The 144,179-nt window shown below is 40.6% G+C and overlaps 4 protein-coding genes, 7 non-coding genes and 1 pseudogene across 16 annotated transcripts in view; 4 read left to right on the top strand and 8 right to left on the bottom strand.

Moving 5' to 3' along the window:
• Positions 1–46,764, top strand: part of LOC124063958 (helicase ARIP4-like) — a 63,125-nt gene extending 16,361 nt beyond the window's left edge. Inside the window, exons 1-23 of one of the 5 annotated variants that reach the window (XM_046398124.1) lie at positions 26,043–26,406; positions 27,945–28,182; positions 29,912–30,045; positions 30,365–30,529; positions 33,578–33,798; positions 33,997–34,080; positions 34,153–34,179; positions 34,821–34,954; positions 35,947–36,143; positions 36,266–36,469; positions 36,615–36,753; positions 36,904–37,081; positions 37,461–37,679; positions 38,410–38,528; positions 38,721–38,845; positions 39,652–39,751; positions 39,851–40,056; positions 40,782–40,957; positions 41,589–41,785; positions 42,198–42,397; positions 42,563–42,652; positions 42,854–42,952; positions 43,053–46,764. In XM_046398124.1, the coding sequence (XP_046254080.1) occupies positions 26,124–26,406; positions 27,945–28,182; positions 29,912–30,045; positions 30,365–30,529; positions 33,578–33,798; positions 33,997–34,080; positions 34,153–34,179; positions 34,821–34,954; positions 35,947–36,143; positions 36,266–36,469; positions 36,615–36,753; positions 36,904–37,081; positions 37,461–37,679; positions 38,410–38,528; positions 38,721–38,845; positions 39,652–39,751; positions 39,851–40,056; positions 40,782–40,957; positions 41,589–41,785; positions 42,198–42,397; positions 42,563–42,652; positions 42,854–42,952; positions 43,053–44,149 (4,632 nt within the window). In that variant the 5' untranslated portion in view covers positions 26,043–26,123 and the 3' untranslated portion in view covers positions 44,150–46,764. Of the gene's footprint in view, positions 1–496; positions 655–11,728; positions 12,028–13,360; positions 14,011–26,042; positions 26,407–27,944; positions 28,183–29,911; positions 30,046–30,364; positions 30,530–33,577; positions 33,799–33,996; positions 34,180–34,820; positions 34,955–35,946; positions 36,144–36,265; positions 36,470–36,614; positions 36,754–36,903; positions 37,082–37,460; positions 37,680–38,409; positions 38,529–38,720; positions 38,846–39,651; positions 39,752–39,850; positions 40,057–40,781; positions 40,958–41,588; positions 41,786–42,197; positions 42,398–42,562; positions 42,653–42,853; positions 42,953–43,052 lie in introns of those variants that run through there. The other 4 variants (XM_046398125.1, XM_046398127.1, XM_046398126.1 and 1 more) reach the window with 4 other exon arrangements.
• Positions 46,765–49,985: 3,221 nt separating this feature from the next.
• On the top strand, positions 49,986–56,191 carry tmem115 (transmembrane protein 115). The gene is made up of 3 exons (XM_046396908.1): positions 49,986–51,269; positions 53,008–53,372; positions 55,445–56,191. Exons 1-3 carry the CDS (start codon positions 50,778–50,780, stop codon positions 55,749–55,751), a joined length of 1,164 nt encoding a protein of 387 aa, XP_046252864.1. The 5' UTR covers positions 49,986–50,777; the 3' UTR covers positions 55,752–56,191.
• Positions 56,192–61,407: 5,216 nt separating this feature from the next.
• rhoab (ras homolog gene family, member Ab) lies at positions 61,408–74,935 on the top strand. The gene is made up of 5 exons (XM_046396630.1): positions 61,408–61,564; positions 68,722–68,879; positions 70,345–70,465; positions 71,639–71,769; positions 71,978–74,935. Exons 2-5 carry the CDS (start codon positions 68,724–68,726, stop codon positions 72,149–72,151), a joined length of 582 nt encoding a protein of 193 aa, XP_046252586.1. The 5' UTR covers positions 61,408–61,564; positions 68,722–68,723; the 3' UTR covers positions 72,152–74,935.
• A 5,855-nt stretch (positions 74,936–80,790) lies between these two features.
• sema3h (sema domain, immunoglobulin domain (Ig), short basic domain, secreted, (semaphorin) 3H) lies at positions 80,791–140,280 on the top strand. Of its 2 annotated transcripts, none has more exons than XM_046397212.1 (19): positions 80,791–81,142; positions 85,135–85,787; positions 106,954–107,108; positions 111,278–111,340; positions 112,502–112,621; positions 114,302–114,395; positions 114,714–114,833; positions 115,250–115,395; positions 116,623–116,737; positions 130,406–130,475; positions 133,201–133,345; positions 133,521–133,610; positions 133,912–134,041; positions 134,155–134,243; positions 135,273–135,314; positions 135,865–136,019; positions 136,362–136,423; positions 136,963–137,105; positions 137,205–140,280. In XM_046397212.1, exons 2-19 carry the CDS (start codon positions 85,691–85,693, stop codon positions 137,658–137,660), a joined length of 2,292 nt encoding a protein of 763 aa, XP_046253168.1. In that variant the 5' UTR covers positions 80,791–81,142; positions 85,135–85,690; the 3' UTR covers positions 137,661–140,280. The 2 variants fall into 2 exon arrangements, with proteins under 2 accessions (XP_046253168.1, XP_046253167.1); XM_046397211.1 differs by having other exon boundaries at positions 135,862–136,019.
• Positions 90,236–90,307, bottom strand: trnam-cau. Its single transcript has one exon. It is a non-coding gene; the product is annotated as a tRNA-Met (tRNA).
• trnar-ccu lies at positions 90,314–90,386 on the bottom strand. The gene has a single exon. It is a non-coding gene; the product is annotated as a tRNA-Arg (tRNA).
• Positions 91,217–91,289, bottom strand: trnar-ccu. Its single transcript has one exon. It is a non-coding gene; the product is annotated as a tRNA-Arg (tRNA).
• LOC124064053 lies at positions 116,008–116,187 on the bottom strand (annotated as a pseudogene).
• trnam-cau lies at positions 117,632–117,703 on the bottom strand. Its single transcript has one exon. It is a non-coding gene; the product is annotated as a tRNA-Met (tRNA).
• trnar-ccu lies at positions 117,710–117,782 on the bottom strand. The gene has a single exon. It is a non-coding gene; the product is annotated as a tRNA-Arg (tRNA).
• On the bottom strand, positions 118,351–118,422 carry trnam-cau. Its single transcript has one exon. It is a non-coding gene; the product is annotated as a tRNA-Met (tRNA).
• trnar-ccu lies at positions 118,429–118,501 on the bottom strand. Its single transcript has one exon. It is a non-coding gene; the product is annotated as a tRNA-Arg (tRNA).
• Positions 140,281–144,179: the final 3,899 nt, after the last annotated feature.

The raw sequence follows: 144,179 nt of genomic DNA, 5'->3' as shown, positions 1-144,179 counted from the left end.
AGTCTCAAAACTTTCTCCTTGTTTTGTAATGGACCGAAGGATTGAATAAACACTAACAATCCAATGTGGTATTACTACGTGAACATTCAGGCATCATCGACCTTTTGTCCCTCTGTATCTCTGATCTGTCACAGCCCAATTCACACCAGTACACAGTGTCTTAATTTGGACTGAAACTGAGCAACATACACATAGACTGTCATGGACATCATTTATTTTAGTTCCTATGAGTGTGCTTTTTTAACTTTGAACTGTCAGTTTCAGGTACATAAAATTACCTTATACTATACTGTGTTTTGCTTTGGAGTGAGGATAAAGCAAATGGAGTTTCCCCCTCTGTTGTCTCTCCTCTATGAAGAAAGCATCAAACTGTCTGTGCTGAGAGTCAGATGAACAGAGACAAATCATTTGCTGAACATCAAACACATTCATTCATTTTGTGTGTCTCTGTGTCTGTGCTTTAACCATTGTTTCATGCCTGTACTCTTTGCTTCAGGTGTGTAGCGTGGCCATGCTGAGATAGCATCAGCCTGCAGGTCAGGATGTCTGATGAAGAGGAGCGGCTGAATGGGAGAGAGGGGGAGACAGACCTCTGCTACATCAGTGATGGCGACGAAGTCAGTGACGGTGATGATGAAGATGAGGGGCTACCTGGTGAGTAAATGGTGGATTATGACCCAGTGACTATTGGATAATGTTCCCTTTTTGTTAACTTTTAGGATAAAGAGGAAGCACTGTAAAGAGTTTCAAGTGTGTAAGAGTGAAGAGTTATGATAAGTCATACTGCTGTGATACAATATGAAGCCAAAGGTTGCTGGATCAACTTCAGTTTAACTTTATAGTTCCCAAATGGAAAGTTATCTTGCAGTACAGGGGCATACTGCAGAACACACACTTACTTAAACATATGAGGCACAAAACACATGAATGTAAAGCATACGCTCAAACCTGTTTTATAAGTGCACATAAAACCTGCCATTCATTCAGCCATAATCAGCTATCAGTGGACACATCTCCTGGAGTTGATATGTACATGTGGCTAAATATACCAAGATATTTTATAAAATAAAAATAAAAATTAGAGTGAAACTAGCTAATAGACATATAGATATAGATTTTTGGGCTCATCCCAATATTATACCCAATGAGAATAAAACAGTGATAAATGATAAACCATAGTAAACGCTCAAATGGTTAGCATTGCTGATTCAAATTGTAATTATCATTAAAAGCGTGTTTGATTACTGAGCCAAACCAAAGTTAGCGGACAGAGGCACACAGGCGCAGCAGGCAGCGTGGGTTAGTTTTGTGCCTAAGCCTGAAGTGCGGTCATATTTTGGTGTTTGTCAGAGTGCAGTGGGAAACCTGATTAAAGGTGGTCTGTAGAGCATACAGAAAGAAAATCTCTGCCAAAGGGGTGATGTCTTATGAGTCATGTTTGTGAAAACCACCCACTACTTTATCATGAAGTCAACTCAATACATGATGTAGGGACTTGCGATTGTTTTTGGGAGGGGGGGTCATTGTTTGTCTAACTTTGTCGTAGCACGTCAGTAATGTAAACTGAAGCTTTCAGCATTACCTACTCTTGTAAAAACATTATCAGTTGTTGTTCTGCTCAGCTGCTGTATGCGCTGTGTGTGTGCCCACTCTGTTTACCACCAAGAAATTTATTGGAGAAAAACAAATAATCCTGCTCATCATAAAACAAAACCACCTCCTTGGAGCAGATAATTTGTTTCTGTATATATATATATACACACTTTTTTATTAAATGGCGCTTTCGGAGCAAACTTAACCAGCGGCTGTACTGTCCACATGTGTGACCAGATAACGTATCACCATCAGCCTGAGGACTTCTATCCTCACAAAGGAAACAAACTCTTCTAAACTCTCTCGTCTCCTCCTCTCCTCAGTTCTTCTGTTGCCAATGTGTGTTACATAACCCAATGAATCATCTATTAGTTCTATTAGATGTTGAGTGTGTGTGCGTGTGTGTGTGTGTGTGTGTGTGTGTGTGCGTGTGGGGATATGTGTTTCACGCAGTGTGTGTTTGCGTGTAGGAGGTAAGATTTAAACTTCGGTTGGATAACTTAAATGGCGTCAGTCTTGACTTTGACCTCATTACAGAGAGAACAGCCTGCGGTCTTTAGTATTTACAGTTTTTAAGTTTTGAAATCAGAGATAGAGGGAGGAGGGGCAGCTCAAACACAAAGCACCTTGTTAATTTATCAGCTTACATTTCATAAATTTCTCGAATCATAGTCAGTGCTTTTTTGGTTGATTTACAGTGAAATAAACATATCAGATTCTGAATTATTTATGTTTCAACTAAATGAGAGACAAAGAGCTTTGATAATGTAAATGCAACAATAACAAACTGTGCCGAATCAGACCAGGCTGCTTGGTGGAACAAGGCTGTGGGGAGCTTTGGGCTCCTCATCATTATGAGTCAGTGCTGGATATAAGGTGGCAGATTGTGTGTTATATTTGGTCCTAGGCAGCAAAGACCTGTGAACCCGTGAAGAACTCTCTGTCTCTCTCTCACACACACACTCACACACACACACAGACAGACACACTGCTCCCTTTCTCACTGTTACATATTGTCCTAATGACATTAATACACTGTTTGATGCCATATATATAGCTTTAATGCTGTTATGTAGGCTCTCGAAGTGTGTTTGCGAGTGTGTGTACGAGAGACAAAACAGACAGATGATGATGACGATGAACCATTACTCATCCAGCAAAAAGGGGTTCAGGTCCTCGTATGTTCCAGCTCACTCTCCGGGGCTTATAAAACATTTTTCAGCACAACAGTTGCACAACACTTTGTATAACTGACCCAGCATAGCAGCAGAGGTGACAGAAACCTAAAGAGGGTGGAAGTCTGCATTACTGTTGAAGGTGCTAACATCCAAGATCTATTGATGAGCACACGGGATACTGAAGTCAGTTTGGCAGGTTGATTGCTGTTTAGTAAGTCAGTTTTAAAACCATTTTAAAAAGGCTTGTTTGGAAGTTGAACTGAGTGCAGTTTGGCTTTGTGTTCTCTGCCAAAACACAGCTGTACATTAAAGTGTGTTGCATGTCGTCTAGACTCTACAGGTTACCTTCTGACGGATCTGACAGGGGAATGAGACCAGGCTCCTGCAGCGTGTGATGGCTGTTGCTGAGCTGCTGTGGCGCTGCTCCTCCCAGCCTTATCTTTCTGCTTCGAGTGCCTTTTAGAATGATCAATAATGACGATAGCATGAATTTTGTTTTTCTTTCTGAACAAGTGTTAAGAGAGAGCTCACCAGAAAAATCACCTGATGTTATTTTTTCACGTGTGACCTTCTACAGATATAGATTTTGAAAAAGACACAAGATTTACAGCGTGACTGTAGCTGTGGCAGAGTTAAAGCATTCACTGTCTTTGCATTATTTTCATGCAATGCAGAATGACTGCAGAGCAGCTTAAAGTAAGAAATAGAAATAGTATTGGAAAGATCCACATGCTGGTTTGTCCTTTGCCTTGTGTCACTTTAGTGCAGGGGTTGTTCAAATTGTGCTTAGGGCCTTTGAAAAGCCTCAGATGACCCTCAGGTACTCAGGTCCTCTACTTCTGTGTTAGATTTTAGTGAGAGTACAAAAATCTGAAGCTTGACTTGTTGGAAGTCAAGGTGGAAGTCGTGAAAGGTCTGATTGATGGAGAAAAAAACCCTCACATCTTCCTCACTTTGCAAGTCTATTTTGCTCTTGTGACATCATCACCCCCTGCCGTCTCCTGCGTCTGTCCCACGGTTGCCATAACAAATGTCACCAGGATGCCGGCCCCCTCAGAGTTGTGCCAGGTTTCTTCTCAGGGTTCAACGTCCCCTTTTCTGTCTCTGCCCCCATAGTTTTCTGTCCTTTACACTTTCTTCTTCTGATCTCTGATACTTTCCTGTTTTGAAGTTTACTGTCTCTCTTCCTCTACTCTTTTTAAAGAGTCTAAATTAAATGTTGGTATTGCTTCAAATCGCGCTTCTATTATCGCGCATTGTTTCCTAAACATTTTGTTGACTTTAACAGAGCCGCGCTTACAACTCAACAATGAACAGCAACTCATTCTACAAATATTAAACATAACTCAGAATTCATTTTAGCTTCTTGTAAAGTGCGTAAACTTGATGTTTCCCAGATAATACCTGTTAATGATGCAGTTCACTCGTTTTTCGTTCATTCATTTATTAAACCAGCATTCTGCTGAGTAAGGATAGAAGACCTCGGTGATATAAAAAAAAGTCTGTTTTGTCAGGTAATAACCATTATTGGTATCTGATAACCAGCCTGGTGCAGGTTGAAGCTATGCTAAATAAAGGTTGATGGCTGTCACAGTTGCTGCAGATAAGAAAAGTGCCGATCTGTGTGTTGTGAAAAAACTAAGTATTATTACAGTTGACAATAAAGGACTGATTGTAGTGATAGTATTTTTTACTTTGCGGAGTTTCTAACAGGTGGAGTATCTGGTTCACTTGTCAGTGTTTTTTGTCAGTTTTATTGTTTTTTTACTGTCATGCTGATTACTACCATCGCCTTTGACACCCTTACATACATAACATTCACATGTGTATGTGTAATGCAGGTGTCTTGAGAAAATATGTGTTTGGAAAAAGTCATCACTGAAGTGTTTCCAAGCATAAATGGCAGAAAAATTACACAGAGGCTACTTGTTGTACAGTGAGTTTTAGGAAGTCTGTGACTTTCCTGTGCCGATAGGGAACTGTAAAATTATTCGGAGCCTGTAGACGAAGAGCCCTAAAAGCAAACAATAAAGGATCCAAAAACAAATGGATAAATTGAATAGTGATGCCAAAGTGAAGTGAAATGTTGTCTTTTCCTGATTCCGGTACTTTTTGTACCAAGTATAGGAAACAAAGACACGCATGCCAACTTCTGCATCTTTATTATTCAAGCTGGTTGAATCTTAGAGAGTGGAATGGACAAACATGCTGAGGTAACTATTACATTTAGGTCATAATCTAAGAAAAAATACCCCAAAGTTTTTCACAACAGATAACAATAAAAAGCATCAATGCAACAGCACGGGCCTCATTGGTGAAGCTCTGAGATTTATACTTGAACTAAGATCATTTCCGACAGTGTGCTTTGAAGTTGCTGGGCATAAAAAACCTTGCTTCAGCAGGTTCTATGAATCCTGTTGGAAACTTGCACATATGCGATCTGTAAATCTCAACTTAAATTGGTGTCATTTACCCTGATATAATACCAGCACACATGAGGGTTTACTTGGCAGTAGCTATGGATCAAAAGAGAAAATCAAACTTTTTGGAAGGCAAGATTGCAGTGATGGTAGACAGACAACAACACGTATTATTTGGTGAACCAAATAGCAGTTTGGCAATAAAGTTTATTCTACTTAAAATTATGATGTGAGTGAGGGAAAGTTTAACAAGGAACAAAGAATATAATTGGTCCTAGAATTGCACCCTTGAGTGCTCCACACTGTATTAGAGCAGAAGAGGACACGCTGTCACAGACTGAAACAAGAAGTCTCACAAGTGTGGTGGAAAGCAAGACTGGGTCAGCTTAACCAACCCAGTCTATGTAATGTACAGGAGATTGATCATGACAGAGAATTAAGTGTATTTTAGTTGATTTACTATTGTTCTTGTCACTAGAGGATTCTGTTTGTGGCAGTAAGCACTTTCTCAACAGAAATCAAAATCTGAGCCCATGAGATTTGCCCTTCAAATCACATTTAGTTTGAATGATTAAAAAAAAATAGCAGATTTTTTTGAGAAGGCAAGGTAAAGTCAAAAAATGACATTGAGAAATGGACTCAGGGAATAAAATTGTCCTCCTCAGCAACGTGGTGCTGCTGGGATGTCTGTTCTGGGTCAGGTGTGTGTGTATGTGGGTGTGTGAACAGATTGAGGGTTGTGCGCTTCATGTTATTGGCTCTCTGCTGCTCAAATGAAGCTGTCATGAGGTTTAGTCACATCTTTCATAACAAATACACACACACGTACATGTACACACACACACACACACACACACACACACACACACACACACACACTCTGACTCCTGAGAGCAGGAGAGTAATAGTCTGTTAATTAGCCTGTTGCTCCCCTGCCTGCGTGTAGGCGTTGGAAAGCAGAGTACACTCTCACACTCTTCAGTTCAGCCTCAAGAAAAACAAGTAAACATGTTTCCTCCCACAAATGTTACAGACACCTGGTGACAAGATGCATCACCCCGCCAGCTTGCATCAAAACTGGACTGTTTGAACATCAGGTAGTTCCTTTTGAAAAGCTGATTTTTTATTTTTTTTTAAAAAAAGTTGTTTTTCACATCACAACTTCCAGCGTTGCACCAAAGGTGAACAGCTTTAGAACAAAGTAAAGGAGCACCGCGGCCTTCTCAGTCGGTGATGTTTTATTAAAGACAAGATGGCAGCATTGATTAAAACATGGAACCTGAAAAGGGCTTACACAGAGATTTTTGGACCAGTTTTGCAGCTCTTTTAGCCTCTTTTGTCTCGATGTTTCAGTTTTATGAAACATTTCTTTTTTGATGCTCAAAAAAGACATGCTCAGAGATATCGCTCAAGCTGCTGCCCCCGTGACCCGGTCCCAGATTAAGTGGAAGAAAATGGAAGGATGGATGGATGGAAGCTCTAATAAACCTGTTGTCCTCTACATACTCAGCACCAAACTGCAGACAAACAAAGCTAGTAACCAGCCAGAGAAAATGGTGGAGTATTTAGCAGCTAAAGACAGAGAAATGTTTGATTTGGAAATTCAGAAACTTGAGTCGAAATGCTTCTTAGATTGTGAGAAACTAATAGGTCATCCGTGTGATTAGGGTGCAGCTCGTGGTAAATAAAATACCTGATGGGGACGTTTCATTCTACAATTGAGAATGTCCCCGCTGAAACATTAGCTGTAGCCTGCTAGATCTTTATACTGGATGTCCTGGGTCAAAACGGTTAAGTTTCGCATCTTAACTTATTGATATGATACAATATGATATGATATTAATGTTAAACTGTGAGAATGTGACTCCAGAAATTGATGTGATCCAAGAGAGGATGAGTCACTGTGTATTTGTTAACAAAAACACATTTTGTCATTTTAATTGGCAAAAGTGACAGTTTGGAAAATCTGCATATTTTTTTGTCTGTCAGAACTTAGTCACTCAAGCTGCTACGAATTTTTTTTTTTTTTTTTCCATTCACAAACTCTAATTTTCACTCGTATGTAGCAAAATGGCACAGTAGGCTGTCATAAAGAAGAACATCAACAGAAGAATTCGGTAAAATAAGGATCAGATTTGATCTGCTCTGATAACGATCCTTAAGATCAGCTCGGCAACAGAGTAAATCATCATAGAAATCTTTTGATTATGTCAATAAAATGTAACCCCAAGTGCATATTTTTAGTTTAAAAGTAAAATTTGATAAATAGAAATCACCCCGATCAGATTCTCCGCGGCCTCAACTGTGGTTTGCTTGAATAACAATGAAAAACACCACTTTCATAACTCTCTGTGTGTGTGTGTGTGTGTGTGTGTGTGTGTGTGACCTGATTAAAGGCTGCACAGAGTGAAGTGTAGGAGGTGATACAGTAACACCAGCTGGTCTACATACTGACACACCAGACTGGTTTTGTATGTGTGTGAGCAGACTTCAGATCAGGTAATGCTCTGACTTGAGGTCAAACTGATGATGAGTCAGAATAACTCATCAACAAAACCACCTGCCATCTTTGTTTGTGTGCAGGCTGCGGGCTCATCGTTTTCATATTTCTCATGTAGTCCTGCTGATGCAGTTGGCATGTTTATTATCAGATGGTGATCGGCCCTTTTTAGCAACGGTCAGGAGAAGAGAATCCCTCATCTGAGTCTGTAATGGATGCGTCGAGCAGCTTCAATCCAAGAGGGAAGATTACGATACACGGTGACTACGCTGAGGTTATATGAGGCACACGCAGGAATAATCTGCATTTTTCATTTTCTGATCCACATATTTCAAAGTCGGAAAAATGATGCATACGGAAATTTAAAAATGATGAATAACGCCGTGCAGGGTCAAGGAAGGAAACAGAATTAACTAATAACTAAAAATATGCAATCTTTGAGTCATTCTGTCTCTTACATGCAGGACTTCTGATGATTCTCAAAAAGTGTAGCATTGCATCCATTTGGTTTAAACCAATCACCATTAAAGACTTAAAAATACAAAATGTTATCATTTCATTCTCTTAGTGAGGGGCAAAATCCACACCATATAACTCAAGCTGAGGTTCAAGGTTCATTCTTGACACTGGAAACAGCAGTGGAGAAAACTCAGCAAATCTCAGCAAAGATCCGTTTAGTTTGTGCTCTGGAGCTTTTGATCATATCTCGTGATCTTTATCAGCACAAAAAACAATCAGCATGGATAAGAAGTCCTCAAGGTGCTCAGAAAAATCGACAATTTCATTATTGTTCACCCAGCTGTGCGTCTCTAATATTAAATTAACCTTGTACTATCTCTGTTATCTTGGTTTATAGGACGGTGTGTCCTCTCACTGCTCTGCAACTTCTTTGGTTTTGTTGAGACAACAAAATCAGTTGTGTCTGAGGTCAGCTCAGGGATTTAACCATGGATAAACTGGCTAAACAACTTCAGGGAGAGCAGACCATTGGGCCGCTCTAAACATAGCTCTAAACAGCTGAATCTTATTGTTGTGTGCACGCCTCCAAACTCAAAAACTCGGATTATACCTGCTGTAAATATAAAAAGAAATCTAATCGCAGAGTGGATCATCACAGCTTTCATGTACATCACAGTACATCATCAAGTACTGTGATGTACAGTTGTACACATTCATGTCTGACAGCTGTGCAATACAGCCGCAATCTGAGCTCATGTTGCTCTGCATGTCTGTTAAGCTTCACTTCACAGTGACTGGCATCCTACCTCTTCTCCACTCATCGTGCGAACACGGGACAAAAGCCTCACTCAGGGACAATGAGAGAGGTGCAAGCACAGCTCCAAATCTCAGCGCAATGGATCGCAAAGGTCGCAAGGCGTAAAGTTAGCCATCCTATTGGCTGTATCACACTGGCTCAGACACTCATGCTGGCTTTCTCTCTCCAGAAAAAAAAAGTGTGACTTCATGTGTCCTTGTTATCTCGGTGCAGTGTATTGTGCGCCACATGCTTTTGAACAGAGAGCTGGAGGGATAGGCTCTAATGCTGCCTTATATTCGCATCTCTGCACAGCCAGCCAATTGTTGAACTTTTACTTGTTCCTGCCAGTAGCATGTGTTTCACCATTAAAAAGAGCAAAAAAGAAAAAAATTGTAAATGTAACAAATTTAGGCTTCTATTTTACCAAGATTGATGTGTTTTTAAACACTTTGTAAACCTGATAAAAACAGATCATTTAGTCCTTTCCCATGGCCACTAATGAGTTTGCCTTCCTGACTCACGGCTCACGGTTTGTCCCGGGGAATGTGGTCAGGATTCTGTGCGGCCCAGTGGGGTTCTTCTGCACCGGTTTCATTCAGCCATGAGTTTAACTGGGGTCAGGTGAGGCCTTCCGCAAACTGTTGCCACAAAGTTGGAAGCATAGCATTGTCCAAAATGTCTTGGTATGCTGAAGCATTAAGATTCCCCAGACCAGGAGGGGCCCAGACCAACCCCTGGAAAACAGCCCCATTAAGATTTAAATTTAAAATTAAAATTTAATTTTTATAATTATTTTTATTTTTTATAATTATAATTTTTATTTACCTATTTTTTGGTAGCAGGGACACAAAGAATTTCACTGCACATTGTACCGTGTATGATTGTGTGTGTGACAAATAAACCTATCTTGTAAAGAGTATAGCATACATGTATTTTTACGTGTGGACATTCATGAGTACAGGACTTTTACTTTTATCAGATTATCTTGGTAATGCAGGTTTGTCACTATGACTCAAGTAAAAGATCCGGTCTTCTCCCAGCCCTTAGTAAAGGAGTGTACCTCTCTCTCTCTCTCTCTCTCTCTCTCTCTCTCTCTCTCTCTCTATTGGTCAATGTAGGTTATGTAAACAGTGAAATGTGAGCTCTCGTTCCTCTCAGGAGGAGGTGTGGCTGGATACCAGAACTGTGGTAGTGTGGCAAAGGTGAATGTGTGTGTGTGTGTGTGTGTGTGTGTGTGTGTGTGTGTGTGTGTGTGTGTGTGTTCATATGTTGCCAGGCAGTCCTCTGCTTCGCATTGTTGCTGTCACCGCCTCCTCCTCTTCCTCATGTCTCCTCCCCCACCTCACTGCATTGCTCCTCCCCCAAGCTGTGTAGCAAAGTGGGTTAGTGTGTACAGCCATGTGAGAATGGGCTCTCACCTTCCACCCTGTGTGTGTGGTGTGTGTGTGTGTGTGTGTGTGTAGAGTGATCTGTGAAGGATAAGCCCACACCATGAATTCAGGTTTAAAGGGGTTTTTGGGTTCACAGGATTGTTTTGAAAGGGCCCATGACCCCTTGTTGTCACTGGTTTTTCCATCTTTCCTGGTTTCTTTTACTCTTTTTGACTTAATCTGTCTGAGTGTTTTTTATCCTTAGTTTACTCTTTATTTTCCATTCCTTTAGGCTTGTCACTCCTCTTTTTCCTGCTACCCTATCTCTCCTCTTCATCTTTTTCAAAAATGTCATCCCTGTCCTCTTTTCCTCTTTTTCTTGATAAACAGTTTTTATCTTTTCTTTCTACACATATTTCCCCGTAATTCCTGTCAGTATCCCGACAATTTTTTGCATTTACTTGTTGCCGAAATTTACTGTCCGTGGCAGTTGTGGTGTTAATGATGTGTTTATTGGTGTTTACGATGTGCGATATCGTCACACGAAGCCAAATGGAAATTTTCCGAGGCATGCGCTGAACAGAAAGTTGTAGCTCGTGACTTGATTCATCTCTGGTCCTCTCGTCTCACTCTTCATTTCATTTTCTTGATTACCTCTCTTCTTCACTTACAGTTTTCCTCCCTTTCTGTCCATTTCTGATCGACTACTTGGCAGTAGACAAAATTATCAAAATCGTAATTGCATGGTTTATAAACACGTTACCATTTTACCAGAACCAGAACTGAATAATGAAAGTCATTTTGATCATTTGTGCATAAAGTAAAGAAGGACAAAATGAGTGGAACATTTTACAGTTTATAAGAGGCATTTACAGTACATCACAACCCCACAAACTAAGGCTTGAAAGTGGAGTTGAATGAGTAATTGAGTAATTGATTTAGCATGATTTTAAGTAGATTTGACTATTACTGTTGAACTACTTCATCTGGTTTAAAATGGCCGAGACTTCATATAAAGACCTAGTGGTTATTGTATGTCACGGTCTGTCCTGATCAATGATTTTTTGATAAGAAAATGGAGTGAGATGTTGATCATTTTTGACTGGTCTTTCAGTCATTTTATCTTTTCTTCCACCTCAATCCCTCACAATTTAATCTTCATAATCTTGAAGACCAGAAGCTGCAGTAACAGTTTATTTCCTGTCGCATATGTCCTAGTCCTCTTCTTCTTTGTCTTCTGTCTTTTGCCGGTTGAACCCCTTTACCCCTGTTACCTAAAGACAGTCTCCCTGGAGTGGGCGTGGCTTGCTGACATCACACTCCTGTGTCAGTTGTCTGGGGGGAGGGGAGAAAGAGAGGGAGGAGGAGGAGATAGGCAGGAAAAGCAAATCAAGTGGGGGGTTCCATACACACGGCCACCCGGGGCAGCTTTTAAGCGACTCATTGTTTTGTAATTGTCCCAATGGCCTTCTGTCCTCACTGGAGCGCCGGTAAAGCTGCGAGACAAGACAAGAGCTAGATGTTGAGAGCCTCACACACACACATTTTGACACGCTCGGTTTAGACAGGACACTGAGGAAGTGTGTTAGCAGTATGAAGGGTGAACACTTAACCATCTGGAGTACGTTTCTAAGAGTGAAAGTGTAGAGGAGGCATGGCCCTCTCACCAGAGTAGGAGACGACAAAAACTTTGAACCACATGACATGGGTGAGTAGCTGAACATTTCTTGTTAACTGATTGGTTCAGTGTTTGGCTGCTTTTCTAGCTAACTGGGAGGATTTTTTTTCACACATCTGTTTCTTCTTCATCTGTTAGTTCTGATATCCGTTCTGCTGTATGTCCTCTCATCTGTGGCTATATGCAGGCACATGAGAGCTTTCTATCATACTGACCTAGATGTGGTGCAGTGCCAAATCTGTGGCCGGGCCACTCGGGCAAGACAGAGCTCAGAGGTTTCATAAGGCGTGTTATGAAATAGATTCAGGGGTTGTCGTTGTTCCCAAAAAATGCATCCTTGTGTCAGTTTACAAAGGCTTTAATGACACTTTATTCTGATAAAAACTTTTTTTTTATGCCAATTTGTGCTTGAATAGTGTAAAATCTACCCACTGAAGTTAAGCTGCTGTTTCAAGAAGCCTAAATTTATCTTTTCGGCCTTCGTTCAGAATCAGTTTTTGTGAATAAAAAGTAGCTTTCAGTCAGAATAATTAGCCATTTCATCCAGGATGAAATCCTTAGTGTTTATTTCCTTAATGCTGTTTCCTCTGGTTTGTAGAAAGACTAACACTTTGAATGAACTGTAGTTTGTTTCAGTTTGCTCCACAGTACTCTGCATAACCAGACCTTGTAGTTGCCAGTGTACAAAAAACATGTACATTTTGTGAATGTAGTCTGGTGCTAAAGAAAGTAGTCCCGATGCACCAATGGACATGGTATGTGAAGTTTTTGAAAATATATATAGTTGATATTATAGTTTCTTGAATGGTGTATATTGTTAGCTTGTGATCAAGTGGTGGTCAATCTCGTTTGGTAATAAGTCGAGTAAAAACACTTTTCAAAAGGCTTTGGCACAGCAGTTCCAAGACAAAGTTGAGTGCAAATGACGTTTTGGTGTATAGCATTGGTTGTATATCAAATCCTTGTACTGTGTATGTGTAAGGATTAGCATGTGTGTTTCATAAGGAAGGATTCTGTCAGTGTTTAGGTGTTTTAGGGACCTCGGCACAGATTTTAGCAGCCGCATTACTTCTCTCTGACCTTCATTCTGACACACACACGCACACACAGATATACCATCTGTCTGCTGGGGTGAACAGGGCTGTTACTCTGATGTATGTAGGAACTTGTGAGAAGTGAAATTTTTTTCACGTGGTATCTTAAACAGGCTGATTCTTTTCATTTAAAAAGCACACATGAGTAGACAAAATGCACTGATAAAAGTTTCCTACAGAAAGATGTGTGCGTTTGTAAGCTCCATGACTCAATCACACACTTTGAAATGTATTGTTAAGGCTTGTGTTTGTGTGTGTGTGTGTGTGTGTAGTCAAATAAATTTGTGTGTCCTCTGCATTTTCACAGTTTTCAGTTGAAGTAAAGATCAGTTGAAGTAACAAGGTTAAGGTGCTTGACGGTTACCTTTTGTTTTTACCGACCAGCAAACACACACACAGACAGCATGGATATGTGGGTGGATGCTTCCGTACATGCTCTGTAGTCCTGTGTGTGTTACGGAGGAGGGGTTTTTTTCCTCTCTGTGAAAGGGGGTTGGGGGAATGAGGAGCAATCGGCCATATGAGTACCCCTTCAGTGGGGCCCCAACTCCAGCATGAAGGGTTATGTAAGTTTTTCAGCTGCCAGCCCTCCTGCCTGCCTCTGCCTTACATTCACATTGCTGGCGACCAGAGGAAAAACACGCAAAGCGGTCAGCCGGTAGTCAGTGAGTCAGTCAGTCACTGAGGCAGTAGTTTAAAGACCAGCAGAGTGCAGAGCAAAAGTTGAGAGGAGGAAAAGTACACCTCCTGTTTACTTCTTGAAGTGTAATTCTGCTGAAAAAGGCGGCAGTTTTGAGTTTGACAGGGAGTTTGAGAGCAAGAGGTAAAAACAGGAGAGGAAGAGTGAAAGCGGAGAAGACCGGCTCTTCTCTTTACTCGTTAACCATGCTGCTCCTGGATGAATCAGAGTCATTCACAGGTAGGTGACATCATCACCCTGACCATTGAGGCAGCATTGGCGAGGGAATGAGTCCCTGACCTCGAGGAAAGGGGTAGGCACTTGGCGAGAGATGGACAGAAGAGGGAGAAATTGGAAGTAGCAAAGAGAGGAAATACGAGGGGATGGAAAAACGTATGAGATGAGGAAGAAACGCTGCACAGAAAGCTGAGCAGAGGGACTGCATAGTCCATCTTATTAGATAACGAGCAGTGAGATGAATTGAACTGAGAGATGAATTGAGTGAAAAGAGGACCCGATGAGCAGGAAATCATCTCAGAAGTGTCTAGAATGAGCATCATTGGCTGATTGACGCTTGTGAAGTTACTTAACGTTGTTGTGTAACACTGGATCCATACCTACTTAAGCATGCACAGTGAATCTGTCTTCGTCTCTGTCCATTTTCTCTGTCTGTTCTTCTCATTCTTCACATTTTCTCTCCTGTCACTCTCACTCATCCATTCCTGCTCCTTCTGTCTTTAATTCGTCCCATTTTCTCCCCTCTCTGTGAGTCCTCCATCTTTCAGCCGGTCTCTCCCACGCGTGCCCGGCTGTCTCGCTCTCGTGTTGTTGTCTCGGGCCAGCCCTCCCATTGGCTGTTTCTACGGTTACCTAAACCAATGCCAGTGCGTGATTGGTGGTTCGTTGTAGGATTGGGCCATGCTGGAAGTGTGAGCATGTGGAGGCAGGAAAACATATGGTTCATCAGACCAGTGGGTTAGGGGGGTAAACGCGTGAGGCTGCAGGCAGGGACAGAGCGCCACCGCAGTTTGTCTGGGTGAATGAATGCAATCTTTCAAGAGGGTTTTTTCTACATCATGTGCTGTGTTTTTTTTCATGCATTTACTCTAGAAAGTTTCACGTCAGATAATTTCCGAGCAATAAACCCAGCATTATATTCCTGCTTCTAAGGGTTTTTGTCACTTTGTCAGCCGTTAAAGAACCCATTAAAGGTCAATTTCCAAAGTTTGGTATCTTGATAATGATATACCCAATGGATACAAGATTTTTAAAATTATTTTTAAAGGATGCCATACGTTTTGTGTCACTCTGCACGTTAATCTGCTGATCTTGTCTTATTGTGAAGCCCAGTCTGTAAATGGCTATGGACAGAGGACAGTGGTCTTTTTTGCACTGTCTCTGCACATCGGACTTGAAATGAAATTTTGAGTACAGCTCAAATGATGACTTTTAGTTTTTGGTGGTGTAAGAAATGTAAACCTTTTATGCATAGACTTTGACTTAAGTTTAAGACAGGCATGGCAAACTTTGATGAAGTTAGCTGTAAAGTGAGTGTCAGATGTCTCTGACTCCCAGAGACTGACCCTCAGGTGGATTAGGGTCATGTGACTGGCAAGTTTGAGTCAGTGTCCTGGCTGTGTGCAGCCTCCACTGTTTGCCTGCCTGTGTCTGACAGGTTTATTTACCCGTGGGCTATAGATGCAACATACACTACTGTTTAAGCACATTTGAGTTCAGACCAAATTGTTTCTCAAAGTCAAAAGTCATCAGTTCCTTATTCGGCATCTCTGAACTGATCAGTCGAGGATTCTGTGCAAACCTGTTATTATTTGTTTTGGTTTTGCTCAGTAAACCACTCAGTACACCATGTTCTGTTGCATCTGCCTCTCACAACGTCGGCGTTTATTTAGAAAAACATTCACACAACTCATGTCTACATGCTTGTAATTCTTGGGATTCCTCTGGGTGTTTGATTCCATGTCATCGCTGTGGGCATGGCATGTCCAATAGTGATAAAGACCAAAAGAACACAGATGCCTTGTGTGGGTTGTCAGCCTGGGTGTGTGCGTGTTTATACACAATCTGTCCATCGGTGACAAAGTGTTCGTTATAGAAGGGAAAAAAAGGTGTCAGTTTAAGAGCAGGAATAACTCCTCTGTGGTACAACAAAACAGGATGGAGCTTGTTGTACTTATTGTTTTTCTTTGTGCTGCAGTGCACATTCTGTTCGGCAGTGAATGGCCTCGGCATGCCGGGTAGGAACAACCTGTCCAGTACAGACCAGCTCCGGGGCCGGGGCCAAAAGCCGGGAGCACGTGTAGTCTAGCTGCTTTCATAACGCCACAGTGCAAAGAGGATGTAGGCTTCGCCGGGCTGGCCACATGGCCACATCATTCCCACTTCCTTAATGTCGTGTTTGTTTAACGTCAGGCTTTTTTGATCTCTCAGCTTCCTCATGTCAGATCATATAGCTGCTTTCTTTGTTCTCTTTCACTCTAAATTTCCTCTTTTTAAGTTCTCTTTGTGGGGCGATTTCTTCCCCCTCCCTTCTCTCCTCATTCTGCTTCTTTTTCTGTTTGCAGATGCAGATTTCATCTCTACTGCCTAAATAACTGCTTTTTTTAAAAATTCCTCTGCCATGCTGGTCTCTCTTGTTCTGTTGTTCCTGCACACAAATAAACTGCTGTTTCCTCATTCAACTCCTTCTCTCTCTCCCTCTCTCTCCTCTCTCTCCTTCTCTCTCTCCCTCTCTCCCTCTCTCTCCCTCTCTCTCACTCTCTCTCCTCTCTCTCCCTCTCTCTCCTCTCTCTCCTTCTCTCTCCTTCTTTCTCTCCCTCTCCCTGTGTCGTTATAGAGCTGCAGTGCTGTGTAGTGTTACATTATAGCAGTCTTGCGATGAGAGAATGAGTGTCACGACTGCAGTATCATCCCAAGTCACCTTATTTCACATTGCAACCAAATACTACTTTATTGCAACAGCACATTTTTATAGAACCCGAAGAGCCTTTGTTTGTATATTTATATATATGTTATGTGTATAACCCGAATAGAAATTGATTCTGTGATCAGCTGAATGGTTCATAATTCGACCTTAAAGCTTAAATATGTACCCCGTCACATGCTGTTGCTCTCTGTGTTGTCATGACGCTACTGAAGTTAGGTTGAAAATACATTAAAGGTGGTAGAACACGCACACATCCTCAGTCTCAGTGAAGTCTAAGCTCAATGGCTGAAGTTTCCAAACCAGCCTGCACGCTCATTCGTTTACGTGCAGTCCGCAGAAGCATGTTCCAGCCTGCATGCTACGTGGTTAGTTTTATGGCTACTTTGATTTACAAAATGTTTATGCGTGCACACAAGCTTACGACTGTAAACTCACAAGACAAGGATTGTCTGTGTGAATGCCTAGCCTCGGCGCTGCATCGCCTGGCCAGGAAAAGGCACCTCAACATCTTTAGTTGAACAAACTTGTCAGTGGAGGTGAAAACTACATAATAACTTCGGCTCATTTGAACTGCTTGGCTCAGTTAAAGGGAAACATAATCACAATGTAGTTTGAACATTTTTGAAGCTAAGCTAAGTGATTGTGCCACTGTTCAGTGTTTTGACATTCCTCACTATAGTAGTATGTACAGTGCAGTTCATTTAATAGAAAACTAATTGTACAGGGTATAAGCACCAAGTGCAGTCTATGTGTGTATCTGAATGCAGTCATGGCAACAACAAAGTGATGATGCACATGTTGTGTAGGTTTTTCAGAGGTTGACCACCACTGTGGTAATGAGTGGCGGCCTCCAGACATTATGTACGTCTTCACCTCCTCCTCTTCCTCCTCCTCCTCCTCCTCCTCCTCTACAGCAGTGACACACTGGCCCACAAACGGAGCGCTCCACCTCGTCTCACCCCACTCTCTCTATCGGTCTTTGTCTCTTTATCTTCTTTCTCCGTCTCTCTCCTCAGTCTTTGTGGCGTTTGGTTCTCACTGACTTGTTGTTGCACTGACAGACACACACACACACACACACACACACACAGAGCCAGTGGGAGGGTTTCATAACTCACCTGCCTCGCTCTAATAAAGCAGCCTTAATAACTCATTCAGGGCAGTCTGTTATATAAGAGAGGTGTGTGTGCGTGCGTGCATGCGTCCATGTGTGCGTGCGTGTGCGTGGTGATGTTGTAGAGCTGCATTAGTCTTTCAGTATATATTTTTTGTCTTTGTCGAGGCAAGTTATGTAACCCAGATAAATCTTGGTTTTTCTTGGGAAGGAAACCACAACTATTTCTCCACAAATATTTTTTTCTTTGGTTTTTTTTTTTTTTTTTTTAACTTGCAGTTTGTGTCTGCATCAGATGCTTGGGATTTTTACCCGTTTACCTGAGTTTACCCCAGCAGACAAAATGATGGGCTGAAACTGATGAAATGTTTGTCATTCTCAAACATTTTCCCCGTGATTTCCCCGGTTTTATGTCATTATATGCTGTTTCTCTGTGGGGTTTGGACTAGTCGAACAAAACAAACAGTTTAAAGATATCAGCTTGGGTTCTGGAGGGCATTTTTCACTACTTTCTCTGATTTCCTAACTAGAGAAATAATTAAGGACAATGATCATGAAATGCACATCTGATTCCTGCCAAACTGGAACGATCAGACACATATCACGATAACCAACAGAGTAGTTAGAATAACTACTAACTACTAGTCGTAATAGTCAGAATTCATGAAATTGGTGAATTATGATTTCATATTGGTCAGCAGTGAGTGAAAAAAGTGTCGAGCATATCTGTTGCTAAATGTGTAATTGTTGAGCATAGACATACACTACACATAGACATAGCCAGATCAGATTTAATACATGACGATTAGCTGAAGTATCTGGCAGGAAATCAGTGTTTAATTCTTCAGTCTGTCTTGTTCATAAAGTGATTTATTGATCTGTTTGTCTGTCATTTTGTGTGTTTTTCCTCATATTTATCAGTTTGTCAGCCTGACAGCCTGTCCAAGTGCATCACTCCCATATTTTTCTTGGTTCTGCACTTTGAAAAACAGACGTCACAGTAACAGTATGAACTCTGCGAAACAGCAGGAGCGAGGCGGAAATTTCCGACATTGATAGCACACACAGATACTGTCACACACGCACTCACACGTAGACATGCTTGTACGCACACAGGGGCAAACACACTCATCGTGTGCATGTATTTGTGTGTCGGCAAGTCTAGGAGTTCTTCAAATGCCACAGCTTTCGTCTGCCAGCTCTTGATATTGTGTGGTTCGGAACATCTTTGCGTGTGTGTTTGTGTGTATGCGTGCGTGCATGTGCGTACAGGACGTTAGGTTCTTGTGAACATGCTGGTTGTGTAACAGCCAGAGGCAGCGGTTACATAAGCATCCCTCCTCGTCTGACCAGCCTCAGCGTCGGTGGCCTGTCTGTCTGTAAGAGAGCAACATTGTGTCTGACTGAGAGCGTGTGTGTCTTTGTGTGTGTGTGTTGTTTTGAGTGCAACAGCCTCTTGAGGTGGAGGTAAAAGGGAGAGAAGTCTTGTGTGTTGCAGGTTAGCCTGCACTCTTGACACAAGCCACTGACCTCGTTAACACCTAACACCGGGACCCGTCTCCATTTTGGTCACGTTGACATTTTACCCCCTTCTGACGTTTTAACACAAATGCAGACTGCATACAAATCGGATGTAGCTGGTCACTGTCAGATAAAATCAGGCTTCCTGTTTTCTGACATCAGCGTTTCGTGTTTTTCCATCACTTCTCATTTCGCAGGGAAGTTTTAGCTTTGTATCTTTTTATGCCCAACAAAGTGTGCGTGTGTGTGGGTGTGTGTGTGTGTGTGTGTGTGTTTCCTTTTCAGCTCGCTTGTTTGTTATTCTTTCTGATTTCTTGAGAACTTGCTTGTAATCAGGTGAATAGTTTATCCACAAGTTAGATTTCATTTGAAGATGTGATCAATCAGCCTTAACATAAACAAATATTGTGTTTGTTCACAAAAGTAGAAGAAATCCGGACATGAGTCTTGATATGTTTTCAGAGAGATACAGAAATGAGTTTAGCGTCAAATGAAGGGGACTGAAGTGTCTGCGTATCGTCTTAAGTTGGAGAATTGATCGTCTTATCTTATTAAGTAGTGTGAAATTCTCTGGGATTTTTCTCCACGTTTTGCCATTTGACATTGAGACAAACTTTTTTTTTTCACTAATGCATGAATCTTATTCTTTCAGTTCTTCGGTTATTCATTTTTCGAAATTTTGCTCAAACTTTGCAATATTTTCGTAAGTCTACTGTTTAAATATGGGACCACTCACTTCCTGTTTTCCTGTGCTGTATCTTAAAACAGCACATATTTTCAGTGAAATTGGCTGAAGCACAAAGATACAATTTTCACTATTTTTTCATTTATTTTCTACCTACCTCTATTGGGCTACATATGAAATATTGCTTTACATTTTCTGTTATTAAGAAGCAAAGTGCCTTCACAGCATACTGAATATTTTAGTCCATTATTCTGCGATTCCTGATTAAAGCCAAGCTTCATAGTTTGCCTACGTTACCAAAGTAAATATTCTGAGGTATTTTCAAAAGCGTAATTTGTCATTTTGTCAGTCAAACAGATGTAACCCTGTAATGACGACGGCATGGCAAATCTGAAGGTCTTCCTACCCTGTGAGGCATTATTCTGTGTTTTATAACCGGAAGTCAGCACGAGCACATTATGTAACGAGGAGGACACGGCGAACCAATAAGTGTACTTAAACATGTACATGGACGAGAGGAAAGGGAAGAAGAGAGGTAAGGTGGGAGATGAGACAGAAAAACAAATGAGGGGAGAAAACATATAACAGGAGGAAGAGAAAGGGACAAATGGAATGGAGAGGGTGAAGAAGTGAAAGAAGAGGACAAAGGAGTTAAAATTCAGAAAAGGACAGCCAGGTAAGTGAGGAGGAGGAGGATGAAGAGGAGGCGGTGTTGGCAGGCAGAAACAGTTCAGGAATGAAAGGACATGGAGGAGGAGGAAGGAGAACAAATGAGTTTTGAGTGAGGTGAGAAGCATGTCTGATGAAATGGAAACGTGAAAATGACACACAGCAAGAGGAGGGCAGGGACAGACAGGACCAACACAAACCGTCAACCATATCCGATTTCACCTATGAGGACTCGTGTAAGCAGAGTAATATAATGAGGAAAGCAATATGCACAAGAGCTGATGAATTGAATACATACAAGGGCTTTAAGGTGCATTACAAACTTTTTGACTGGCTCACAGAAAACTAGCCAGATTTTTTGTTGTTTTTTTTTTTAAGGGTCAGTTCAGATCAGCTGAAATGAATCATTCACGACACACCACACAACTTAAAGCTGCCAAAGACCAAAGTTTACTTAAAGAACGTCTTCTTGTGATGACACTGCAAAAATGGGGAGGAGATTAGCTGCTGCGTTCAATAATTGTGATAATAGTCAAGAAAAGTTTAATGGTTGCATTGAGAAAAGAATTTCTGTCTTTATTTTTTGTTAACATGTTTTTGAACAGTTTTTTATTTTATTATTATTTTAAAAATCTAAATCTTAAATTTTTCTAAACAAACACAGCTACATCCTGATATTTTTCACAAACTTAAACTCCACAAACTTGATTCTGTCTCACCGACATGATGCCCAGCAGATTTCACGTTCATTCATTATGTTCCTTTTAAGAATATCAGCACATCCATGTTAAATGACTGTAGAGGCAGTTGATAGGGTTGTTCATCAACAATTACCTCATCAGGGAGCTCTGATTTCAAACCTGATATTTTGCCTTCTTACTGGCATTTCAAAAGTCAAACTCTGCATGATTACCACTCTAAGGTTTCCACTATGATGACTGAATAGATATATTTATGGGTCCTGGTGGAGACGGTACAAAATTGATTTTTTCATCCCTCATTGCCGAAGAGTCTTACGACAGTTTTTGATCAAAATGGCTGGAGGGATAATTTCGACGTTGTGTTACAATGAATTCTGTATTACTTCATTTCCTGTCTCCTTCCTGGAATCCCCTGTCTGTGTTGGATAACCAGACAGCTTGTCCCCTGTATGTGTGAACTCTGTGACGTGGAGGATTCTCTGCCATGGTGTAGTAAATGCAGGCTCTGCCGTCATCTGTAATCTCCTGACGTAGACAGCGAGCGCGCCAAAGTGTGGGGTATGGGGCAGGGGGGTGGGTGCGTGGGTGTTGGGTAGGGACCACACAGACAGACTGACAGACTGTCCTTTTCTGTCTTTTTATTTATTTATTTTTCCAATTTGTTGGACAATGACTCACAGGGAAGTGGGGCAGAGACAGTTTAGACACTGAGAGATGGGTTTGTTCATGGAGGAAGTCACTGAAACACAGTCACCTGAAAACAGTGGATTCTTAGTAGACTAGTCTGGTATATCTCATCACTGCTTTGTGTGTCAGCATGAGCAAATGATAAAACTGGATCTGGTATGTAGGTCAAGTGCTCAGGACCTCATATTTCCTGTGTGTGTGTGTGTCTGGCTCCCAGTTTGCCTTCAGTTATCTGAATTCCTGTCTGTTTAAATAAATAGATAAATAAATCTCATCTATATATTTGGTATTTAAAAAAACTTTCAAAACTTTCCCTGAATATTTGTTTATTTAACAATAGGATCTATGAAGTTGTAGATCCTGCCCCAAAAACATGAGCACAAAGAGAATTTGAATCTGAGGTTTTGTAAAGTTTTTAGCAACTTTTAAAGTGATATTTCATACAAAATCAGACTGTCAAACAAGCCCAGACTTAAAGCTGCTGTATATGTATACAGTCTCCTCTTTTGCAGACAGCTGTGGTCAGTTGGCATTTATAGCAGTTAAGTTGGATGCCAGTTGTAAAAAGTATGTAAAAACTTCTCCAAACACTTTTTTGTAAAAAAAAAAAAAATATGGCTAAAAGTGCTACTTCTAGTGCTAGGCACATGTGTTTATCACCTTTTGCTTTTTCATTGGTCAGATCCAAGCTCAGTGATTGGCCAGCTCTGATTAGCTCAAGTCTAGCTTGGTTCCATTCGCAGATTTCTGGTTCCGCCACCTGAGGAAATTCTGTTGCATTTGTCTTTTTCTATACTTAACGTGAGACGTCAGACATCAATTGTAAATCAAAGCTTTGAAAAAGAAGCCATCTTGTGGCACTAGGCCACTTTACAAATTACCTACAGCGGTCAAAACACAAATATTCTCAGAAGTTTCAAATCACATATTGAATCCTCCAGTCACTCCGCTTGTCAGGCTGAAAGTGCTCCCTTTCGAGTGGTGCATCATAATTTATCTGTAAACCACATTGCAGAGGGCAGGTCACTGTATGTAATTGTTAATGAAAGGCTCAGGAAAATGTTATTTTACTTTACAGAGTCTAATCTTTACTCATGTTTTGAGCTGGAGGGCAGACATTTTCCCATCTGTTCCTGAAGGGCAACCGCTGATGGCGTACTTGAAAAGCTTACTGAAGGCAGTCTGAAGCTATTTTCATCACTGCTGGGAGAAAACTTTGTGTCACGAACAGTTTCTTCAGAGCTGAGAAAACAGCTTAATCACTTTTTAATTCATCCAGTGAAGTTTTAAAGGGTTTTCGCACCAAGAGCAACACAAATTAGTCAGACCACAGAGGAGAAAACATACATGTATACATTGTATATGAAGATGCAGTCATGCTTTGGATGCAGCTCTTTATATGGGTGTATAATGTATGGTTTTTCCTCCCATAGTTTTATGTTCTTAATCTTTTCTGTGCTCACTTTTTCTCTCTCTGCTTTTATCGTCTTTCTAACATTGACACAAATGAGGGAACACACAGAGCGCCGTTCCATGGTTGGGGCGTTATGTTGGGTGGCGCAGTGCGAGGAGTTATATAAACACTTATACATATACGTAGTTTTGGTTACATAACGTAGCGGGTGCAGAAGACATTTTCCCACTGCAAACCCCCTCTGAGACGCACACAAACACGCACTAACCATGATTTTGTTGCCGGTGGCCTCGCATTCTTCCACGTATCTCTCAAGTACATGTTGTGTTGTTTTTGTGAGGAGCAGCAAGTCTCTAAGCCGCAGGGAGTGTCCAACAGAACAAATTAATGGCTTAGAAAAAATTGCTGTGGATGCTGTTTACTCTGTGACACTGACTGCAGATGATTCAGCATTTCATCAAGACACTTTGGTTGCATTCTCACTTTCCCTGCTCAGTTTGTACCTGATGGAGGGTCGAGGGTTCGTGCGTCATGTATCATCTCATGTCACCTACGTACTGTCACGATTGTTTTGCTTTTTCTTCCTGCTTGCATCTTCTCCTCACGCAGGCAATTGAGTATTTGAGTTTGACTTGGTCGCCTAGCAACAATGGGCTCTCCAACTCTAATTTTCACCTTAAGATAACACTTCCATAGGACTTGGGCACGAGGGAGCTCTTCCTAATGAGGTGGGCAGGCCTCAGAAGCTGAATTTAGACCATAATTTACAGCAACATGTAGTTACTGCAGTTGAAGAGTGAGTAGTAGAAACAGGTAAATCTTAATAGATTTTCGAAATTCTGATATATCCAGGGAGAATTGTTTCGCCACGACATTTGTTTCAGCTGATGTTAAAGCGTCGAGATGACAGATACCGGAGTCACAAAGTTCTCCTCGCCGACTCTATTGCGACATTTCTTTGTTTTGGTGGAAAAACACAGACTATATGTGAAATATTTGAACCCATACATCTCAGATGCACAAAATCATCTTGAGATGAGGTGGTGCATGTGTGCATGGACACTGGGTGTGTTTAACAGCTAATGAAATCATATTTGGTAACATATTTCACAAGGGCCTTGCCAGCATCTCTGTCCTTAGTGAATAATTCCTGGATTTTTTGTCCTCTTGACCCGTGGGGGGAAACAGTCCTGCTTCCGAGAATCTACGCCTGTGTGTGTGTTTATCCTGCTCTGTTGTGTGTGTGTGTGTTTGTGTGTGTCACCACTATGTTTTTTAACGTGTGTGTGTTTCCACCCCCTCTCACTCTGAAGTACAGCTCTCTTTTTCTCTTTGAATGACGACCTCGCTTTCATCTCTCTCTCCCCTCTCGTCTTTCCTTTCCTGTCTGCCCCCTCGGTGTCTGTTTTGAGTACATACCGTGTGTGTTGCGAGATGAGGCTTATTGCATTTCAGGAATTGTTATATAACTGTTCTGTAAGGTAAAGTTGGAGGGTAAAACTGGATGATGGGGTAATTGCGAGAATGCGTAATTCAAATCTGGAACATCTTCAAAAAAAAAAAAACAACAACCATGTTTTGCTGCTCTTCTCTCTAATAACTAGTATAATAATCATTAAACTGTGTCCAGTCTCATGAAAGCTTTTACATTTGTTCTTTTTATCAAACAGTTTCTGGTAGCTCATTCCTGGAAAAAAAAAATACAGGAAATTATGTGTTTTCATGTTTCCTGTTGTTTTGATGGAAGGAGGAGGACTGTGTAATTAGTATGAGCTTTCAGATGGACAAGACTGGACCTTTTGAGGTTGATTATATACTTTTGGAACTTTTTAACTTATTTCACATCTAAAACAGCGACTTTATATTCTTAGCTGTCCTTAGGTACCTTTAGCTTTTGAAGGGATGAATCTAACCAGGGGACATTGACATGAAAGGGCTGCAAACAACACATACACTTGCCCAAGATTCTTATACAGTGACTACTAAAACACCCTACACTCAGGAGCCTTGAACCTGGTGGAAAGTTGAAGACTAGTCAAGAATCTGCAGTCATGCTGTCAGCTCTGCTCTTTGAGCTACATGCTAACGTTAGTATACTGAAATGCTCACAATGGCAGCACTAGCAGATATAATGTAAACCATGTTACCATCTTCGTTTTGGGTGACATGCTAATATTTGCTAATTGATACTAAAGATGAAGTGCACCTGAGGCTGATTTTGATCTGATTATGACACTAGATTAAAAGTGGAGATCACCAATCAGAGTGCTTGCAAATATCATATCAAATGAATTGTTTGGAAATGCTGCTTTGAGACACATAAGCATATTACACACACACACACACACACACATACACACACAGGAGGGTTAATCACTGAGACTGGGTGGTGTCATTAGCAGCCACGTCAAGAAGTTTGTTATCACATAGATGGACTGAAGGGGCGATTTATGTAAGTTGTTTAGCAACTCACAGTGAGCTCATCACCAGCCTCCATGCTCCATTATTTTGAGGGTGTGTGTGTATGTGTGAGCGCACATCCATTTGCACATTCCCATCATGTGGGAAACTGAAACTCAGGTCTGTCAGGTGTCATGCAGTAAACATGTCTTATATCCATGTATTTGTGTATGCATGTGTTGAAACTGAAAGTCATGTATGTGTTGGCAGCATGTCCTTGTTTGTCCACTCGTCCCAGGCAGATCCTTGGCTGGACAGGCCTACACATTTTTGTGTGTGTGTCAGTGTTTGTGTCCTGTCTTGTGTTTCATAAGCCGTCCATATTTATGATCCAGCTCTTACATAAGCCTCAGAACTGGTTCAGTGTGCCTCCGCCAGACCAACTGAGAGAGAGAGAAAGAGGAGGAGGAAGAGGAGGAGGAGGAGCAGAGAAGAAGAAAGGTGAAAGTGAAATACAAGAAGAGAGTAGAAGAAACAGACCGAGCAAGAAATGAAGACGAGTTTAGAAAAAGAATAAAAGTAAGACAAACAGATGAGAGTTAAAGGTGCCATATGGCGCAGTTATTGTGATTTGGTGTCCCCGTGTTTTGCAAGTGTGCTTTAGTTAAATGCTAATTCAAATAACTTTGAAAAATTAAATCCTAAGCTTCGAATGAGTCAGACCAGTTTGATGAAAGCTTCCATCTCAAACACAGCAAATGATAATGAAAAGATGTCAGCAGCTTGAAGAAAGTACTAATGAACTTAGGAACTGCTACAGGATTTGGCAATAGAATGACATTTAATCACTTGTGTATTTACAATTAATTTATTATGACATTATATACATGAATATAACACAGGAGTTTTTTTGTTGGAAAGGAGTGAGTTTGTGCCTTAATGTTGGAACATAACATGATGCATGATGATTTTTTTCAAATAATGGAGACCAGAAATTGCTTAATTTGGTCTATTCAGAAAAAAGAAAAAATTAATAAATTGGACAGCAGGCTTTCAGTGAAAGAGGAATTAAAAGTTGTACATGACGTCTGTTTGTCCATCTGTTGAAGTGCATGTCCTTTGCCAAGTTACTGTTCTGTGTTGTTTTTATGGATGAGAAGTGTCTCCGCCACTGTGGCAAAATCACCTGAACACAAACAAACTAAACTAAAACTAAACGAAGACATAATGCAGGGAGGATTTTTATTGGGATTGTTCACAGAATAATTAAATTATATGATTCATGTCTTCCTGTTTACTGTTGAGCAGTAGGTGTGTGACTTCAAGTGTAATCAGTGCTGAGAGCAGTTGTAGGAGGTGAGGTGGTGCTGGATGCCCAGAGGGCTTCACTTTATTCATCTTGTGACACAATCCATCAAGCATTAAATGGAAATATATCCTGGTTGTCACCCTTGGGAATGTTTTTAATGATTTTAATTGCAGCTCATTTGTAAAACAAGTAGCAGTGGCGAATCAACCTCAAAATAATGGATTTTTTAAACCTTCATAAAGTCCCAGCGTATCAGACAATGAAATGACTAGCAGTGTCGGTTCTTGGAAATTCAATTCAGATTTGTTTCCTTACTCTTAGTCATTGCTATGCTGGCATTTTACCACGTGTCTCAAGGCAGTGTTATTCTTTGCAGAGGACTGCTAATAATATGTTTCAAATGTTTTCTCAAATAAAATTTCAAATGCTTTCTGCTGCTTACTTACTACACTTTCCTGCCCTTAATTTATGAAGATCAGTTACCTTCCATGAAAGACTGGACTAGTTGAAAAGATTTTTATTCTTCACAGCAACATAGTGGTTGACTGCCCCTGACTGCACTTACATAACAAAGTTACAGCTTTTCTGTCAGCATCACATCTTTAGCTAAAATAATCTATAAAGTATAAGCTTACAAGTACAAAGTGTCCTTGGCACTGAGAACTTCTAACATCATGTCACAATATTTCTTTGAAATAATCTTTATTCTCTTCCTGTCATCCTCAAACAGACCAGTCCCACAGCGCCCCCTTCAGCTCCGAGAATGAGGCTCAAGGAGGCGACTCGGCTGCATGGCGGTGCACCACTCCCCCGTCCACCTCACCTTCGGGGGAGACACCAGCGCACCCTCCTCCTTCCCAGCCCAGACCCCGCTCCAGGCCGGCCAGCCAAAGCCCCTCCCCTCCCTCCGCCCTGACAGGAACCAAGAAGAGGAGCTCCAAACCGGCACACATGAGACGCAACATCAGGTACTGAATCCTCACTGCAACCTGAAAGATTCAAGAGTTCAGATTGTTGGCTACTTGTTTATTGCTCTGTGGGAAAGCAGTGTTGCCATGGCATTTATACCAGAGGGTACCATTTAGGTAATAAATCTTTGAAGGGCTTAAAATACTCCAAATGTTTCTTTAGTCCGCTTTTAAACAGATTTTTAGAAAATGACTTCTTGTTTGGGAAGCAGTAACCACTCAAACCGGAGACTAAAGTGATTATGACACAATCCCCTGAGTATGTTCCTACTGAGATGCAAAGTAAACTAACACTCACTCAGTTGATTCAACACCTATTGTATTTCTCATTCTTCTCATTCTCATATGTTCATTGTTGGCTGGATAAAAGGATTTATCATCTCCATACTGTTTCTCCTTTTACCCTCTTTCACTTTCATTTTGAATAACTAAATCACAACAATTACTGAGTAAATCTGTCAGTGATTATACTTAAAGCACACTCTGTCTGTAGCTTCATTCGTCTGGCTGTCAATAACCGTGACATAGCTCAATCTCAAGTGTGCTGCATCTTTACAATAACAGCAAACGTGTTAGAGATGCAGACTCTGTCTTTAGTGTCTGGTAGTTACAAGGTGCTTGTCTATTACATCACAAATGCTATTTAGTTAACCATTCCTGCTATTCTTGAGGAATGTATTGAGAGGAGAGTCACACAGAATAAAGTCATAAAAGAAGAAGAATAAAATGAACAATAATAATAATAATAATGATAAATACAGATAGTATGTTTGTGCCAAAGTTTAAATGTGAAAACAAGAGATTTAAAATTAAAATTTTAGTGAGCCAAACTCCTCCTTAAAAAGTTTTATCCACGAACACAAAATATATTCACTGTCTGTTCACTGTTCACTGTCTCCTTTGACAGAATTAGCCTAAATAATGAATAGGATGTATTTAAACAAACTGCAGATGGACAAATTTAGCACCAAGTTGGTGAATGAAGCAAAACATCTAGCTGCTTGGGAGGCACTTATTTTTTGTGGATTATTTCTTGAATGATTTAAGTTTAAACCTGGACGCATGAAGTCTCAGCCATTAGGGGACAGAAGAACTCAAAACAATCTAACAGACACACAACTCTGACATAGTCCATATGACAAATGTAGTAAACAACACTTTCACACATTCAGTAGACATATAGAAACACTAGCTTTTGCTGAGAGTCATGTTTCTGTCCACAATTACACATGTAAGTCCAATATTCTCTCTCCTCTTTAGCTCTGGCTTTGTTTCCACTGATGCCTGAGAAAAATACGTGGCTCCTAAGCAGCTAAATGTTTTGCAGCGTTCAACCTCTAGTTGCTAACTTTGTCCAGCTGCTGTGTGCTGGGCAGATAGCAGACTGAAAACGGCCACCTGCCGCATCATTAAACCAAAACAGTTAGCTAAAAGAGGCTATAAAGCTCACCAGAGCTGCAGAATTTGCTGACAGTTGTGTGTGTTTGTAGTTCTGTCAAAGATTTCACAGCACTAAGTAATTTCACTCCATGTAAATAATAAATAAGTAAAAAGTGATGAAAGCCGCTGTGAAGAAATCACTGTTTGACCTGACTCTCATCAGTGATTCATTATCATATAAATATGTACATGATGAAATCCAGGTGTTTCCCAGCAGTTGAACATACACTGACGGTTTGTAAAAACACACAACTACATTTGTAACTATGTTGTTTTTCACTTTGTGCAGGAAGTTACTGAGGGAGCATCAGCTGGAAGCAGTGACCAAAGCCGCCCAGCAGGACGAGTTGGAGAGGAGGCGACGTCTGGAGCAGCAGAGAAAACAGGATTTCCCCGTACCCCTCCTGCCTGAATACACAACCGGTGAAAAACATGCTTCCATTAATAATAACACCATCCACTGGTCCAACAGACAATAACTCCCTAACCTGTTGCTACTCTTAACCATTAAACAAAGTACAAATTGCTCACAAAATAGCTTGTTAGCAGCTGAACAGCATGTTTTATCCAACATCTGTTCATTTGCCCTGTAGGGTTCAACTAGCTTCCACTGTGGACTAGTTCCAGCTGCAAAGCCTGCATCTAGTGTTAGAACTACTTCTCATCCCACGCTCCCTCTTTCTTTATTCCCTTCTTGACCCTCATTCCTTCCCAATCTCCTGCGCATCATTCCTCTCTCCAGGCGATGTGGCTAAGCATGCGTCACCATCAGCGGCATCACAGCAAGACGTGAAGTCTGTCAAAGAGGAAGTGATCTGCCTGGATTTTGACAGCACTGGAATCAGTGAGGATGACAGCAAGACCAACGTACCCAGCTCTGCTATCACAGAGCACACACATAAAACAGGTGAGACACACACACACGCAGATGCGCAAGTATCAAATATAACACAAAGCCTTATGTGTTTATGAAGATCTTTGACAAGAATAAAAAAAGTAATCAGATCAAAGGAGTTTGCTTGTTTGCGACTTCTTTCTACAATTTTTATGGCTCAAGTGTTTCTACCTTGAGAAAATGAAGTGTTTTATTTTGTGTCGCATGTTTCAAGTGAATCACTGAACATGTTTCTGTCAAGTCTTTTGTCCTTCATATTTCAAAGGTAAATGGTGAAATGACAGTGTTAAAATGTGTTGAGCTGACTCAGTGAGGTTGCTCGTGTACAGCAAAAATGGAATGAGAGGTAGATATGTAGAGGAGGTTTGTACACCATATGTTTAACAATAAACATCAGGGTCAGGATAAACTTCTGGACAAACATTTTCATGATTTGGCAGGGAGACATGATGCTGTGCTTATTCAGCCCTGTGCAGACAGAACAGTGTGGTGCACTCAGAAAATCAAATTTTGCTGAACAATCTAGATTTCAAACAAAGTACAGTACTTTTTCACATTACCCAGGATGTATTTATGTCATTGAGTTCATCTGCCCAATATGTCCCACACACATTGAGTCTTCAGCCCAGTTTGCCCTTTTGACCTATGATTGTATAAGTGGGCTACTAGGTCAGATGGTCATGAAAGCAGATAGGGACAGGGAGTAATGCCCATCATCCAGCTAGATGACACTTTAAATAAAAATGATGCTAATTTTAAGATGTCCAAAGGAACAGGGTGCGCTTTAGTGCAATGTGTTAAGATTTCTTACAGATGTCATATTAAATCAACTGTTAGGCTCAGTTTTAGAGATAAGAATAGATGATAGATTCAGATCTCCACAAATCAGCATGGCTTATAGTTCTAAAAACAGGAGCTCTCAGGATAGTCAGACCTGACTCCACAGTATATTCTCAACAACACACCATTTTAAAAAACTTTTCAATAACAGCCTGGCTTGAGAAATAGTGGAGATACAGTGAACTCATGAATTTAAATCCTGGAACAAACTGTGATGTTCGTTTCCATCTGTCCTTAGCAGTAACTTGTGAAATGAATGTTTAGTTCTGGAAATGTTTTCAGGACACAGCTGTTCTTTACTAGCTATCACATTGTTTAGAGCTCCATACTTTTAGATACCTCCATACATTTCAGGTGCCTGGTTCACCCACAGCACATAAAGCCAGTGTCTGAGCGATGAAGTAAAGCAGTCTTAAAAGCCACATGACAGCCATGCGTTTATTAAATTACACACTCTGTTTCGAAATGCTCACCACATTAAAAGGCAGCGGCAGCTTGAATTTCCAGGAAAGAGAATCAGAGGATTGAATAACAGCCCAATAATTGGAATGAGATTTTGCTCAAAAGCCTCAACATGGCAAATATCTGGGCTGGTGTTTATCTGAGATTGTCTCTGACCCGTAGAAGCATGATTTGTAGGAATGAATGTTGGTGATAAGGTTCAACATCTCAGCTTCCTGCTGGTTCTCTTCTGTGGCTTCTGCACTCATTTTGGCCTTCCTGTTGTCTCAGTAAAGACAGTTTAAAGGAAGTTTCACTTTATTTGGCATTCATTCATGCAGTTTACTTTAAATTCTTTCAAGGGCGAACAGACCCCACATCCTTTTTGGAAACATCTAAACCCAACTACTGAAAGTCTCCCTGCATAAATTTAAACAAGTGAGGTCAAAAATCTCCTCTGTGTGTGTGTGTGTGTGTGTGTGTGTGTGTGTATGTGTGGTTTTTGTAGATTAGCTGCCATGTGTATCAGAATATTTAAAACCTCCACAGGGTACATCATGTTCTGTTCCCTTATTGCCCGAGTGCACACACACACACACACACTCACTCACTCTCTCTCACAGACACACATTCACTGAGCTGCTCGAAAGTCAAGGATAAACACCCACTTTAACACACACTCAGTTCCAGAAAACGCACATACGTTCTACATTGAGAGAAGGCAGACTGAAGGCACACAAACACACCTGCGACTCACGCGCAAAGTAGCAAATGAACAAAGAGAGATAGGAAGTAGATTTTGGGGCTGAGAAAGACAAAAGCAAAGGAGGAAAAAAAACGAATGGAGAGAGGGGAGATGAAAGGGAGCGAGTGTCTGTGGGGCAGATCAGAGCGGGTCTGTAGAGCAATAAAGCTGGCTAATCCTGGTTATGAGCCAGAACACACACATAAAGAACACACACACACACACACACACACTCTCACTGTGGCACAGTGACATTTCTAGTTGGGGTTGCATAACCAGTCTCCCCCTCCACTCTAATCCTACTTGTATAACCAGCCATTCACTGCAGTTATATAAGCACTCTCTCACTCTTTCACACACACTAACATACTCACACACACACACACACACACACACACACACACACACACATCCCCTTCTCATCATGCCCTCAGACTGCCAGCTTGTATAACTTTGACCACTTGATACCATTGACGTTGAAGTCTTTTATCAGATATGGATTTCGGTCACACACACACACACGGTGACGTTCATGTTTCCTGTTTGATGTAATATCACACAAGTTGCAAATTGTGCTCGTGACTGAGCCAAAGTTCACTGCATTATTTGAGATGGATTTGTCATGGCCAGTAAAAATATAGTAATGACTGTTGGAAAGCTGCAGCCCAACTCTTCGTTTCCTAAAGTGTTTATGATGTTTTCTTTGTCCTGTGATGAAGTTTACTCAATTCTCCATCAGAAGAATTGAGAAGAATAGAATTTTTCTGTTTGAAAATGGTTGGTAAAGTGAGAAAAAGTCCAATATAGATTTTTTTCTAATACTTGTGTGTTAGAATTGACTTTGATGAATATGTCAAAACTGCAGAAGCAAAAAGCATCATCTGGAAGATGGCTTTTGATGACATTGGTAGACTTTGCCATACAGATGTCAGTCTGAGATCAAAATGTATTTTCCAAACTTATATTAAAGAAATAGTTTGAAAAAACCTGCAGTATAATTTTTGCACCCTTCTATTGCTCACCCCCTCCCTCAGATGTGATCGATCTGAGCTCGGGGGAGGATGACACCGTCATCCACGTCAGCAGCAGTTCCCCCAAGGAAGAAGAAGAGAGCGAGCAGAGCGGTGCGCACACCAATGACGCCTTTAACCGGCCGGACACCCAGGGCAGGGTGCTGGTCAACCTGAACCATCCAGCCACAGAGAAGGACATTTTCCTGTCGCCACAGCTGGCACAAGCAGTCAAACCTCACCAGGTATAATTACTGCTGTACTCAAAGCTTGGTCTGGTCGTCCTGCACAATTTTGAGGTGCATGTAATAAAATAAATCTTCTTTTCTTATCACTGTGGCTCATTATCACCTTTATTCTCTTCCGTCTTCTCTTTTTCCCCCTCTTTCCTCTTTGACCCATCGCTTCATACTCCATGTCTTTCCTTTCCGTCTCCTCCTCAGATCGGTGGAATCCGCTTCCTGTACGACAACCTGGTGGAGTCGGTGGAGCGGTTCGGCAGCAGCACCGGATTTGGGTGCATCCTCGCTCACAGCATGGGCCTGGGCAAAACGCTGCAAGTCATTTCCTTCATCGACGTCCTGTTCAGACACACCCAGGCTCACACTGTGCTCGCCATCGTACCTGTAAGCATCTGTGCATTTAATATTGAAGTACAATGGAGGATTGAATAGCACTCAGATGTAGACAATATGCTCAGTGTTAAAAGAATAGAAGTGATTACATCAGCAAAATATGAATGAATGAATAAAAGAACAGGTTCTTGGGTACATTATGTGTCCCATCTTGCCTATAGGCCTTGGTGGGTATGATAATAAATGTGTGTGGGTATTTTGATTAATCAGTGCATGGATGGACATGTAACTCAGTTAATACAAAAAGTGTTAAACTTTTGTTCAAAATTAGATGTACCATAAATTCATTCATCAGTTATTAGCAATGAACTTAAACTGTAGCCTCTGTCAGAGACAGGCTAAGTGCCCATCACAAGATACCATGGCCCTAAACAACATCTAACACTTGGTTTGAAAAAAAGTATTTAAATGTAAAATTTCATGATATGAAACGGAGAAAATGGACTTCATAGCAGTCCATTTTTGATGTTTTTATGTCTAAAATGAGTGATCCAAGTTGAAACTATAAAATATTCAGTCAGCCAGTTGGTTAGTTGATCAGTTCAGCTCTAGATTAGACACGAACAGAATCGATATGGAGACTAAAAGGCGATGAGGATAGTGACTCTGACTGTCTGCTGATTTCATCCCAGGTGAACACACTGCAGAACTGGCTGTCAGAGTTCAACATGTGGGTCCCTCCTCCGGAAGCGTTACCTTCAGACATCAACCCGGGTCTGGTGACGCCTCGTACCTTTAAGGTTCACATCCTCAACGATGAACACAAGTGAGTATGGACAACAAGAACATTCATTCATTTATTTCTGTGCCACCCAACCACCTGTTTAATTGAATTGTTCAGAAAAAATAACATGAAGTGAGAATAAGAGCCTGCGGGATGTGTTCTGTCTTCCTCAGACATACAAATACACGAATGCAGCAGGGTCTTTGGAAAATTAAAAGCCATCTCAGGATGGATGCAGTTAGATTCACGTGAAGCAGAAACAGGACTTTACTTCAGTCGTTTACAAAAGACAGAGCTGACCTTCTTGCCTGCCTGTGCACGTGATCCCCTTCTGGCTCGTTCTCTCTTCCATGTTTCCATCATCCTCTTTCTCAACAGCTGCTTCAGCTGGAAAGATTTTTTTTTTCTGACTGTTGTGTGTGTTTGGGATTAGGAAAGATGGAAGGAATGATGTGTGATGTGTGTGTGTGTAATTCCAGGATGCAGCCTGGTCTGAAAGTGACACAGTAACCTCAATCTGTCTCTCTCAGTCCAGTTAAAAATATTTTAAACAATGTAACTCTTTCGCAAAATCAGTAAGTTATGTTTCTGCTGTTCATACACAGCTCTAAAAGGATTGTTCATTCAGTAATTAACTGGGGATTTATTATAATTACAGAGATTGATTACAATGTAATCGGGTTTTTTCTCTTTAAGAAAATAATCTGCTGTTATTACAATTTTTCCCTGTCTCCTCTGCTTTATTTGTGTAGTTCCGCATAAAGGTGCTACAAATCACATTCTAACTCACAGAGAGGAGCTCCAGTATTAGTTAGTTAATAGTATTGTAATAAACAGTATTTTCTTGTAAAAATTTTACATATTATACTTTATAATGCCTTTGTACAATGACCACTGTTTTGAGGCAGATTCAAAGGGAGTCAGAGTTAAGTATAAACAAAAAGGAAAACCTTCTCTGTAACAGCAAAAAATTGCAGCTTCAGCTTCAAGAAACACAAGCGGCAACATAACCTACCTTTTCTTACTTTACCCAGGAACACAGCGACCAGGGCCAAGGTGGTGGAGGACTGGGCACGGGATGGAGGGGTGCTGTTGATGGGCTACGAGATGTACCGACTCCTGTCGCTGAAGAAGAGCTTCGTAGCTGGGAGGAAGAAGAAGAGCAAGAAAGCAACAGGACCTGTCGTCATTGATCTGGATGAAGAGGACAGGCAGCAGGAACTGCTTAAAGGTGGGAGAGATGGGGGTGGGGACTAAGTGGAATAGAAAATGAAGGGGAATTATGAGCATATACAACATTTTGAAACACTAGAGTAGAATATCACTGAAAGTATTTTTTCTGTCCTCCACTAGGTATTGAGAGAGCTCTGGCCCGGCCTGGTCCAGATGTGGTGATCTGTGACGAAGGCCATCGCATTAAGAACTGCCATGCCAGCACTTCGCAGGCACTGAAGAACATTCGAACCAGACGCCGTGTGGTCCTGACTGGCTATCCGCTCCAGAACAACCTGATGGAATACTGGTGCATGGTTGACTTTGTCCGACCCGATTTCCTAGGTACGGAGCGAGATCCCTTTTTTGTTTCAAAGCATGTTTTTAACAACCATGAAGATGCTGGAAGGTCTCTAATCAAAAGACTGAATTCAGTGCTAGTCTCTTTACCTGTTAACCACCTAACTGCAGTTTTTACATCCTATTTCAGGTACACGGCAGGAGTTCAGTAATATGTTTGAGCGCCCCATTTTGAACGGGCAGTGTGTAGACAGCACACCTCAGGACATCCAACTGATGAGGTACAGGAGCCATGTCCTGCACAGCCTGCTGGAGGGCTTCGTACAGAGGTGAGACAGCCCACAACTACTTTGCAGAAAGCAAAACCTCATCCTTTAAGCATTTAATAGAGAAAACAAAGGTTCTCTTGGTCAGACTTGACATTTTTCCCACCTGTTATTCAGTTTTAATAACACAAATACTGATTGTCTTTATCCCAGACGAGGTCATGACGTCCTGAAGGACCAGCTTCCCCCTAAGGAGGAGCATGTGATCCTGGTACGTCTGTCTCCCCTGCAGAGGGCGCTCTACACAGAGTTCATGAATCGCTTCAGAGAGGCAGGGAACACTGGCTGGCTCAATCTCAACCCACTGAAGGCTTTCTGCGTCTGCTGCAAGGTGAGGAGAAAGGCGTGTGTGCAACATTAGCTGGATACAAAAGGAAATCTATTTTGGAATTTTTGCAAAAACATTTTATTCAGATTTTGGTCTGTGTTAGGAACAAGTTATTTGTGCCATTATCAGTGCCATATTTAATAAAAAACTATAACTGATCAGGGTCGTTTTATCTGCAATTAGATGGTAAATGTCACCAATCTGTCATCAATTATAAAAATGTGTTCTTGCTCTGTATGCGGTCCTGCTGTTACAGTTATTGTCTTCATCAACATGTTTCTTCAGCAAGATGAATTTTTGCATATTTATCATACTTGGCAAATTCAATGATTGCCACCTTGAGAAAGTGTTTTCACTGCGCCAATTTCCTGGTATTCTTCAGATCTGGAACCATCCAGACGTGCTGTATGAAGCCTTACAGAAGGAAAACCTAGCAAGTGACCAGGACTTGGACCTTGACGATATCACTACCACAGGTCCTACCCGATGTCCAACCGCACCCAATCAAAAATCCAAACCCTTGGAGAATCCTAACCCTATTGGTGGACTGAGTCTCAACCAGCTGCAGGAGAAAGCCAATCAGGTCATCACTTATGAATGGGTATGTTGAAAGCCTTAAAATAGTATAAGATCTAATTTAATGTTTTTGTTTTTGCTTCCTATAAAGCTGTATTATGCAGTTTCTGTATGAACACATCTAATTGGGGTGAGGCATGGCAGAGTTGGTTGGAGCTCTCACCCCTTGTACAGCTGAAATCTCTTCATAGAGGTGACCCAGGAGTCCGGCCTGTGGTCCTATGCTTCCTTATTGAGATGCTTTAGATTTTTACAAAAGTAATTCCGGTGTCCGTTCAATGCTGCCACACTCCATATAATGAAGAGAAATGCCAACAGAATTATGACATCACAGCTCAGGACGTCTTACCATTAAAGTTAGAGCTTCAAGTGGAGCTCAGATTTTGTTCCTCCCCTTTATAACAGTTTTATTTCTCTGGCAGCAATGTGTGATTAAACAAAGGAAGCTCTGGAAACTACAGAGACATGAGCGTCTCCATGGACACAGCTCAAAAAATGTTGAGCCCTCTGTGAGATAACTAGCTTCCACTTGTATCAGAATGCTTTTAAGTCAAAGCCTACAATATGTGCTGCACTGCAGAGTGCGAATCTAAGAATTGAATAGGTTCGCAGCTTTGGTTGTTAACTTCTTGCTTATAAAGTTTAAACCAGCAATGTAGCCTCACTTCTTCTAAATCATCCAGTCAGCTTAACCATGAATGAAACGTTTAATAGTACAGCAAATTTTAACAGTTGGTCTCTCTTCACATGACCAGGCAAAGGACATCTTGTGTGATTACAAACCCGGCATCTTGGAGAACTCGGCTAAAATGGTGCTGCTGTTCCACCTGATAGAAGAGAGTGTCAGGAAGGGAGAGAAACTCCTTGTCTTCAGGTATAAGATCAGACCACACAACAGTACGTTTTCACACTTTCGTGGTATAGCAAATAATCCAAAACTAACTGTAGCTAAACAAATTACTTGTGCAGTAGATTGGGGGAGAAGGGGTTGTCCTTTTCTCAGGTTTATTTATTATTTTTTTTTAAATTTCTGATTTGGTAAATTAATTTTGTCTGCCCCCTGCAGTCAGAGTTTGTCCACACTGACAGTGATAGAGGAATTTCTGGCTAAAAGACCAGTTCCCCCGTCGCCCAACATGTCCAGCAGAGACAGACCCAACCAGAACTGGGTCCGCAACCTCAACTATTACAGTAAGTGACAATTAATTGTTCAGTATTGGGCTAAATAGATTTGTTTGATATCCTAAACATCAAGAAACCTGCTCTTAAGGCCACGGACTACATGACGAGGAGGCTTGAGTCAGAGGAGACAGGTTGAAAAGTTAGTTAGTGGACCGTGAGAGGTGACACATATGGTGCAAAAAGTTTTTCTGTAAATAGTGCTTCACTGGTGGTACATACTGATAAATTTGCAAGTCTTTCTTGAGGATATTGCTGACTATGGTGGTTTGGTCGAGTGATGTGGCTTCAGTCATTGACTTACAGTGAGTGGTGCCATCTGCTGGCGTTTCTTGATAACTGCCAGGTTTTAATTTATGGTTCTCTGCTAGCACAGAAACGCACAGAATTAATAGAGTTGGTGTTTGCGTTTCAGTCTTGAAAAAACATGAGCTGTATCTATTACCTTTGTCATGTCAGTCGTTATCTGGAATGAGTTTGTGGAAAGTCATACATTCTATCGAGTGAAAGTAATGTGACTTTTAACAGTCCACAGATGTCTTATTTTGCATAAATATTACTTGTAGATGGAACTTTTGTATGGTTTTATTTTACCTTTAAATGACATACAATAGTAGGTGGAGAATCAAATCGACAGGGATAAAGTTCACACGATAGGGTCATTTTTTTGTAGATACTAAAAAATGAACTATAAAACTATAGATTGATTAAAATAAAAAAGGAAACACACAATAAGATAATATCATAATTCAACTGAATGACCCAAAGTCAGTGAAAACCCTGTTCTAATTTTCCATTGGTTGTGTGATGTCTTAAAGGACTGGATGGAAGTACAACGGCCTCTGAGAGAGAAAGACTGATAAACCAGTTCAATGATCCATCCAATACCTCAGCATGGGTCTTCCTGCTGTCTACCAGGTAACATCACACAGTAATAATAATAATGGATGAATATGCAAAGGTCAAGGACATAAAATCTAACAATAACAAATATGACCTGTTCTCTCTGGGTCTTAGGGCTGGTTGCCTGGGCGTAAACCTGATTGGGGCGAACCGCGTGGTGGTGTTTGATGCCTCCTGGAACCCATGCCATGATGCCCAGGCAGTGTGTCGTGTCTACCGCTATGGTCAGAGGAAGCCATGTCATATCTACCGGCTGGTGTGCGACTTCACCCTAGAGAAGAAGATCTATGACCGCCAGATCTCCAAACAGGGCATGTCAGGTGAGTCGGAACATGCATTGATGGGTTATGTTTGAGTTATGGTTGAATATCCCTTTAAGAGAGGACTGATTGAATGTGCAGGTGTTTTTCACTTCTTATTATTATCCTATTTCAGTCTTTGTGTATATAAAGTGAATTCCCCAGTTTGATATACCGTATGCATTTGGGTATTTTAGGTACTAATTTTTATTGGATGTCTTGAGAGCAACACAATCACGTTATACGTACCAACACATGAACAAGATAAAGGCGGGGGGAGGGAAGAAAGAGGAGAAAAACCAATTGAAGCACATATAAAACAGATTTCAAAGGAAGATATAAAAGCCACATAAGCATAAAAAACACACTAAGCTCAATATATGTACATTTATTGTGTACTATTTCAAATATCTGTCAGTAATCAGTCTTAGTGGGAAGCCCAGTCAAGGCTCCTCTGTGTGAACACCAAGCGGGCAGACCCCCCCCCCCCGAAGAAAATAATCAGCTTTGTTCTTCTGTTCTTCTGCCAAGAGGCTCTTGTCTGACAGAGTAAACTGTTTCAAGCGTTTGCTGTAAGCTTTGACCTGCGAGACAGACACATTGAGGCCGCTCAAGCTTTGGAGAGCTGTTAGAAATCAAATAAATCGCTCTGTTTTGCCACATTCATCTGCTTGAATCTTCATCCTGGTCCTCTAAACCCTTCGTTTTTCCCTTCCTCCTGTCTTTTTTCTCCTTCCCTCCATTAGACCGGGTGGTGGATGACCTGAATCCTGTACTGACCTTCACCAAGAGGGAAGTGGAGTCTCTTCTGCACTTTGTGGAGGAGGAGTCAGACCCTTCTCAGGTGCAGCTGCAGCCCCTGGACAGCGTAGAGAGTGTCCTCAGGAAGGCACTGCACTTCTATCCTCACCTGATCACTAAGGTACATGATCAGAGGAAACCGAGGAAAAACATTGTCCCTGTATGCCCCCTAGAGGTGTTTAAAAGTAGGACATGTGAGGATGTTTCTGTAGGCTTTACTGTTATCAGCCTAAAATTTTTACATGGTTTATTGTAGTCTTATTGAAGGCAGTTGGCAGTTTAAGAGATGACTGAGATTTTGATCATTTCAGTTAATTCAGTAAGTCACTGTCTGTTATGGTGGCTGTTTGAATAAAATTGTCAGACTTCTCCTTGAATGTCCCCTTAATTCTACTTTGTGGAATAAATGAAAGGTGAGAACAGCCTCAGGCAGTTGCAATTATGCTTTCCTTTCTATTTATAACACTGTATTTGATATCTCATTTGGGTTGAGGAGAGTTGGTGAGTCACCTCATAATTAAACCTGCTGAATTCACAGTGGATGTTTCTAGGCTAAACTTTCAGAGCAAAAAAGTGAGATCTCAAGATTTTAAGTTGGCTAGAAAGAATGTCCAATCTGGCACTTTCATGAGTTTTATTTCAACTAATTCATAGTATAAGCTGGGGAAAATTCAAGCTGCAATGCCGAAGCACGAAGGCAGCATTGTGACAACTATCTCATGTTTTTACCATCTACCCTTTCTCCCCTCCAGCAACCGTTCCCCCATGAGTCCCTGCTGATAGACCGTAGGGAACTGAAGCTGAGCAGCGCTGAGAAGAAAGCAGCAAAGAAGGGTTATGAAGAGGAGAAGAGGGCCTCTGTGCCATACACTCGCCCTTCCTACGCTCACTACTACCCTGCTAGTGACCAGAGCCTCACCAACATCCCCGCCTTCAGTCAGAGGAACTGGTCAGTGACTCACAGCAGTGATGACTGCCAAAATAAAAATGAGCAAGCAAGTGGAAAAAAGAAACCTTGCTTGTTCATTTATCATTTTGCCTTTCAATGGCGTACAAGTGACATAAAAAGATAACAAACGTGGGGTGTGTTAAAAGATTAAGCTCAGTGCAACTTCAGTTTCAGGAATTTTTTTAATGTGTAGCCTGCTCAAAGCTAAAATAATGCTTGATTATTACAGTCAGTGGAAGCTTGACACTTTAGAGGTACAAGGTCTCAAATACAAAAAGATATCTTTACATTTTTGAGAAGCTTTCATAAGGAAGGAAGGAACTGGTTGTTAAAGGTAGCTATCAACTAAACCTCGCTTTAATTCATGAATGAATGAAGTCATGAGCTAATGAAAAATAAACTCACTGCTCAGGCGCCCACCTCCTCGTACTGAAGAGAAACCAGTGGCCAGTATCCGGCCAGTCCAGTCAACGCCAGTTCCTATGATGCCACGACAGGCGTCTGCAGGCTCTGCCCCAAGCGATGATTCATCAGGATCCAGCCTTGGAGGTTTTCCCGTCAGCTGTCTGAAAAAAGCCGGGGTGTTTGTTCAGAGGATCGTCACCACCACTGGTAGGCAAACTGTACTTGTAACGGACCCTTTTTACTGTTTTGTTTTGTTTTGTCCTCCCTCTCCATGCTATTTTTTATTTTATCTGCATTTCCCTGGAATCATCTACTCCTTATAATATGTGATGTTTCTCTGTACTGTAATTTGTCTTTCTTCATCTGTTTCAGACATAGTGATTCCAGGCACCAACAGCTCAACAGATGTCCATGCCAGGATCACTGCTGGAGAGAGCATTCACGTCATCAGGGGCACAAAAGGTACAAATACTAACTGTACTCTTGAAAACATCCACATGTTGTGTTGTTCCAGTTTCTCTACTTTCTAGTGTGAGAATTTGCTCCATTTTTTCCATCTCACATTATGATACCAAACTGGTTGTCTTGGGGTTTTGGACTATTGATAAGACAAAACAACATTCTGTGTGTACTGATTTTTTATTTTACTTCTTTCTGTTTTAGGGACTTACATCAGGGCATCTGACGGTCGAATCTTTGCCATCAGAGCAGCAAATAAGACCAAGACTGCAGAGGAGAGTACGACAGCATTAACGCCCAAAAGTAAGATGACTTATTAGCAGATCTGAGACCTCTATAATTAGGAACTATCAGGTGAAGAACATATTTTTACATTAACTAACCTCTTGTTTCTTCTTCTCAGACTCTCAAACCCCACCAGAGGAAGTGCCAACCAATAGCACTAATGGTTGTCTATCACCTACCAGAAAGCAGCAGGTTCCCTCCAAGACCCTGCCCCGTCCTCTTTCACCCGACAGCCCAGAGATCATCAGCGAGTTGCAGCGCTACACAGGAGGTACAGGAGCTGGTGCCACTGGAGATCAAACAGACAGGGAAGCAGAAAGCAGTGTGAACAACCTGCCTTCCACCAAACCCGTTCAGACCAATGGCAGCAGTGAGAGCAGCACTGGGAGTGGAAATGTGAGCCACCAAGATGCCTCTGTGCCTAATGTAATCCAACCCAACATGGACGCCACTGCCGCCCAAGACCTGAGAACTGACTCCAAGCGTAAAGCCTCCACCCCATCTTTGGATGAGCGGCCCACTAAGCAGATCTCTTCAGGCAAACACTCCTCAGCCCCTCTGGCCTCCCAAGGCTTCCCCTTCACTGGTGGCTATGGCCTCTCTCCTCTCGGCCTCAGCCCCACCATGTTGCGTGGGTCACTGGGACACCCGCTCTTCATGGGGGCAGGTTCGCCTTACTTCCAGTCCCCCCACACCCAACTGGGGGATCCCAGTTTCATGTACCCAGACCTGTTTGGGTTTGGTGGAGCCAGTGCAGTCCCCACATCCTCCTCCTCAACGACAACCACTGCCACCACGGCCTCATCTTCTTCATCATCATCATCATCCTCTGCATCAGTCAAGGCTGCCAGTTCAGTTCCAGGAGCCCTTCCACCTTTCATGTTGAGCCCCAGCATGGCGGGCATGGCTGGGTTGCTTCCACCAGGCTTCCCCCTCTCTTACACTCAGTCTCTGGCTAGCCTCTACACAGGGTCCATGCTCCCAGGTGGGCTGCCAGGTCCAGCTGCCACTCCAGGTCCAGCCGGAGCCAGCTTTCTCTCCCAATACCCACCTACTGCTGCCTCCAACTCGTCCTCTTCTTCTCCTTCCTCCTTCTCCCCCTCAACAAGGTCTGAGGGCCACCGGGGCCCGATGCTGGTGAACGGTGGGAATATTAGCAGCGCCAGCGGCTCGGATGATGATGGTGATGATGTCATTGAGGTGAGGGGACAGTGACCGATGACCGATATAGTTGTTTGAGCAAGCCTGATTCAGTTTAATAATCGTCAAAATAGGATGAGATCCTATTTGCCAGGATGCAAGCTTCTGAGAGCCTGTGGCTGAGGTAGTGAGGGAAATGGACAAAAAAATATAAGACAAGTGAAGTGATGACAGCTGAGCCCCTGCTACTGTGTTTCCTCTGCTTGTCTCTACTGACTGAGTGGTGATTGAACACAGACTGAAGACAGAGCAACAAATCTTTATGCTGAATCAGAAGAGAAAACCTGAGGAAGACAACAGCTCCAGATGGAGAAAGAAAATGAAAATCAGAGGACTTTGGGCTTCCAAGTTTTTGTCCAATACTGGCATTGAAATATTGATCACTGGACTTTGTACTGCTGAGTGTGGGCCTGCAGTGACCCCAAATGGCCACTAGTTGTACTGTTGATTAGAGATTATAGCTCTGCAGCTTCGCTAAATGTCAAGACTCTTGCTTTTTTCAGCTAATTAAAAGATGACAGTGGGATGGAGTTTCTTTAAAAAAGGGGTTTGATAAATAAGTGAGCTGGTAGTAACATTTGTTAAGTATCAGTAACTGAAAAGGTATTCTTTGTCACTTGTCAAATATTGCTACTGAATTCTTGAAATGGTAAGAGAAAAGGTAAAAAGATCAAACAGAACTTTTCGAAAGCATTTTGATTCTACTCAATAATTCACTGCCAGGACAGGGGGGTATTGTACTTTTTGTTCATGAAGAAAAAAACATGATAATCATGAATTATTGGAGAAGCTTGTTGAGGAAGAGGGTAAAACCAATTACTGAGACCTTAAAACTAATGAAAGAATGTATGCTTAATCAAATGCCTTTAAACCAGGCCTTTCTGAAAAGACTCCTTCTGTTTAGGCATCAGACATGGAAAGATCTGATTATTCTTTTTTTGTGTGTATTTTATACATGATCTCTTTTACTTTTTAAAGAAGTTTATTGCCTAAAAATAGCCAGGTGAAAATGAGAAAAATAACTGTGTTTTTGCGAGGTGTCCTCCTTGTAGCGGAGAAACAACCAACAGAAAATGCCTTTTTTTCCTCCATTTTTCTGAATGTTAACTGTGAGAGAGGAGAGGTAAAGAGAGACGGGCGGTAAGCACGACTCTCTGAATCTCACCCACAGTCTTACTGTAGCCTAGCGAAAAATGATGCAAAACACTCACTCAAGCCTATATATGTATTCATACAACCCCAGAGGAATTAAGCTCATAACCCCAAGTTTTGGTTACGCTCGTGTCGTTACTGTGTTCGTATCTGTGTGTTGTGTTATTAAGGGTTACAAAAGGAATCGTTTGGAAAAAAAAATAAATAGAAACTTACTCCGTTTGACAACGACACAGACTCCACCTCTGCTGTGTTTCTTCTTCTTTCCCATTTTGTGAACAGAGGTAATTGTGAAACCAAATTTTTTTGTTTTTCTTTGGAAAGAGATGGTGTAGCTTCGCCAAAAAAATCAAGAAATGCACAAGCACATAAGAAACCTCCAGGAGGAGGAGGATTGTGTCTTAAGAGACCAAATAATGTTGTCATGGTAGAGCAGACTGAAAAATCCACCGCAGCTGCAACATGCTCTCTCTACAGCATCCTCACCGCCACAGTTGAGAAGTACATATCCATTTCTCTGTATGACCTTGCAGGTAACACTGTACTGCACTGTAAAAGAGACACAAATCTGTATATATCTACAGGCTGGTTGAAAGCTTCACCATGTGACCAAGTTCCATGTAGATTAACCATAAACAATCATTCTGCTGTTCCAATTGATCCCCTCTGATCACACGAACTGATCTACTGCGGTCGTCACTGTCACTATGTGGAAAATCTTCTCCTCCAAAATGACTGCAGCAAGAGCTTTAAAAACCACCAGCTCTTTTGTGGAAAATGAAACCTCTTCGAGTAAAGACTAAGCATTTCCTGTTCTTTCTCTTACATGTATTTGTTCCTCATGCTGATTGAACTGAATTGTTAGTTTACTTAATGTTTTATTTTTGTTCTCCTCTTTTTACATTGTTTATTTACCAAATTAATTTATTTATGGCGGTGCATATTTATTCATTTGTATTTTTATTTTTGTACAATGTTTTTTTGTTTCCTTTTGTTGCTTTTCTTTATCTTGTTTGTAAGATTTTTTTATGGTCATATCGCTGATGGCTTGTAAAGACTTGTCGATCTGCCAGTCTGACCCAGCATGTGTGAATTTCTGCAGAACTTGCACGTGGACCAACCAATTAGTGTGTTAATTTGCACATTAATAGCCAGGATTCTTTATGAAGGATCAAGCATATATATCATACCCCACTTACGATAACTCTGGTCAGAAGGATATAAGAAATACAGTGACTGAACTGTATTAAAACTGTGCTCTAATCTCTACGAACTCCTTCATCAGAATATCCTGTGTGTTCACAAGTTTGTTCTAAACTGGGATACAAAGTATTTTAACTGAATATGAGCCATTTGTGTGCATGAAAATGAAGCTAATTCACAAGTAATGGGTCAGAACCTGAGGCAGTCTGACTACACATCAGCTGAAAAGAAAGAAAAGAGTGATATCAAGTGCTTTCCTTTTTTTTTTTTTTTTTGTTTTTTTTAAAAAACAAAAAAACAAAACACCATATCACCAGAAATGTCCATCAGTGTCATCCCTATGACGGCAAACAAGCGAGTTTCCCCATTGTTGAACTGGTTGGCTGTCAGCTCAGCTTGGCGTTTGCTGCGACAACTGACTGCTTTTTATTTCACAGCTTTCTACTTGAATTTTCATATTTATTTATATAAATAATTTGGTCAGATAAGGCCAATTCAACTGTCTCGATTCCACTTTAGCCGAGGAGAAGATTATAGCTGCTGTCTTTGAGGATTGGCTCTAGTCAAAGCCTGTTGTGTAGTTTATCGATGGATGATGTTTATGACCTTGGATTACTTTTAGATCCTTTTGGGGTTTTTTTCTGAAGTTTGTAAATAAAGACACATGTTCTAAATAATATATTTTCTAATTTCTTTATCTGTAGAAGTAGCAATAGGAGTAGCCTACCCCCTACCACCCACCTCACCCCCACCCCCCTGTCTCTCCGTCTCACACACACAGACAGGCAATTGAGCAGCGTATGTAAAGTTGAGAACAGTCATGCTTCCAAAAAAATGAACCACTTCTACAATATTACAGTCATGTGAAAGGAATATAATTTGCTCTCACCCACAGCCCTGTGAAACAGTCACAAAATTATGCAGTTTTCAATCTTTCTTTTCAGTCTATAGTATATTTGTCTTGGAGTGACAAAACTACATGCTTATTGTTACTTAATAGAAATGTAATCCAAACTAAGACCTAAGACTCAGACTTCCAGTAAGCACACAGTAGAATCACTGTGGCCTCCTTTTAAGAGAGAATATTTACCCAGAGCCCCAAAATCCACAGGAAACGGCAACTGTGGTGTACATCTGATGTACCTCAGTTCTTGTAGCTCATGATTCATTTTACTAATTGTTGCAGTGTTTTTCTCTTTCCTTCAGATAAATATTCAAACATCAACAGAAATCAGAACCTGGAGTTAGTTAACTGACTTAAAAACACACTACAGATAATATAACAATACATGCAAGTGTTTTGCATGAAAATCTGATAATTTATATTTTTGTAATTTTCATCACTTAAGAAAGAGGAGATGTATATGGACTCTAAATGAATGGAAGTCCAGTCCACTATTCAAATCTTGTGATGCCTAGTCTTACAATATGGGTGGAAAAAATATAAAATATACAGGACTTTTCTAAGAAAGCTTGTCACATACGCCACATGGTTGAAAGAAATTTAAAAAATAAATCACTAACATTGTCAGAGAAAAACACAATTTTACAGTAGGCACTGGGCAAGCAAAAAAAACAGCTGATCTCAATTTAGTTGTTGTCTCCTGCTGATTAATTTGAACTCATATAGATGTCAGTAAAGTTATTGCTTTTGGAATTATATTTGATTTTCCGTTGTTGTAATGATAAGATCAATGGAATGTAACAGGGAGGGTAAATCTAGGTTCAGTGTGTACTGGCCCACTTTCCATGTCCTACTTTAATGCAAGGTGGCTCACATGGTGGAGCTTCTGAGTGTGTCAGAGACCACCATATTACAACCAGATGATGTGGAGTCATCATCTGTAAAGTGAAACCGACAACTTTGATTTCTGAACAAAATACTATGGAGCTCCATTGTCAGTGGGAACTGTGAAATATCTGAGCCACAGGAGTATCTTACTTGGTTCTTTGTTTGGTTAAGGTCCTGCACACAGAGGGCGATGACAACTGGTTGAAACTCAGCTCACTAACTAATTGGCATGCTTATTAAACCGCACAGCCTGACTTCCTTTTTGGTTTTACACACCTGTGCATTTCATTGCATCTCATTTGATCCATAACTATTAAGATAAGATAAGAACTTTATTGATCCTGCAGGAAGTTGTTGTGCCAGGGTTGCAATACAAAGAAGCATACAAATGATATTACATTCCATTGGCAGCTGGAATGACTGTAAATAGAAAAATTCACACCCATTATCACCATAGGCCTAAAATTCTAGAACTAAATTGTGCCTCCAAATCAAATTCATTAGTCATTTCTTACAATTATTTTTCACAGCCAAAAATAAATCAGCCTGAACAGACCAGCAGTGCTGGTCATGTAATTATTAATTTTTGGAAAACTACACAGCATGTACCATGAAGCACAATGAATATCATCATATGTGTCTCTTTGATTTATTTCTTTTTAGTGACGGTCGTGATCTTTAACTTTCTGTTTCTGTAAACTCTGTTGCTGTTTAGTCTGTGTCCTTGTTCCATGTTTATTGATTTGACTTGTCCTTTTCTGTAAATGTGATGCGAGTTAAAATAAAATGAATGCATCTGTGTTATTCTCGTGTGCTTTTGGTATGATTTCAGTGAAGAGACATAAAAGGAACAGCTTGTTTAGAAACTAAAGGCACAAATTAACCCTTTATAAAGAGAACAAAAAACATTACTGGACTAAATATTATCATAATGTCAATAAACAAAGCAAAACACATATTACAAATGTGTGACCCAATACCTACCACACCACAATACTCCTAGCTACAGTGTAGATTAAGTTCATTATGAATTCACTAACCACCCATTAGGAAAAACATTCAATTTATAAGGAGAGAATGAAGCAGCTACCATTGGACGGAGAAGAATTTAGATTCTTTATTATTATTTAAGATCCTTAAGATCCTTAGTGTAAAACACTGCAAGTTAAACTCCTGCATTCATTTTTTATGTAAAAGTACATAACTATTGTCTCCTAAACCCGTTTTAGAAGTAAGAAAAGTACACAAGGCTATTTCCAGAATGATATTTAGCCATCATCGGATGGATACTGATTTACGTCATGCATATGTATCCGCAAAGTAATTAATAACCATATCTGTGAAAAGAATGTAACTTTGTAAAAAGGGAGGCAACAATATATTCCTGTGAATGCAACGAAGCTGAAGTATAAAGTACCAGCATATCGAAATAGGCTAAAGTAGGACACCTCAAAGTTACTTATTAAATTAAAATTAAATTAAATACTTATTAAATACTTAAATTCACGTGTTTAGCTGCTTTCCATCACAGGTAGCTAGAATACTCACCTATCAGATCTAAATATTGACTCTTATGTATTACGTTTCAACGATGCTAAACTTATTTCTTATTCTCACACCAGTGCACCTTGTTACCGCAATTGTTCAGAACTCAGTTTCCCAGCGTGCTCTGGTAATAAAAAGTTACGTGACTTGACGTTTTTTCACTGGTCGTTGATGACGGTGGCAGACAGCGCAGGTCACTAGCTGTGTGGTATTACTGGGAGGAAGAGTGCCAGCCAACATAATACAATATCATCCCGTGACCTGCTCTCAAAAGACGGAAAATGATGAGATAAAGCAATGAAGAGAAGGCTGTATGAAAAACCTGTGAAGTATTACGCTAATTGACGCTGGTCCAGGAGCGTCTCTAACATTGTTTTGGAGGCCTGTTGCTAGCTAGCTACAGGAAATCCTCGGGCTAGCCCCGGTAGACACCGGGCCGAGAGAACGCAGAGGACCCTGCCGGGGGCTGCGTGGACGATTTTGAACGATCAGGATTTATGGACGCTAGCTGCTCTGCCTTAAAGTCAGACGAAGAGGTAACCTCTCTTGTTCGTCCGTGGCGGATATAAATCGTCGTTACTCAAGAGGCGTTCAGTTTGACGCTCAGCTAATGCCTAACATTTGCTCTGAAGGTTTGCTAACTAAGGTTATCACATATTCAGGCTTATCTACTGCAGCCCAAAGTTTGTTACCTTGTTTGAACAGAAAGAATAACTCCTACAGAGTTAATTACCAGAGCACCTTTATCCATTAGAAAGACAGTATCACGAATGAAGGCTCACAGAGAAGTGTGTGTTATGCTGTCTGGATATACAGGTGTCACCTGTTCTGCTTGGCATTATTAATCTCACACCAGAGGTCCAATATCTGCTGCTCTAGAGGCAACTGATCTGCTGTTTTGCTCTCTTGAGCTGATTTGCTCAAGAAGGATCCACATCATAACAGACCATAATGAATCGTTACCTGCCAGTGGCACGGCAGCACTTCCTGACTGCCCTCGCCAGCACCAGTGTGGTGGTAAAAAGTATAAGTGCTGTGGTGGTTCTCCTCTATCTGTTGTCGTGGGCTGTCAGCACTCCATATGCACTGGGGGTGACCCCAGGCTACCTCTTTCCACCCAACTTTTGGGTGTGGACACTGGTGACCCATGGGGTAGTGGAGCAGCACGTTTGGGGTGTGGCGGCCAATGTAGGGACAGTTATGGCATGTGGGCGCCTGCTGGAACCTCTGTGGGGCGCTCTGGAGCTCCTGATCTTTTTCGCAGTGGTCAATGTCTCTGCTGGCCTCCTGGCAGGCCTCTCCTACCTCCTCACCTATGTTGCCACCTTTGACCTGGACTTCTTGTTTGCTGTGCGCATCCATGGAGCAGCTGGGTTTCTGGGCGGTGTCCTAGTAGCGCTGAAGCAGACCATGGGAGACACTACAGTGCTCAGAGTGCCGCAGGTGAGGCTAACAAATAATGAAAGTACTTTCTTCTTTGCATTGATGCTTATTGGCAATTTGTGTGCTCCTCTGCTGAGCCTATTGATAATACCAGACCAATGAGGAGTGGGACAGCATGAAATTGTTGCTCAATAAAAATGTAATTAGCATTGAACACCAAACCACTGGTCTTTGAAATATGTTAAACAAGCCACGTGCCACCCATATTTGCAAAATAGCATAAATGTACTATGCTTAGTATTTAGCTTAAATTGACATAGAATTTTGCAGTGCAGACAAAGAGTAGGGACAAGAATATTTCCCAATGACCCGAGGTAGTTAACCTTGAGGTTCACACTACACTATACACTGCAAACCATCATGTGTCAAACTATAAACTACAGCCTGAAGATAAACTGAATTTAATCAAAACTTTAAACAGTAAGGCTGCAACTGGGGATTAGTTATATTGTAAGTTACTCTGCAGATTGTTCTCATAATTCATCGAGTAGTCATTTGTAAAGTTTATAAATTGTCAAAAAATTCTGACAAATGCTCATCACAATTCCTCACAGGTCAAAGTGACATCTTCAGGTTTCTTCTTTTGTCCAGCCAACAGTCCAAAACTCATTTACTGTCATAAATTACAAAGAAAAGCAGCAAATTCTTATGTACAAGAAACTGGAACCAGCTAATGGTTGACATTTTTTGCTTGAAAAATAACAAATGATTAATTAATTATCAAAATAGTTAACCACTGATTGTCTTTCGATCTACAAATTGATGAATTATCGTGGCAGCTCTGTTTATCAGGCAAAAGAACAACAATGACAAATGTAGAAATACTGCACGGCTTATTTTTACAGAAATGTTTTGGTTTTAGTTTTTGTATATCAGTACCATTGACTGGATGACTTTCCAGATTTCAGGAATCTGTTCTTTGCTGGTGGGTGAAACGGTGTTAAATAGAGTGACTTGTTTTTCTGGGGCTCTTATGGGGATTTTATTGTCATTTACCTGCTGAATAGGGGGTTTTCATTTGTTTTGTTTTTTGTTGTCTTGTTGTTGTTTACTCTCGTTATATCCAAATAGCACTTCATCCATTTTATGGCAGGATGATGTGGTAAAGATTGTTAAATATTTGTTAGCGCACATATATTATGCAGTGAAATTAGACTGAAGTACAGAGCTCATGCTAGTGTATTAAAGCTATGTAAGGCAGTGGTTGTCAGGCCAGTGGTTGAACTGTTGAGTGTTTGTTCTTTGTGACCTGTGCCCTCTGGTTTAGGCGTGTGATTGGCTTGCGACTGTGGTGCTACCTGTTAATTTACATTTTAAGGTTAAAATCTGATGCAGAGCAGCTAACGCTGCATGTGCAAATAAAGGTTGTGTTTTCAGCCACATATTCCTAATGTGTCTCTTAAACTACTAGGCCACTCTGATTCAGCCACCATTATTTTTATTTAATTTTTTTTTATGTTTGTAAAGAGTTTCTTTAAAACTGGGTTAATTCACTCTAATCTCTCTCACAGGTTAGGAAATAGACTCAGAACTGTGGTACATTTTGTCTTTGACTCCGACCTGTCACCCTGACATGTAACCAGCATTTGTTTGATGTTCCAAGTGCTGGATCTAGCTGATTCGAGTGAATTGTGGGAACTGGCAGCCATGGTGGTCTGTAGACCCAATGGTAGTTGTCCCTTTGTCTGATAATTTTTGTTCAAATCAGCTAAAATCTGTTTTCCCCCTGCCATCTCAGGTGAGACTCAAAGCAGCACCAGCTTTGGTCCTCCTCCTCTTGGCTTTACTGCGCCTGTCTGGGCTCCTTGACAGCTCTGCACCTCTGGCTGCTTATAGCTATGGAGCCCTGTCTGGCTGGGTCTACCTGCGATTTTACCAGAGGCACAGCCGGGGCCGTGGGGACATGTCGGACCACTTTGCCTTTGCTAGTTTCTTCCCTGAGGCACTGCAGCCAGCCGTGGGGCTACTGGCGGGGCTGGTCCACTCTGTCCTGGTGAAGATGAAGGTATGCAGGAAGATGGTGAAGAGATATGATGTGGGGGCGCCTTCCTCCATCACCATCAGCCTGCCAGGGACAGACCCACAAGATGCAGAGAGAAGGAGGTGAGTCAGAGTAAAGAAAAAATAGTTTAAACACATGTACATTCAGTGATCTCATTAAAAGGTAGGTTTGATATATTGGTGTGTGTTGTAATTAAATACCTGATACTGGCCACTTTAACTCATCACTACGTGATGGAGGTTCCAGTGTAATCTACTAATAAAAAGCATTGGGTAATAGTGCCTCAATAGTGCCTGTCTCCAAATAAAGACTGGAGATTATTGGCTAGAATCAAACATGTCAGTCGTGATAACCTCCATTTTGCCAAAAACTACATACATACATTTTATCAATTCCTTCAAAGTCTTTGCATTCCTTTTCATTATTATACAATCTGGACAGGCATGGTTATAAACTGCAACTTGATTGATGTGTGGAGGCATAAACTGTGAGGCTATAATTCTAGTTTACCCTAGCAGGAATAGTCTCAACATTAGTGAATACTTGTAACAAAATTGTTAAATTTAATCAGTTAAAATAAAAAAAAAAAATGTTCCGAAGCGTTCTGTCAAATCACATGATTGTGAGACATCAGTAATATATGGTTCATGAGAAATCACAATTTGTTTGTTCAGAATGTAAGCAAGTACTAGAAGAGTGAGATAAAATACACACACACACCCCCATGTCAAATAAATACACTACTCAGACCAGGCTCTGGCTCTGACACAATGCTGTTTTTTGTTCTATTCTCTCAGTGAAAGTTTGCTGAGCTTCTGTGGTCCTTTTCAGTTAAACTTCCAACAGTTCATGCGTGCTCATGCTTAGGCTCTACAACACACAGACTCTTACTCACTCTCACGAGCACCTACTTTCAAGCTGTCAGAGGTTATTTTTCCTCTTCTTCTGTTGTCTAGCAAAGACACCTCCAAGCTGTCGTACGGATTCAGTTACAGATAATGTCATCGCTCACTCACGCACGCACAAACACAAACCGACACAAACAGATCTGCGCTGTGGGCACACTTATGTTCAGCAGCTTGAAGCTACTCTGTTAGAAAAGTGTTGTAACATCAAACATGTATGATTACATTTTTTTCCAGTAACTGGTACAGCTTCATTATGTTTTAGACTACATCAATACTCCTCTCTTGGGTAGTGTTTTCATTCTTCTAGTACGACACACATTATGTAAATATGGCTGCCATGTGAGTGAAGCTAAGGCCTGAGTAAATGCTTGTTTTTGATTAGCTTGATTAAATCTGCTGAATGGGAAATCAGTATTATGTAATGTCATTTCCCTGGATTTTTTATGATCAGCTAACTAGTTGGACACCTTCATGCTGTTTTCACAAATGTTACCAGTCTGTTCTTTGGGTGTATGGCACTAAAGAAAGATTCAGAATTTCTCAGCTTTCTATTCTTTGAGCACCACAGGAATATTGGCAAACTACAGCGCTCTCATTAACGATACGTCTAACCTAATGTAGGTCACGGTGAAAGTGAAATCACATCAGAGTGTGACAAAATGTGATGCAATAATAATAATAATAGTATTGCATCTGAAATATGTAAACAAACTATGACTTCTTTTTATATGGCTTTTAGCAACAGATATGACAACCTATGTGTCATTTATTTAACATATTTTATGTAAAGGGGTCTTTTTCGGTCATTGATCGAGCTGCACAGTTCCTATATAAACAGTTTCTTGTAGGTTGTACAAGAAAGCATCTTACTTATCTCATGTACAAAGAGGTCAGTAGACTAGACTGTCACAGTCCATGTAAACATTGTCAGCTAGCATGATGCTTGTAGTTTTGCTTGTAGTTTTGTTTTTCTTTTTAATTGAAAGCCAAGAGACAGAATTTTAACTCCAAAACCAGAAAATCTGCAGATGTTGTTCAGCTGTAGCATTAATGATTGTGGTACAGTCTGTCGTGTCCAGTTCTCTCTTGATGTTGTTATGGCTTTACAGCTTTACAGCTTTCATACATTTATTGAAGCACAATGATGCTCAGCATTGGATTACATTTACATGGAAGCACTAAAACAATCAAAAGTCAATCAGCCCTCCTTTGTAGCACCAGACATCTCCCTGGGATTAATGCCTTGCTTTCCTTCTTCCTTCCAGACAATTGGCCCTTAAGGCTCTGAACGAGCGTCTAAAGCGTGTGGAGGACCAGACTGCTTGGCCCAGCATGGATGATGAGGAAGATGATGAAGACGACGAGGTCAGGACAGACACACAGCCGCTCCTCCCGGGTGGACGTGACCCCGCTTCCTCCATGCAGAGACCATCAGGTGGACCCATGGGTACATCCCTCTCCTCCACCTCTTCATCCTCATTGTCACAGAGCGCTGGAGCGCCATCTACAGGTGGTGCTCAACACCCAGAGTCCAGCATTATTAGCTTTGACGATGCACCTTCTCGATCGTAACAAATAGGACACACGTGTACAGATATGCACGCTCTGTTCGGTGTCACTGGCAAGTATACTAGTGTATTCAGTGTTACTGACTAGTATACAAATACATCCAGTGACCATGACTAGGCACACACTCTATATCACACATGACAACACACTCAACATGTTTGACTAGTTCATACACACAACCGTGCGCTCACAAACACTCTGTCAATGTCATCGTGAAGCCCAAAGGGGTGTTAACTGTATAGTGCTTTCAGTTCAGACGTTGGTTGTAAATGCTCAGTGTAGTTGGGCAGTCTGGACTCGTAATACTTCTCCTCCTTTCTGCATACGACTGAAAGTCAACCAGAAATTCTGTCTTGTCTGGACTTTATCCCTGAGCTCTGTCCAATACTTCATGTGTCTCTTTATCTTGCTTTCTAAATAAATAACAAAATGGGTGTACAATATTCGTTTTGTAAATCTTTTTTTGGAGCAGCCTGCCCCAAGAAAGCTGCCAATGACAGAGACTCATGCCAACTTCTTTGTTTTTGTTGAAAGGCCAGCTTTGTGAGCACTGGGTCGATAAGTGCTGAAACAAATGGCTGCAAGGGACATGGTTCACTGGTTTCGAATATGTAACCACGAGTGTAACAAAGGAAGCATGAAAAGCTCCAACTGCTGGACCAGAGGAAAGAAGCTGCTGCAGGTCGGTCCTGCTAATGAACTATGATAGTAAACTTCAAGATTTGAAGAGGTGCCAGGTGAAAACAATTTCCCAGGCGTGGATTGTTTGCCGCCTGGTGTTTCTCTGTAAAAAGAGACAGAGAAATGGACAGTGCACACATTTTTAATCCCAATTTGTTGTTAAGTGGAGAACGATTCTGTATTTCTTTTTTCTTCTGGGTCTGTTCATCACTGAAGGAAACACTAACACAACATGTTACTGGCGTTGTGCTCACGCACAGTCCGTGGATGATGACTATGATTCATCTTGTTTTATGAGTTGATTTTATTTTTATTTTTTTTTTAAGCTAACTATGGAGCATCATCTGTAAACGTTCACACTTGTGGGATCTGAAATGAGAATAGGACAGAGAATAGGCACAGGTATTTTTAGAATTTAACATTATACTGATTCCTGAGTTGCAGATTCAGAGTTTGTGTCTTTGCTGTGCCAAACTCTGTCCTGATTTGTTGTATCTCAGACACTGACTCATATGATTAAATGAGTCCATAGACGCCTGTGCTGATCAGTAGTCAGCCTGGTCAGGATTTCCCGGTCACATCCTTTGCACTTGCAACATCTTGCATATCAAAAATCACAGTGCCAAGCCGGGGCCAGTGGGATTTTTTTTTTCCGAGGGAGGTTGATGGACACCTAAATTGTTTCATATAATGTGCTTTGTAAATTCCATGCAGACCAAAATGTCAGCGATTCATTCATTTTGTAGACTGTCATCACTGTAGATGTGAGAGTCTATTATGTTAATAACCAAATCATTGAATTCCCTATTTCCCACCTGTCCATGTGGATTAAAGTCTGTTGCATCCAAAAAAAAAAATATTAGGGACACTATGATCACAGCTAACAATGACTGTCTGCTAATTTATTTTGTGAACTTGTAATCACAAGGTTGAAAATGTTTCCAAATTAAAAGAGAACTTCTTAATCATCAAGGAAGTGAACCATGTGCTGCTGCCCGTTTAATAATGATGGTAAAGTACAAAGGAAAGGGTGATATCCATTTCATCCCTCACCTGACCCTCTCCCCGGGAAGACTGGCCCACTAGATGAAGTTGCAGATTGTTCCTGGTTCAACAGCTGTAGCCTTTGTAGGTAGACAATGCTTTAATTTCACAAGTCATCTTCAAAGATGAATGATGATGATTGATAGTTTGATTGTTACTTCAGCAAGTTTTTCAGAAGCATTGCAAATAGAACTACACAAAATATCTGGATTGAGTACATAAGTATGCTGTTACATGTCCTATTGAAATCTAAAGCAGATAATAATCTGATATTTGCTATGTGAAGAATAATCTTTAAGTGACCTTGCTGATCATCAAACTGAAAACAGACTGAATTGAATGCAACAAAAGACACAGCAGGTTATTAGTGACCAGAAAGAAAATCAAAGTAATGGCCTGTGATTTTTCAGTTTAAATTTGAGACTGGATATGTTTCAAATCTGTACACCCAGCAAAGTGTATTCATATATATCAAAAACCTTATTTAATACCACATACATGCTCAAAGTTAATTTCACATGGATGGGAAATGATGTAAAGAAAGGTAGAAATGTAGAGTTCTGTAAGGCTGATTCCTGATCAGCTTGGGGTCCTGTGGTAGCTCAGCCCACAGACTCATTCTCAGTGTCTTCGGTTGAACTCGGCTAACACCTTTTGTGGTGTAGTTTTGAGGAAGAACATCACAAGAAAGTATGAGTAGTGCTGTATGACTTGACTTCAGCCTTCTATCATATGTATGTATGTATGTATGTATGTGTGGGAAGTGATAAGCCATATTAAGTCATGAAATTCCATGTGCTCTCTCCTGTGTTTCTCCTTGTTCCTTCTGCTCATTTCATTGTGCTCTTACTTTGGCAAGAAAATGTTTATGTTGGATGAGTGAGGCTATTCATTATTTAAATACGAATGGGTGATAGTATTTACATGAATGAATTGACATGGGAATGTAAGACCATGTCTTTTAGAGGAGTTGAGACAAATCCAGAGTGGAGAAGGTTCACCTGCAGTCAAACATCTGAAATCTCAAACTAACGGAGGAAAAGTGTCAGAATAACCCTGTACATACCATAATTATAGACAATAACAGCACAAACACACTTTTACAGTGTCACTCTCATACCATTTTTCTTCCAAGTTACTCTGGAAATAGGATGACATGTTTTATCTTAGCTGCTGGCTAAACAAGTCAGCTTGCGTCACACAATAATAACGAGCAGTGCAGCAAAACACATTCTCTTACATGGATGCCTGAAGATAGCTGTGAAGTTATGTACCCTGGTGAGGCTGTGTAATGAGATTTGTGAAAAAGAGAAAAGAGATGTAGTTGGCAGTCTGATGTTTCAGATTGAGCCTGTCCAGTCCATCTTTCAGTCAAACATCTGCTTTCCATTCTTGTGTTTTTTCTTTTTTTTTTTCTTGTATTCCTAATTCTTTCAGCTGTAAACATTCTCACAGAGAAAAAAGGATGCAGTCACATACTGTCTGTATGAATAAAGCCGGATTGCAGTTGGTGTTGACAAAATAGCAAATCCACAGGTGACAATAATGAATGATGTTAGTACTGTTCATTTTGTTTGTTAGTGCCCAAACCATTTAGGCAATTAACAAGTGCTAAAATGCTATCATTGTGGCTACATATTCGGTTCCTATATACCAGTATCTTGTCGTTAAAGACACACCACAGGCAGGTGCTTTCTTACCCAAACCGATTTTCCCTCATTGGCTTCCTGTCTAAGGTCGACAGAGATGACCAAAAACCTATCAATAATTTATCTGCATCTAGCTTGTGATCATGTCGTGCTTGAATGCCCAGTTTCTTTGTTTTATGGGGTTTTTGGGGTTGGTGGGCTTCTGATGTAATGAGGAAATGAAAAAGGTTGTTCATTTGCCACTAACAGACAGCACAGTGATGTAGTGGTTAGTGCTGTCATCTCACAGCAACAGGGTTCCAGGTTTGAGTCCCAGTCTGGGCCCTACTGTGCAGTCTGTGTGGGTTTTCTCTAGGTACTCTGGCTTCCTCCCACAGTCCTGAAAACATGTGCAATAGGTTAGTTGGCCACTCTACAGTGTGAGTGTGTGTGTGATTGTCTGTCAGCTGGGTTAGGCTTCTCCAACAGTTACTGGAGTACTTCACATGTTGCTACAGTGAATAGTGCCTCCGTACTTCAATTTGAGAAACAGCGTACTGGTTTTCAGAACCAGTGCGTCTTGGATTACGAGTTGTATGAGGTATAATCACGTATTCTGGTATGTTGACGTATCCTTTTGCCACTTTGGCAGGCAGCAGATGACCTAAAAATCTTAATTGTTTGGTAAAGTAGTGACACCAGTCTCCATAAATTGTGGATGAAAGCTGTTTTCTTTACCTGAAATGAATGACAGATTAATTACGATTTATTCACAGTAATGTGTGTGTGTGTGTGTTTTTAATTGTTATCACTACTTTAATTTTCCTTGTCTGTCCCTACTTTTGCACCAACAAGTCTTGTTGATACTAGAGCTGATACACTCTGTTTCCCTCTCTTTACTATGGCTGTTGCACAGACTTTTCTTTTTTAGTTTTCAGATATATTTCTTTATCTCTAAATGAAATAAAAGACGATTGTATGAAATTAAGAGGAGTGTATGAGTCTTTCTTGCATTGCTGTTGTGATATTTGCTGCTGTGCTGCTGATTTTCATGTGATTTTACTGTAAGTCCAAGTCTCCTTTTAACCATGAGCTGTTACACATTCTGACATACAAAATGTTGTGCAAGAGACTGTTATGATTCGACACGGAACAATTAAGAGGCAGATACTGGAATATCCTACATCAAAGTCAAAGTTGATTTTAATGTTAAGAAAAATTATAAACAATGATTTAAAAAAAAAAAAAAAAAAAAGCTAAATGACCTTTAATATACCAAAATTAAATATAATACTGATTGGACTATAAAAGCATAATTGTTAGTTGTTCTAATTATCAGTAATTACTATTAAGTATTAGTAATTCAGTACAACACTATATATACATACATTAATTTTGAAGTCCTTTAAAGTATTCTTAAAACTGAAAATGTGAACACCTACAGTTCCATAACAATTCAACAAACTCCATCATCTGATGATAATCACGCGACAAGATTGAAAGCTTCTCATCAGCTTGTCAGCTGTTCCAGGTCTATCTCCACTACTCAAATAAAGTAACAGCTGGGTGGATAAAGGTCCTTAGTAACTTCAGCTGGGTTATATGTTTCCATTCTTTTTCTTCCCCTTGTTAATAGTTGTCATGCTTTGTCCCACAGATCCCTGAATTTTGTTTAGTTACCTAAAGTGACCGCCAGGTGGGGCAGTAAGTTCAGACTTGTCCCCGGACAGCTAACTGCTGGCTCACAGGCAGTGACAATGAAACAAAGTTAGAGCTTCAGGGCTGCCAAAGCTGTGATGGAATCAATTAACTGTGATTAGGGGAATAATACAATTGGTTCAAAGCTGTCAAAATTACAGTTGGGCATAACCCCACAATCTATTTTATGATGGACCAGTATCGACCATCAAATGTAAGCTATCGTTCGTTTAACCAGAAGCTTAAATTAGCATTTTCTTAAAAAAAAAACAAAACAAAAAGCGCCACTTTAGTATGAAGTCTGATAATATTCTACAGTGACTGATTTTGATCCAGTCAGTAGCTTCGGGTTGCGTGTAGTAACCGCAACACTGCATAGCTCCATTTTGGTAGATTAAAAATGGAATCATCTTTCCATTACATTTAAATATACGTCAGGCATCTGTTATGAGGATGTCATGCCTGAAAACAGACAGTGTTTATAGGTCTACGTAAATGCACTAACGGTACAGATTTCCATACGGTTGACGAGCCTGCAACTTCCAATGGTCCTATACCTCGTGCCCGCGCAGGTGTGGCTCTCTGTCTCGTGCCCGTCACCCCTCCCCCAGCTACAAACTACAAACCCTGGCGGCGCGCTCCCGTGAAGTAATTCATTGTATCAGATTGAGGCTGGAGGAAGCAGCGAGGGGCTCGACTGGTCGGCAAGGAAACTTCGCTCCTGGGAACACTGAAAAACCCGACTGCTAGCCGTATAAACTGCAGGTAAACTTCTTTCTGGAATACCAGATCATTGTGAAGTGTTATTTCGTTTGCACCGTTATGTTTAAAAGCGGATAGGGTTATTTTAAAAGTTGTCCGGGGGGTTGAGAGGCCGTGGTATCAAATCTAAAAGCTAGCTAACGGTAGCTAACGGTAGCTAACTTAGCTTTTCCCCTAACCGACCGCAATTTCAACGCCGCTTCCTCAGTTGCCACACAGTTGTGCTGACGAGAAAACTGTTGTATTTCTAATATAACTCCGGTGACCGAAACACATTGGGCAGACTCTACCAATGACTATTGATAAACTGCGAAAACTTAAGTGATGCTTACAAACGGAATGGTTAAGACTGGCCTAGATTGGCGATCTCGCCGTAGTCAAACAATGAGGCTTTTTTCCTGACTTGCCTTGGCTGACCAGGCGGCTTCCCGACGGCTCAGCGTCACTTCTTGAATGGCTGTTAGTGGTAGTTAAATATAAGCTAAATGTTAATTTTCCGGCAACATTTTTATAACATGCAAACGAAAAAAATACACAAGTGTCCTCTGTTTCAATACCAATCCAGTATTTTCGTTTTGAAGCTTTTATTATATGTCAATTACAATAGAGCACACTGCCTCCACCTGTACAGGATTTCAAGTTTTAACGCTTTTCCAATGCGGCGTTTTGTGATGTAAAATCTTCGCTTATGAGAAGTCATGTACATAAGTGTGGGTCTCGCTTGGTGTTTAGTTTGGATCTGGGCCACCCACCCATTCTTCCACTGCGGACACACTAGCCATCTGTTGCCTCTGTGATGACGCCATCTTTCTGGTGACCCACCCAGTGGCTAGCTGGTTTAAAAACAATGTTTTACTAAACAGTGGGAGCTCTCACAAGCAAGACACACAACTTTTTTTCTATGTACTGGCTATGATAGTTTTAGACGACACAAAGCATAAGCCATACAACAACCATATCAGTGTAAAATATTTGACTACATAGAGCCGGATCATACGGTCAGAATGGTCTATCACCTTGTTTTTCTTAATAACAGTTATTGATGGTGTGACACTGTTCTCTATGCGAGTTTTTCTTATAATAATAAATTAAAAACATTTGATGTGATCTGGGTCTGCCAGCTTGGAAGTCAAGCTGAAAGAACATAATTGTTAATGGTTTGTTGTATAGTGAAGGCACCTTTATAAGATGTACAGCATTAAGTAAAATCCTAACCCTAACCCAAAACACAAGGTCAAGAGATGAAATCATGCTATACGAATTACCTTTTGCTGGCAGACTTGTGCAAATTGATTCATATATTTCAAATTTAATATTTGTGGATTGGGCCTCAGTTAAATCTTTTTTATTATTATTAGTATCATCATTTTTTGTTCTAACAGAGAAAAGCCTGTACTAGCAATTCATCAGAAGATACCATAGCTCTTTTTGCAGCTCTTGCGGCAGGAGGGAGGGGGCGAGGCAGGTTTTATTGCGTGTTTTGCACACTGTTACCCTTGAAGCTGTGGTGACTGACTGACGCCCAGTTTCGTTAAATGAGCAGTTGATTTATTTGACCAGAAGCTTCCTAATGGCTATATACTTCTTCCCAATACGTGTTTATGCCAATCACTTTGGTGACAAGATGAGCTTAAGGTGGACTAGAATTTGTGTAGCTGGTGGTAATTATCCAGTAACCTCAGCATCAGTCAGTACTTTTATCTTCTTCAATTTTTATCAGCAAATTGTGCTAGCGGTGGTTTCCTGTGCAGCAGTAGGTTGGTTAGACATATTATTGCATTAAGCCAACAGCCCTGATAGTGGGCATGGATCACCAACCAGTCTCCACAACGAAGAGTGTATTTTCCATCTGTGGGCTGTACACGGTGGTAAAGATAATTATTTTCTGTTCTGTTTGCAATAGTGCATTAATTCAAAATTTCACTGCCCCCAGAAATGCATGTCAGGTGTCAGAAGAAAAACACCTGCCATGTTTCTGTCAGAATCTGAAATATTCATCAGTCCACCATCATTAAGCTGGGGTTAATGCTGAAGACTGCATGGTGTGTTTCCTGACATAAACACACACACACACAGGCTTTTAGGTGCAACTGTTGTGTGTGGGGGGTTTTCTGAAGGACAGGCTCATGAATCACCAGCACACAGTAACCATTTTGATAACACATTTAAAGCTGTGTCATACAAGGAAACAATGCAGAACAAATTGTTTTACCCCACTCTTTATTGACTCGCAGAAATTTTGTGTGGACACATGGGTGGGTTTGACTGGCAGGCCTGCTGTCAAAAGTATATGCTTTTTGAGGTTAATGGGATGGCATTTTACATCATACATAAACTTCAAAACTGGGGACTGGATTGAAAGACGCAGCCTAGATCCAACGTTGTCTTTGTTGAAAAGAATGTGTTGTTTATTGGTTTATTCATTTAGGTAGCACAGGAGAATTGGAGGACCTGATTTGTCAATTTAAAAGCATCCAGATTTCTTTTCAATGTGTGTGTGCGTGCACGCGTGCATGCATGTATGTCTGTTTGCATGTGTGCAGGTCAAGAATTGATTAATTACTTCTGTTGAGGAAAATCAGTTGTTGATGTGAATCACAAAATATGACAGTAGGACTTACCCATGCTGACAGCTGTCATCCTTCTGTTTAGGTTGACAGAGTTTATCACACAAGTTTTCCCTGTTGCTCTTGCTGCGTTTATCCATCTCTGTTAATTTGATAATGTTAGGGCTATCCCACCCTGCTCCTTATCCTGTTTTGTCTGTCACTTAATTTCATGTCTCGGTCTCTTGGCGAACACGCAGGTGGTGTGGAGATTTTCACACGCAGCATGGTGGGCTGTTGCATACCAGGATTATAACTGATCAGTGAAGCACGCCTGGTGTGGACTCAGTTTGTTGTGACTGGGGCCATAAACATAGTTTGCATAGCCAACCCTTTCTTTACTTGGCGAAATGCGTTTTAAATCCATGCACCAAAAGTTGACGTTTGAACATTAGCCGTAATGCAGTTATCCACTGGTTATAACATTATTTCCACCTATGCTTGACAAGTCTCTGGTGCCTGGCAGATATGACTAATATGTTAGCAGCATCTTCCGATGATGTTTTTGGTCATTTCGCATTCGGCTTGTTGATGACATGTAGTCAAAGCCTGTGGTTTTATTGAGCTGATCACAGACCAACTGTTCATGCATTGTGTAAAAATGGCAATGTGAAAGCCCGTTTGTTGCAATAAGACAAAAGAAAACAAGGCATGAAAGCAAAAGTATGTCTTGTTTACAATGCAGAAAATCTAAAACGTGAGACATACTTACTTCAAGAAACCTGTGAGGTTCTACTACTACAGACATTCATAAAATGTTGATTGCTCCTGATTATCGCTGCCCCCACTTAAAAGAAATGAACACAGCCTCTAGTACTGCTGATCATGTTAAAGAAGTTACTTGTAGACACTATGATGTAGTTTTGTTGTATTGCCTATGTTGTGTGGAATGGTGTCGGCGATTTTTCTTTCTTCAAGCGTTACTACGTGTTTTTTGGACACTGGATTCAAGTGGTTGTAGTCTGCTTGCTACGCACAAGTAATGAATCAGCAAGTGTTTATCCTGACTCAGGTTGCTCAGTCCAAAATTATGGACCTACTGCCTGTTGGGCACTTTGCTGGTCAATATTCTGCTACCACAGCATTTGCATCAGTGTGTGCTGTGTTTCCACTGTTGTGTGACACATGTTCTTTTGAAATGAGTTCAGTCAGTCAGTCAGTTCAGTCACAACAGTCTCCACTGCTAATGGAGATTTTCCTGTTGTGTTATCCTTTTTTTGTTAATTGTGCCTCCTGTGTTTTGTGTTATTGCCCTGTTAAGTGTTTTCATGCACTTTTTGGTGCAAAACATACCAACTTTTTTTTTTTAATGCTGACACTGATATTAAACATTGTATTATCTGCCTTGACACTTCTGTTTGCTGTTAAACACCTCAAAAAAGAACAATTGGTGCCTGTAACGACTTTCTAATGGACACCTAGACATCATTTGTTGAAAAGAGGGTAAATTATTGTTTACCCATTTCTTCTGCTGGCGGCCAGCCATTTCAGGCATTGACCCTACGTGCACCTCGAGGCTACAACTACCCCCATTTTTGTCGTTTCCGTTTTCCTCAAGTCGTCATTCCTCAAGAATGGTCTAATCTTTTTTGACATGGCTGTCCTACTTAGAGTACTTATCTACCATTTATAGGATGCTTGCAGCACCTCACAGTGCTTGGGTGCATTTCAGGGACCGAAAGTAATGAGACTTGGGGCAAAAAATGTCTGTGATTTGAAAGTCTATTTTATTGTGGAACAGTAACGTACGGGAACCATTAAAGTACTTTTGTCTGCATTTCAATGAAAGTTGTCACACTTAAAAACATCTAAATATATATATTGATAGATAGTATGCCTAATGGGTAGTTTTGGGCTTAGTAGAAAAACTCAAAAGATTTCCCACAGCAATGAAGCAGCATGTGAGTGATCTCCCTCTTCATTTAATAATGTGAATAACATCTTGTATTCATTATCACTCATGGCTTTGTCCATCAAGAAGACAGTGTTCATTTCAGTAGCATCCCAATGCTTTTAATGATACTTAAATGTTAACAAACTCCCCTGCATCAAATGGTTCTAGCAGGTGACAGTGATGAGGTGATATTGAAATTGTTTAATTTCATATGAAATGTATTATCAAGTGTAAGTAAAAATAATCAAAATGATGTTAAGACTACATGATTGCTTTATAACAAAATCCTCAATATGCCAAGTGTCTTTGGGCTCTTGAGCAAGAATCTGTTGAAGAAGGGTACTTGTTTTCCTATCTGTTTATCTTCCTATCCTTCCTTCCTAACTTAATGTGGGCTAATTGCATTGACGACTAAAGAATGTCATACATGCTACACCAGCAGTTCAGTTACGTTTTTTTGTAATCAATTACTATCATACCATATACCCCAGTGAAGTGTCAGAAAAATATATACCAGCCCAGTGGCCAACAAGAAGTGTTTTGTGTGGGGACATGGTGGCAGAGAAATTTGTCCAAATGCGGTGTGGTTAAGAAAGAGGTCATCAGAAAAGGACTGGATATGCCAGCCAGATGCTGAAGAAAATGTAGGCAACACACATTTTACAGTAGTTGGAAATGCCAGTTGCATACCAGCTACCCTATTGAAAAAACAAACAAAACAAAAAAAAACAAGTAGATGCAAGATGGACTGTCTAATTCCAAGGACAATCTTCTTAGGTGACAAGGCAAGGCCTACAAAAAACAAACACATTTTAGCCAATTCTTCAGAGAAATATACTGAAAGTCAGTCAAATTATTTCATAGCTCAGTGAAACAGGGCCCCTCAATAACACAAATACCACAGATATCTGGCAAAACATAGGGAATTGAACTTCAAACCAGGCATATTATATCCAGGAATGCTGCAGATCAAAGTCGTAATTCAGCTGATGGATTCGGAAAGCGCAAGAGAGGTGTCAGGGAGTTTGCTCTGCACCACGCCTCCAGCTCGCTTACTGTGATGGAGATAACAGGGTAGCGAATGTGATTGACACTGCATAGTGCTGCACTTTCTTGGATCAAGGAGGAAATAACCCGTCAGAGGTATGATTTATTCCCTTCTCTCTGTGAGGTCCTGCTGTCCTTGTGCAGTTAGTAAGTACACAGTACATGTACTGTGTTGGTGTGAAAGTCGTGTCTCTGCGGCAATTCCACCATGACAAATGCGGTGCGTTTGATGTGTACTTGGTGAATAAAGTAATTGTGCTTTTGGTTGGACAGCCGACAACTAGAGCAGTTTGGAAATTGTTCCTGTTAATGTATGAAGGGAAATCCTGGTTTATTTTGGATCATACTCTGTTGGTAAAATTGGCCAAATTCTGGCCATTTTCAATAGTTTATACATTGGTGAGAATTGAATAACTCCAAAGCTTGTGGGCTCATTTCAGTAGAAAATCCACAACATGACGATAAACCTACTTCCTATGTGTGTCGCTTGTTGTACAATGTCATTTCCCACAGTGCAGTGATCCATGCTGCTGATCAGCCAGTGACGCAAGACTACATGACACTGAATTGCTTTAACTTCCCCAAACTCAGTTGGGCAAGTTCACACCCACACAACATGTCTGTTGGGTCTTTATGGTCATGAGTTACTGGAACCTTTGGTAAATTTTACTTCCTGGTAGCTCGCATCTTGTTGCGTTGTGCCGTAATGACATCTTTATGTTGACACCTGTGTGTTGTTGGGCAAGATCGGGGCAGGTATCTTCAGTGCAGGGATGTTCACAGAAGTTTAGGGGCTACTGTGCAATCTTGACACCTACCCTCTTCTCATAGTACTATACCCATGTATTATTCTGATGTTGGCATACTTATCACAAATCATAAGTAAACTGTCATTTTTACAGTAATGTCATAGGAGTATCCTTTCTGCCTCACAGACGTTTATAGACTGTTATATACTTTTGTATGTTATTTGTTGTTTTGTTTCGGTAGTAGTGTGACAAATTTCACGTACAGTTGGGTTTACTATTTTGTTTCAGCTAACCTGCAGGATGTTTGTGTGATTATCATTGTTTCCATTTACACATATCAACCTTTTCGCTAAAAAGCAATACACGATACTTGCTTTTATTGGGCCACTTGCACTTATATCAAGAAGTTTTCAAACTTCCTTATTTCAAGAAAGACATGAAACACAAATATGAAAACCATTAAATGTCATGGAGAATTATTTTTCCATTCCATTAATCATCTCACAGGCCTCTCTCTGAGAGGCACTTAACCTCGACTTAAGAACTGCCTTTTTTTTCTAGCCATGTGGTTAAATGTGTCAGGCGTAGTGTTGCATGGTGCAAGTGCACCATGCAGCACTACCCAACGCATACTCTTGCTTTCATGCAAGAAATGTTGCACATTATTTTTATGATTTGTCTTAATGCGAACAGACAAAATGTATTTGTACCCATAGATTGTAGTGCATAATAATCACAAATATGGGTGTCTTTGGATGGGCAAATTCTTTGCTGTAATAGCTGCACATTTTGCTCAACTTTCTCGTGCTTTTCCTGTGGCTCCTTGACCATAAGCTCTACCTCCTCCTCTGTTTGTTCCTGCAGGGATGGCAGCCATCCGTAAGAAGCTGGTTATAGTAGGGGATGGAGCTTGTGGAAAGACCTGCCTTCTGATTGTCTTCAGCAAGGATCAATTCCCTGAGGTCTACGTCCCCACCGTGTTTGAGAACTACGTTGCTGACATAGAGGTGGATGGCAAACAGGTAAGCAGTGTTACCGGGTCACCATTATCGGTCTTTCCCTTTTCTTGCCTGAGCCGTCCCTCTGGGTATATGGATTGATTCAAACCTGAGTCACGTTCAGATCTTTCCTATCACCTTACACTAAATAGTTAAAATGAATAAACAAAATTCCACAGAGAATTTCCACATTTTATGACACTGAAGAGCATTGTACCTAGGTTTCCTAACAGTCACAACACTTCTCTGCCTCTTTTAGTCTCAGCAGTAGTCTTGTGCTGCTATCAGAGATAATTTTGTTCCCTGGGTACGTAATCATGCTCAACATTTTAATTCTACCTACAAGGCCAAGTGAGCAAGTGTTGATAAAATTCTGCTGTTCCATTTTCACATCTGCCCTCACATTGTCACAAGTCTGGTCTTATTCTACAGATTGTTTTTTGAGCTTAGTCATAGTAGTCAAAATAATAGTGTTTCTAGTTTTAGTTGTTTTGTGTGTGAATCTGTTTTAACTAAATACAATCTGTTGCTACGCTCTCTCTAACCCGTGGTCTAGTTATTTCTCTTATCACCGTTAGCGGTGCATACACATCTTATGTGTATACAGACACCCTGACAATACTCTTCACGTCTAATTCAAATGTAAACATCCACTGTAACTCAGGAATTTAGGCAATTATATTCTCTTAAGCAATTTTACTCCTCCAACATCCAGGTTTCTGATGTACTATATGTGTGGCACTGCTGCTCTGGAAAACAGCAGCAGTACCCGGCCCAACTCCTCAGTCATAAACCCTCGCAATCTTGTTTTGGGTTAATGGGATCCTTGGATGTTGAGTCTTTTTTGGCTGGTTTGATTTCTAGCCCTGTGCTGCTGAAAAGGGCCTGGGCTACTTTTGCTAGTGTCACACTTTTCTAAATATCTTGATCTGGTTTCCCTGTTTATCTTTGCAGTTTGCTCAGAGGGGTTTGTCCCTGTCACATTTTGTAATGGTCGGGGCTTAAAGAAGCATTTCACCCCTGGAAGGATGGTCTTTTCATTAAACTGTCTCTCTGTGTGATAGAAAGAAGCACAAAATGTTTCAGTTGAGAAATAAGCAATCGCTGACAGAGTCTTTGTTTATATGATTAGCACTGCCTAAATTGACAGCCTGATCTGAGCTGTGCCTCACGATTCGAATTCTACACTCTGTATCCATGGAGGCAGGCATACATGAAACATACAAGTACAATCTGTATTTAGAAGCCCATCCCTAGAGTTGGCAAAAGTCGGCTGAATGATGCGTTAAAATCATCTGGTGGATGCTGCAGTTCTTGTCTCTTGTTTATTTGCTGGCTTCAACTCAAAATTTGAGTTGATTCGAATGGACAAGATGTAATAACCTTTATCCCCTTTTCCCCCCTCCTTGTCTCCTTCTCTTTCCACTTTGCTCCACATTCCTTTGTCCCTCTTCCTGCCCACTCTACCCACCATGCACCTGTCTGTCAGGTGGAGTTGGCACTCTGGGACACTGCGGGTCAGGAGGACTATGACAGGCTGAGACCTCTCTCCTATCCAGACACTGATGTCATCCTCATGTGCTTCTCCATAGACAGCCCTGACAGCTTGGGTGAGTACAAAACACATACACACACACACATACATACATACACAAGACCGATGGACGGACACCTACACACATTCTACCATGACATAAAACACCACCTGGCTGTCTTTCCTATGCACCCCCACATCTTTCTGTTGTTTAGTTATTTTTAGTTACTTCAGGGCTCTGTCAATTTTGTGGTCATCCTGTTGTGACTTTTAACATCACTTGTGGAGGAACTGCTTACATTTGCACATACACACAGTGAAACTACTCATTTGGTGTTATGCAGCCATAACAAAAAGTCGTCCCTTTCCTTTTCCTGAACAGTATTTCCCTGATCATATGGAAATGGCTTTTCATAAAATAAGGTAATAAAAGCTGCAGATAATTAAAGTGCCTGACATAAATTCAGCAACATTAAGAGGATGTCACAATTGTAATAAAACAAATGCGTATTGTACTCAACCTTGTCATTTAGAATTGTCTTGCATGAGCACTCTTCAGATGTTTCTGGTTAAAGCATGTTTTTGCTGACCAAGTTTTTTGTTTAAACACTTGATGATCAGTGGAGATACGGAGGCTCATCTTTGTGTTTTTTCTTGTCTTCAGAAGCAGAATAATCTTAACTCATATTTTCAATTAAATTACTTTCTAAATGTTAGTCAAATCATAATATTGGTGTCCTGTGATTTAACTCTAACTCGCTAATTTAAAGATAAGGTTAATTGCTATGCCATCACATAGCTTTTATTCAAGGATTCCATTGTCAGTTTTGTCAGTTTCTGGTGCAAAGAGGAGTAGCGCCAGCATTTCCTCTGATTTGTTGAATTATTCACTCAGTAATTAGCGTTTCCTTTTTTCCCCCAACTGAAACGTAAAGAGGAACAAGAAGATAAACCTCTTCACTACCACACTCGTCGGTTTAGCACCGTATACACAGCAAATTCTGTCACTTTTTCCTATATTCAGCTGTTGTTACGTCCCATTGCTAGAAAGTTTATCTTACAGCTGGAAAAATCTACAATCTATTTAAATATATTGAAGGATTACCACTTTTATTCTAATGCATTAAATTGACAACCAAAATTACCTCAGACATGCATACACATGCACGCAAAATAAAATGAAGAGCTTGACTCAGGTCAGTGATTATTGATCCATTCCTTCCTTCTGTGGATTTTTTTTCCTTCTCAGAAAACATTCCAGAGAAGTGGACCCCGGAGGTCAAACACTTCTGTCCCAATGTTCCCATCATCCTGGTAGGAAACAAGAAAGACCTGCGCAATGATGAGCACACACGCCGAGAGCTGGCTAAGATGAAGCAGGTACCACAATTTTTCCTTTCATTGGTTCAAATTACTATATTGACATGTCTTCCTAATTAATGAGACACTTTGGGTATTCTGCTGATGGGGTGCTTATGAGTGAACAAGGACATGTTGTGACCAGTTGTGTTAAGACAGGTTTATTAAGACTGTCAAATGACTCTGAGTGTTCCTTATTCAGATTGTTGGCTTTCTTTTCGTCCAATAGGAGCCAGTTAAGTCAGAAGAGGGCCGGGACATGGCTGGCCGGATTGCGGCATTTGGTTACATGGAATGCTCTGCTAAGACCAAGGATGGCGTGCGGGAGGTGTTTGAGATGGCCACCAGGGCGGCACTGCAGGCCCGTCGCGGCAAGAAGAGCAGTAAATGTGTACTGCTGTAAAACGGCTGAATAATTTGGACAGTTTTCACCCTGGGCTACTGCAGCCGGGGCTAGGGCTTGGGAGGGACAGAGGGGTTGCTAGATGGGAGAGGGAGGGAGGGGAAAGAAAAGAGTGCAGTAAACAACTACCGCTGTAAAATGGCTGTGTGTTGGACTGAACTTACCATGGGACTTGGATTTGGGAACCTTTGATGAAGAGGGACGGGTGGGTGGATGGATGTATTGATGGGGAGGAGGGAGCACAATAAATGACTATCGCTGTAAACCATTTGGCTCTTCACCTGTGGGTTTACCATCGAGGTGGGAAATTTACACCAGCCGGCAGCCAAACGCTGGTACATTTTGTCTTTTCAACAAGCCACTTACACTGATAAAGATCTTTAGGGAATCCTGGTCCTTTCTGAAAATCTAACCAACTGGTAAAACTGTTAAATTTGCTGGTGAATCACAGGATGTTCCAGAGACTGTGTGGACAGCAGACACCAGGTTTAGTTTCCTGCCTGGATGGCTTGACAGATGGATGGGAGTGAACAGACAGCACAGTAAAGGAGTACCACTGTAAACGACCACCAGTGGATTATTTACCACCAGGTGTTCACAGCTGGAATTAGGGAGAGGGTGGTGTAGAGTTGGACAGGTGAAGGGATGGGAAGAATGAAGGGCATTGTGTGGGTGTGATCATGATCAGACACCAGACCATGTACACACCAGACCAGAGCAAGACTTGCCGTTTTCATAGGTTTGCACATTCAGCTCACTTGTTACATGCTGTTGTTAGCTGGGCAGCCCCATAAGTAGACAAATCACCACGAAACTGTATTATTCATGTGGTGCTTTAAACAGGTTTGAGATTGATTAGGAATACAAAACACAAGATTTTGGTTGTAAGAAATTAAGCATTTAAAAAGTTTGCCCTGAGGGAGAAGTTGTATCATGGGGTCAGGCAAATGTGTCATATTATCAGAGAGCTGTAGAGCTACATTTAGGACTTCACTGTGTCTAACCCTGTGCTTACAGGCTCATAGTGAAACACACTCTGAGCCCAAGTCTTTCTGAGATGATCTGTAACAGCCACCTAATTGTGAATGCGTTCTTATTTTTAGATCATGCACAGTTTGAATTGAGAGAACATTTGCCCTCAGTGCTGGTTTTTAAGTAAATGCACATCATCATCCAATCTGTAATTCAGAGTGGCTCTCATTGCAACCTGTTTTTTGCTGCTTTACATATGAGGTGTATCTTAGGGAAGTGTTGTAGAGGGCAGTGTCAGGTTTACTTTCAGTGCAGCAGCATTGTGATGCCCTCAATCTCAGGGCTGCATATTTAAACCTTCTCCCATGCTGGTGAATCTTTACTGGGGTTGGTTTGTCTACTTTAGGAGGCGATCAGTTCCAACCTGAAGGTTCTTTAACATTAAAATCGTTCTTTAGAGTGAGTGGAAATGACAGGTGCATTGTGGTCCCACTGGATGACAAAGGTAGTTTCCTGCCCTACGTAATACAGCCTGAGCTCGGTTCCCATCCCTTTCTGTTCCACATAGCTGACTGCTGGTGCTCATCTTCCCCTGGTTTTGGACCAGGACAAAGAACAAGGAGAGGAGAGTATTGTTTACATGCACATCACTGATCTCCATATTTGGGATGAACAACTATGATTTTTCTTTTTTTGCGTATGTGTGTGTGTAGACATGTAAAAAGGTCAAATCTAAAATAACCAGAACCAGTTCATGTTAGAGGGGAAAAAATGTGCCTGAGATACACCATGTTCTCCACCATATACATGTCTGCCTTTATCGCTTAACTGTCGGTACCTGCCATCTGCTTTAACAGTTAAAAAGACAAACATGGCACTCATGACATGACCTTTTTATCTACAATACTGTGCGTGGAAATGCCAGAATTGTCAGGTTGGTGAGTCAGATGTATCTTGAGGTAAAACATGCTGGTAATCTACATCATTAATTAGCTGAGTGAGAATTAACCACATGATCTTTGTTGGAAATGTTTGATTTTGCTTTTATATCAGTGTCTTTCTGTTCAAAAAACAAAAAAAGGCAAAGATGGCCATTCATTTTTAGCATTTATCAGCCCCCAGCCCTCCCTGACTCTTCGGTCTCCTTTACCATCAGTTTTGGGCTCCCTTGACAGTGTTGTTCCCTCCTGTTCTTCTTCCTGGCCTACAGGGAGGAGCCTGTTCCAGAAACCTAGTCTTGTGTTGTTGTTTTTATACTTTTATTTCCTGCTTTAAAGAAAAGTCAGATATGTTGTCTATCAGTATTTAAAATAGGAGGAAGACTAGGGGACTGCTTGTGTCATTGCTTTAGTTTATTATTCTTATGTGCTTTATCTGAACTTTTCTGATGATTTACAGTTTGTTGTAAAGGCCTGTCAATCATCCCTGCCACATGCTGTTGTTGGGCAGTCAGGAGAAAGGCTGGCCTCTCGGCTGCTCGTCTGAAGCATTGCAAGGACCACGTGCTGGCTCTTTTTCTGTTTGTTTGTTTTAAACACAAACTTGGCTAAAAAAAGACAAAAGGAAAAACAATTGTAAGTCTCCTTATTCTGTACAAATCATTTTTATTTCTACTTTTTATTGTATTTTTAAATCTTAATTTTGGATGCTGAAACAGTGATGTAAACAAAGGAACAGGAAAACCGAGCTGTATGCAAAGTCTGTAAATATGAAATGTGGGGTTTGTTCATACTCGACTATACACACGCACAGGACTGGAAACTGTATTTGTAAACTAGCTTTGGTTTGTGTAATAAAGTACTTTCTATAACACCCAGCTCCTATTCATTGTGGTCTCAGTGGGGGCGATGGGGAAGAGCTCTTAAGCTCAATCAATACACATGAAGTATGAATGGATTGATACGATTAGTGGCTTCATGAACTGGTGGCTGCGTCTCCAGCCTCAACATGGCACACAAGTAACACATTGAAGAATTAGTTGGAAAACAGCTGAGGGACAGAAAAGTGAAATTTGAGAAGCAAAAATCTAGTTTATATTCCCTTCCAAATCGCATTTACCATTCTTACTTGGATTATGTCCATGCTTTTCACTGGTGTCCCAAGGCATCCACCACCATAACACATTTGTGCTTGACACTCAAACATGAACTATCAAGGTGAGATTTTATTAACTTTTTGATGCCTGCAGTAGGTGTACATAATGGTTGCGTTACCTATTGAGTTGCATAAACTGGAGATTTAGTTTAGAAATATGACCCAGCAAACTTCCTAGATGTGAATTTTACTCAGTCATCTGCATTTCAGTTTTCTCCCACATCTCAAAGCTGCACACCAAAAAACACAATTTGTCAACCCACTTCATCCTTAATGTTGACAGCTGAGTTTCAAACCAGTGCATAGTGATCATGGGTCATGTTTGATACTATATAACAAATGTAACAATGTAACAAATATGGACAATTGTTAACCAGTGGGTCATAGTTGGTGTTAAATCATTGTGGATGAGAATCCCACACCGAGCATCATCTGATCATAAACCAGGGTCAGCAAGCAAAAACAAGTTTTCTTTCTACATTAGCCAGAAAAGGTAGTTAATTTCTGACAAAATAAAAGTGCCATACTCATCACATCAACAACCATCTTGATAGCGAGAGTCTAACATTTGAAAAAAGTTACACAATCCTTCTCTTAAAAACGTTAAGTTTAATTCATCACATCATTGTTCATTTCAATACACTCAGTCTAATTAATAATGCTAACTAATTGTTCACAAACTTTAGCTAGATATTGCTGTTTAAGTAAGGAGAGCGACATTGCTGAGTCACTCTTCTCATTTTATCACTCATCAACATGTGCTACTCAAAAAAAAAGAAAAACTACAATAATCCTATCACAAAATGAAAAGAAGAGGTAAACACGCTAACCCATGTTTAGCGAAGCTAATCCGGCCCTGCCAGACCTTGATAGAAATTCACTGTCAACCTGCAGCTGCAGCTTCTGCAGTCTTGTCTTACAGGAAGAGAAATCCCTTATCATTCAATTCAATCACTACAGGTGTTTTTATTTTAAAACACTTTTACAGCGCTTGTTACTGGAGGAGAGCTGGTTGAAGAGCAGAAAGCGACACCACACCGCTGAGCGTCTGAGCCAGCAGCCTCACTCTGAGGCCTGTGCTGCAGAGGGAACGCAGTGCGTGGGATGCCGAGGTGAGGCAGTTTCAGCCTGTGTGGGATGATGCTGGATGTTGTGGAGTAATATCGAGAAGCTGTGAGCGTGTGTGGAGAGTGTGGCGCTGCCCTGTAATCGACAATAAAAGACAGCGGTTGTGTAAGGCAGAGTGGAGGAGTGGAAATCCAGGAATAAAGAGCATAAATGTATGACCAAGATGGTACTCGCAAGGAGCATGCATTCACAGTAACATTTTCTTTTTTATAATTTTAAAAACCACATATATTCAGCCTTAGCTGCATGCAGTGTACATCTAATACTTTCTAATCACAGTGGAGTAAAGTTCACCTCCTTCATTCCTACTGCGTTCAAAACAACTACTACCGGGTTCAATTCTACACCAAATAAAAACAGAAAACAACTATAAGGAGTCATTTATATCTGAATGTATAAACACACGCAGTGTAAACCCTGAGTAGTAGTCCAGATAAAAGATGTGAGGTTAAGGTTTGTGATCTTCTTTTAAAAAATGTAGTGTTTGGGCCACTTCCAACCTGCATTTACTACATTCCTGACTTCCCTGCTGTTCTTTTCATTTCATACATTTCATATCACATGTCAAATTCTTGTCTCCAACTTATTACATGAGAGAGGTGCCTGGAGTGGCCTCTGGTAGCTTATATACTGTATAAGACCTGTGTGGTAAGAGGACAGGGAGGTGGAGGGATAAACAGGTACAGAAAATGGAAATGGATGGATAGTAGGAGGAGGCCTCCAAAATGATGGCTTACAAGAGGCGCAGTGGGTTGATTGGAGAAGAAGCGAGAAGTCAGCTTGTTTCTCTGACTGAAAATGACTTCCTTCGAATGGGAAGGGAGCATCAGCCAGAACGCTGTCAGTCGCTGCAAGTCAAGACGTATTATACTGTACAATATCACAGACCTTGCATGCAAAGAGACAACATGTTCCATAACATCTGGGCCCCAAAGGGAGCTGCAAATATATGGCCCACTGATCTCAAGTGTCTATTTGTTCTTTTAGCAGGGTTGAGAGGTTGTTTTTTGGAAGTGCATTTTAACATGAGTGATTTTCTCACCCACTTCAGCAGTAGCACACTGGCTTTAAATATGCTTGTTGCTGCACTCCAATAAGACTACACCCAAATTTTGTCAAAAAAACGTCACAAGCAGATGCTACATCCTGGCTACTTCTCTTTCTGCAGCTAACAGCTACAGTGTGCAGTCGTGTTGGTCATGCAAACACAGCAATAGGAGGCTTTCACAGATGAATGGCAACTTCAGTTCAGTCGCAGCAATATCAGTTGTGTGAGACAGCGTTCAGAAAGATGTTATTACTTTGAATTTCACAGTCATTTTGAGGTTATTAAAACAGCTTTATTGCAACTTTAAAGCACTGCTTGAAGGAAATGACTGGGCCCTCTACAGACACGAAACCAGGAAGGAAGTTCGTCACTGCCTGCTCCACCAAAAACTGGTGGCAGTGCATCGTGTAGGACACAACAGTGCCTCTGGTGCAACAATAGCAGAGGGCTGAGCTGGAGGAGGATGCTGAGAGTGACGAGACTGCGCTCCTTTTCTTTCTCTCTGAATTTCCCCGCCTCTCCCTCTCCCTCCATGCTCCTCCGGCTGCCGACCGGGAGGACGATCGAGCAACGCAGCTGAACCGCCGGCTTTATACCGGCCTATTTTTAGCCCTTCGCTAGCTCAACTATATTTAACCAATATGAGCTCATCGCCTGCCCGACCTATCCAATGGGATGAGAAGGACAGCAGAGCAGCTGTCCAATGGGGGAGAGCGAGAAGAGAGGAGGGGGGCGGGTTACACAGGAGCCTATCATCTGCTGTGAAACAGACAACGAGCGAGGGAGGCAAAAGCGAAAAGAGGAAAAAGGGGAAGACCTCTCACTCTGCACTTTTGCACCGAACCAGAGTTTAGACACCCAGGGTCCTGGTAATTTTCAGGTTAACAGTTCCACTAGCCTGACTGAGACAATGCATTTTCACCAGATTATATTCTGAAAAGCTAAAACATCATATCTGTCCATATTAACAAAAAATAAACATGTGCAAGCACTTTTTCATGCCTCTCATAGCTTGCTGGCCTTTTTCAGGGTTGTATCCTTTGAAGTGTGCACAGCATTACAAGGATCAGAATGTCGTGTCTACTGACAGATGCATCCAACTGCAAAGGCTCGTACAAATCTAACATTTTACCTGACTTTGTAGAGCACAATGGTGTGTTTGTGGCAGAGCATCTCCTAATTGGAGGGTGCAAAGATTCAGCCTAGACATGCCTTTAAAGTGGATTAGCTCTAAGAGGAAGAAGAAGACGAATCAGCTTTATTGGCAGTATATATATTTTTTACATACACACAGTGAATTTTTCCTCTGCATTTAACGCATCCTTAGTTGAACAAACATGCAACACCACTGCACCCAGCATGCAGTGAAAAACACAGGAGCAATGGGCCACTGTCAGGCGCCCGGGGAGCAAATTGGAGGTTAAGTGACTTGCTCAAGACTCACTGATGTGGATCCACCAATTTCAGAGCAGACTTGGGATAACCACTCAATTTCGTCATACACTGTAAATTTAGTTTTTACTCAAATAACTGTGAAGTCTGTACAATATTGAATTACATATTTTCAACATTTGAAATGTTGTTAGCCAGCTATTTATGTTAGCTTCAATAAAAACAACAACTGCTCAAAGACCCTAAGTTGCCTCAAACTTATCAGTGAATATTAGAAGAAGAAGAATCATATTATATCAATTCTTGACATGATTAATATCAAGAATATTATGTCCTATTCAAGTCACAAATGAGGTGAACAAGATCTGTTTGAAAACCTGCCATGGTGCCACACCAGTTTGTTAAAATGTTTATAAATCAGATGTCTTCTAGACAAATATCGTCCATGTGAATACTGTTACAGTATGAAATCAATGAGGAAATGGCACATGGCTGATCATGTTCACTAAATCACAAGTCACAGTGGTGTACAAACTACATTATGGAAATGTAGTTTGTATCCTTATGATGTGGCGAGACTTTATGGACAGTTTTAACATTACACTGAAGTATTTTTGATTAATAAACTATTTGGAAAAGGTCCACCACTGCTGCACCAAGACAACAGAGAGTGATGCCTTTTTTAGCTACTGTTCTATTCATCTTACCAATAGACGATCTTTGTCGAAGACTTCGAATTGGTAGGACAGACTGCCCTGCCTCTGTCTGAGGTGTATTTTTTTGTTATGACTTTGGAGTAAGGCCGTGTCAAGGATCGCCCCGTGATTGTGAGTCATCCATACACCCACCCATTCTGTTGTTTCCCAAAGTTTTATTTTTAGGTCTGTCTGCACCGAAACACAACGCCCAGTGACCCATCCGCCTCTGTTTATTCAGTGGGACAAAAGTTGATTGTCTCGCATGACACATTTCACCTAGAAACCCCTACCGCCTTGTGTTTCCCACACGTGACACCATAAACCAACTACTATTAAATTCTAAAGTCTGAGATTATTAAAAACACAGAGGCAATGCTCTTATTTTCCTGTATTTTTAATACTGGCTGCCGCTTAGCCCTAAGCGCGCTCCCGTCAGCCGCGCCCCCACACAAAAGGTTCCAACGCATCATGGCGGGAGCGCGCAGGACCTGCAGACCCGTACCCTCCAAAATAGTCACTCCACCCTGCCATACACTCCATCACATCTGTCAGAGAATTTAAAGCCAAAGGACTCTCTGGGATCAAATCTGATTGGCTAGTATCAGAAATATGTAGCTCTTAATTAACAATTAACAATTATACTGAAATAAAATAATCACAGCAACTTGAAGTAAATTTCACACAAACCCACGCATCTGGAGTGCATGAATTAAGGTGATTTTTTATCCTTTGAAATATGTATGTAAAAATCTAATTAAAGAGGATTTTTTGGCAGTTCTTGAGTAGTTTATGTTACGAGGTGGGCGTAAATTTTGTACATTACATATGATAATCTGTATTATCAGAGGATGATAATATAGTACAAAAAAAATCTGAATTCAACCTCTACATGTCTTTTCTACCACCTATGTAATGGAGCACCATATCCTTTAAGGCAATTCACAGCAGGTAGGATGTCCAAAGAGGGTGATATGAAGAGTGAATAAGGACCTAGTATCAGTTCAAGAGAAGCTGGTATCCAGAGTTTCATTCTAGCAGGCCATGAGATGTTACAAGGACCAACTCCAGGCTGGACAGCAGCATTTAGGTTTGGTCAATATCTTTTTTTTTTTAACAGTTTTGATTAAAGGCAAGCAATCCCTGCAATGTCAGGAAAGGCATTCACATTCAAGTGCTGTTTTATTTTGATTTATAGATTTCGAAGTGTCTTAACCATAAATTAAATCACACACATTGTATGTTTCTTCTCCTCTGTATGCTGACTTTACACGATCTCACACTGGCCTCTGGTGGTATAATGCTGTCATTGAATCTTACTTGTGCCGAATTCAGTCAAGCAGTTAGAATTTATAGCCTTTGCTTCTCTTCTTCTTTGACGCAGCGCGTTTACTGTCCACACATGTTTTATTCATCTTGATTTAATTAATTACAAGATCAAATTTACTCATTTCTGTGAGCCTAGTCTGAACGTAAGCTTTCTCTCCTAGAGTCTCGCGGGATTTCGACGTTTTAGAAACGCGAGATCCCAAGCTTGTAGGCGACGGCAAAAAACGTAAGATGGCAGCAAAGTCCTACCTGTGGAAATTAAAGATATTAAATCCTATAAGTTTACTCCGTTGGAGGCACAAATAGCCACGGTTAGACAATATCCGTATTTTGGTAAGAAGTCTGTTTCATATATTTTATGTTGAATTTAGGCTACTTTTTGCAACCCAAATCTCACTCATTGTATACAGAAAATGAAATGCAAATTAGCTTAAACATCCCTAAACCTGCTAGCATTACCAGCAGAGCTTAATGGCCATACTGTTCTTACAGAGACTCACCCACGCCAGTAACAACTATTTCATATTTTCGTTGTGTATGTGAATGTGTTATTTATCTTCTGTAAACTGGTATTGTGTCAGTTAGCTCTTCATGAAATAGGCTAAAGATGTTAGAGCAAATCATATAATTGCTGTTCGTTTCTTCATTGCTGCCTGTAAAGGAGACAAGAAGTTGCTATATGTGCTAATTCAAATAAAAGGAGACCTGTTCAGTGTATTTTGAAGAGCTGTTAAATGAAAGGTGAAATTTTAGGTGACCCAGGGAGGGAGGGAGGGTTCAAGCTAAAGCCCACTCTTTCTCTCTACCTCCACTTCCCCAGACTTTAGTGTTGACCTCCAAGCCATGAGAATTTTCAGGCGAACAGCCTGAAACAGCCAGTCAGTAACTTTAAAAAAAAAACCCTCTAGTTGACCTGAATTGATGCTTTTTGGTCTTGATATTACGTACATCAAGTTGTCAGTTATTACTATAATGTGCAGTTTGACTTTGTCACATTAAGTTTCATATCAGTCTAAAAAGGGGACATAAACATCATGAAATCTAACTAACAGGACAACAAGAGTGAGTGCTCATTAACTAATGCATTCTCACTCAACCCATGAATCACAGGGAATGTGCTTGAGTTAATGGGTAAGGGCGTGTGTTTCTATGTGGTTTGTAGAGAATAGCAGCGGTAAGATCTGAGACCAGTAATGATCCCTGCAGCCAGAGCTCACATGCTAATTGACTAATTGATGTTAGTTGTCGAAGCGAAATCAGTGGCCTTTTGTTCAAGCTAGCTGGGAGGTCATTATTTGTAATTAACAAGCTGACTGATCAGATCAGATAGGTGAAGAGCTTCGAATTGTCCTATGTTAATGACACGAGAGTTAAGAAAGTCCTAGTGAGTCAGTTTTATGGTGAGAGCATAAAGTGACAAATGCATAAGTGACCTTTTGGAGTTTCGAAATTGATAGTACTGTCTTTTCCATCTTTTCTCCTCAGAGAAGTGATGTACATAACAATTTTAGCATCATGAGCCAGTTTTGTTTTGTTGGACATAGATCCAACTGCCCCAAGAAGAATCTGCTTTTGATGTGAAACTTTTAAATGGTGGTGAAAATTTTTGTTTGGTTGTGTAGTATAGGTTATGGCTTTATGAGATTTTTACGCAATTGAAATTTTCAGTTACTTGCAACCATTTGATAATAAAACATCAAACTCAAATGTTTCACTTTTGCAAAAGTAGCAATACCACAATGAAAAAAATATTCTGTTATGAGCAAAAGTACTAGCTTAAAGATCTTACCTCAGTAAAAGCATGAAAGCGTGGCACATCATTGGTATTGCCTATAAAAGAAATGATCTGTATTGGCCTGAAATTAAGGGCGTAAGTAGTTTTTTACATTTTGCCTAGTGAATGTGTACATTTTAAAAAGCATTGGATGTCTGTATCTGCCGTTCTGCCATCACGATAAATGTAGATATAATCATATGGTAGTGCCACTACAGGATAGATGTGATGTTTTTTGCTATTAGGTGGCAACAAATGCATTCACATTTTGGTCTTTGCATTGGCAACTGGCAAACATATCAGCATATTGGTTAGTTATTGTCAAAAATACAATATCATGCATACCTGGCAAAATATACTATTTTTCATTTTTATTTTATATTTGCAGTCTGAACCCACAAATTAACTGGTAACTAAAGTTAGCAAATAAAAGTAGTGGGTTAAAAGTACAATATTTGCCTCCAAGAAGTAGTGGCATAGCGGTTTAAAGTAGTAGAAAATAGAAATACACTGGTATTAGGAGCAGCGAATGGTGACTCATTGATTCACATGGTCAAGTGATGACTGCAGTATCAACTGCTTCCTGCTTTTCTATTGCTCAAGTATTATTGCTGAGTGCCAAAACATTAAACTTTTAACCTTTACACTTTATTGTCAGGATTTCATAATTAGAAGAATCTCAACATGAACACAAACATTGTTAAAGAACCTTTGTGTTTCTTAGACTATTTCCTGAACATCTATAGTTCACCTATACTGTCATTTCTGGTTCTTTGCTGGGAAGGGGCAACGCATCCTTCATTTTGTAACTGCCTTATGACCAACTGATGGAACACACTAATTCAGCCTGTTCACAGTTCATAAAACTTTACATTTTTGAACAGACAGTAGATAAAGCCTCTCTGTTGCACATGATTGATGCATTTAATATAACAGTTTGTCTAAAATGCATACAGAAACTCCCCTGGGAGGTGGTTAGTTTTGGCAGTGATACCAGTTGGTCCACAACTGAAAAACCCCAACAATGCGAGGCAAGCCGTAGAGACGAATATTTAAACAATATTCCATCCATCCATTTTCGATATCGCTTATCTGTCAGGGTCGCTGGGGGTGGGGGCTGGAGCTGGAGCCTATCCCAGCTGACTATGGGCGAGAGGCGGGGTACACCCTGGACTGGTTGCCAGCCAATCACAGGGCCACCACAAAAACACCTTAAATAATAATAATATTAGTAATAGTGAACATGTTGTTTAGGAAATTGAGCAAAAATGCAATGCCTTTAGGGGATTATGGAGTCCACTGACATAAGATAGAAGCATTTAATTCTAATTATTAATTCATGAAGCTCAAGGTGACTCCAGCGAGGTAAAGTACGATCGCTGGAGGGGAGTTAGTCCGTGTGCACAATCACGAGGTGACTTCTTTCTCTTCTGTTAAATAATTAGATAACTTAATTAGCTAGTGGGTTTGACCAGATTTGACCTCATCCAATTAAAAGCTGTGTGAGTTTGTGTAAACACCAAGTTGCAGGACATCTAATCATTATACTGTGGGGTCATATTTAAAAAAACAGTCTGTACTAATTATACAATAGCAGGCAAGTGTGGAGAATAAATAATTTACAGAGCAGAAGTCCTTGAAGGGAATACATACTTGTTCATTTGCACGCAACCTAAATTCATTATTTATCCCGGAGAATGAATAAATTGTCCCTGCTAGCCTGTGATTGAACTTGAGCTGGTGAAAAATTCAGCCCGCGCTGCTTTACCCCAGTGAGCTGCTATCTAATGAAAGTAACACAGCAAGAAAGAAGGCACGAACTTTAATGATTGCGTTTGGGTTGGGAGTGGAAATGGAGAAAATAATGAGAAAGAGGAAAGGAGGGGACTTTGAGGGGACTACTGAGAAAGAGATGGTTTGTTTTTGAATTGATTTAAAGATCTCACTCATTACTTCTAATACACTTCATGGCTTGGCCCCAGATGTTATCTCTCAAGTCACTCAGTGCCTTATCAACCTGCACACAGTGTGAGCTCTCGAAGCAGGAGCCTGCTGGCTTCTCCCATGGTAAGACCTATGATTAAAGGGTGCTGGACATTTGCTCTCAGATCTGCTTGGCAAACTCCAAACTTCCAAACTTGGTATCTTATTTTAATCTGCTTCTGAAAACCTCCTGTAAAAATTAACCTTAACCTTTTTTATCATTTAATCATTTATCATTTTTTACTTTTGTTTTTAATTGTAGTTTTTATTGTTATTATTACTATATATTATTGTTGTACAATAATAAAATAAAACTGTCTCATTTTCATTCCTGCTTTCTGACCTAAAATTTTGCTGCTCACTCACTGTTTGTCTTAATGTTTCATTGTTTGTGTGCTTTTAGTAAAGGTTGGAGTAATCCTGGTTTTAACCATATTATATAGGAATAAAGTGGGGGGAAAAAAGTTCAGGGGGAAAAAGAGGGATTGAGAAACTGAGAAAATGTGAGTGAGGAAGATGGGAATAAAGATAAAAGCTGATTTGTCTCTCTCATTTCCACTTTAACTAGGTTTTCTCAGAGCAACGAGTAGGCGTGTGTGCCTGCATTTGTGTGCAGGGTGGCCACAGTGATCTGGGATATTGCTCCCTCCGCCTCCCAGAGAGAGAGAGAGAGAGAAAGAGAGAGAGAGCAGCAACATCCAGAGAGGAGTGGAGACGAGAGACAGAACAGAAGAGAGCTGTCAAGCTGCGAGGAGGCAGTGGAGAGACGACTTTGTTTTGTCTTGGAATACATTCTCCCTTTCCATTTCTGAAGCCCACATATGAACAACATATATAAAGAGATAAACACAAGTGTGTGAGAGAGCTGCAGTTATCCCCTTACAAGGAGGAGTTAAGTATTTCCAGGATCTGGACTAATTCAAGCCGGTCTCACTTGGACTGTGGAGTGTTTGTATTCAGCATCTTAGTGACTTGGACTTGAACTGTGATCGGACATTTGCGACTAAGAGTGTGTATTCTTGTGTGGGATTCAGTACTTCATCTGAATGCAACGCTGAGCTTTTGACTGAAACTGTGTTGGCACTGGTCGGTTGAATTCAGCAGATTTGAACTAGAGGAGGAGGATGTGTTGGTCGGTGACGGTCCTGCTGGCCCTCCTCGGGTCCACCTTGACAGGGGCGTGGAGAGCATCTCAACCAAGACTACAGTTCACACACTCTGGTAAGACACAACGTTTCCTTTGTTTTCTTTCTCCTCTTGTTTTTAGTGTTTGCCCTTACTGTCTCTTACATCTGTCGCACTCTCATTGTCTACACACACACACACACACACACACACACAAACACACACACACACACATATACACACTCATGCAGGTGAAGGGAGTCGCACGCAGCTTCTCAGTTTTCGCTTTTCTTTCTTTCCTTGTCTATTAATGCCCACACACTGTCATGCGATATGTGCAACACAAATTATACCTTTGCCTCTCTGTCCCTCTGTCTGTCTCAGTGGGCCTTTTTCTTTCCCACACTGCCTCACTTCCTAAATCACTAATTACCTGTGTTAAATTAGTCTTTCTCCAGTAGTGAAGTTTCACCGCCCACCACACTTTCTCCTCTCATCATGAGGTCTGTTCAGAAGTGGTATAATTTAAGTGCTCATTTTGTCGGTTTAACACAGACAGTGGCAGCAACAGACTTTTTTTCCTGAAATACATATTTTGTGTTAAAAATGTTTCATAGTTTTGTCAGTCATATCTTTACTATTTACTAATTATGAAAACATTGTAATCACCAAAGACATCACTTCCAACAAAGTCAGACAGGGCAAGAAACACAAGTCAGATGATCGGGGGGGGTTGTAAATAAATCCACACTTAAGTAAGGTTATTTGTAAGTAAGACTAAAAGTGAGGACACTAGTGCTAATAATCTCCTGTTACACTGAAAAACTGCAGGAGAAGTTTCCAAAGGACAGTTTAGATCCTAATTTTACCACTCACCTTTTTTCCTCTTCCAAATAAGTGTGGCTAAACTGGGAATTTTGAACATCAGATGTGTTATTATTTTAGCAGTGCAACCAGAGTTAACAGTGGTTAAATACAGGTGTCACTATTACTGTTAGGAATTATTGACAAAACTATGAAAATAAGATGTAAGTTGTCAGACAGTTAAATCATCCTTTACTTAGAGAAATATCTGAAATATCTATTAAAGTCTTATCTCTATAGCAGAGTCTTCCAAAGCAGAGCATATTAATAGCAACATTATATGGATGTGGACTGGAGACCATTTTATTGACTTTAGATTAATTTCCTGTAAAAATGAAATCTTTTGCCAGCACCTTTGAAACAATTTGGCAATGAGCTTCACACCCAAAGACATCCTCTCAGTCATTATGAAATCAAGTGTCTCTGTCTGTTAGTTTCAGTTATGGCTAACAAAAGAAATAATTATCTGATGGCAGAAATCCCAGATCCAGATCAGCACCAAATTAATTATTTCTTGGCCCCAGGCCGATCTGTCCACCACATTGAAATCTGTGCAGAGGCTGCTGTAAAAACCTGCAGACAGACACAACAGAACCTGCAGGAGGAGGGAAAGTAAAATATGAAATTCCAGCTGGTTATTTAGCAGCTACTGTGGTGGAGAACTGATTTGTGCATTGGTATGCTGCTATGTTTGCACTTGTTGGTTGCCACTGTGTAGCACATTGCCCCAAACACATGTTGTTGAATCAACGTGAACAGGTGCTCAGTCTCTGCTATTAGTAGACTTTATTTATGGTTGCATTGGAGTTGATGGTCCTATAAAGGAGTTAGGTGGTGGTACACAGTTATTGGTATTTGTTGTAACCTTGTGGCAGCAGCAGTGGTGTGAGGTTTGCGTCACTGGTCAAAAGAAGGAAGATCTGACGATTTCACACTGTTTTGAATCCAACTGAGATGTCTTGAAGCAGTTATTCCCATCAGTCTTCTCCTCCAAATAAGGCAGGGTTTAAGACTTTGACCCATGTTGGGTGTTGTTTGGGTATAACAAATGTGACGGTTAAAAGTAATGAGAAAGTGAAGATCTCCATCTTCTAATTTACACAGAAATTTGAATTCCGTCTTTTGCCTTCTCAGCCATATTTACAGTGAATCGCCCTCAAATTAAAAGCTTTTTTTAGGCATTCAGGCCTTTAGTTTTGGTGAGATAAACTCATCTCCCTTTAATCATGTTTACCAGAGACACTGTAGAGTAAGAAAACAACTGATTACATACATGAGCCGAAACACAAAGGGTCCGTGAAGTAGATGTGATAAGCCTGAAGTAGACCACTCATGACCTAGAAAGTACAGGGAAACCTTGTCAGATTCTCCCTGGTGGGAATTTAATTTAATTTCTGATGAAATCTGAATTTTTAAATGTGAAGAGCTGTTAAAGTAGCTGTGTGCTTTTTGTGAACTATCTGTATGTCCTTGAATACGTGTGTGTGTTTCTTGCTTGAATATATGTATGTGTGTGTGTGTGTGTGTTGATGCATATGTGTGTATTTTTGTTTAAGTCACTTTGAAGATATGAGTTTGCATGCGTGTCCCGAAATAGAGCTGTTACAGTTCCAGGAATCTGCCCACCTCAGTCTTTGTTGTGTATTCTGTGGACGTGAATCCTCATGTCTTTGAACAACAGAGGCTTCTGTGTGTTTTATATCTACAGTGGCCAGTGTGCTCATCTTTGGAAGAGAAGAGAACAAAAACAAAATATGATATGTTTAGGGATTATGATGGTCTACATGTCCATTATCATGCCTGTGTGTGTATTTGTGTGTGCGCACACTCTTTTCTCTCTCTCTGTGGGAGCTCCATGCTGTGGTCATTTCCCTTCTCATCATCACAGAAGATTTTCACAGACTTTTTTTTTACCCTGAAATCGCTGTAATTAGAAAAGGATTTCAGCTCCACTCAAACACTTTGACTCTGCGGTTGTTCGGGCAGTTCAGAGACACTGTATATTTTGATTTTGCTTCATCTGTTGAACACATAGCTGAAAGCTAATAGAAAAACCAGAGTCTGAAAATTTAACTAAGGTGTTTCACCCCATGTTTGAAGAAAACTGGCTACAATAGAGAGCTGCGAAGCAATTGGCTATGATATAGAGCTGTGAAGCAAAAACCCCACAAATCCCGGTGATTTAACTGAACTGTTGCAGCAGTAAATTGATGATGGAATAAAACAGGAAAAGCAGATGACAACAACAGCTACAGATAAAAAAGGAAGTGAAACAGTATGAGAATCTGCTAACTAAATCATATGGAATATGTGCAGTTTGAGATCAGCAGTTCCATGCAAGGTATTATGCAACATAAGACAAATGATACAAAATGTGAAACTGCAGAGAAATAACCAGCTTATATTTTAGAAACACATCAGTTTCACAAACCAGGGTGTTTAAACGATACGCAAATGCAGTCGTCATGTAATCCTCTCGTGCTAAAAGTGTGTGACCATTTTTTAGTACATGGAAGAAAACTGTGCACGACACACTCTTCAGACAAAAAAACAAATAATTTAGCTGATTTTCACATTTTTAATTTCCACTAATGGCTGAGAAACTGTTCCAACCCGTGTGCTTTGGAAATTCATTTAAAACCACGCTGGAGAAACTCTGAAATCCGCTGAGTTGCAAATGAGGCTTTTTGACACAGAAAGGTTTCACCTGCCAGCAGCAGTAGACAATTTAAACCAACAAGGTGAAACAAGGAGGTTCTCATCAGACTGAAGCTGCATTCTGAGCCTGAATCTGAGCTACGAACTGATTCTAATGACATGTAATGCATTTACTCTAGAAAAAACACGAAAACTGAGTGAGCGGACAGTGAGCAGACTAAACTAATTTTTAATGTATTGATTGTACTAATGTCCTAGAATGACTGCACAACAGAAATAGCGCAGCTCCTCACAGCTTGAAAAATCTTAGAGGAATTGAATGATGCTGATGATGAAAGAAACAGAGGTGTCCTCGATTAAAAAAAACCCAATTTTTTTCACTTCGCTGATTTTACACATCAAACTTAATTTAACATTCACTTAATTTAAAACATGCATATATTGTCTTTGGCTCTAGAGAAGTTTTGTCAGGTCTGAGAATATTACTCAAATGACATCAATTGACTGATGTTGGACGATTATTCTTGGAGACTGAATAAGCTTTATTAAAGAAAGTCTGTGATGCAAAATGTGTTGAGTTCCTTGGATTTTCTGTGGAGCTTTAGACGTCTGGTAACTGTATGAAGCTGTTTTTCTTTGAACAGGTATACGCATATGATACACAGTCGTACCAATGCTGTCACACTATTCCACTGATCAACAGGTGGCCATAACACATGAGACAATACAGCAGTGCCCCAGTAAGGTCAGAGAAGGAGACTGCAATCTATTAAGCATGAATGCTAACAATGCTGGATCTAAAATACTTGAAATCAACTTTGTAAATGTTTTGTGAGGAAAGAGATCTACTGAACACATTGAGGTATGTTTTGACCTCAGTGATACAAACAGTACTCTTTGCTGAGGGACACCACATGTAAACAGAACTTTTGTTTGTTTGTAAGAAAACTCCACAGGGGATCTTAAACTGAAGTGTCTTTAAGGCCACTCAGCTGTCTGTGAAATGCTATCATGTAAAATGATAGCAGAGGATGGTTTCGATCCATCGACCTCTGGGTTATGGGCCCAGCACGCTTCCGCTGCGCCACTCTGCTATTGTTCACCCCAGATGGGACTCGAACCCACAATCCCTGGCTTAGGAGGCCAGTGCCTTATCCATTAGGCCACTGGGGCTTGATGTGTTTCCAGATGACCACTTCTGTAGTCAGGCAGAGCAACACTATGGGAAGCACAACATGTGGGTTTGAATACTGTGGCAATTGTCCCTGATGCTAGTGGCAGTGACAGAGAAACAGAAAGAGAGGAGGGGAGGCAGAGTGAAGCTCTGACTGAACTAGAGACAAAAGCCAAAATGTGTTCGGAAGAATAAGAATAACAAGAAAAGACAACTGTTTCTGAAGAAGTCTTCTTTACAGGTGTCTACAAATATGGGTTCAGAAAACAGTCAGTATGCAGTGGGAGATGCTGCTCTGCCACCTGTACAACACCAAAACTGAGGATGGTTTCCATCCATTGATCTCTGCTTTATGGGCCCAGTGTGCTTCAGCTGTGTTATTCTGCTGACAGTCACCATGGACAATCAGTTCTGTCGCTCTTTCCCGATGAATCTGTTCGTATTTGTCAGCTGTGCCTCTTTCACATAAACATGCTCGTAGCTCAAATGGGAAACCCAGCATTAACAGAACCAGTTGACAAGAAGCTTCTTGCTCCCAGCTTTCCAGGGTTAGAAGTATTTGGCTCAGTGAAGGCAAGTAACCCAAAGAGAGACATTTTAGTCAGTACTGGATGGAAATCATTAAGTCTGGTTGGATTTTGCTGTTCACTCGTTCATAGTGACAGTAATTTTGTTTGTCTGTCTTATTTTGCTATTCAGATGACAGATGACAGAGACTGTTTCATGCTAGTATCAGCAAGTAAAATGCTGATAGCAGAGGATGGTTTTGATCCATCGACCTCTGGGTTATGGGCCCAGCACGCTTCCGCTGCGCCACTCTGCTATTGTTCACCCCAGATGGGACTCGAACCCACAATCCCTGGCTTAGGAGGCCAGTGCCTTATCCATTAGGCCACTGGGGCTGCTGACTGCAGGTGTTGGCCACTTATGTACAGATGCATAATGTTCTGCTGTTATGCATCAATATTAGAGACACATTGGCTTCTCTATCACCAGTGACCCCTGAGGCTACCGTGGCATTTCAGCAAAAAGGATTGAACAGGGAGGGATGGAGGGGGAGGACACTGTATAGCTGCAAAACATACAGTTTTCATCTGAACCGTATAAAATGAGTTGTTTTTACATCACGACTACATTACTGACCTTTATGTCATTAAAGGGGCGGACATGGGTATTTACCCGACAAGGAGGGTCAAACAAAGTACGTCATCAAACTGCATCATTGGAAGTGTAGGCTCCAAAGCATTTGGAGCTTAGCACATACTATGGGCTAACAGTCAGAATATCTACTGTAGAGTTGTGCCTTGACAATTCCTTGTAAAATTCTTTTTAAAGTACAACTAAGTTGCACTGACAGAGGCTTTTCAAAATCGTAATATAAATAACATCTATCAAATCATTATTATTTATAGTATTCATGTAATTACAAAATGGTAAGGTATGATAATTTATTGTATACTAACTTCAAAACAGTGAATACAAATTAGTGTGTAAATATCCCATCTTTTGTTCTTTTAGCTATTGTGAACATGTACACATGTGGTGTTATTGTGGCTACAGTGACAATGATACTGACATCAGAACCAGACACACAGTTAAACGTCCAAAGTACTCAACATTCAGAGCTCAGTGTGTTGGGCAAGGAGGCATTTTCGCTGTCCAAGAGATTTGTTCTGATTGGTGAAATGTAATCAGACTGACTGACCAGACAGCTTCATGTGTCTGAAACAAAAAGCAGCTTTAAATACTTAAATACATGCCTGATTAGCTCTTAATGACGAAATTATCCCAGTTATTCACTCAAATGTCACATTGTCCATATCCGAGAGTGGGCTAATACACGCACACACACACACACACACACACATGGACACACGGACACACGTGCTTGAGTGTAATGAGTCCATTATCCTAGCCTTTCAGTGGATGGTAGTGTGATTTTCTTAATGAGACGGCAGTTAGTGATACCATCTTTCTACCACGCTCACACACACACACACACAGATACAGGAGTATTTAAGAGGTTTTACACACACACACACACACACACACACACACATACATAAACGCACAACTATAAACATGCAAAAATATATTACGGGAAGGTCCTATACCTGCACACATGAAGAGTTACACACACACACAGAACTACTTACACTGCTGTGACCCTTCTGTTTGCAGCTACTTCATCAACTCATAACTGTCACATGGGAATATAAAGATTCATTGCTACAGCCACAGAATAAAACTCCATAAGTGGCTCAGAGGAGGTTTGGATGGTTTATTAAGTCAGTGTGAATCTATTTCCCCACATGTAGAGTGATGTTTTATTCATACAGCATTCACAGTGTGAATTGGTTTGCGATAGACATTTAGTGTTAATTAGTTTCTGGAAAATATTTGAATTGAATCAGATGATTTTGTGTGGCATGACTGTAGACGTTGGCTTTGCCCTATGACCTCTGTGCTGCTGATTGCTTGTGATGGTTGTAATCCAGGCATTTAAAGTTATCCTGCTGTGTCCCTTAGTGACTTTCTGGACAAATGCCCAATTTATAATGTAAATGTAAATGAGTCCTTTTCATTTTCATGCTATTAGCATGCAAATTGCTCGGTTAGGCTACACAGTGGATTGGTTCATTGGTGTCCAGATGCTTGTTTGCTCATATGCATGTGCATTCAATTCAGATTTCCTAAAAAAAAGAAAAACAAACAAAAACATATAAAAGCTGCAGTTTGGATATATCCTCAAATACCCTAATTTTTTTCTGTTGTGACTTTATGTTGCGCAGACTTCCCCAGCGACTCAATGGTTGAGGAAATGTAAGGACCCTTGAACAGCTGTTTTCATACAAAACCCAGATGAGCTGGCTGCTTTCAGTACAGTAGAAGGTCGTTGTCTAGCTGCGTTCTCTGAAAGAGAAGCAAGCTTTCAGACTCACAAACTAGCAACTGTCAGCTGATTTGTCCACTGATTTAAATAAATGTGGGTACAACTTTAATCCTCTTTGCTGTAAAGGGCCTGGATATTTATTAACTCAGATATTTTGGCATAACATGTGAACTGCTGTAATTAAATTGTAAAAGGTTGCATCAAAAATATCAACTTTATCATACCCCAGCCTCAGTCTTCAGCTTGGTGTGGATTGCCTCAGATACAAAAAACCTCTTTATTTTTGAAATGTATCTTCATGCAAGCACTTTTGACTTCTGACTGATGAGTCATTTCTTATTATTTTCATGGGTAGACAGTAAAAATTTGTCATTGTTCTAATGTCTCAAGAACAGGTCCCTGTAATTTGGCAGTTGTAATCATACAGTATTTAGGATGGACAGATTCAGAGAGCTTGTTATTTTACTCTTGTCTTGAAAACCTGCACTTGATCCATTGTATGTTTATATATTTCGTTGCAATGTTGAGGTTAAGAAGTGAAACCTGGTTCTTGGTGTATGTTGTACATCTTCCTCCTTTTCCCCGACCCTCACCTTTCTTTATTGTCTGCGTACTAATAAAGCACAAAAACCTTCAGAGTGATATTTAAAACCAAGAGATATTTCATTATTCATTTATTCTTTCAGATCTGTTTCTATCTAGGCCAGCGGTTTTCAGGCTCAGGGCTGGGATGTTGCTGAGATGTGGATTTCACTGGGACGGTTATCTGGCAGAGAATCAGGCTATTCTCTTTTATTAATTTTAATGGAAGTGGTCCCCAACGGTGGCATTATCATTGCTTGTCACTATTGTCAGACGGCAGCTGTTTGCTCATCTTACACTTTAAAAAAACTCAAGTAAGGCAACCCTCTTCTTTGGAAGAAAGATTAAATTTTCTTGCAACCAAAGTTTAGGTCCTTACTGAAACATAGAAATCCCTGATTAAAGGCCATGGTGCTTGAAGGTTTTCTCCCCTCTCTGGACAAAGACAGTGAAAAGAGTCTAATTCCCCTTGTTTTGGCAACAATAGCTCCTGAAAACAGTGGGCATACAGTAAATCTACCCTCTGGAGGTTTCTGGTGTTAATATTAGAGGTTATCTTTAGCTTGCAGCCTGTAATTAAGCAAAAAAACAAAACAAAACACAAGCTTCATATTTCTCACAGTTCCCTTATGTATTAATTTTCTTCATTCTGCTCTACTGTTTCTCACCTCCTCTTCCGGTCTTATTGTGTGTCAGCATTTCTTCAAAAAACAGATGCACGTGAAAATCTGTTTGACGCAACTGTTCACAAACAAGGTAATGTTTTAAACTTTAAAATTTTGACTTCTTTCCTCTCTCTGATTCACTTCCACAAATTATAGCAATAGGCAACTAAACGAAATGCACTATACTTTTGTTTGTACATTGTTGAAAACATCTAGAATATTATACGTGCAAAGTTCATCAAAATATGTGTAGAGGCTTGGTGGTTTTGAGACATTGCAATATGGAAATGCTACATATTCACAATAAGAAAAAGTTTTTGGTAGTTTTAGTAACTCTGAACTTGACGTCTTGGTTGTTTCACTTTTCAGGAGACGTATATTTCTCACTGCATTCCTTTCACTTTAGCTGCATGAGGTAATTTAATCCACAAAAACACTTGATTTGTTGGCAAACTGCATGCTAGAAGTAGACGGGATCAGCAGTGCCAAGACCAACTCGAACCAGTAGTTTACCTCATTAGCTGTAGATTAGGGCAGGCTGGAGATGAAGGATGTGAGGGCATGTAGATTTTGTTGGGACCGTAGGCAAATCAGCTTTGCTTCTTAAATCAGACCTTTAAAGCAACATTACGTAGACACTTAGACATTTTTTTGCATGCGGCAATCAAATATTGCACACTGTTGCACACGACTCATGCTAATCTACCATAAAAATCTCAACCAGAGACAATATACTGCTAAAACCTGGCTATAATATGCTACCAAACCACATCCAAATGTGGCTTGTTTTCAAGCTGTCATGTTTTCTACAATAATTGTGAAAAAGTGAATTTGAAAATGGCATCCAGAAGACTCTCCAAACCTACATGTACACATCTGCGCAAAACATATGATGTTTAACCCTTGGTGTGAGCAATCTGACATTTCCATTCCCTGACATTCCCATAAACAAGAAGAAGCCACAAGAATTTGATACTCCTTGTTTTGTCAGTGATCAAAAGATCAGACAAGTGCCACAAAAGGTTGGAAGTCAGACTTCCTTTTCCTGTTTAAAAAGAGCCAGGACTTATCAGGAAAAAGAGAGGATGTACAGTGACTGATAGTGGTTTTTTTTTATCATTTGGCCTGGTATGAAAGTAGGGATTCATCATAAATTTAACCCTCAAAGCTGATTGTCAGTATAAATCTGAACTCACTGTAGACAAATAGCCTACACAGGACGGCTACTGTCCCAATGTCCGCCCATATTTAAGATGTAGAGATATCGTTATTGCCCATTTGCTAAAGCAAATGTCCACTGAGCATACCGTATGTCTAACATGCTTTGAGGTTGAGCCAAGAAGTAGAAACCACAGACAATTTAAAGACTGCAGAGATTTTTCTGTCTGATGGATACAGATCTTCAGCAAAGTATTGGTTTAATTCTTTTGCAGTTAAATTACTCACTAGTCTGTGAGGGAACACAGTAGTGGTTTTCCTGAGTATTTGTTACCAGTCCATGTCACTAAGGGTCGATTGTTTCCTCTTGAGAAAAGACTTCAGAGAACTTCAGAGTCTTAAACCTCAGTCTCGGTCTCAGGGTATGATAGATAGATATGGTATAGACTTAACTAAATTTAATACTCCAAAGTCAATCTTTTGGCACTTTTTGCCAAAGAGAGATTTTTTTTGAGTATTAAGTATCAACTAGTGTGTATGGTAGGATGAAATCACATCCTTGGGTTAAGAAACTATATTGACTGTAGTCACCTGCAGTTTTTGCTCTTTGTCCTTCTCATTATTCTCATAAAATATATATATATATATATATATATATATATATATATATATATAAATATATAAAAATAAATTACATTAAAAAGTAAATAGGGAACAGACTCTAATGTGTCTATACAGCAGCATGGTGACCCAGGCTGAACAGTCTGGTGATGATGATGAATAATCATACGTGCTGAGGTCGAAGGTTAAGCTCTCCACGTGGGTCTGGTCTGTCTGTGACACAGTCCAGATGTAGTTCATAGTGTGGCCATAATTTTGCTCTGGCATGTGTGTGTGTGTGTGTGTGTTCAGATACACTCTGAACTGATCAAAAAATGAACATTGGTTCTTGCAAATAGTTGTTATGTGGTGAAGTATGTTACATTAGTAAACAACTAGATTTTCAGAAGAATTTCAGACAGTATGGATCATCTGATATGATACGGTCAGACACACATCTTGAAAATGTATGATGTGTGTATGAAGTGATCTTGGCATCAGAGAGAATGGCAGTAAGATTTTACACTTGTATGCATGGCATCTTGTGTGAGAAATGATTTAGTGCATGTCTTCACATGAGTGCCCATCTGTATGCCTATAGGCTTTGTTCCCAAGCTTCTGTAGGCCTCCTGCAGTAATTGCAACAGTAATTGGTGAAGTGATAACCCCATTTCCACAGGAAATGTGCCCTGGTTTCCTCACCCCACCGCCATCGTCCCCCTCTGGTGGCGCAGCCAACAAAGTCCTCCCCCTGGGAACATTGCACCAGACAGCTAAAGTTCCCAGGGGCTTGGCTAATAGATGAACAGACGGACAAAGACACAGGCACACAAACAGACACAGAAACAAAACTACACACATTTGTAACTTACGTGTGTGCTGAAGGCTGTGAGAGAATAATTGGATAGATTAATGATAAGTGTAGCATGTGTGTGTATATGCAGCAGCATGGTGACCCAGGCTGAACAGCTTGTGTGTGTGTGTGCACACAATTGGAAACAAGAATTCACTCTAAATCACCAGGAAAATCACTGGATGTTGGACTCCCAAGAGTAAGATAACGTTGAAAGAGAGACTTGATTCTTTCATCATCCTTTCTTTCATTTGTATCTTGTATGTCGCTTATTTCAATATGTCAGTGTGAACTCCTGCAAGGCTTAAAGAACTATTGTTATATTTTATTTGATGTGGTTACAGGTCCTACACTCAGTTGGGAAAGTTTCTTTCCTAAAACTTTTCATTGTATAAAATGGAAAAATTCAGCATTTCATGAGTTCTACCGGTGAGTTCTATGAGTTCTATCTTCAGGTTTGGTCTTCATATAAGCCCTGATGTGTTATGTGTTATGTGTTATGAGGGCCAGCTGACTGGTAGTCAGACATCCCTTGCTGAAGCAAAGGTGCAAAACACAATACTGTCTTTTATTATGAGAAGTGTAAAAATACTTTCAGATAATTTTGAAACTGTTATGTCAGAGTTGTTCTGTCTCACTGGTTTCCTCTGGTGTCACGTTTGCTTCCTGTCTGTCCCTACATCTTGGCCGGACTCACTTTGACAGTCACACCTGAGCTCAAAGCTGGCAATGCCCACAAGAAGACATTACAAACTCGTTTTCTTTACCAACCAGTTAGGAGCCTTAGTTTACGGAAGCAATATAGACCTCATTGTACAAAACAGTGCACATCTCACACATCTCAGCAAACCACAATTTTAGCAGATGTCTGCTGGACAAGTAGAAACAACTGAGAAACCTTTTACAGGAGCTTGTTTTCAGGTCATTAGTTACATTTACTTTTGATAAATTGTAATTGGATTTGTTAAACACATCAGTCAAGAAGAACATGCTCTTTGTCAGTGACTTTCAAAAGTCAAAATCTTGCATCCTATGATTAATGTCTGCTCTGCACGTCATACAGTGAATGTGAATGCTGCTCTTGCAGAACAGAACAACTTTAATTTAATAAGAGATGATGATTAGTTTGGGATGGTACAGTGGTGTGGTGGTTAGCACTGTCGCCTCACAGCAAGAGGGTTCTGGGTTTGAATCCTGGTCTGGGCCCTCCCCCCACAGTCCCAAAAACATACACATTAGGTTAATTGGCTACTCTACATTGCCCCTAGGCATGAGTCTGTGAGTGTGTGGTTGCCAGCTGTGATCCCAACAGATAAAGCGGGTATAGAAAATGTATGGATGGATGCATGGACTGGTTTGCTGTATCTTCCCTTGTCCGTATCTTTACCTATCTGCCCTCATGCCCATCTGATTAACAGATGAACATGTGAAGAAAAGTTGGATACAGCAGCATGAATATGAACTTCACAGCATAACTCTAACTTGCCAAGTTAGAGTAATGTCCTAAGATTGCCATTTCTGTCTAACCAAAAGTTGAAAAACTGCTGGAACAGCACAAAACATGGGCTTCATTTCAGATTGACTGCCATTTTGTAGTCTTTTGCCTTGTGCACAGGTGTGTTTGTTCACGAGAATGCCAGAGCGCTGCTGTGTGTACATGCCTATGTGTGTATGTGTGTGCGGTACAATGCAGGAATGTTCTTAGCTGTATCACACGCTGCACATTTGCTCTAATCACATTGAGGTCCATCACAACTCCCATGACCAGTGGCGTTTAATCTAATGTTCACCATGGATAAAAATACCTACCTGTAACGCACACACACACACACACACACACACACACACACATGAATGCACAAACAGTATATAAAAAGCAGACACTCATTGAGATAGGCAGGCAGACTCTTGCACTAATATAATGGAACCATTCACGCACAGACCTTAGACTGTGTGTGTGTGTGTTTATCCGTTCATGTGTGTGTCTGTGTGTGTGCATGAACGTACCAGTAGGATTATGTCTTAGGGTTTCTGTTCTTTCACATCTTAACCTTTTCCGTCTTTGATTCCCAGTGACAGGAGTCAAAGTCCAATTGGTTCAGATCAGAGGTCGTGACCCTCATTGACCTACTGTCAACTCAATGCTGATAAGAATGGCTGCAGTCTGCAGGCATGTGTGTGTGTGCGTGTGGGTGTGTTTGTGCAAGCTCGTATATGTGCTTGCAGAACAAGCAGATTGTGCTGCTGTCATAGAACTAGCGAGATCTTTTTACTATTATAATTACATGTTTTCAGTTTTTCCACTTTATCTTCTCTTTTGGCTGTTTATTCTCTGGATCACCTTTCTGAACACCATCAGTTAATTGCTCTTGCTTTTATGATGAAAGTACTGTGGAATGACTTTGCACAATAGTGACCCCACTGGACTGAAGAAGTTATTGTAAAAGTTGTGGTTTATGGCAAACTCAATACTAAAAAAATTACAGGTGCATTTAGAAGAAGAAGAATCAACTTTTATTGGCAGTATATATATTTTTACATACACATACTGAATTTGACTACTGCATTTATCCCATCCTTAGTTGAACACACACATGCAACACCCGGCAAATTACATGCAGTGAAACACACACAGGAGCAGTGGGCAGCATCAAGCGCCCGGGGAGCATATTGGGAGGTTAAGTGCCTTGCTCAAGGGCACATCAGCCGGCTAATGAAAGTACAAGATAGTTGGATGATGGAACAATCAGTTCTGGAGAAATATTACAGTGAGAAATAACCTTATATTACTCCAGCATATTCATAAAAGGTAAGTATAGTCATTGTTTTCTTTTAAAACAGTTTTACCCCACAACATAAAATAGATTCTATTATTTTTCTCTTCATTATGCCCTCCTCTATGTGTCACATGATAACTTATTTTTTGTTATGAAGTTGTTTTTCCAAATTTCAGTGTAATTTAAAGGCATGTGGGAGCTGAGAGTCATTTAAAAAAAATCAATTTTAATTCAGAGTTTCTGAAAAGATTGCAGAGTTGGAGAACAGATTGCCTCTGGGTCGATAAAATCATCACAAACTGCCACAGATCACTACCAAAAGTTTCACCAACACTTTCACTCCAACTTCTCAAAGAATTCATTCAGAAGTTATTATAGAGTGTGATGTGAATTGGTTGACCTTTACTGACCGTGTTCGGTCGAAGTTTTAATTTAGTCTTGGCAGGTGTATGTGTTAATATCCTGTTAAATGTTGCTAGTGACAGACAGCCAGGCTGCAGGGCACAGATGATGCTTCTTGTGTGTGGTAGATGTTATACATGAATATTTCTATTTATATTTGTGTGTGTGTGTGTGTGTGTGTGTGTTTGTGTGCCCACCCATGAACTAAATAGCTTTGATGTCTTGTAAAAACACTGCATTATTCCAAACTTCCCTCTGTATTTTAGCCAAGGTGTTGACGAGAGGTGTTGACCAAATCACTTGTGTGTATGTGTGTGTGAGGAATGAAGGATCTTCGGGGGGGGCAAGAGGCACCCCTCGAAACCACCACACACACACTCAGAAATTATGTCGGCATGGTTGCTGTTGCCAAGGCAACTGTCCCAAGAGTAAGGGTGGGGTGGGTGCAGCTGGTGTTTCACGACTGAGTCTTTGTGTGTGCGGGTGTGTGCATGTGCGTGTATGTGTGTGCATTGTGAAGAAACGAATGTGCTGTTTTCTAGGGCATAATAGTAAAGGTGGGTCAAGAGACATTTGGGTGGGGCCACATTTTTTGAAAGATTTTATGTGCCTGTTTGTGCTGGATAAAGAAAGCAAGACACAGCTGAAACCAAATCAGGATATTGGGATGGTGTGTATATGTGTGTGTCGATGCTAAATCTAAATTTGTTTCAATATTGAACATGTGCTGCTGACTCACCAACTGCACTCCCTTTCAATCTTGCAAATGTTTGTGTGTGTGTGCTTAAGAAGCCACTCTCAGTTCCCTCTTGCAGATCTGAGTGTCATCCTCCTTGTCGTAGTGCTGATTTAATGCACTTCAAAGTGAGGATGTGAGCTGAATTTCAGTCTGTCTGACCCAATAGGATCTTGTGACAGCAGCACATGCTGAATGTTGCTGGTGTTTCCACTGCAGAGGTGGTTTCACATTCAGTTAAGCTGAGCTTTTCCTTTTATATTGAATTAATCAAGGTCATGCTGCTCTTGTGGCATATGCACTGTAATTCAGAGTGGATAGAGCAAGACATGAATCCCATCAGAGTTAGATTCCCTGTGAAGAGAATGCCAGAAACATCTTCCCTTCAAATGGATGTTGAGAGGTTGAGCGCAAATAGATTAAGCCATGAAAGAGGAACGAAAAATGAAAATTTCAAAATTAGAATGAATGTGTTTGTGTTTTGCAGTTCATCATCACGTTTATAAAAACAGGTGACTCACCAACCATTTCAGTCTTGCAAATGTTTATTGATGAATGTGTGTGTGTGTGTATGTTTGTGTGTGTGTGTTTAAAAAAGCGTGTTGTTCATTTGCTACATTGCAATGATGTGTGCTTTCTCTGGGCCTGTGTACTTACAACTGTGCTTTTCTTGCTATGACAAGTAAAAAAGCAATAAAAATCAACAAAGTTTTATGGAATAAAATCTGTCCAGAATGTTGAGACAAGGTGAATTTGAATTTCAAAGTGGTCTCTTTGAAATTTGATTTAATTTGAATATTTATGATAACTGAGCTGTTAGGCTGAAGTTTGCAAACTTGCTAGCTTAAGTTAATGGAAACCGCTTCCCATTTAATTTCTCTGCCGAGGACCCATGTTATGACATTGAAGATGCCCTCTGAGCTGTCTTGACGCAGCGGCAGCTACTTGGCAGAGGAAACGTTATTCTTTGACTCTGCATTGCGTATTTTTTTTTATTATAGGTTATTGCTTATTTAACCTGCAAATCTGTGTTTAAACATACCTTCAGGTAATTTTACATTGGCTCATGCAGCATGATGATGCAGCCTCAGATTTTGCTTTTACACTGTTTGATTTATTCAGACAAACACTACTGTTCAGCCACATTTAACTACTACTTGGTGAAAACAAATGTAAATTTTAAAATTTCTTTGTAAACTGTCTGGTTTGTTTCGGTTTGGTGTGCTGCTGCTCCACAGAAGTTGTTTGGAAGAAAATTAGACTCACTAAACTGTTTGAACCTGAGGCCAACTAAATGAAAAACCTTGAACAAAACAAACGGAAGAGTCACACTGCTGTTGAACTCATTGTGCTGCTGAAGCACCCACTGAGATCAATGAAGCTAAGATCAGTGTGAAGCAAAACAGTTTTATCTCTCTGTCTGTCTGCTGAATATTAACGATGTACCCAGTGACAAATAAGTGCAATTTCCCCACTGAACTAAAGTATAAGTTTCTCTTATCAACCTTTGTTCTGCAGAACTTTCCTCTCCTACTGTGACTGTTTATCTGTTTCAGATTATCACTCCATTTAAACTGCGTCATGTCTTCTTCTCTCTTTCTCATTTTTCATTTCCTTTCTGCTCATCCATTTTTTGTGTTTTTGCCTGACTGTCAGCATGTTATGGTTCCTCTCACTGCCGTGCCCAGGGTCTCTTTGTTTTCCTCCTCCTCCTCTTCTTCATCCTCCAGCCATTTTGTCCATTAGTCTCTCCATTTCATTTTTCTTCTCTTCTCCCCTGCTCTTTTCCTCACCTGTCATCCATCCAGTCATCATTTTTGAACCCTGTCATCATGTCATTTTTGCTCTCACTCTCATCTCGCCTACTGCTCTTTTTTCCATCTACACCCCTCTCCTCGTCCTTCTCAATTTTCCTATCTATCCGTCATTTTTCACTTTCCAATTTTCCATCACACTCTCAGCTACTCTTCCCCTTCATCCTTTCTTTCTCACTTGCTTCAGCTTCCTCCTCAACCCCCCCATATGCCCATTATTCCTCCCACTGGGTCATTGCAACGTCATTTTTTTTCCCTCTGAACTCATCAACCTTTTCTTCCCGATCCCCACCTGTCTCTTTCCATTCCTCCTTTCTCCACTCGTCGCCATCATCATCCATCGATATTTATTAATTTCGTCAATCAGGATTTCTTTCATGTTGCTCATTCCTTTTGCTCTTACCCCCTCCTCTTCCCTATCCTGCTCATCTGTCTGTCATTGTGTCATGTTTTGACATTTTTCCTATTCTAATCTCGTAACTGTCTTAACCCATCAGACCATTTTCATCTTGTTGTCACTTTGCCTTGTCATTTTTCTCATCTTTTCTCCCTGCCACTCCTCTTCCCACATCTCCTCCTCATTTTTGAATTCATCTACCCTTGCTATTGTGTCTTCTCACAATTACTTTATAGCTTATATGCACAATGAAATATAGAGATGGAAAGTGTTCAAAAGGCAATGCATCATAATGATCAAATTCAACAAATGTGCAATTGCGCAATTGCAAACAAACTTTTCTTTGGTCCAAAAGAAACACTGGGCTCACAATATTCTGTTCAGATCACTTAATTGCATACCAGTGAGGCACTGTGAACAAAAGTAACACGGGCTCACAGCAGGTAACATATTAATTGGGCAGAGTTGTGGAAACCTGTCATCCCACCATGTTAGACACTGTGATGACTTTGGACAGGGTCCAAACAAATCTGATTCAAGTTCCTATACATTTAAGATAAGATAAACTGTACTGATCCCACACTGCCTTGGTGCTCATACCAGTTAAAAGACCTGTGACATTACACATATTTTTCTGAGAAAATGTTTGAAGCCTGGGGTTACTAGAGCCAGAAAATCCATATTTGTGAGATTGCATGGAACTCTACTGATATGAGCAAGTAGCACCTGCAGGTCTGAATATTATAGCTCAAGGTACCTCTTCAACAGAGCACCCATTTACTGTTTGGCTGCAGGATGCTGGCACTATTTAAAACTCAAACTGCTCCTATGACTCAACTAATGACTCAACTAATTGTCGCAGGCTTAATCAGAACTTCTTTTGGACATTTTGGTTGATAATTTAAACAAAACTGAAACCTTAACATTGTCCAAAGTGTTGCGTGTGAAACAGTTAATGCTTCTTTGATGTAATTATATGTCAAAATAACGATCTAGACAGATAAGTCAATTGACTTTTCCCACACCTTATCTGGGTCTGAGTTGTTGTAGGGGCACAGTGTCTGTTTCTTCTGTTCATTAGGTGATGTTGAGCTGCTGAGGTGAGATGTTTGCTGCATCTTGTTCGATTACATTTTCAATCCTAAAAAAGAGCACCTTAGTTATCTCAGAAGAGGACAGAAACCTCTTAGGTAATTTGACCAGCCTTCCTTTTGCCATTTCTTCTTCATTCCTTTTATTTTATATCCACTTTGTAATCATTTCAGAGTCCTTCTTTGAAGTCTAGTCTCAATTCTGTCTGTTGTCCCCATTTCTATCAACCTCTGCCTTTTTGTTTTCCTTCTCTTCCTTTCATCGCTGACACTTTAACACACCTAATTTATCCAGCAGTTTCTGCATCTTTTTTTCTTCCAAACCATTTACTTTTTCTTTTTTTTCCATTGAACTAGTTTGCCAACAAACATGACATGTTGCATATAAAGACCAGATACAGCAGTGTTGGAATGATTCAGAGTCATTCATTGCACTTAGACCCCACATCTGCTCCAGTGAGCAGTAGTTTAGATAATTGGCACGTGGTCACCGAGGCAAGGCTGTTTGGACAAAATGTAAAGAATAAAGGGCAGCCAGGGATGTGTCAGCAAAAGGATTTATGTTTTGATGTGTAGATTTCTGCATGTTGTTGTAAATGTGGGTGGGCATAAAACTGGACAAAAAGATGTCTACAAATGTCTGCCTCTCGTTTTAGTGGGAAAGAGCACAATCGTCCATTCCTGGGTCAAATGACTGCATTAGTCACGGGTATTTATCGGCCCCAGATCTGATCGTGATGTAAACATGATACCCATGTAGAACACAATTTTTTTGCCCTTTTTGGATGCTATCATGCATGTTGAAGGTCCGGACATTGGCACAAAAATAGTTTTCCATCTGTCTCTGCTCATGCAGTGCTCGAACATTGTTTGGTTGGTGTTGTCAATTACCTCCATGCTGTTTTCTTCTGTTCTCTGTTTTTCTGTGTTTGTCATGTTGAAGGTGACACACCAGAAAAAAAACCCATGAAAGACAAACTAATTTGTCAATTTATAAGACATTTGTTTCTTTATTTTGTAGCTCCACCCCTTTTTTTTTACAACTGGATAGTTTTAACTGATTTTAGTTTTTAATTCTATCTAAATCAAACATCAGAATAAGTTAAGTATGCAAAACAAACGGTCCAGAAGAGGTTCGACAGGTTTTTTTTATCAGATTGTATTGAAATCTGATGGAAACAGATACACCAACAGCAGTGTCTGTAAAAACACAGAAACAAATTTTGTTAGTTAGTTCTCTATTGCAGGTTTACGTTTGTTGTTAAACCTCGGTGAACAGGTCCAAACCCTAACCTTGTGGAAAGTTAAACTCCCACACTTGTTTTCAGTGTCCTATATAATTCAGCGAAGTAAAGCTGATTGATTCTTCCTGAAGCTGCCTTCCTGATGCTATAAAGTACATTGACGTGATTATATTCTTTATGCTCTTTGTGTCAGTTCAGATTCAACTGCTTGTAGTTTAGTCATTTGCTTGTGTGTGAGAGGGGTTATTCATCACTGCCAAGAAAGAAGGCCCACACGAATGTCCACCACTCGAAAAATACAAAATATATGCCTGATGTCCTTTTTGGATAAGAGTGAGCTGCGTTTGCTGCCGCAGTGTAAGATGATAAATAATTAATATCTGCTTTAAATCTGTGTTAAATACAAGCTGTACTATTAGAGTCTGGTTTATACTCTTCAGTTGGACTATGTACTTTCTGCTCTGGCATTACTTAGAGTAAAGTGTTGCAGCAAGGCCAGGTTGATAAGAAAAGTATGCTGTGTGCAGTAGACTAACATTGTGGGACCATTTTTCTGGGTTTTGAAGTTCAGACAGTTTTTTATAAGCTCTTTCTGCTTCTCACTGCTAATTAGAGCTGCTAACGTGTGAAGTCATGCCTGGTGCTGCTTTAAAGCCTATATGTTTATGCTTTTAGCTTTGTGAGCAGATGCCAAGTCCAATCCACTGAACAACACTTGGCCGTTAAAATATGAAACACAAGACAGACGGACGTGCAACATTCTCATAGTTTACATTGTGCAACAGTGTAATCACCTAAAAAACATGTAATCTGCACGCTTGTTATCTGTGCTTTCAGAATCGCTCGTTATCATCCGATCTGTCTGGAGATGTAGCTCAGATACAGTGTGTCTGTGTTTGTTGTCTCACAGAGGATACAGTCAGGTTTCTTTTGCTTGACCTGCGTGTCCAGTGAGATAAGGGAAATGAAGCTGCAAGACAAATAGCTGACAATTGCATGTGTGATAGATAGTGTAGGTGTGGGAAAGTCTGTGTCTTTGTCCAATATGTCAGTTTGTCTAACTGTCTGTCTTGTGTGCATTGTATTTAGTGTTGTTCCATCTACCGATGCCTACGTTATTGACTTGCTTATTGTATGCACATTGGCTACTGACACCAACAGAACAAGTCATTTTAATTGCAAACTGGCCGTTTTGCGTATTGCAGCATGCCAATGTTGTTGATGTTGACGATGTTAATTTCTTGGATATTTCTAACAGATTCATTTGCACAGTTTCAAAATTGATCCAGCTGCCAGTCAGTCTCCACTGAATTGAATCCCTCACTTTGTCTTTTTTTCTTGTCCTCTGTTTCAGAGCTGATCCAGAATGGCCGCCTGCTGACGCTGCCTCTAGTGGCAGGAGACCTGCACTCCCTGTTGCTTGACGAAGATGGCAGGCATCTTTATGTGGCCATGAAAGATAGCCTACTGTCTACCAGTTTGGATGACATAACGCAGAACCCACGCAAGGTTAGAATTGGAGGACACACACACACAAAAACACACACATTCACATACCATTGTGGGCAATGTAAAATACAGACATTCAGCAGACATACACGTGAATGCCTGCATGGAGATACACGTGAAATGACTCACACAAACAGCAGTTAAATTACAGCAAATTCTGATAATTAATGTGTCAGGGCTTTGATGTTACTTGGTACTGAAAATATGAAAAAGATGAAACTTGATGAAACTCTGACTAATATCCTCTCTCTATCTCTAAATCCTTTCTCTTATTACAGTAATACTCATCTTTCTTTCTTTATTTCTTGATTCCTAAAATGTTCTCTGCTTTGCATCTTCATAAACTGTTTTTACCTTCATTTTCCACATAGAAACTGTGTTTGAGCAATAGAATTATTGTATCTTTAATTATCTCATCTCCCCACCTCATTCCAACTTGACTGCTCTTGCTGCCAGCCACTCACTCCAGTAAAACATCTGAAAGTCGCCTTTTAGAGTAAAAGGAGACTTGTTTGCGGCCTGATGTGTTACTTAGGCTTATGTGTACTTCGAAAAATATGCTATTTGTTGAATCTGAAAGTGGTGAAAGGCTCTTTTTTGGACTAGTTTTTGTAACTTTCCAGATAGCAGTCAGGGCACAAATTATTTTCTGCACATTCCCTACATCCCCACTTTCACCACTGTTCATGTTTACTGTCATACTGCATAGACGCCTCTGTATTTGGCAGCTTTGGAGAGAAAATTTCCTTTAAGAGAAGAACAGCTCAAATCTGAACAAAGGCACACAGATCACCTGCACTCTACAGCTGCCTGTATGCAGCTCTAAATGAAGTATTTTGTTTTCTGCATTTATCAGATACCAGAGAGTGTTTTTGTACAATATGGCTTCTTCATTGTAGTATATATATCAACTTCATGAAGGAGCAGGATTTTCACTGTCCATCAGTGATATGAAGCTTAAAATTCAGAGGCAGCCCCCTGTAAACTCTTCCCTCTTATGATTCAGCTGGTCAGGTCCTAGTGAGGCTAAGCTAATGATCATGTCAACACACACTAAATCTTTGCAAAGTTACACACCATTGATGATAAAATGAGTCCACTGTGATTGGACACAGTATTTATATTCACCAAAATCTGCAGCAAGAAGCGCAATAACTTTCAGGTGTATAGGAACGTAAAATCTGGGTGCAAATCAGTTTAAATCAATGTGCCAAAAAACTTAACAATGAAGATTAGATTAGAAGTTATAGGTTTGTCAGAGTATTGGATTTTGTGCTGCACCTTTAACATGATACCAAGACAGCCAGACAGACATGTTTATGGTTTGCCAGCCAGTCTGGTTAAGTTCAGGGTCACAGCAAGGACAGCGACAATGCTGGTTTTTCATAACTCTGCCCTGCCGGATCAAATCAATACCCTCATCTGTCAGAAGTACACGCAAGCTATCAGGGAGCCAAACAGGTAGGCAAGCAGACAAACAGCCAGTGAAAAAGACAGACAGCAGTCAAGCTTGCCAGCCACCCACTCAGCCCGGCAGTCAGCCAACAAAAGGATAGATAGTTACAGTCAACTCATAACTCAGCTCCATGCTGGCTGTAAAGTTATATATTTGTACATACAGTATTTATAGTCTGTTTATACTGCTGTAGTTCATGTGCAGTTTTTTTCCCTTGTAGTGTTAAAACCACTCAGTGCCATTTTTTCTACATTTCTGTTTATTTTCTCTGCTACTGACATCCAGAGCTTCTTATCAGTGCATGCTAAGTCCAAGTTATTCCTCATTTTTCATTTTTTTCTTTTCATGACTAAAACACATACTGTGTGTAGTCTTACTGGCTTGATAAGACTGGCACAGAAAGATGGACATGAAACCAGTTCTTTCGGTCCATTCCAGTCGTGGGAGAAGTGCAGAAAATGACGGTGTTGCCTTCAGTCACATTTTTCTTTTCTTTGATCAGGCCAAAAACCCTTGAGGCATTCCTTCTGTGTGAGTCTGCAGCTGGAAACCACATTACACAAAGGGTCACCAAGGGTTTGAGTGTTTGATTGTGGCTTTTGTTGTTTATTTGTTCTTCAACCAGTCTCACTATTTGTGTTGTTTCCATTTTCTTCCTTTCTTTTATTTTCAGCACTGGCATTCTCTACTAAAGCACTGAAATGGATCATTTCTTGACATCAGTTTTTCCTTCTTTGATTTCTATAATTCCCTTTTTTCCTACCCGAACCCACATTTTAGTATGCTCTAACTGACAACCAGCACGCTCTGAAAAGAGGGGCTTCATTTCCATTAAGTCTTTCCCTGGTGAGAATCCTTTAGTGGTGGTCCACGTTCCTGTCACTGTGTGGTATTTGGAGATAAGGGAGAATGTGGTCTCTAATCTAATCTGATCATCTCAGCTCTACACCAGGCTCTGCGGGAATGACTGCATCAGAAAATGATTTGTTTCCCTGAACGCATCATCGTTTGTTATGAATCACTTCCAAAGTGTTGGTTTCGCATTTTCTTGATTTAAATAAATCAACTCAAGAATATTTGTTGTTTTCTGGGCTAACAGGCACAAATCAGGTGTCGCATTTGTGTCAGTATGAAGATCTTTTCATTTTAAAGTGATGTGAACTAAAACAAAAGTAAAGTTCCTGCATTTCCTTTAGTAATTTTTGCAATTTGTGTGGTAGTGTTGAGATAAGTGAGGGTGATTCAGTCTTTGATTCACCATCCTTATCTCTGAAGGAATGACCATCTCAGGGAAACATTTAGATCCTGTAGCTGCTATTTGGCACTAAACCTCACCATTCTGTGTGTGTGTGTGTGTGTCTCTATCACTCTTGTTTTCTATGCCTCTATTATTTTTCTACCTTGGTGGGTGGACATGAAATCAGTGGAATATTCCCACTTTTGGAGTATTTTTTCTTTATTTTTCACTGGTTGAGTTTCTATGCACACAAACAATGCAGTTTCATGTATTGTTCTGATTACATCAGACCCATTATTCAGAAAGCCATTTTAAAAAGTTAGTCTACTGGTGAAGTCATCCCCGTTCTAATTGAAAATAAGTCTTTTTATGGTTGGTAATCATACCTGAACTCAAGATGAACTAATCAAAAATACCTACGCAATCAATCTTAAACAGGCCTGTAGCAAATTTGACCTGACTCTAAAAGAACCTGTGGATTTTATTCAGACGTAGTGACTCAGACAGTTTAAAGAAGTGGATAAACACTGTCTCATGCCTTTACAAAAGAGTTAAATCTGGTTATGTCTGCCCCCAAGCCAGAGTTGGAAAAGCTTCAGTTTTGCTCGTTATATTTGACAGGTTCCATTGCTTGTCTGCATTACAGATGTCGGAAAAATCTTTTAAAAAATCTTTCTTGGCAGTGATACACTGGACAAAGGGCCTATACAACATGAAGAAAATAAAATATATAGTTAGTGAACTGACCTGTGGGTTAACATAATAGACACAAAATCTGATTCTTCTTAGGTTCCATCGGTGTAATAGAAGCTCTTGAAAGTTGTTTGTTGCTGTGACAAAACAATTGGTACAACAAAATCTTTGTGTTTACATTTGTGACATGTGCTTAGCTTTTTACTGTCTCAGTTGATGTTTCACATTGGAGTGGAAGAGTCAAATTGTTGAGGCTAGATTACAACACTGCTATCTATCCACCAGGGTTTTCAACACAACACATAATCAACCAGACACAGATCTTTGCACATGCACTATTAATTAAAAAACAGCAGTATTTTTGAATCGATACAGTATCACAAATCAAAGTATTGCCATACTCAAGTGTGTTGATATTTTCATATACCCCTGCACATGTAGAAGTACATAAAGACCCTGAAGCTGCAGTCAAATGGTACATTAATTAGTCATGTTGCCAACATCTTTGCTGCTCTGACAGCTTGACTCGTCATCAGGACTCAGCAGTGCTGCCATTTGGTTCTTATTTTCCCCTCTCTGACACTGCCTCGCAAGAGGTATAAAAATCTTCTTCTCCTCCTCCCTTTTTTCATCTAGATTACTCATGTTTTGCTGACTCTCTCTGCCTCACTTCCTCGTAAAGCACCTGCCAAGTGCCAAAGCATTTTATCGGAAATTTAGACCGCGCAATAAAAATGTTTTTCTCTCACTCTTTGTTGTCTTTATCTCTCTCACTCTCTGTAGCTGCACTGGCCAGCCAGTCCAGACCGTGTCCAAGAATGTCTCATGGCTGGGAAGGATTCAGAGGTGATTGAGCACATGCATATGCACACACACACACACACACACACAGATACACACCCAGACAGACAGAGAGAGACACACACAGATGCACAGAATATTATGCTGATATGGATCAGTGGCTGACAGGTCAGGAATCTCATTTATAACCTTTGCATATATGCACAGACATGGCCTGAAAAGCCTGTGCACCACTTTCCACACAACTTGACATACATTGAAACTAAACTGCCACCAGATATCATTAAACAGTAATAAGGAATTGTAGAACAGAGTGTCATTTCTTTGATATTATTTTAATGATAATACTGTGCAGATATCACTAAACAGGATTTTAGTGAACACTGTATTGTTGTTTTGGACTGCTCACCACCTGAGCCACAGTCTCCCCAGTTCACCATAACAAAACTTAAATAATACTTTGGTGATACTTGTAAGTTAATACTGCATGATGAATGCACTGCCACTGGTAGAGGACCACCTGAATGGAAGAATTAACAGTATGTGCTTTCTGACCGCCTCATCCACAAGCACTTCAATTTCTGTGTCTGGCTTTGCATTGAGCGTGTTTCAACGGGGGTGTGTAGAAAGAAGGATATGAGAGTGATTCACTGCACACATTTCCAAGTGGACTACAACTTATAAAGAGGATATTGTCTGCAGAGGTGCATGCACATCTTTTCAAATTTTGTTTTTTTTTATCTTTTAATGCGAACACTTTTTGGGGTGTTTTGTTCACACATACAATTTTAGTATGGATTCTACACACTGTTTTATAAATGAGACCAGCTTTTTTTCATCCTTTTGTCACTGCCTGCTGTAGTGTTATAACACCACACAATAAACTGTGTAAAGAGCTCCGCAACAAAAAATCAAGACAGCTGCATGATAGATTACAGTCTGGAGCAGAGCTAAAAATAAACGGATACGATATCAAGATTCATGTTAGGTAGATTTTTTTCAAGAAAATAGACAGACTATAACGCTGAAGGAAAAATAAAATTAAGAACAGGTGATAGACATTCAGCAAATGGATATAAAATAATCCCTACCTTACTTTGGTAAATATGTAATAAAACCATGTTACAAAATTGGAAGTTTGTCACATTATGGTCCCTCTATGTGTTTTTCCTATTTTGTTTTATATCACTTTCTGTCGCCATCCAGTTGGAGTGTGCCAACTTCCTGCGAGTTCTGCAGCCTTTCAATCAGACTCACCTGTACGTTTGTGGCACTGGAGCCTTCAACCCCCGATGCGCTTTCATAGCTACCAGTGTCTTCCAACAGGTATTTTGTTGTGTGCACACGCTTCCTGTCTCAGTGACTGAAAGAGGAAGCACTATGCCAATCAACATTGTGTTCCTTCATATTTGCTTAATTTGTGAAAGCTTTGTACACATGTAGACACACTTGTGCTACCTAACATGAGGAAGGAGGGAGGAAGCTTCATTTTGTTACACCAATGCACAACCGTGAGTGGACTCCAAGTTTCTGTAGCACAAATCAAAATGATTCATCTTCACTCAGTTGTCATCGTCATCACATCACTTCAGTGTCAGGAGTCTTATTTTCTCAGTTAATGCAGTATGTTAAATTTAGGCTAAATTTAGGTTAAATGTATGCTACAGCTGTTGTTTCATTGTATCAGATGCATATTTTATTAACACTGAAGTAAGTATTAGATCAGACTAAATATTAACAGTTATATTAAAAGACTTGTATTGAGATTGGGGCCCAAGAACCTTGATTGGGTATGTCCCTAGTTTTGTCCTCTACTGCACCTCCAAATAGAGCATTAATACAGGATTTCCCTGAGGATGTAATTTTTTGCTAATTACATGTAACTGGCCTTTCCTCCCCAAGACATCCAGCTGCAGCTCCTTAGCTTAGCTATCTGCAAACTAATGTCTTGCTTGTTCAGACATATGATCATACAATATAATATATATCGACCAAATTTTAATATATAACCTCACAAAACACATATAAGTTGCCTACAGAACAAGCTTTTTTTTATGGTGAATGAATGCCACCCACTGCTCTAGCCCGTATAAACAGGTCTGTCAGCAGCTGAGGTATCGTTCGTGTGGTGTCTGCCCCCATGTCCATATACCGTGCCAGGGTGCCATCTGTCTATAATATATACAATGTACCTTCGTCATTGAGGCTGCACTTCAGGGGCCACCAGACACCATAGACTTTTTATTTTGACATTTTTATGTCAAATATAATGTAATTGCAGTTCTAGAGCCAAGTTATGTCTCCCGTATTCCACACTGATCACACACACCACATGGTAATTTCTCATAATTTAGACCCATGTGGGTTATCATTTAGTGAGAAATAGTTTAATGGTTCTAAATTCCCTCAGGTATGAGTGTCTGTGTAGGAATGTGTGCATTTATGTGAGGTTTAAACCTGTGCCAGTTGTGGGGTGAACTCAGAGACTGTGTGTGTGTGGGAAAGTGCACTCCTGCATTTTGGGTTTTTTTTGAGGTTGCATGCATTTCAGCAGTGTGTGTATGTGTGTGTGCGTGTGACCATGTGTGAGTGTCAGGGAACAGCTAATCCCATGAAAGGCCTCGTAAGATCAGAGAGGTTCAGACGTAGTGCTTAGGGGAGCTGGTGGTGCTGACTGGTTTAAGACTGGACTTCACACATTTTAAGATCCTTCCACTTAGTCTGATTACCCTCAATTAGCCACTTACTCTAATTGTGTGTGTGTGTGTGTGTTTGTCTGTGTCTGTGTCTGTATGGCAGGCTAGTTCAGCTGTCTGGAAAGTCTTTATCCTTCTTTGACAGATTTAATGGATAAATCAAATTATAAATGAGTTAAGAACAAATTAAAGATTCAGTCTGCCCAAACAGCTTGTTCTTTATTGTCTGTCTTCGTCTGTTCAGCTGGTTTTCTCTCTTTCTCTCTGATATCTCTGGGTTTTTTTGTGTCTTTTTTTTATTTTTTGGCAGTCAGAGCACCAGACTCTGTCCTACAGCCAGACAGAGTGTGGAAAGGGGAAATGTCCCTACGATCCGTTCCAGAAAACAGCCTCCATTGTGGTTGGTAAGTTGGACTGATGTTTCCTCAAAACCACAACTCAAATAATTTGTTACTAATATATTTTATGTATGTAATGTGTTCAAACAAGTTATATTTTGACTTTTCCTAACATTGAAAATTACTTAACCCCAACCAACTTGTCACACGAAATGTGTAAATTAGATGCGATATGTCTGCAACAGGAGAATTGTGAGTTTATGAGTAGTTTTGCATATTTAAGGTGGACCTTTGTGGGAATATGTGGGGATAAAACTAATATTCAGACATTCTGTTCAAAATCATTCTGTCTTACCTAAGAATACCCATATCTATTCTGTGTAGATGGAGAGCTGTATGCTGGGATTACCTCAGACTTCATGAGCCGGGACTCGGCCTTCTTCCGTAGTCTTGGCAGCCGTCATGTCATACGCACCGAGCAGTACGACTCCACCTGGCTCCAGGGTAAGGGCAAGAAAACATCAAAGAGAAGCTAAATGAAGTAAATGTTTCTAACTTTTGAAAACAGGCATAACCTACAGTCTGTGCTCATGCGGAGAGTTTTAATACTGCAGGTTTAATACTTGGAATTTCACTTCAGTCAGTTTTCATACAAAAAACACCAAATGAAATGACCTTACATACGATTCATACGCTACCAACATCTCTAAAACCATCTCCTTTGTAAGTCCAGTGTGTCGATGTCTACTGCTGATAACAGCAAGATACATGTGGACCCTCTCTGCTGTTTCAGTTGTACCTCCATCATCCCTTTTGCCTGGCTCTTTTTGTTATACACTATTACATGGATATTACGTGCAGTTCAGCAGTAACGATTGCGTTACAGTTGGTCTATAATTTACTTGTCTTTCTCCTGTTAGATGCCCAATTTGTGCGGGTAGCGCCGTTGTCTGAAACTGATAACCCAGAAGATGATAAAGTCTACGTGTTCTTCACTGAGCGTGCTCAGGAGGCAGAGGGGGCCGCGGGGAAGGTGCTCTACTCCAGAGTGGCACGTGTGTGCAAGGTATGGAGTGTGTTTGTGAGTGAAAGACAAGGACCAAGTTTTTGTGTCCTCCTATCAGAAACAGTCTACATGTACAACTGTCGTTTAAGTAAACATGTGTTTGTCTGAACAGGTAGAGTATGTACGTGCTGGTCAGTGTGTGTGTGTGTGTGTGTGTGTATGTGTCTGCTAGTGTGTGGTTACATAAAAAAGCAAGTACGTGTGATCGGATGTTCCTGCTGGCTCGTATAGATACGCCTTCTGAAGTCTGTTTATAGGGGACTGTTTATGTTTGTCACTGTGTCTTCTGCTCCACCGTGACACACTGAGTGCTTGTACTGTATGCCTCTTCAGTTGGATATGTGGAAACATGCATGAGCATTTGCGAAGTTTTGGAGATCGATCAGTAATCACATTTTTGAGCTACAGCGATCAATGAATTATTTGACTTGTATATGTATATCTATATGTGTATATAATTTATTATTCATTTAAGTCAATATTTTAGCAATTCTACGAAAGATTTAATGTTGCAACTTCTCCGAAATGAAGATTTGTAGCTTTTACAGGCATTAAAGATAGATAGATAGACAGACAGACACTTTATTGATCCTGAAGGAAATTCAGTATAGAGGAAGGTGCACCGTTTCTGGCCGCACTGCAATACCAGATCAGTGCATGGAGCAAATGGAACAAGCCCCTTTTTCAGCTCCCAGTGCTAAAAATCCATTTAATACGTAGTCCCCTTATAGAGAACATATCAGATATTAATCTGATGTTATTAAGTATTAGTTATTAAACTGATACTGATACTGATAAGTATGTTGTCTATTCTTCACTTTTTGATGTTTTACACACTCAATAGCTAATCAGTTAATTGAGATAATAATTATTAATTGATAATGAAAACAATTGTTAGTTGCAATCCTATCACATTTTACTGCTTTTAAAATCATTTGTTGAATTTTACTGCCAGTAATCTGATAGGGCATTTGAGTTGTATTAATTCTGGGTATTATCATCACCACTGAAAATTATAGTTAGGTATCTTTATGATAGGCTTTACATTCTTAATTTTGCTTGTCATCCTGGGATTCTCATTAAATATTTTTAGAAATAACAAAATGTTCTTTGAATTTCTTTGAGAAAGGTTTTGTTTGTGAAGATGACAGCTTCATCAAGAAGTATCAGTGATGAAAGTAGACTGATCTTTGTATAAAATGTTCTTTTTGTCTACTTTTTGTGAAGAATGACATTGGAGGCCAGAGAAGTTTGGTCAACAAGTGGAGTACTTTCCAGAAGGCTCGTTTGGTGTGTTCAGTCCCGGGACCAGATGGCCTACAGACACACTTTGACCAGCTGCGTGAGTACACACAACCAGCATCATCTGACAAACACATTACATGCACATGAAAATCAATCACATGAAACAGGCCTCCACCACTGGTCACATTAACAGCTGGAGCTTTGCCGCTGAAGGCTTTATAAATGAGGTAGTGAGTTCAGATAATCAACTAGTGTGTTTGTTTTTGTGTTTACGAGTGAAGAGATTTCTTCAGATATTTTGGGGTGTTGAAGGAGCATTCATAGACTAAAGTAACTTAGAAGTTCACAACCAAATCTTCAGTGTGTGTGTGTCTTCGTGTCTGTGTGTCTGGATGGCTCCACTGTTACCACGGTGATCAACAGCCCTGTCGGTCACCTTGGGTTCGTCTTCGTGCCTCAGCCTTGGTAACCACGGCAACTGGTCTCAACATTCATTTGCTGTGGGTTTATTCATTATCAAGGATTCGCGCCAGTGTCCTCCGCTTGGCTGTGTATGTGTGTCTGTGTATCTGTGTGTGAATGTCCTCAGGTCTATGTAGGTCTATGTAGACCTGAGGACATTCTCAGTTCGCTCTCCGTTTGTCAGTCTGAACCTGTTCTACAGATGTACAAGTCTCAGATTTTTTTCTGTATTCCCCAGTGCTGAACTCTTGACAATTAGAGCATTCACTCACAACAGTGGTGATGAGCATGTTACTGTTATTTTCTGAAGGGCGATCCTCTGCTATCTGTGTTAGGTAGCATTTGAAAGGCCCTGCACACCCGAGGTGTCTTTATCATCTGGGAATTAAACTTCCCGTGTTAGCTTACTGACTTGTCTAAGAAATATTTCTCTCTCTGTGCTGCTCTGTGCTACAACCACACTATTGTTTTCGGTAGGGTTATCATCTTCAGTACGATAGAAAAGTATAATATACATATAAAATGCTGATAGCAGAGGATGGTTTCGATCCATCGACCTCTGGGTTATGGGCCCAGCACGCTTCCGCTGCGCCACTCTGCTATTGCTCACCCCAGATGGGACTCGAACCCACAATCCCTGGCTTAGGAGGCCAGTGCCTTATCCATTAGGCCACTGGGGCTTAATGTGTTTCTGGATGACCACTTCTATAGTCAGGCAGAGCAACACTCATTGGAGATAACTACTAATATGGGTTCAGAAAACAGTCAGTATGCAGTGGGAGATGCTGCTCTGCCACCTGTACAACACCGAAACTGAGGATGGTTTCCATCCATTGATCTGTGCTTTATGGGCCCAGTGTGCTTCAGCTGTGTTATTCTGCTGACAGTCACCATGGACAATCAGTTCTGTCGCTCTTTCCCGACGAATCTGTTCGTATTTGTCAGCTGTGCCTCTTTCACGTAAACATGCTCGTAGCTCAAATGGGAAACTCAGCATTAACAGAGCCAGTTGACAAGAAGCTTCTTGCTCCCAGCTTTCCAGGGTTAGAAGTATTTGGCTCAGTGAAGGCAAGTAGCCCAAAGAGAGACATTTTAGTCAGTACTGGATGGAAATCATTAAGTCTGGTTGGATTTTGCTGTTCAGTCATTTATAGTGACAGTAATTTTGTTTTAATCTGTCTTATTTTGTTATTCAGATGACAGAAGACAGAGACTGTTTCATGCTAGTATCAGCAAGTAAAATGCTGATAGCAGAGGATGGTTTCGATCCATCGACCTCTGGGTTATGGGCCCAGCACGCTTCCGCTGCGCCACTCTGCTATTGTTCACCCCAGATGGGACTCGAACCCACAATCCCTGGCTTAGGAGGCCAGTGCCTTATCCATTAGGCCACTGGGGCTATGTCACTAAGGTTGAAAAAGTATTCATGTGTGAAAGTGAGGGCCATGAACAGCAGGGAACAAACAAGGCACCGCAAAGTACTGAAAAGACAAGCAATATGACACAAAAGCAGTGATGCAATGAAAGAACAATGCTAGTGCTAGTGCTAGTACTTACCCACTGTTCACATCGACCCTAGCTGCCATGCCATGGACAACCTATGACAGTAAGTCAACCTGAGACTATGCCGGGCGACCAGCAGATTCTTACTCTGTATGGGAATTTAGAAATTGTGTTTGTTTTTGGAAATTGACTTAGAGAGGGAACTAAATGGCAGGATCTTGAAGGTGTACTAAATCGCTGGATCTTATATATAGGTGCAGCCAGTAAAATGGAAGATGGAACAAATATCATTTTGGCATGCATATATAGACCACTGAAACAGAGGGAGAGTCTGGAATGCTTTCTTATCACTGCTCAAGCCTCTCAGGGTAAACACACACACTCACACACACACGCGCACATACACAGATGTACCATTTGTGTGAACATATACAGTAAGATAACACACACAGTAAATCATATATTCTATGTATTCTTCATATAGTCAAAATCTTACACAGACACACATGCAATTCACACATGCACAACTAGATTTTGAACTGTTACACACATACTCCAGCCTCAGTCTGTCTGTGTAAACAAGATAGTTCAGACTTGTCAGTAGCATAAACATTTTTACCCAGCATTTTTACACATCTGATAAGGGACATACATGTTTGTTTGTGAATACACTACACACACGCGCACACACATACACACACACACAAACAGACAGACAAAACCACAGAGTTATATACAGGAGATTAACCCATCAGGTTAAGAATGCTCTCACTGCTGAGTTTATGCCACGCTCCACCACACAGAAACACTACAAATCCCATAAATCCCTGACGGTCTGCGGGTTCTTTATAACCGCAGATACCACCTGGCCATGTGTGTGTGTGTGTGTGTGTGTGTGTGTGTGTTACACAAAACTTGAAGAAAATCAATTTACTAAGTCAAAACAAAACATCAGGTACCAAACTGTGCCAATCTGTGTTGCAGCAAGAGTGTTTGGGTTTAACTTCTTGTCTGCTGTGACATTTGCTGTTTTTACAGGTGATAATGATTTGATACCATGCTGGACAAATCCATCTTAGACTGCACAAGCAACACAGCAGATGTCACAGCTTGACAGTAAATAGTAGTAAATAAATCAAAGTTAAAAATGTTGATCAGCCGCAGCTTGAGTTCAGACTCCAGTATGTGATTAAATTGAGGGAAACATCAGTGTTTTGGTTATATCTTTGGGCAAACCAATCAAATGTCTTATCAGTACATATTTTACTGAGATGCTTTGTATCAGCATTTTTATTTTGTCACTTTTTGCCAACATTTTCTTGTTAATAGAAAATGTAACAGGTTTTGATATTATGTTTCTCTTATAAATGTATTTGTTGTTGCAGATTAGTTGTATGTAAACAAAATTTCTCTGAGACAGAGCTGAAATAGTTACAATTCACCTTTTTCACCCATTTCCTTTGGCATATTTTTTAGTTCTTGACTAACATATTTGATAAAGTTTATGAATGCCTGGCAGTCAGCTTGATTCTGAACAGAGCATTTGGTTTGTGATGGCCACATGAACTGACTCATGAGACAGTTATTGTTCAGTTGTTTTTGCAGAGAGTTGTAGATGCTGCATTCACTTTTATTAGTCTCACTGTTAATGTGTCTGGCCTCTGTTCTGAATGTTACTTGTTGTGTAAACATATAAGCCAAGCCTGACTGAGCCACAGTTATTGAAAAACCAAGTGGAAGTGCTTCATGGAGGAATGCTGCCCATTCCAACTGAAACAACTTGGAGTCAAGCCTCACAGGATAGGATTCACTCATGCTCTTGTCTCTGTTGTGGTTGTTGTTGTTTTGGAGGATAGTCATGCTATGAGGTTTTGCAGCTGGAGACAGACCGCCCTCTGTGATCAGATTGAGTGTCATGACACTAGAGACACTGAGGTATTCTCAAGCATTTTCGTCATCTATTTCTGTGTGTGAGGGATTCAGTGTTCCAGACTTAAGCACCCATATCATCATGTCCCCGCATCACCCACCAATGCTGGAAAGGAATAGAGGGAGGAAAAGGAACAAATAAGAAAATAAAGGGGAGAAGAAGAATATTTTTGTTTGGAGGGTCATCACTTGAGCTGTCTGGGGCTGTACTGAAGGTTGAGTGATTCATTTGAATAAATATGATGTAGGAAGATGAAGAAGATGGAAGATCCATCCATTATCTATTCTGTATTCTATTTATATCTATATCTATTCTATATCTATCCATCCATTTCTATATCTATCTATACTGCTTATCCATCAGGGTTGTGGGGGCACTGGCGCCTATCCCAGCTGACTACGGGCAAGAGGCAGGGTAGACCCTAGACTGGTTGCCAGTAAATCACAGGGCTGACGCACAAAGACAGACAAACACGCACTCACACTTAGGGGCAATGTAGAGCACCCAATTAACTTAATGTGCATGTTTTTGGGATTGTGGGAGGAAGCCGGAGTACCCGGAGAAAACCCACACAGTCACAGGGAGAACATGCAAACTCCACATAGAAGGGGGAATTCAAACCTGGAACCCTCTTGCTATGAGGCAACAGTGCTAACCACTGCACCACCGTGCCACCCTGGAAGGAAAGATGAAAATGAAGAAAATTAGTACTGTCATGTTCACGACCCCTAAGTATGGTGAAGTGTGGGAGGGTCCGAAAGAAGGAACCTGGGAATTTTGTGTTGTTTCAACAAATTAGCACTAGTTGTCATGTCTATGTCTGAAACATGTACTGTACAAAACATGGATGTAGTCTCCATGACGTCACACATACATTTCTGCTGTGTGTGAAGCTCAGTGTGGTGGCCATCACCATGGAAGTGCCTGACTTGGCTTTACTCTTTGCTGCCTGACTTGGCAGCAAAGTTGCGCATAAGTAGAGCTGTGACAAGCCAAATAATACCTGGTTACTGAAACACAACAACATAGCTTGATGCTACTAAGCTAATCAGGGCTAACAAGCTAGCCCACTTCTGTGATATCCCAGAAAGCAAAGCAGAATCTGTTGACTCCAGATGTTTATTTCTCCAGAAGATCTGAATTCTCTCTTGTCTTAATATGCTTTTGTTTTTGTGTTTCCTGTTTTATTTTGTCAGTTCCCCATTGTGTTGTTTTCTCTGTGTCTCACTTCCTGTCTTTGTCTTTTTTTCCCCTCCAGTTTTGATTGTTTGCTCCTCCCCTATTTGTTTTCACCTGTGTCTTGTTACTTACCCTATTTAAGGCCTGCTCTGTGTCTCCCTTGTGCCAGTTTGCAATGTTCTGCTGTGTCGTTTTTACCAGCAAACCCTTGTGTCTGCTTTCTTCTGCTTGATTTTTTGACTCTGTTTTGCCCTTGGGATTTGTCTCCCTGCCTACCTGTATACCAAATCTCGTGCAAGAAATTAAAGTCTGTGAGCTTTGTTGATGTCGGTGTTACAACAGATCCAGAGTTGTGCATTTTGGCCCTTCTCTCTGTTGTTAACCGGTTGTGTCAAGTACAATTAATTGGACATCAAGCCTTATTATTTTTCTTTTATTTGCTGTGAAAATTCTCACCATAACACCACAAACAAGTCAAGATCAGTATCACATCTTAGCTGAGGTGATGCCTAGCAGAAAGCTTGCGGCTAATTGTCACTGAAAGAGGTTATGCCCTTAATTATGCTTAACTTTAAGCCTAATGTAATCAAAATAAGTGAGGTACATAAGAATTCACCCTTCAGGTTTCAAGAACAGTTAAATTAGCCAGACTTAAGTGGCCATTTGAGAATCTAGTTTTTAGCAATTCCACATTGAGTTTTCAGCCCTGGTAGTTGCTGTTTGGAAACTACATGGAAAATCAGTAGGTGACCAGTGTCAGAAAGTTTTTCCACAATTAGTTAGGGATGCTTTTGTTTAATATAATGTTTGATAATGCTCACATATGTCCTGTTTTTCTTGGAAAAAATGCACTCTCCAGCACTCCAATGCCCAGAGTATTACTGGATATGGGTTAGAGCTAAATTCAGGGATAGCAGTTGTAAAATTTGTGGGATTTTGATATTTTATAGGTGACATTTTCTTTATACAAAGCCAAAGGCATTATTGGACAGTCGAGAGAAGGACCAAAATGGTCAAAAAAGAGAGAGGCAAAAAATGTCTCAGTCCATATATGAAGTGTTCCATTTATTTACATTCTGTCAGATTAATCTGACAAATGCTTTTCAGCTGTTTTTTGCTTAATTACTTCATGAACAAAACACTTTCTGTTTAACGTGGGTATGCAAACATGGAAAATTAATCATGTTTTGACACCTCCATTGAGCCTTTCTGATCCATCAAAGTTGTATGAAAATACTTGAATCAAAGCCCAGTTTTGTCAGAAGGGGAGACAGAGGAGAACTGTATGGGGGTGGGGGGCTAATCAGAAGAGGAGGAGGACATAGAAAGATTGTGAAAAGAAAAGAAGTAGGGCAAATGGGAAGAGGGTAGAGGTTATAGTACAAAGTGTTGACTATTCAAGAGAAGAAAATGAAGGAGATGGATGAAGCGACAAACAGATGAGAGAAGATGATAGAAGCTGTTTTGAAAGGTTTTATTGCCCCAATTCTGTGAAGGAGGAGGTGGTGGAGGAGAGGAAGAGAGATGATTAGAAAGATGATAGGAAATAAATTATGATTCCTGGAAAGAAAAGTAAAGCCATGGTAAAACAGAGCATGAAGTGGAGCTGTCTCAAATCTAAAGCGAGGTGTTGTTCCTCAGGAAGAAATTAAAAATGGAAAAATAAGAGAATGTGTGATATGTGGCTGGCATTTAAAGGCTATTTAAGGCTTCTAAAGTGGAAATTGCAGTAGCGGACCCAACCTCAACCCAACCTCCCTTTTCTATACCCCTTTAGCTGCTTTTGCTGTGGTGGCCTGATTGTGCCACATAGGGAAGTCAAATTTTCATAGATAGACAGAAGGGGGGGAAAAGGACAAAATGGGGTAGGGGGATATTTGTGTACCAGGAAATACTATGGCCCAGACAAAGACATTTTTTCTCAAAGGACATGGCGGGATTGAGTGAGGTGAAGTGAAGCTTAAAGGGTGTGAAGGCTGATGGGAGGGAGGCGGGCAGGAGAGAGGGAAGGGAATGGGGTTAATAGGCAAGGATGGAGATGATAGTGAGGTGGGGAGTGAGAGGAGGGGAAAACAATGAAGGGGAGAAGCAGGGGAAATGGTAGCTTTTTTAAGAAGATACAGAAAGCAGAGGTGGTAGATTTTTACACACTTTACAATGTAAAGCAGCTAAGATTTTTTAGAAGTTGTAGCAAAATTAATGTATATTATTGGTTGTCTATATGTAGAGAGCACATGCAGCATAATAATCAATTTTGTCTCGACAAAAGTATGGTGTCCAGACAATGAAATTCCCACCAGCACCAATTCAATACCACCTTGGAAGAGTAGGTATCTTCCAAATAGATATCTCAGGCTGGACATAAATGTTGAAACTGGGAGAGTCATCTAGATGGAGATAACAGCTGTGGCTGCATGGGGAAAATGTGTCAGAGAAAAAAAAGGTGGAGCGGCTGATCAAACAGGGCCAATAGCTGAAAGGGTTAAAGAACCAGACAAGATGGAGGCAGGACTATTATTGGCAATTACTGTAAGATGGCGAGGTGGAAATAAAGACAGGCAGCGTGGTCAGAAAGATGACAAGGAGGAGGAGGAGGGAGGAGGTGGTTGTTTGCTTCTGGGTGGCTGGACAGGGAGAGAAAGAAGGAACAGCAGAGAAATGAGGAGGATAGGGGTGTTTGCCTGGGGGGCTACGGCCAGACAATTAGGAGGAGGAGGAGGAGGAGGAAGATAGGGGCTGCGGCTGCAGGTCTGCGGGCTAGACAAGACTATCTACCCTCAGGGGAGCACAGCCGCTTTTTGTTTAGAGAAGAAGACACAAGAACAACCCTCCGGAGAAAATAGGCTAGACAGACAGATGGACAAGGAGATGGAGGGATGAAGAGATAGCAGGAGGGAGGGATGGAGATGGGGAGGGACAGCGAAAGTGAGAAACAAAGAGAATGAGAGAGCGCCCAGAGGGATCTTGGGGCGTCCAGGTGGATTTGAGCAGAAAGGGCGGCAGGAGCACCTGATGAACAGATAAAGGGACAGAAAGAAAAACAGACAAGAAGATTCAGAGGGAAACAAAGAAAAACAGTTCAGAACGAGGGATTACTGTTAGTATAAGATGGTGGCCAGCTGTCTGACAGTGAAAGAGAAAGAACAGCGGTTAGAAAGATAAAGAGGGAGAAAAGAAAAGAAGACACAAAGATGTTTCCTGCAGCATGATTAAAATGTTGTATATTACACATTTTAGAATGTCAAACTTAAAAATGTTCAAAGGTTCACTTTGACTTACCTGGTCAGATAATTTTGCAGACAGAAGCAGATTGCCCTCATATATTCTGCACTCAGTGTTTGTGATAATGAATGTATGTGTTTTGCTTTCCCTCCCCTGTTAAAGATTAATTACATTAAAGTCACTACAGTTTAATAAATCAAACAGAGAGAGATGTAGAAATGAAGTGCAACTCCGCTAAATCAGTTGTGATTTGAACTTGTCTCGCAGTGATAAGAGTGAATTTTTTGCCGAGCTGAGCTGTAAATAACTGAGACGTCTTCTTCAAAGTCTGAAAAAGAAAAATGTTATTCTGGCTGCGTCTTCTAAAGTTTAACTTTGTTTTCATGTGAATGCACGGAGAGGAGCTGAGAAGAAAAAGAGTCTGACTAGCTTTCAAGCAGAAGGCAGGGATTCAGAGTTTTTTCCCTACAGGGTTTTACCAAAGTTTGTGTTAAGTTTATTCAGTACTTCTTCAATATTTACCTGAGTATATTTAGTTTTACATCCTATGTGCCCTCTTTAATACTTGGCTTTAATACAGTTTGTTATGCACAATGAATTGAGCTTTCTCTGTCACTGGTAACAAGTGATGTACAGGTTTTTACTTGGGTATTAGCCAGGCTGGTGGCGTGGCTCTGCGGATGGCAGTGTCAGGCTGTGAAATGGCTGGTTGTATAAATATGTATGTAATAATGTAAATATCTAATAGTAATGTTCAATCAGTTGCCATGAAATTCATGCCCCCTCAGAATGGATTGTTTGGTGATACCTGAACATTTTGTTGAACATCATCATCAGGTCTGAATTATTTGTGCAATTTGAGCAAATACCTAAATAACAAATGACATTCCAATCAGATTTAGCTGTACTTTTTTTCAGTGCTACTAAGCCAGTGCTTCTCAAATAGTGGGGCGCGCCCCCCTGGGGGGGCGCGGGGCGATGCCAGGGGGGGCGCGTGTGACCCTGGGGAACATGCTTTTTTTGCCGTACTAGAATAAAGTGTAATTGCACATCCACAACAGTAGTTGGCAGTGGCGCTCTCATTGTCAGAGTGTGCGCAGGGAGTATTGGCTCTATGGTGTAGCGTTTTTTTTGCACCGAGCAGGCGATATGAAGTGCAGTAAACGAACCCTTAAGAGACAACATGAAGAAATTTTTAACAGGGATGAAAAGAAAGGCGGAGAGAGACGAAGATAATGAGACAAAAGTAACTCACCCGAAAGCTAAGACGAGGAAATATGACGAAGCATATGTAGCGCTTGGCTTCACTGTGACTACAGTGGGAGACGAAAGACCGGTGTGTTTACTGTCTAAAAATGTTGGCAGCGGACAGCATGAAGCCAAATAAATTAAGGCCCCACTTGAAGACATTACATCCCAATCATGCTGATAAGCCGCTGGAGATTTTTCAGCCAAAACGTGCCGAATATTGCCAACAATCATCCCGCTTTGTGAATGCTACTTCAGTAAACCAGCGAGAATTGTTAGCATCCTATTATTACATATTATTAAATATTATTACATATTATTATTACTATTATTTATAGTCGGGGGGGGGCGCGAATTGTTTTCTACTTGCTGGGGGGGGGCGCAACAGAAAATAATTGAGAAGCACTGTACTAAGCTAACAATCGCATGCTCAGACGCTTAACTAAGCTGTAACCAAATCACAGTGCCCTTGTATCCTTATGGGTACTTAGGTCGCAGTTCACTTTAACAAATATCTGTTTAAAGGGGCTGCTTCTTGTTTTCTTGTTTTTCAGCTTCACACAATGGTTTATTTACCTCTCCACAACTTAAACATGTGTCCTGCAGACAAACTGCATCAACACTTGGTTGTTAACACAGCCAAATATGGCTCTGACCACCTCTGTAGATGTGGTTTGGATGATTAGAGGTTGAGTGCATATTTGGGCTGACTTACAAATGGATTCTGTCCATTTATCTGATCACAATCAGATCACACGGTAAACATGCTCCTGCCAGGTTCAAAAGGAGTCTGTATTTCATCTGTACTGAAATGGCTTCCATCGGGCTGGCTGTGTGAACGTGAAACTCAGCTCTGCAGATTTAGGTCAGGGTTTCAACTTCTTAAAAAGGTTTAACATGTCTTAAAATAAAGTCAAAGAAATTAAGGTCATAAATTGCAGATGGTTATTATTAATGATATCAGAAGTAAACAATGCAATTCCTCCAAAAAAGGCGCTAGTTATGGATGGAACACCAATAGAGTTTTACACTGTATTTGTTTGATTTGAATCCCCTGGAGAAATAATTACCATGAAGTCACCAACAGTACAGGTTTATGTTAATGGATCTTTACCTGAGACATTTGGATTAAAAAGAGGCACTGGACAAAAGATACTTATCACCAGCCCTGACAGCTTTTCTGGGGGAAACTCTGGTTGGAGGAAGATGACTTTAAGAGGTGATGACATCAGCAGGAAATGAAGAAAATGTGTCTTTTGTGTTGAAAGGTTTTAGGGACCACATGGATTAAAAATCGTTCAATCCCACTAGAAATTTGAAAAGCGCAGGCGGTAGAAAGCAGCAGCGAATGGGACCATACTTAGCGCAGCACACCTTAAACTTCCTCTGAACTCCCTCACACTGTCTGAACAGTCAGCATTGAGCAATTTTGTGAAACACAAATTCTCTCTCTCTCTCTCTCGCCCTTTCAGTCAAAGAAATTGTTCAACATTCTTTAGTCTTGAATTATATTTGTTTAGGTCTTAAAAAGTTAAGCATTAAATTTGACTTTAATGTGTATATAAATCTTCCTATCTTCTATTGACTCATCTCTTCCTTGAAAAAAAATTTGAGCTGCTTTAGATGGAAGCTTTCACCAAACGGCATGTGTCATCCAGAGTAATAAAGCAAAACTGCCATAAAAAGCTTTTAGACAAGTAGAAGGGGAGAGAAAAAAGAAATGCATAGGTGATAAAGGTTTTGATTAATGAAAGGAGTGAAGAGACATGGGCATTCTTGTGATAAGAACATTGGACAGAAGGTGGAAAAAGATGGAAGGATGATATAGTGTGTGATAGAGGACAGGAACAGAATTAAAGAGCATTATCTGCACAAAAACTGCAGCGTAATTTATAAGCAGAACGAGGGGGAGCAAAGGAAGAGCTAAAGAAAATTTAATAATGAAGGAGTGATATATTAGGGTTGGAGGGAGAGAGCAATGTACACGCTGCAGGCTGCAGACTACCCATAGTCCTCTCTGCTCTGCCTTGAGGTGCCTGCTGATTGGGTATGCATCCAGTATATGTGTGTGTGTTCATATGTTCCTGTGGTCCCTGCTGTTTTACATTTTGATGTGTGTGGGTGTGTGGGTGTGATGAGATGAGATTAGACTTCCTGCAGGGCTGTAGTTCCACAGAGGCCACCTCAAGCAGCAGGAACGATGGGAATGTGGGAACAGTGATACGCTTCACTGTCTCCGTCACCCCAGCCACGTCTCTTCCTCATCGTGGGAAGAAGAAGAAGAAGAAATGAGAGGAGAGTCACAGAGAGTAGAATAAAGGAAAATGCATGTGTTTTCCATCCTTTATATCTGCAAAGGTTACCAAACTCTTTGTATTTCAACTTTTTAACTTTTAGTAAGTTTCTAAGACTTTTGAAGTTATTTGTCCCTCTGTACCCAAGAAGCTGAGTCAAGTCATGTATTTATAGATTATCACAGCAGAAATAAAGGGTTCTGTTCTCTACAGTTATGATATGATGATGAAACATCCCCAACTCTTATCTGAGACAAAGGTGCCTTGTTTTATTGGGATTTAAATAAATGTTGAATACCAAGGCCTTGTCTGCGCTGTGACAGCAGACAGCTGAATTATACAGTGATAAACAACACTCGAAATATTCTAATTAGGGCTGCAATTAATGATTATTTTCATTAATCTGCTGATTATTTTTTACAATTAATTGATTAGTCTTTTAGTTTATAAATCCATCCATTTTCTATATCATCAGGATCAGGGCTGGAGCCTATCCCAGCTGACTAGGGGTGAGAGGCGGGGTACAACAAGGACTGGTCGGCAGTCAATCAGAGGGCCAAGTCTGAAATGTCAAACAAAATTGACTGAAACGACTAATTGATTATCAATCTAGCTGGCAACCAGTTTTTAAACCTAAGAGTTCGGCTCCTAAAGTCATCACAGTTTGTCAGAGTTGGACTGGTGGTACTGAGTGTACAATGTTGAACTGTGCTGTGATTTTACAGTCTCCATTTAACCACTCAGTGGGTTTGTGTAGATGAGTGAAATGAATCAGGAAAACTGCACCAGAACCTGTTGAGCGTTCTTGTTCTTGCAATAGAAATTAATTTTGTTTGTTTGTGAGTTTGTAATTTAGAGACTTTTAGAACATTTGGTCTGCTGAATCCTGCCATCTGTTTGTCTGTTGTAAATATGTTCATTACTATTTTCATCTATTTGTGACATGCTTCACGCTTTCCATTATAATTTGGCATTTAAAAAAATACAGCAATCAACCAAAGGAGAGAAACTCCAGAGTGTAGATTATATGGAACAGCAGTTTGCTTTATTTGTTTGCTTTTGGTGTTTTTTATCCGAGTCTATCAGCAGTAATTATAACCTGTTTAATTCTGATGGACTTGCATTGAGGTTGATGAATTACAAGATACAAAAGAATTGGAATGTGCTCAGCAAAGCATTAATCCATAGTGGCACTAGTGATCAAAGACTCTGCAGGACACCATTCATTAATCCTTGTGCGTTTTTTCTTTTTTTTCTTTTTTCTTTTTTCTTTTTTTTGCTATCTTGTAGCTGATTGATTCTGTCCAGGATGTTGCTGTTGTGCCAAGTAGAATTAGTGTCATTTATCAAGGCTTCAGTGTAAACATCAGACAACTGGTATTTGTTATATCTTGTTTAACGAATAAAAACATACCCACCGATTTAACTAATGCCACGTATAGTCAAATTTATGCCAGTGGTGTCTGAGATACCAGGTTTTCATGACAGACAGAGTGAAAATCCACACTAGACCTGATTGCACTGCGTGAGGAACCATAGACAGTGCAACACCAAAGTGAGAAAGACATGTCACCTGTTGTGATCAGCTGTGTCTGAAATGAAGAGAGAAGATTGAGGTGTGGTGTTACTGTGTGTGTGTGACAGCAGGTGTTGTTTTCCTGTGGCGGACGTAGCACTCAGCTCTCCCACTGTGGCTGGTTATTAATGGATACAGATTCATTACAAGCAGCCAGTCAGCCATGCTGCCAGCACGCCCGACGCTATTAGTCACACAGGCAGACTGATTGATGCACACACAAACCAAAACTTCTCCAGTTACTCAGACACTGTTATGATCTTTACTCTGGCTTAACTAATGTTTTACCTCTTTGTCTCTTTTCCCTCCTTTTCCTGATTTCTCCCTCCTTTCCTTGTTCTCTCAACCCAGAGGACGTCTTTATTCTCCATGGGAAAGACAAGAAGAACCCTCTCATCTACGGGCTGTTTACCACTTCAAGGTCTGTAAAGCAGAAAACATGAGAATATACTGCAGAAGCCTAAAATGGTACTTTGTAATCTGTGCTGTTTTCAACTGTATGGTGGTAGGTGGGAAATACTGGGAGTGTCTTGAATTTCTACTTGGTGGAAAGTTTCATTCCTACAGAGGTTGCTCATCATGAAAAGGAAATGCACCGAGTCATTGGTATTGATTTAGAATCTCTGCATGTGTATGTAGTCTCAGCAGTACATTACAGTACAGCAAAAGCTTCTTACCTTTGGGTGTCGTGTGAAAGGAATGGAAGGAGTCTAAATGTGATCAATACTACTCATGTGCAATACTTGTGATTAACAAACTTTGCTCATGGATGTTGAAAGTCACACAAGTTAAAACATGTGGTCTCACAGATGCAGATGAGGTGATCATGGGTTTTTAGTTAGTGACGATTCAATGGTGATGATGAACTTTATGACAGAAAAGATTAGAATTTACAGTATAAGTACCAGTCCTCAACCAAATAAATATGCCACCTGCATGGAGATAAACGTGAATTAGCTGACAAAGTTTGTAGTTAGAAAACACAGCGTGTCAGTTTTATGTGAGGACACTGAACTAACCTGCCCCTGCATTGTCCTGTGTGTCATGACGATGCCAAATGCACGATATGATGTGAATTGCATTACATTCATTTTCTCTTAGTCTCATTATAATGAGACACAGAGTAGTGTGAGGCAGCATGCAGGTCTCCATCAACCTGGGACTCATTTACAAAATGGAGCTCATGTGAGCCTTCATCCTCATCATCAGTACCCTGACTGACCCAGTGTGTGTGTTTATGTGTGTTTGACTTCTGGATTAAATGTAAACATCCATGTGTTCCGTCTGAGACGCGAACAACTTTGAGAACTTGAAAAAACATGAAGACAAATTGCAAAATACATTTTACACATTCCAGAGGTCAAACCAGAACAACAACATGCTGTGTCAAACTATATTAAAACCCATGACAAAACATGGAAAATATGAAGCAACACTGAAATGGGTTTGATTAGAGTCCATAGACAATATGCTTTCTGTTAGTATCTGCAAAATGGTGATTTTCCAGCATCTTGGTTAGAGACAGTCATAACAAAGGAGAGAAAAACATTTTTTCTGCTTGTTCTGGAACAGAGCAATAATAGAGACATATCAAATAGAACAATACAAAGAAGACAGACACCTGCAAGACTGACAAATGCAGATAAAGTACACCAACTGAGAAATTGCTACTGGGAGGCAAACACTTGCCCTGGAAAAGCCAGAAAAAATTAGCCAGTGAGTAAAACACTAAAAAATCGTACAGTTTCTCATTTTCTCCAAACTTATGATACCACATGCTCTGAGAATAACCCATTTTCAGAGGTGGACGCCAGAGCGCTACAGTAGCAGCAGAAGTATGACAGCATTTGGCATGGCAGAGCAGGGAGTTGGTCTGCTTCTGGGTTTTGGAAAGTGTCTGGAATCTCAGCGGGGAATGGATTGAAATCCAAGGCATCACCCAGGGTGGGGTCCCAACCACAGAACTGCAGAAAGGTCATTCCATCTGAATGGAAACTTCTCTTTCTGCTGTACTCATGACTGCACACAGAACCTTTTGTCCCCTGTGATGAAGTCAGCCGTCTATGCTCTGGATCTGCCCACTTTGCTTTCTCCTTTGCTATCTGCTTTGATAATTTAATAATATAGGGCACATTGCTGTTGTGGATAAGACTGTTCTCATTCATGGCTCATTCATCAGTATTTTCACCCGTTCATATTTATAATCATGATGCAGTGGTTGGCACTGTCATCTCACAGCAAGACGTTTCCAGGTTTGAGTCCGGGTCAGACCTGTGTGGAGTTTGCATGTTCTCCCTGTGGCTGCATGGGTTTTCTCCAGGTACTCTGGCTTCTTCCCACAGTTTGGAGTAGCTTGAGCTCCCATCTGTCACACGTGCTATCTCAGATGCCAGACACCAGTGAGGGGAATGGATACATTGTTTCTCCACACAACTAGAAAATACATACTATGAAAAAGAGACGTGTTAATTCCCTTTACACACAAATTCACCAGGACTTCATCATGGGATGGAAGAATGTCCTTTAGCAGGAGCGCCGGGCTTTTAAGCTCACATTGAAAAAGCTTTCTAGTGTCAAGTGTCATTGAGCAGCACACTAAAATGCATATCAGCTACTGGGACTCTTGACCTCTGAAGCTGAGTGAGAAAATAGAGCTTCCCTCCAAATACAAATTAGACTGTATGTGTCAGCCATGTGAACTGCAGGGAAACCACCATGACACATCACAACACAGGCTTTCCGTCTGTTCAGTTTCTAGCAGCTCTGCCCATCAAACTCAACTGTCTTTAACTCAGATCCGCTCTGCCAAAAGTTTAACCATGATCTTAACTACAGCGGATGGGATGTGCTGTGGTGGGGAGTGATGTGCTGAAAGCAGCGCATTCATCCAGGCTGGCCTTTGGGTTGGAGCACATTCATTGAATTGATGCGTTCAAGCTGAAAGGCCGCAATGACTCACAGCTCCTCATACAGTACATCACTTTTCTATTTAATTTACTAATTTAAGACCATTGCAACTCATCAAGTGAAATCATCAAACACATGTTCAACGTATGCTTTTACTCATGCAAGCTGGAGAAATGGCGGGTGGGAAGTCTCTGACTGTGCTGAGTGACGGTTCTTCTTTCTTTCTGGCTTGTCCTCAGTGATATCCTGAATGGCTCAGCAGTCTGCGTTTACAGAATGGAGGATGTGGTGCGGGCTTTCAAAGGAAACTTCCTACATAAAGAGGGACCTCAGTATAAGTGGGCAGAGTTTACAGGCAAGGTTCCCTATCCACGGCCAGGAACTGTAAGTTTATACTTTTTTTTTTTTTGCTAGTGAGGAGATACAGAATTAATCATGCATTTTCAAGTTATTTAATTAGTAATTACACCAGAAGTAATGAATGGAAAATTCTCAGTGTCTTCCAAACATTTGTCTCTTTTTTCTTTTCCACTATATGTAATATTCCTTTGTCTCTCAGTGTCCCAGCAGCACCTATGGAAGTTACAGCTCGACTAGAGAGTATCCTGACGACGTCATCTTCTTCAGCAGGACTCACCCGCTGCTGCAGGTTCAGCTGATATTTCACTTGATTAAATTTTACAGATCTAATTGAATTAGATTGCGGCCTATTGTGCAGTGTGTTCATGCATACCTCCTCTCTCTATTTTTGTCTGTCTTCTTTAGTAAGATTAAGAAATTAAATAAGATGGCTGTCCTCAAAGGGACACTTTGAACTTAGAACTTAGAAACTTAGAACTTGATCGAGGAACACAACTGAACAAATTCTCAATGAAATAAATCAGCCTAACATTTCTTATGTAATGTACTGAGCATACAATCCAAAACCCTAAAGTTTCTCACTGTTTTAGGAGAATGTGCTGCCACTGGGAGAGCGCCCCCTCCTGGTCAGAGTGGGTGCTCACTACAAGTTCAGCAAACTGCTGGTGGACAGAGTGGAGGCCGTGGACGGCACCTACGATGTCCTTTTCATCGGCACAGGTAGTGTGTCTGTGTCGATGTTTTCCCATAGGTTTTTGACAGTGTAAGACTGTGTGCTTGGTGTTTTAATCCCAAGTTTATTTTTTACAGTGAAACATTTTTATTCTCCTCAGACTCGGGCCTTGTGCTGAAGGCGATCCATCTTCCCAGAGAACACAGTCAGAGTCAGGAGGTCACTCTGGAGCAGCTGCAGGTTTTTCAGGTACGGCAAAAGCAATATGTCATCTTCATAGCAGGACCTGTTGCATGCTTCAGCACATTCATATACACTTGTGTACTTTGCATTAGAGCTAATCAGTTGCTTTTCAGCCATTTCATGTAGCCACTGGCGTTTCTCCACTTTCTTGTTGAAAATAAATATCAAACTCTTTAAACATGATCTGACAGTCACAGACTTTTAAAAGTACTATCAAAAACATTATTACCATGCAACAAAAATAAATGCACACAGGATGTTGTATCCTGAGTTTCAGTGGACAACCAATTGTTTATAGCATATGGTTATCAGTGAAAACCAATGATTTAATGATCTGAAGCACTACAGCATGCACTGCTGATACTGGAAATTGTCAGCAATAATATAAAGCTTGCGTGATTTAAGTGTGAGGAAACTGTTTGATTCATCATGAGCATGTCTCCCATTATACTGTACATATTGTTTTCCCAGCCACAAGCCCATGAACACACTGTGTTCTGTATACCATTACACATGAAATAGGGTAAAGTCTTTCAACCAAAGCTTGTCACTGTGCTAAGACTCTAAACACATTTAGTTCAAAAGAACTGCAGCTGCACATAGTTAACATGTTAGACAACCACAGTTCACAGTATTCACCGCTCAGTATTAATTCCACCTGATGCTTCCACTTCAGGTTCAAAATGTAAGAAAAACTCTGCATTCACTGATGTAGTTGAGATGTTTTTATCTGAATATGGTAGTGAGACATGAACATGTTTGATTGGGAGACTATGAGATCAGTTCTCTGAAATATTTCAAACTGTTGTGGTTTAAGACTGCATGCAAAGATGCATTTTCTGTATTCCTTCCTTTCAAATTCCTTATTTATTTCATAGAAATTGATCTTCTCCATCTATCTATCTATCTATCTATCTATCTATCTATCTATCTATCTATCTATCAGTCTGTCTGTCTGTCTGTCTGTCTGTATGTCTGTCTGAGAGTTTTTTTCTGTTTGTGTATTTCTCAATTTTCTTTCTCTTTTCCTCACAGCACAAATCACCTGTGACAGCCATGACACTCTCAAAGAAGAAGGTAACAGATGACAGAGAGAGAAACTCACTGTCAAACTTTCAAACTCCGCTAAATAGACACACACACACACACACACACAAACTCACACACGCACTGACATGCACAACATCGCACTTATCACTCATCTTTTCACTTTGTATCTCCAAGGACAGCTTCATCACCAGTTTCTATGGTTACCCTACCTCAGTAGGAGCAATAATGAAGAGATACCACACACGCACCCACGCACACACACACACACACACACACACACACACACACGCATGCACACACTGAAATACGCTTTGCATTATTAAAATATTCTGGGTTTCATGAAAAAAAATCTAAAGCTCACACAACCAGACACACACACACTCTCCCCGTGGCCATGCACTGATATTGTTACAGCGTCAGTAAGATGTGAAAAGACGAAACTGGTTTAGCTGTTGATTGTCAACATGTCGCTCAGTTTTACGGGAGCAAACCGAATGCCTTCTTCCTCTCCTCTCATTTATTACTTTCCTTCTTCCCTTCCACTTCTGTTTCTGTCGTTCATCTCCCTCTCCAGCAGTGGTTATTTGTGGGCTCCAGGGAGGGTGTGTCCCAGCTGGGCCTGTACCAGTGTGAACTGTATGGTCAGGCCTGCGCCGAGTGCTGCCTGGCCAGAGATCCCTACTGCACCTGGGATGGACATGCATGCAGTCCCTACATGCCCACCGTACGCAGGTACAGTTGACAAATTAGATCCGTTCATCCAAGCAATACTCATCTGATTATCTCAGATATCACTGACACGTTGAATATTTTTTCACTTAACCATGAATAGCAAAGGACAAACATATGGAATCGATCTTTTTAAATCAGATTTAAACCACATTTGTTGATTGTTTGAAATGTCTCTCACATTACATCTGAATGCAGACCTTTTTGATTCAATTTTAAGCATTTTTTCCACTTGACGAACACTTGGATTCATGACAAAGTATGGCAAAAGGACTCATTTCCGTGACATTTGCCAGTGTCATGTGCTTCTTTGTTTACTGTAATGCCATGTCTTGTTCTCTACAGGAGGAATGCTCGTCACTTAGGGGAGGACGAGGATCCGCTAACTCAATGTGTCAGACAGGGAGGTGAGGAGCTGATTTACTGCAAAGTGTTGGTTTATTCACCAGTTCTTACAGATACAGTCACCATGGTGTTACCTTTGGTGTGCAATTATCTTAACACTTGAGTTATTACAAAGTTTAGCTTAGTTGTACATTTTTTTTAGATTTTTCCATTCAGTCTTTATCTTCTTAATGTTCTATGTTCGTTCTCTTGTACGTGCATATTGCGTGGTGTAATTTTGCTATGCATATACACACAGATGAAACATCAGAGCAGAATATGCAAAGTGACAAAATTAGTTAATTAAGTTAATTTTATTTTTTAGAAAGACAAGGGAGTGTTACAGTCTGCACAGAATTATCAAAATCCATTGGAAATAAATGCAAAGTAAATATTTTTTTTTTGAATAGGTAAAAATATTGAATTTAACAAATGAAGTAAGAGAAACAAATGAGAAGCAGTGATACAAACAATCCCCTGCAAGAAAAGAAGGGAAAACACAAATAAATTGAACAAAAATCATATCTGTAAACTGTCACATCTCTTCCTCACCTTCATCCAGCCGGGCTGCAGGTGGAGGCGGAGCAAAGGGTGATGATGGTTGCCGAGGGCAACAGCACCTACCTGGAGTGTCTGCCACGATCCAGACATGCTGCTGTTACCTGGTACAAACAGGCTGGAGAGAACAGTGCTGAATTAAACCAGGTATACACACACATACACATATACACACACACACTCACACACTCAATATCCACATCGCCAGAATATGGACATTTGTTGTTTGTCTGTCTCACTGTACAGGTGGTAACAGGTGACCAGCTGCTGGTGATTGAGCGGGGCGTCCTGATTCGTCAAGCTGAGCTGTCTCACAGCGGTGTCTACCACTGTCAAGTTGAGGAGCATGGCTACCACTGGACCTCTGTGACCATCCGCCTCACCGTCTGGAGCCCTTCGGCCAATCGCCTCCTTGCGTCGTGGTCCAGCTCGTCCTATCACAGTGCAGGAACTCAGCCCTGGTACGAGGATGTGATGGCGCTGATTCACCCAGGAAACCTCGGCCAGCACTGCAGGGCGCTGGGATACCGCCCCCCACGCAACCACCGCCGCCACGGAGACATCATGGTTGAGCCAAACAAAGAGAAAGAGAAGGGGGAGAGGCACAAGCATGGTGGAGGAAAAGGAGGAGGAGGGGGAGGAAGAGCAGTGGGGAGGAAGAGCCGGAGCAAGCCACAACAGAGGGCACCAAGGAGCACTTGAATGTGTCATGGAAAAGGAGGGTGGATTTTCAACGACTTAAACACACACACACACACACACACACACACACACACTTTATGGAAATGTTCACACTAAGACACACACACACACACACACACACACACTTAACTTATACACTGAGGCACAGACATATACTGTATGTATAGAGACTATGACATACGCATGCACTTATCTACAAACAAAAAGGCATCCTTTCATCATGGTGACAGACTAATGTAATATGAATAATGAAATATGTACAGGAGGATGTGAACAGCAGAGACTGTTACGCTTGGACAAAAGACTTGTGAATAAAGAAGCTAAAGTAAAATACCTTAGGTTGCATAGCATGTTGAATGAAGGATGAACGACATGTCCAGATCGCTCAGTTGAACTGAGTCTGTGTCGTGACAAGGACGTGGGAGGGGATTCGGAGCTTTTACAGAGAAAAGAAAATAGTCTCATTCACAAAGTATACAAATATTTGAAAAATCGTCCAGCTCTGAAATGAGTGCTGCCTTCATGGACCATACCGGTTTGCATGTTTTTCCCCTTTAATTACAAATCACATACATGCTGCCAATTATTCTCCAAAGCAGAACAGATGTTTTTAGATTGATTTCCTACCTTCCAGGCAGTAAAATCATACATTTTGAAAATCATCTTACAGAAAACACAACAAATACGTAAACAATATGTTGCCTTTTGTACATGTTACTTTCAAAGTTTATGGACAGTCCGTTCTTAGCCTTCATGATGTTGAGCTTCAACCACTCAAAATCTTTTGATTGTCGGAGAGTGAAAACGTGAAGACAGTTTCAGATGTCGGAGCGTCCATGAACACATCAGCAGAGACTGCTCTTGTAACGGTTTGTGTTTTCAGCCGACAGCTAACCTAAAAAACAAAAAGGAAAGGCTTTTAAATATTCTCTGTGATGTGTGTCAACCGGAAAACCTTTTTTTTTGGAAAATTATCAGCAGTAATAGTCAATTAAAATGTTTTGAGAAGGCAGTTATTAACTGCAGGTTGTAAATAGCAGTAAATAGCACTGATGAGTTTTCTGCATCTTATTACCAAAATGGAGGTAAAGCAACAGTTCACCTACAGTGAGAGTTTTGTTAGTTTATTCGGATAGGTGGGGTCTGACCTTGAGATGGCTGACTACGACCACAAAGATGAAAGGCAGAGAAAGCAGAGCGATGGCTTTGATGAGGTTACAGACTTACTTTCCCAGGATGTTGCAGCTGCACAGACAAACTGCAGGAAAAGTTTCCATTATGTTCTCCTCAAGGTTCACAATTGTTAGCTGTTATGGTTGACAGACATACCTGGCACTGATTTCATGCCACACAACAGGCAGCTTAGTATGGGGGGAAGTGCTGGATTTGGTGTGTTGGTGAGGAAATGTTGGATCCTGTGAGTGTAGGTGCAGTTTGCCTCGAGTCCCACATGAAGAGAGTGTACAGATTTAAGGAAATATATAGAACACATGTGCACATCAACTCCATTTTGCAGATAAATGCACCTATTTTCATTTCTGTTTGGTGTTTGGTGAAAAAATGTAGCTGCTATTAAATGAGGCGCAATCAAACTAATAAAAAAAATAATCAAGAAAAAATGTCCTCTTAAAATTCATAACTGAATGGTTTTAATGAGTTCAAGCTTTATAAACAGGGTCATTATTACCAGACATTTTTGGAAAAACAGAGAGGTATTTGGTATTGGTAATATTTAAAATCAGTTTTACATCCAGCAAGTAAATGGTTTTCTGAAATTGTTTTGGTTCTGTATTGGAAAAAAAAATGTTTTTACTGTAAATGTGGTCACAAAGTTGAATTTTGGAATTTGCATTTTTCAGTAGTGTTTGATATAACATGGACAAAAACATTCAAGGAGAAGACAATAACCTGACCCGCTAAGAGACTCTGTACAGAACATGCATGTTTCTCAACCTATGGCTCAGGACCCAACGTGGGCTGTGGGTGACTTTGGCTTCCAGCCCAACTACACAAGTGGAGTAATATATTGCTGGTCCTGTAGTTCCAGCTGGTCATGACGTGGCTGTAAATTATGAAGCAAGCCTAATGTGTAATAAAGAAGCCTTTATTATACAAAGTTGGAACGTGTGTAATTGCTTAACAGGACCAGCATTAAGTGGACTCTGGCCTGTGTGACTTCAGTGACTTTGCAAGGCAGTAAATTGTGATTTGTTCTTAATGTGAAAATGTTAAAGCAACACAGCTTGTTTCACCTCTGTTTAACTTTATTGGTAGGGTAGTGGCATTTATTTGTTTTATCCTGAGTGAAACAGCTTTTCAGAAGTTTTGAGGTCAGATTTTTTTGGAAACTGTCTCACCAAACCTCACAGACACTTAAGTACCCTTAAAGTGTGTCTGTCGTTGTATGCATATGCTGTGTGTTGTGCTCACGCATTGAAATGTGCACAGTTTTTCTGTTTCTGTTGATGCACTTCCCCACTCCCACCTGTGGAAATTCAGAACCTGCCTTGTCTACACTCATACATATTTCTTTGACAATCTGGCCCATCTTGCAGGCATATAAGAGTAAGAACTGCTTCAGCTCAAGGCAGCAGGAAATAAAGATCTATTTAATATTTCATTATTTGTTGTTGCTGTTCCTCTGATAGTTTATGTTGTTTCCCAGGACAACGAGTACCAGCCCACTGTTGAAACATGAGAACTGAGCTCAGCAGCGATAGTGCAGCAGCCTACGGATTAGATTGCACTGGGGATGAAAATATGTAATGCTTCTGATGTTTAAAAGATTCATGCAAGAGAATGGAGTGGGAGAAGGAAGTAGCCAACCTCACTGAATCAAAACATAACCTTCTGTTCTATGGCTTGCTGGAACGGGGTGCAGTTACATGCATGGTTAAATCCAATAATAACAGACTCTTATTTTCATTTATTTAATTTCATCCCACAGTGATGATACTGAGTGTACAGTCCCGTCTGTATTAGAGTAAATATATCCCATGCTCGAAGTCCCGTCCCTTTGCACTGCTGGTTGTATTTCTTCATACGTGTGTGTGTGTGTGTGTGTACAGTGTGCATCTGTGCGTCTTTGTGTTTGACATGAGTAGGATCAGAGCAAGAGGAACTGAAGCAAAGGTTCCGAGGCCAAGCCAGTAAATCTGCCAAATGGGGAATTCAGCAATGGATTGGAAACACTTTCGATGCTGCAAGAAAAATAAACCAGAACGACTCAGGGCAGAGAGAGCCTGCAGAAAATTAACATGGACTCGGCTCCTTGGCTCCTCGGCTTCGGCCACATGAAAGAGCTAGCAAGTGGTGAGCTACTTCTTGAATGAGTGTGTTTGAGTAAAGGGAGGAAAAGAGAGTTTATGGAGGAGTGTGTGACTTCATGTAGCTGTTGAATGTTCAAAGTGTGTAAGTGTCAGGTACAGCCACACCTCAAAACAGAGTGAGGGTGGGGGGGTGAGTGTGGAGCTGGCACTATAATGAAATAAGGATTTGGTGTGTTTTCAGACTTGTGTCAAATATGACATTTAGGGCATGGCAAGAAAAATTCTGTTAAACTAAAGTCGCATGGACAGAATTTTTTTCTTGAAAACATTCATTTACGTGTTGATAAGGTCTTGGCGCAGTAGACTGACACCACTCCCATGTCAGTGTGCTGGTATGAAGCCACCGCAAGCAGCTGCTTGGCTCAGTATGGCTCAGCTTAGACTTGGTAAGTACAAAGACTTAAAACAGGGAATTAAGCTAGCGTGTCGAACTATACATTAGAAAATGGACGGAAAACTCCAGGGACATTTAATTTTTTTCAGAGAGACTGATAAAAGAAACCTTCTAGCCATTACAGTACAGAGGCTAGCAGCTGGTGACTCTATATGTGGTCAAAATCAGTCATGTGACAGTGCTGACCAGCTTTCAGGCAACATTGTTTTGGTGAATGGAAAACACAGCCTGTGCAAAAATGTTGACGTGTTCTGCTTGGCAGAGTGCACACCCTCATGAAAACACAGCCAAGTGTGACACTTAGGAGACGCTCCCTTGTATTGTGAGAAAATGCCAACTTTGACTTCATTTTGCGAGTTCCTGTTTTGTCTCTGCTCACTCATAAGTACGCATCAAATCCAGCAACCTATAATATGAAACAATAGAGCTTGTGTGGACTCCCGCTAGTGGATATTGTGTATATATGAGTGTGTGATGTGTGTATATTTGTGTCAGAGCCAAACATCACACGAGTAGGAGTCAGAACTCCTCCGAGACATTTTTATAGCGCACCATTTGAAACATTTAGTGTTTCCCTCATAGACGTGGTGCAAGCTGCTCCTCATTCACATCCTCGTGTGTTTCACTCTGTTTTGCTGTATTTACATCTCGGTGTCAATATTCATCTTTTGTGGTTTCTCCATAACGACTTCATTGTGGATGGAATGAAACTGTCTTTAACTAATCTCCTCCTGTGTGCCGAGACTTTGTTTTTCTTTTTGTAAATATGTATAAAGGTCTGTTTTCAAATGACTGTGGTTGTATTTTGTGGTTTTTGCATCCACATACTGAACAACACACAAACATGCAAATATACAGTACATATAACAACACTGTCAAGTAAAAACCATATTCATGTCTAATTTTATGGGCTCTAATAATTCTCCTATATTTTAGCTTGCACATATCTGTAAAACCCTGTTGGATTATTTTAAAAATGTGCCATCATCAAGTTTTAAAACCTTTGAACAAGATCCCACTTTTTTGTGTCTGAAGATGACCTCAAATCCACAATCAAATGTACGATTGTCAAGGGAAGTAGGGGGGCTCTTGGAAGCATTTCTGGTAGATAAAACGTAACAAATATGCAGCAGTGCTCCACAGGCTGCCCTACATTCTGAAAAATTAGTTGGTGTCTATGCGCGTCTCGTGGTTAATATGTGTGTGTCTGTGTGTTTTTATTACAGAGGTGGAGTAATCATGATTTTAAATCTGAGTCACAATGAAACAATTTTAATCAACCTGTAACTTTCACTGTAAGTGCAAGATGACCTGCATGCTGGTGCCCCACCGCATACAGCTGGTCTTTGTAATTTTTCATCGCTGCCCCTCAAACAACCTCCACCAGTCCGCCACTGATGACCCTGGTCATTTCTGAAAGGTGAGTCTTTGGAGTTTGCTATCAGCAAGTCAGTGTTAGTCTCAATGATGCTGAACCATTTTTTTTTTTTTACTCAAGCAATATTAGTCTTTTATTTTCCAAAGTAAGCAGAGGTAGCATTGATTCTGGAATCTTAAAATAATGTGAAAAGTAAGAGTCATGAGGGTTTTTATTTTGTTCGGTGTATAGTTTGTCCCGGTCGAGTGCAGATTTGACCCCAGGTAATCCACCATAATGTAAACCATCTTGGGCTCCAAGGCCTTTTTTTAACATTCTGGGGATTCACTGCTGTCAGTGGAGTAGACCATCTTACATGGTCAACATTTATTTTTTTTGGAGCCACACATGCACACAAACAAGTTTAGACACAAATCAGAGCACAGTTATATTACAGAGCTTCATTCCAGTCCAGCTACGTATTTCTCTCGCACACTGTCCATCACTGTCTTCACTCTGAAACACTGACATACCATACGATACCAAACCACCATCGAGCTCTGCCAAAGTGACCACATGCAGTACTTTCTCATTAAATGTTCATCTCTTATGTTCTGCTGAGCAATTTGATGGGTGAATGATGCGTTCCAGTCAAGCCAGATACCCAGCAGCCTTTCAATTTAGCTGCTTTACTCTTTCCAAGCCCTTAAGGCCACAAAGGGTCAGCAGTTCTTTGTTGTTTTCCATTGTATGTTGGAAATGCTATTCATGTGTGCTGCTTTTGCAGTTTGACAGGCTCTGATCAACTGTGGTTTCTTTTTTACCTTTTGCACTTTATAAAAATAATCATGGAGAAGAATCTCCCTGAAGAAATGATCGGACCGACAGAGTTCCCATCTCAGACATGGGATATCACTGCAGAACAGAAAACCATGAATTAAAAAGAAATTAGTACATTGCAGGGTCTGTTTTGTTAGGACTGAGACATTCCTTTCCCAGTGTTTCCTACAAAATCTGCTGTCTGGCAAAGTATAAATGTGACACCATAATTATACAGCATACGCTCTCATATTGTACTGTAATGTAGCCAAAGGGTACCTTGCAAATTAGACCTCATTTCAATAAATAGACTTTTTGACTGATTGGTGTCAATTTACCAATTGAAGTCATGCAAAACATATTAAATACTCTCTGAAGGGGAATTTTTTTTTAGAAAAGGTCAATTCTATTTAGACAGTGGAAACTTGCTCACTATGATTATTCATCATTTAACATGGTCACCACAGACACGCTTAGACAGAAATATTTGGAAGTTCTTGTGTGTACTGAAAAAATTAGGGAAATCCTCGTGACTGGAAAAAATTGAGAGAGAAGGTTGGTTTCTCTTCACCAACCCAATCACAAACAGTATTAGTACGACGGGAGGAGCTTTCTAGATC

Source organism: Scatophagus argus, chromosome 8 (genome assembly GCF_020382885.2).
Source record: "Scatophagus argus isolate fScaArg1 chromosome 8, fScaArg1.pri, whole genome shotgun sequence".
In the NCBI taxonomy this organism is placed as follows: domain Eukaryota; kingdom Metazoa; phylum Chordata; class Actinopteri; family Scatophagidae; genus Scatophagus; species Scatophagus argus.
This window is presented reverse-complemented; position numbering and strand designations above follow the sequence as displayed.

Bases quoted from the DNA above. Each gene is read 5' to 3' on its own strand.
- tmem115 (XM_046396908.1), top strand. From the start codon at position 50,778: ATGAATCGTTACCTGCCAGTGGCACGGCAGCACTTCCTGACTGCCCTC. The intron at 51,270-53,007 runs GTGAGGCTAACA...CTGCCATCTCAG, and splicing joins CAGTGCTCAGAGTGCCGCAG to GTGAGACTCAAAGCAGCACC. The intron at 53,373-55,444 runs GTGAGTCAGAGT...TCTTCCTTCCAG, and splicing joins CAAGATGCAGAGAGAAGGAG to ACAATTGGCCCTTAAGGCTC.
- sema3h (XM_046397211.1), top strand. From the start codon at position 85,691: ATGTGTTGGTCGGTGACGGTCCTGCTGGCCCTCCTCGGGTCCACCTTG. The intron at 107,109-111,277 runs GTTAGAATTGGA...CACTCTCTGTAG, and splicing joins TAACGCAGAACCCACGCAAG to CTGCACTGGCCAGCCAGTCC. The intron at 136,020-136,361 runs GTACAGTTGACA...TGTTCTCTACAG, and splicing joins TACATGCCCACCGTACGCAG to GAGGAATGCTCGTCACTTAG.
- rhoab (XM_046396630.1), top strand. From the start codon at position 68,724: ATGGCAGCCATCCGTAAGAAGCTGGTTATAGTAGGGGATGGAGCTTGT. The intron at 70,466-71,638 runs GTGAGTACAAAA...TTTCCTTCTCAG, and splicing joins AGACAGCCCTGACAGCTTGG to AAAACATTCCAGAGAAGTGG. The intron at 71,770-71,977 runs GTACCACAATTT...TTCGTCCAATAG, and splicing joins AGCTGGCTAAGATGAAGCAG to GAGCCAGTTAAGTCAGAAGA.